This window comes from Pelodiscus sinensis, chromosome 23, assembly GCF_052426305.1.
Source record: "Pelodiscus sinensis isolate ZL-2025 chromosome 23, ASM5242630v1, whole genome shotgun sequence".
Taxonomy (NCBI): Eukaryota; Metazoa; Chordata; order Testudines; family Trionychidae; genus Pelodiscus; species Pelodiscus sinensis.
Genome location: NC_143074.1, coordinates 13,061,670 through 13,204,811, shown reverse-complemented (window position 1 = coordinate 13,204,811; position 143,142 = coordinate 13,061,670). Strand labels below are relative to the sequence as shown.

Here is a 143,142-nt window from a genome sequence, read left to right as displayed (position 1 = left end):
GCCCCGATCTGCCGATCAGCTGTTTGTCGGCAGATCGGGGCAGTCTGGACGCGATGCGCCGACAAAGAAGCCTTTCTTCATCGACACAGGTAAACCTGGTTTCACGAGGCTTACCTGTGCCGATGAAGAAAGGCTTCTTTGTCGGCGCGTTGCATCCAGACTGCCCCGATCTGCCGACAAACAGCTGATCGGCAGATCGGGGCAGCCATTTAAATTTAAATGAAGCCGCGATTATTTTAATCGCGGCTTCATTTCCCTCTTCCGATCTGGCTAATCTACATGCCTCCGTCGAGGAGGCATGTAGTCTAGACACACCCTCAGTCTGTACCTGGCTCCCAGGCAGCGGCCGATTCACAGGGTCTGCGTAGTCCACTTTTGGGGGTAGGGAGAAAAGGGTCTCCTCTTCAATACATGGGTCCAGTGGCCTGAGCCAGTTGTCAGCCTGATCCTCAGGGTCCTCCCTCTGGCGGCTGGGCCCTTACTGAGCTTCAGGGCTCAGCTTTTATACTTCCTGCCCCGCCACTAGGCCTCTGTGGACTTAAGGGGGCAGGCTCCATCTCAGCCCACCTGGGCTCAGAGAGGGGTTCTTCCTCCTTGGGGTCAGTGAGAGGCCAACCCTGCTTACTACAGGGTGGCACCTATCTCTTGTGAGTGCCCCTTCTGATTGGGTGTGCCTGGGGGTCTTTAAATAGTCCTGACCCCAGTACCAGGCCTTACTTCCAAGGCTTTCTCTCTGGCAGCAATTATTTTACCTTCTGTGGTCTGTTCTGGCCCCAGATGGGTCTCTTAGCAGTTCAGTTCCCCTTCAGGTAATTTATCTCAGTTCAACTACAGGCGCGCTTCCCCAGTGGCCTATGAAGAGATTCAGGCCCACCTACCACTCTGGGTCCCAGACAGGGACTCTTAAGAACAACAGCCATGTGCTTCCATATCCCTTTAACTAAACTACTTTCAGTTCCCTGTGCTGCTTCCTTATGGCCTCAGCCTTCACCAAAGCTTCACTCTTAGCTCAGGGATCTTCTAGGGCCATGTCTTCACTTCCCAGAAGACCAATGCTGTGGTGGTCGATCTTCTGGAGTTCAGTTTAGCGGATTTAGTAATGACTGGCTAAATTGAACCCGGAGGGCATCCCTGTGGATGCCAGAACTACAACTCCTCGCGAGGCATAAGGAAGTTAACGGGACCATTTCGCCTGTCAACATCCTGCTGTGGAGATGGTGTCAAAGGTTGAATTAAGGTACTTTGACTCAAGCTACGCAATTAACATAGCTGGAGTTGTGTATCTTAATTCAACCTTCCAGGTAGGTATAGACCAGGCCTAAGCACAGACCCAGCAGCCAGCCAGGAGTACTCCCTTGCTCCCCCGGTCCATGACAACCCTGAGCTGTCCATGGTGCTGCAGTTCTCTTTAGCCAGCCAGGAGCACCACCTGCATTCCACTGGCTCCAGCAAGCAACAGACTGTCTCAATCTCTGCAGCTCCTTTAATATGGCCCTCCTGATTGGCTGCTTCCCCCACAGCTACTCTAGGCTGCTTGGAGGACTTCTCTACTCCTCCTTTCTAGGGAGGGGTTGGCAAGACGCTGAGGTCTCCAACAGGGGGCATTTGGGCCTAGTCCACCTCATTACTAAGTGTTTGGTGTGTTCAGGGTTCTGATTTCCATTTATTTTTAAATGAATATTAGCGAGATGGGAATTTTGCAACAGACAATTCCAAATGATTGAGGGAGGTCAGTGATTACAGCTGCTCTAAAGAGAGGTTCTGTGGCTTGTGCTTGTTGCCATGCATGGATAAGGAAAAGTTCCAAAGGAATAAAGAGAAGAGATGTTATGAGCCACTATGAATTAGATTCCAATCTGTGACTCAATGCTTATGGAATTAGTCTTGGAATGGGCTTCCCTTAAAGGAAACACAATTTGAATTACTTTATCTAGTGAGTAGTTAACCATGGAGTAACTCAATGAAATGTCACTGGAGATTGCTCAATGGAAACCTCTGCCCAGTGTGCAGCTGCAGTCAAAAATCAAAGATGTTCAGATGCATAAGGAACAGGATGGAAAACCATGTAGAAAAATTGGTACTGGGCATGCAAACCATATCACCTTATCTCAAGAAGGATGCCCTTCTCCCAAATTCTTGTTTCTGCAGTAATGAGAATGATCGAAGGCGTAGGAAACTCTTCTGGGGGAAAGGTTGAAAAGGAAAGAGCAGAATAAGAGGGGACGTGATACAAGTGTATCAAGGAATGTCAGGTCTGGAGAGGATAGAGGAGAAGATTCTCTTCTTGTAACACCTGAACAAGGACATGCAGTGACATTAAAATGTAGGCAAGTCAAACCGATAAAAGGAACTCACTGTGACAGGGAGTCATTGAGGCCAAGATCTTAGCAAGATTAAAAAATGGTTTGCATATGGCTATCAAGAATATCCAACGTTTTAATTCAGAACAGATTTTGTAGAAAGTATATCAAATCTCCTGCTTTCAGGAGTAGGCTAATCTCTGACTCTTAGGCCATATCTACAATAGGAAACTATTTCGAAATAACTAAATTCGACTTAACTCTTGATTTTATAAAATCAAAAAAGCGTGTCCTCACTACTGGGAAGCCTCAAAATTAGTCTGAGACAGGCTGTGTTAATGTGAACGTGCTACCTTGACTTAGAGCCCCAGGAAGCACTGGGGAATAATTCGTTCAGATTACTACAGGGAGTAATAACTATTTCGAAATTAGCATTGCTTCCCAAGAAAAGCAGGAGTCCAGATTTCAAAATAAGTGGCCCCTTCTTTTGAAATAACAGGCTTGGTAGTGTGGACGCTCTGGTTATAAATTTGACCTAAGGGGGGTTATTTTGAAATAAAGCCCCAGTGTAGACCAGAGCTTAAAGACCAAAATGACACCCCGTGTCCACGTCTGCTGTTCTGGTCTTACACCCTCCTCAGAAGCAGCTGGTCCTGGCTGCTGCCAGAGTCAGGATATGTGGCTAGATGTTGTGGACTGAACAAAATCTGGCAATTACTAGAGTCCTATTCGATAGATTACCCCAGAAAGCACCCACGGATCCCTTGAGCATGAAAGGTGTTAGATAACAATATTTGGCATTTCTCTTGTTCTTGCCACCTGAGCAGCTTAACCTGTTTTACACACACTAAGCCCCACAATAGTTCACATTAAAGATTAATAATATTTATCCACATTACATAAAGGGGCAATGGAATCACAGAGAAACCAGTTTAATTCCCCAAACTTACCCAATGGGTTCGTTGAAAGACAGAACCCAAGAGTCCCAGCTCTGACCAACAGCCAACATGTCTTTTCCATTAGTCACTTCTTCTGACTAATAGGGCAATATTTTCTTTTTAACTTCAGCTAAAGTGGCTGAACTAATAGGCACATCAGTCTGGACAAGAGATATTCTGTTGTGCAAACCTTTGTAGCAGGAATGCATTTCATCTTGGGCAAGTTGTATAGACCAGTGTTTCTCAACCAGTGGTACTCGAGAGAAGTCTGTGGGGGCACAACTGAAATTTGGAGAAAACTGAATTTTTGTTGTAAGTTTTACAGCGTTTTATTATTTTTGTACTTTTAATACCCTAAAATTTCATCACCTATCCGGCTACGATTAAGTTGTTTAAACAAATGTGTTGCAATGGTAGAAAAAAATTGTGTGTGTCTGAAAACTGTAGGTACTAGGGGTACTTCTAATTTTATTTTTTTTAAAGGGGGTACTTATAATTTTTTATAAGGGGTACTTTATAAAAAAAAGGTTGAGAAACACTGGTGTAGATCCTTGAACGAGCTCTGACATTTTATAATCATTCAGGAGCATGAGAAGTTTGGGTACAAGCCACTAATTCAAGAGCATCTCCCCAGGACAGGGGTGGGCAAAAGCCACTCAGCGGGCTGAATCCAGCTTCCCAAGGGCTTTGATCCACCCTATGCGGCTGTTCCAGGCCCTGCCCCCTAGAGCGTTGCCTGGGAGCCAGAATCATGTGAACCCTTTCAGCTGCTGCTATTTAAAGGGCTCTCGCCTTCCCCGCCCCTCTCAGGCAACAGCCCCACGGAAGTCATGAGCCCTTTAAACAGAAGCAGTTGAAAGGGCTCCCATGTCCCTGTCTCCCAGGCAACTGGCCAGCAGCAAGGCCAGGAGCAGTGAGCTCTTTTAATAGCAGGAATTGAAAGGGCTTGCAGTGTCTATCTCTGGCTAACGTGACCTAGCTGTGTCTACACCAGGGGTTAGTTCCATTTAACGGCAGTGCTCCAGGTGTGAAATTTCCCCAGCCCTCAGCGACGTCGCTTTGTTGATTTCCTTTTTCAGAGCAGGCCAGACCTTGCTCCTGTTCTTCTGCTTTTGGGCCTGACTTTGATCTGCCTTGGTGGCTGTGTAACTCCACTGGCTGCTGATTTACACCAGTGTAACTGAGATCTGAATTAGGCCCCTTGTAACTGTGGCCATAGTTCTTCTTTGACACTGCAATTTACATTGGGGGGGAAGGGGGGTGTTGAGTTGTGCCTGTGTCTCTCAGCACAGGGGGCAGGATTTCAGTGGCTGCACCTCTTGCAGAATGGGGAGTGGCACCTATAAGATCCAGCTTTTAAAAGAAGAAGAGTTTTCTTTTAATTTTTTTCTCTTCCGAATAAATGGCTTGAAGAGCAAGAGTTGTGGCAACGGTAACAAGAGGATCCAGCAGGTGGCACCACAAGCAATGCAGCTGAGCCAATCCCCATTTGCAATAGAAGGAAAACAAAATCAGAAGCTGGCTCCATGTAAACGTTGGCAGTGGGGATCAAGGACAGGCCCTCAGTTATTTTGAAAGAACTCCCCTTATTTCGAAATAACAAGCGGAGTGTCCACACTGCCAAGCCCATTATTTTGAAATAACGGGCTGGTTATTTTGAAAGAATAACTCCTGCTTGTCACGGGGTACGTCTAGACAGCGGCACTATTTTGGGATACATCCAGTATCCCAAAATAGTGTTTTCCGCATCTTAACAGCTCGTCCATTATTTCAAAATATATTCGAAATAATGGGCTTGCCATTCCGATGTCCCGGTAAACCTCGTTCCACGAGGATTAAAGCACTTGTTGGAATAGTGGTCTATTTTGAAATTTGGTGCTGTATAGACAGTCTGTTTCAAAATTTGGCACTATCTCGAAATAAGCTACGCAATTTGTGTAGCTCGAATTATTTCGAGCGATGCGGCGCTGTATAGATATACCCATAAGGAAGAACACTTATTTTGAAATAGTCATTTCAGGAGTTATTATTTCAAAATCAGTTATTTTGAAATAATTTCCTAGTGTAGATCTGCCTTCAGAGTCAGGGCCTGTCTACACTTAAAATGCTGCAGTGGTATATTTGCAGCACTATAATTGTGCTGCTGTATCGTATCAGTGTAGACACTACCTCCTAGGCCAAAGGAGGGATTCTCCCCTTGGGGTAGTTAGTCACTGCTCTGAGGGACTGTAGGTTTTTCCCATTGCCCTAGAACTGTCTGCATTGGGGGCTAGATAAAATCATAGAACACTAGAACTGGAAGGGACCTTGATAGGTTATTGAGTCCAGTCCCCTGCCCTCACGGTAGGACCAAGCACCGTCTACATCATCCCTGATAGATGTCTATCTATCCTGCTCTTAAATATCTCCAGTGATGGAGATTCTACAACCTCCATAGGTAATTTCACACCCCTGAGAGACATAGCTATGCTGCTGCAGACCAGCCATTGTGGATAAATCTCTGTAACATTTCCATATAACCATGTATCATTCTCATATAACTTTGTATTAAGAGATTTTATATATACATATCTTGTTCTTTTAGATATATCTTTATGTTAAGCTTTCTTATAGAATCCTTGTATTAAGAGAAACCTTGTATCCAGTCTTTTCCATAGAAACTTTGTATCAAGCTCTTTATGCTGTAGGTCAGTGGTCCCCAACACGGTGCCCGTGGGCACCATGGCACCCACCAGGGCATTTCTGTGCACCCGCCTAGTGACCAGGGGTGGCCCGAGCCATTCTTGCACCCCGGGCCCCAGGTGCCCAGTGCATGCGTGGCCCCCGCCCCGGGCACCCGGTGCATGCGTGGCCCCTGCCCCTAGCACACGGCACATGCGCGGTGCCACCCCTGACCGCGTGGTGCATGCGCAGCCCCGCCCCCGGATGCCCTGCAGCCCCAAAAGGTTGGGGACCACTGCTATCCGTTTAGGAATAGTTAAGGTAAAGAAAATTGTCTTTTGCTAGGAGCAGAATAGATCTTTCCCCTTTCCTTGATTGCCCTGTTGAAATGAATGAGGTGCAAATTGAGAATGAAAGATGAGCACATCCAGCAGCAGTTGCAAGGGTGGAGAGGGTCTGGGAGCCAGATCCAAGACAATACCTGTGAAGTGAGCTCATTAAGAAGACTGGATATACAGAAGGCCTGGCCTTGGGAGTCCAGCAGCAAGTGTCTGCCCTTGGAAGAACTCTTTGTAGCAGCATTAAGCGAGGTGATGACTAATTGGCTTCATGAGAGGGATAAATATGAGGCATCTTGCAGAGGGACCCCGGGTTTTTCATCTTGTCAACATGGGAGCATCGATCCGGATCCGCAGAAGCCCAGCTCCACCCCTCCTCCATCCATCTAACTCACCTGGCCAGTGTAGTTAGGGGGAGCAACTATTGGTAGCAACAAGACGGAATGTGTGTGTGTGTGTGTGTGTGTGTGTGTGTGTGTGTGTGTAATGTGTCATATGCATATGATAAAGTGTTGATTGATCTATGTATGTTCAATAAATGTGGCGTGTTGCCCTATCCCCTTGAAAAAGATCCTGGGTGCTTCTTTTAAGCACAGCACCATCCGGGAGCAAGTGAGAGAACTGAAGGCCCTGAATGAGAGAGGGGAACTAACCAACCAACCAATGGAGGTGCTAATTTTTCTTATGAGTCTCTTGTAATTTGAACCATCTAGACACTGTCTTTTTTCTCCCTTCCCTCCACCCCCTTCCCTTATTTATTCTTGGATCTGGACTTTCAATACTCCAGTCATCTGAAGAAGTGGGTTTTGCCCACGAAAGTTCATGATCCCATCTACATGTTTTGTCAGTCTTTAAGGTGCTACTAGACTATTTGTTGTTTTTAAGTGTTTCTAGTTACAGACTAATTCAGCTACCCCTCTGAAGCTTATAAATAAAGCCAGGCACCAGGGATCACATTTCCCCCTGCATGGAGTGAGTGACTATGGTAGCAACAGAGCCTTGCTACCAGCCAATAAAACCCTGAAATGCCGTCATGGCATGTTCCACAAACTGCATGACATATTTCTTCCCTGGCATGGGCAGAGAGGGAGAGGAGACGATGGACTAGATCCAAAGCTGCTTGAAGTTAGTGGGAAGACCCAAGTTGATTTCCCTTTGGATCAGGCTCCTTGCGTGCCTCTGATCCCTAGCAGCTGAGTTGACAGACCAAAAGACCAGTTGTTTCTGCCTGCTAGCACTCCTCAGCCTGTTACGCAACAGGAAAGCTCACTGGATCTGCCTGGGGGAGAACAGCCCGATGGTTACGTAAATACCTAGGGCTTGGGGCACCTGAATTCCCTGCTCCGCCACAATTTTTCTGTGTGACCTTGGGCAAGGCACCCAGCCTCTCAGTACCTCAGGTGCCCCATCTGTAAGGGGGGAGGGGAGCAATAGCCCTGCCCTACCTCACAAGGCTGTGGTGAAAATAAATCCATTACAGATCATGAGACGCTTTGAGATAAGTGCTACATAAGAACTTGGTTTTATTATCATCAACAACGTTGGTAACTGTGTTCTGACTGTCCAATCTTCAGATCAGCCAGGGAAGGAGATTTGTAGGACTGCAGAGGAGAGGCAGGAGATTGGTAGATTGTTATGAATGATGCAGAACAGCAGGAGAGGGATTCGTTTTGCATTGTCTCATAGTCGTCAGTCTAAGGTACTTTCCCCTTGGGGACAGTTTCAGGTATCGGCAGAGGTGAAGGGATTTGTTCTACCTGGTCAAAAATGAGAGAGACTTGTAAATGTCAGCAGTTTAGAAAAGTTGCTGGTTATATATTTGGCTGAAAAGTCCTGTTTTCCAGCAAGGCCATAGGCATTCTGCATTTGTTACATGATTTCCTCAGGTGATTTAGTTCTCTGGAACAGAACCCTGTAGTGTTTGCTATACTAGAGAATGGAGCTGGCTTTCAGCCATCCCCTGATTCCCTCCCCCTCCCCTTTTATCTCTCTCCCAGAATTACAGGTGTTGCTCTGCTCCCTGATCCAGGTTTTTAAAATCCCGGCTACGTCTACAGGAAATGCAAAAGCCAGGGGAGAAATTAGACAAGACTAAACCCTGTGCCTCAGTCCCATCTTTTCCAGATGTGCTGTGTCCCAGCGCACACACATGCAAGTTAGCCAAGAAATTCTTTCACCCTGAGGGAGAGTTTGTGGAGTGAGTCCATGTGGAGCTCATAACAAGAGAGAATGAAGCCTCTTCCATAGTCCCCATCTCTCAGCCTAGCAGTATATCTGCCAGGTGCACTGGAGGAGCAGAGGGTTGAAAATGACAGGATTGGTTTGGCTTTTAGAGCAGTTTTCTTTGAGTGAGGGACAGGCCATCCAGGGGACACAAAGGACTAACTGGGAGACAGGGACAGGCCTCTCTGGTGCTCTGAAGAGCCTAAGTTTTCAATAAAAGAAAGTCTGGAGCTGTTCTGAGACAAAATACAGGACTATGTAGCTGTTCTGGTTGCAAAGAAGGGCATCCAAATGTGACCCATGCACAATTTATAGATGCCTGCCTGAGTGTGCAGAGAGCCTGACCTCTGAGATTCATTTCAGTCGATGCTAACTCAGGGGTCAATGACGATACTTTCTTTATTAGTGTTGTAACTATCTCACTGCTCACCAAAATGTACAAGAACAGGACTAGGGCGCTCTCTACCACTATTTCCCTGTGGAGGGGCCAGACCTAAAAAACACAGATTAAGATGAGGAGGCTGCTGACCATGCATGGCTGGGTTACCAGAGAGAGGGGCAAATTTTGTTTCCCTGAAGTGGGGCTCTACTTTTCCAAAGTTTAGGAAATGCTACTTTAAGGTGACCTTAGTTATTTAAACACATCTGCCGTGCAAGCTTCCCCCTGCTGCAGTGCTCACATGTCTGCTTGCAGGGTTGGTCTTTGCAGCAGAGATTAACTCGACACCATGTCACCAAATTCATACTTGTGGGCTTCTGTTCCCTAGCATATGTTTCCCTCCTCTCTTGCCAGCCCTGCCTACACAGGGGAGATTTCCTAGCACAGCTATAGCAAAATAACTCTGCCCCTGGAGTTGTTGAGGTATAGTTGGGTTGTTTTGCTGTAACTCCACCTGTTCTGGAGCGTAGGTGATTGTATTCCAGATAGGGATGTAAAATCCCATTTAATTGATTAATTAGTTAAACGGAATGCTTAACCAATGGGTTAACCAATTAAAGGGGAGTATTCGTCCTACTCCCTCCCCGCCTTAACTGGTTAAGCTTTCACATCCCTAATTTCAGAATAATCAGTCCACTGCCACAGTGCTGTAATTGATTCTGGATCAAAGGCATTTTTATTTGCAACTGCCTGCCCCATATCCCCTGGATTGTTCTTCACCCCATGAATTAATCAATGAACTCCTTCAGTGCATGACTGTGAGCAGTATTATTTCTTCCCTACTATACTTCTGGCTGTGCCATATAATGCCTTATGGTCAGGTGAATCACACAACCCGTGCTCCAAAGCATGGATTAGTGTTATCTGTACTGAGGTAGCCTTAGGAGCCTATTTTGCTCGGCACTGTACACGCACAGAACAAAGAAATGGTCCCTGACCAGGTTTCCTGTGCGCTTGGGCAGCCCCTCACAACAGATTCAAGTGCTGCCCAGCTGATTAACAGAGTGCCCACAGCTGCTTACAGCATGTGTGTCTTCTGGTGGTGCACATCTGCACATGCCTCAGTGCACATAACAAAATTTATCCTGCACACGGATGGGAAAAATTAGAGGGAACATTGTCCCTGCCCTCTTGCCATCTGTTCTTAGAAATTGTACCTCACTTAAGTAGCCTGTCTGAGGTAAATGGAATTATTCCAATGAGTAAGGGCTACTCATGTGAGCAAGCATGGCAGGATCAGGCCCTTAGTTTCACCAGTGTAAATCCAAAGTCATTTCATGTAAGTTACGTCGTTGCTCTGAATCAATACCAGGGAGCAAGGTTCGTGCTTAGGCTCCTGTGTATATTACCCAGGTGTGAGGCAGATGGAAACAAGGGCATGTTGCATTGGGATTGGTCCTTTCATATCAAGTTATTTAAACAAGATTATAGAATTAAAAAAAAAAAGCTGGGAAGACAGACACTCCTGTCCGAGAGGCTCCTCAAAAGTATTTAAGTTCTTCACCTCCATTGTTTTCCGGGGAGTTAGGAGCCAACACACTGTTTGCGGATCTGAGCCAAGAAGCTCCCAGCCAATGCTCGATCCTGCAGGGGGTGTGATCCTGCAACGAGAGGGGCGTCTCTTCTCAGTTGTGAGGCTCTGGGTCAGGGTCTGTCATTTGTGTATGTTTGCATCACACCTAGCACAGCTGGGTCCCAACCTGCTTGGCCTCCGGGCTCTACTCCAATAGAAGTGTGAAATACAGATAATGAGAGTCAAGCAACCCCCTGCACCAACACAGAGTGGCATTGAAATCGCCAGGGCTCCCAGAGGCTTGGACTGAACAAAGGGAGAGCAGAGATGTGAGATGGCATCAAAAACGGGGTGGGTAATGTCCAAGAAAAAACCCATCTGCGTACTGTGGGTTATGTGTACAGGTTGGACCTCTACAGTGTGGACTTCCATCACCCAGCAACAACTTGGGGTGCTCCCTGGCTGGAGCACTTATTGGGGAAAAGCCAGGCCCTGCCCTCGGCAACTCCTCGCCCGCCCTCCTAGAGCTTCCGGAGTGCTGCAAGCTCATTTGTGGCACTCAAAATCAGAGGGACGGGGGAGAAGCAGGGATGGGGGGTACTTGGCAGAAGATGGCTGCACTCCTGACCCCTAGCTGCAGGGCTCCTTAGTCACCCTGCCTCTCCCCCTGAGTGCCCCCCATCCCTGCTCTGACAATGCCGGCCCCTCTGCTGCCCCTTGAAGTGGAGCCCTGCAGCCAGCAGCAGCAGAGAGGCTGGCAGTGGCCTCCCCTGATCTGGCAAATTCCTTGGTTAAGGTGCCAGACTTGGAATATACAAGCTGTACTGCCTGACAGTGGCATTATTTACTCTATATTTGTGATATCTATATTATTTACTCTATGTTGTGCATCTGTCTGTCCGTCCGTCCCTCTGTGAGTCCATTTGTTCAAGAACTCATCCTAGTGGTAGGAACTACAACCACCAAATTTGGTATGCAGATTCCTTTTATAAGTTAAAGCAAGGTCAGGGTCTGGTTGCATCAGGGCAATGGGAGTGCCTGGAATGGGACTGTTTCTCATAAAATGGAAAGGGAGGGGTCTGAATGGAGGGAGTTATACTGTAGACCAGGGTTACTCAACTTTGGAAGCCCCGGGGGCCATCATGATACTCTCAGTACATGTCGTTGCATATACATGCAAATATATGTGCAAATATATGCAAATAGCTTCTTTCACACTGACGGGCATGAATACAAAGATTAAGGCAAGACTGCACAATACACAGGTACCATTTAAGTCAGTTCTGCTGATATTAATAAAATGCAACATTTACCCGATTTCCACCCATGTGACAGCACTTTTCATGAGCAATGACAGTCCAGGAATTTAACTACTAAAACCCATAGCAACAGAAGACCATTATATTGACTACTTTTTTGTTTTGGCTCCCGCCCATGGGCCATGTGTTGAGCCCTGCATAAACCCAAACCGCACTGCGGGCCACAAACGAACAGGTGGCGGGCCGTGTGTTGAGTAGTCCTGCTGTAGGAGGCAGCAAGGGGCCAGAGATGGGGACGAGGACAACTATAATCCCATTGGACCAGCAGGGAGCAAGGGTGGAGAAAGGGTCAGCTATCTACTATTTGCTTCAGAGAGTTTATCTGTTTGTATCCGTTTGTCTGTCTGTCTCCCAGCCAGGAGACATGCACCCTTCCCTCAGCTGTGCCTGTTGTAGCTGCAGCAGCCATGGATAGATGCCTCTCACCTGTCCCCGAGCTGCAGCGGTGGGAGAGGGCTGGTGTTGCCCTCTCTCCCAGGGGCAGCCTACAAACCGAACCCCTAGTCCAGAGCAATGATTTAAATGAAGAAAAACAAAATGTATTTGAGTTAAGGACCCAAGCAACATCAGGTAAACCTTCTAGTATACCCATATATGCATGATATACCCACATACACATGCACCTATATCTACCCCATCTACACATGCATAAATGAACTCAGCATGCTGTTTATTTCACCTGATTGAAATGTAGGTGGATGGTTTGTGTGTATTGTCTGAGCTAATTGGCCTCTGGCTCCAAGACACCTGTGGCCTCCACATGACCCTTTAACAATGCCAAGGAAGAGGAAATTAGTCATGCCCAAGGTGCTGGCTTGTCTGCTGGTGGGAACCCTGAGAGGCCAGGTATTGCTGGTGCTTTGTGCACCGTGTTGATCATTTTGCAAGGAAGGAAAGGGGCTGTGGGGAAGGAGCAGAAATGGGAATCCAGTCTAGTAAGTTACTGGCCCTAAGGCCCTCTGGTCAGATCCGTAGCTGGTGTAACTCCACAAAGTGTAACGATGCCGCCTTGATTTATACCACATGAGGATTTGACCATCTGTGTCAGCACTTGAAATCCCAGCTGGCTGTTGGCTAGGGGCTCCAAAGAGCCGTCCCCCTGTGGCTCCCCTTCCTCTGCTTTGCTGCTGTGTTCTTCCACTCTGCCAACTAATGAAAAGCTAGAGAGGAAGTGGAGTGGATTTCTAGGCTGATCCTATGGCTCCTGGCTTCGATTGTTTCTCCACTTTGCAAAGGGCCATCAGCAGAGGGAATTTTCTATCCCCTTGCTGCAAAATTCCTGGGGGAAAGAAAGTCTGGCTTTTGTAGTCTGTGTCTGTGACATAGGGGTGGGTGTTGACAAGCTGCTCCTCCCCAGATGTGATATTGGGGGACTAGAAGATTTACCCAGTGTCTGTGTCCAGCACAGAGCAAGAGGGCCACACACCCTGCCCTCCCGCTTCTGGAGGATTGTGCTCCCCATCTAGGGTTGCCAGATGGTTTCAACAAAAATATCGCATACACTTGACATTACATCACAATCTATATTACATCTTATTTAGAAAATACCAGACATTTATATTTTCTCATTTATATTTTTTCAGTTTGTTTCCCGAACAGAAAGCTCAAATACTGGACTGTCCGGTTCAAAACCGGACACCTGGCAACCCTAACCCCATCCACTGGCTTCTCCCCGGGGCCAGCCCAGGACAGGGGAGGCTTCACCAAGGGCACTATTTCCGATTTTGGTAGGGGGCGACCTGTGCACGCCCTGATAGGGGGGAGTGAGAGCTTGGGAGAGGCAGATGAGGTCAGCTGTTTCAGCAGTGTTACTAAGCATGCCCAGTACAAGCTAAGCAGCAAATTAGGTGTGGTGGTGGTGGGGAAGTCCATTCACCATCCACAACCGCACATCACCTTTTTCTACAGCTACTAAAGCAGTAGAAAATTCTAGAGTTTTCTGGCAGATAACTTAGCAATTAGCTGACAGGAGCACTGTATCTAATTCCTATATAAAATAAAGGAAATTTAAATAAATATTAGACCCACTCAACTCTAATATTAACATGTTCAGTTAAGGGACATTGGTTAGCTTTAAAATTTTAATATATAGTCTTACTTTCTTACTAACTGCAGAGAGAGAGAGAGAGAGAGACCGTCAGGACTCCTGATCTCTGTCTCTCAGCTGTGGACGGGGAGTGGGGTCATTAGGATTACAGCAGGGAACAGATATATTTGGGCTCTATAGAAGATCAGAATGGCCATACCAGGCCAGACCAATGGTCTATCTAGCCCAGTATCCTGCCTTCCAGCAGTGGCCAATACTAGGTGCTTTGGAAAGCATCAACAGAAGCAGCAGTCACCAAATGATCCATCCCCTGTCGTTCATTCCCAGCTTCTGGCAAACAGAAGTGAGGGACTCTATTCCTGCCCATTCTGGCTAGTAGCCTTTGATGGACCTAACCTCCTTGAACTTACTTTGTTTTTATTGGATCCCTGTTACAATTTGGGCCTTTTCACCATCCCTTGGCAAAGAGTTCCACAGGCTGACTGTGAATAAATAATTTGTTTTAAATCTGCTGTCTATAAATTCAATTGAATTCTTGTGTTACTTTAGTAAAGGAGTAAATAACATTTCCTTAGTCTATTTTTCCACACCACTCATGATTTTCTAGGCCTCTAAAATATCCCCCCATCCTTTTCCAAGCTGAAAAGTCCCAGTCTTGTTAATTATTCCTCATATGGAAGCTGTTCCTTATCCCAATCATTGCTGTTGCCCTTTCTGTTCTTTTTCAAAATCCAATATATATTTTTTAGATGGGGTGACCAGATCTGCATCCAGTATTCAAGATGTGGGCATATGACTTTCTATAGAGGTAATATGATATTTTCTGTTTTATTGGCTATTCCTTTCCTAATGATTCTCAATATTCTGTTAGGGTGTTTTTTTTGTTTTGGTTTTTGTTTTTTGGTTTTAATTTTTAGACTTCTACTGCACATTGAGCAGATGTTTTCAGGGAACTATCCACAATGATTCCAAGATCTCTTTTTTGAGCGGTAACAGGTATTTTAGATCCCATCGTTTTTGTGTGTATAGTTGAGATTATATTTTTCCATGTGCATTACTTTGCATTTCTCAGCCCTGCATTCCATCTGCTTTTATGTTGCCCAGTCGCCCAGTTTCATGAGATCCCTTTTGTAACTCTTTGCGGTCAGCTTTGGACTTAACTATTTGGAGTAATTTTGTAGTATCTGCAAATTTTGCCATCTCACTAGTTGCCCCTTTTGCAAGAACATTCAAAAGTGTAACAGTACTGGTCCAAATGCAAATCCCAGAAGCACAATACTCATTGCTACTCTTACCCCTCCCCCAGCTTTTAAGAACCTGGCAATATTTTCATGATGATCTAATGATCCCTTAATTACTGGACTGCCCAGCCTTTTGTTCTTTTTATAACTCTCTGCCCCAAAGGCAAAGCTGCCATCAGCTCGAACTCTATTGTGTTTAAGAGCTGCCTTTGGAGCAAGGGCATGCAGCTTTAAGCAGACTTCAAGTATGAAATCCCAAGATTCAAACTTGGGAGTGGGAGGGCTACTGCTCCCCTAATCCCCCATAAATGGCACCCATGGGCCTCTCTCCCTGCCTGCCAGCTTCTCTCCCGTAGTGGGGGTGCCATGCAAGCCATCCGCTGGCTGCTCTCTGGGGCCAGCCTGGGGTGGCAAGGGCCATGAGGTGGCTAGCAATTGCTCTCCAAAACAAGTTGGCATGACAGAACCCAAGCTGTCAGCCAGCGACTGCTCACTGGGATGCTTGCTGTCCCGCTGTGGTCATTTGTGAATATAACTGTCCCCCATGCTTGCTGCCCCCCGGTGGTCATGCATGCATATAACTGTCCCTGCTCTCACACCCCTCCCATTCCACTTGATATGAAACTATCCCATTATCCTGGTACAGCCAAACCCTGCCCTTGCTTTAAGTTGGGATAAGAGGAAGCTGCCTACCGAATTTGGTGCTCCTAGCTCCGTGGTCACCATCCCCTAGAGAGGGATCTACAGGTAGATCTTGGAGCTTCTGACTGGTGATCCTAACTGGTATGGCCGAGATGTCAAGTGTAGCACTTCGGCTGCCCCCGCACACTGCTGAGCATCTCCTGCCCTTTGCCTTGGTGCTGTCCCCTCAGGAGCCTCCTGCTTGCTGTGCAGGGCAGGGGAGGGAGCAGAGGGGTGCTGATGTCAGGGTGCCACCTCTCCCACCCTGTATCCTATCTCCACAGAGCAGAGAAGGGGCACAACAGGGCTTGGGATGGAGTTTTCTGGCTGCTTTTGGGAGTGGTTCAGGGCCAGGGCAGGGATAAGCCTGCCTTAGCAACACTGCACCACCACCACCCAGGATCCACCTGAGGTAAGCAGGGCCCAGCTGGTGCCCACATCCCAAAACCCTACCCCAGTCATGAACCCCTCCTGCCCTAATCCTGAGCACCTCTGCATCCAAATGTCCTCCCAGAGCCTGCACCTAGAACCTCTTCTGGCACCCGCTGCCTGCCCCAAGCTCAGCTCAGAGCCCCTCTCGCACTCCAAGTCCCTTAATCCAAGACCAGAGCCTGCACCCCAACCCTCTGCCCCTGCCTGGTAAAAGTGGGGGAGAGAGGGAGGCAGGATGGAGTGAGCTGGGGCAGGGCCTCAGAGAAGGGGCACAAAGGAGGCGGGGCCAGGGTATTTGGGTCTGAGGAAGATCTTGGATTCAAAAAGTGATCTCGTGCTTTAAAAGGTTGGCGACCGCTCCTAGGAGGAGTTCTTGAACAGATGGATGGATGGACAGACAGGTGCACAGTTCTAAAATAATATGAACCTTTCTAGTATCTGGCTCTGGGGCTGGCTATGAGTCTCATGTTTTGCTTCAGGCTCACCTGTTCCTGCCCACTCCCACTGTGTCGCTTCGCCTGCCAGTGGGCTTTGTACTAACCACAGCACCCCATGCTGCTGGGGCTCACTGTTCAGCAGTGCCTGTTGCTGGCTTGGTCCTAGCTTCCTCTTCCCACTGGATTTCCCACTCTCAGGCTTGATCTTAGAGATCCAGGCCCTATGCTGTGAATGTGGGAGGGGGCAGCAGATGGATGCTGGAGGGCTGCAGGGAAGCGTCTCTGCTCCACTGCACAGCACTTTTGTGTGTGGCTGCAGCGTGATCTGGAATGATGAATGGCTCAAGCAGAAACGGATTCCACATCCCTCATCCCTACCGGAAAATGCTTCGCGACTCATTGTGTTTCAAGGTTACATTTTTGGAGTAGAACAAACATGGCCGTGTCCCTGCCTCAGTGAGACTCTGGGGCTAATAGCTCCTTGGGGATGGGAGGCAGAGAAGCAAGACATCCTGCATTAACTCACTCTTCCCTTGTTCTCTTTAACAGGCTTGGTCATATATCCTGGGGAGGGACTAGGGGACGCAGGTCATACTAGAGCTGTGGGAGAAAAGCTTGTGTTCGCTCCCCGAGAAGAGTCCACCCGATTTTCTACATAAATGAATCTCTGGGTCTGGTCCAGGCCTTTAAATCAGGTGGCTCTCCGCCTTTCCAGGCTATTGTGTCCTTTCAGAAGTCTGGTTTGTCTTGTGTACCCCAGTGTTCACCCCACTTTTAAAAACTACTTGCTTACAAAAGCAGAGTGAAAAAGACAAAAGTGTCACAGCACTGTAGTACTGAGAAATTGCTCACTGTCTCCTTTTTAACCCTCTAACTATAAAATCAACCAATTGGAATGGAAATACTGTACTTACATTTTGGTGCATGGTACACAGAAGTGTATAAACCGGTCATTGTTGGTAGAAAATTTCAATTTGTACTGACTTTGCTGGGTTTTTTTTTATGTAGCCTGTGGTAAACCTAGGCAAATATGGCAAACTAGGTATGTTCACGCTGCAGGGTCTACACTTCACTGTGTCCAGGGAACACGTTTGCTCTTTCGCTTTTTTTTGTGGAAGTGCAAATGCGCTCTTTTGTAAGCCTTGTCTTCCTCATTCCACAAGGAAGAACGGATATTCCAAAAGAGGGGGATTTTCCGAAATTTGGCCCAGTGTAGATGGGCCAAATTTTGGAAAAGCCTCTTCCGAAAAAAAAGTTGGAAAAAGCATTTTGCGTAGCTTTGTCCGAAAAAAAGCTGTAGTGTAGACCTAGGCTAGATGAGTTCATGTGCCCCTGTGGAAGACCTCTGTGTACCCCCAGGACCTCTGGCTGAGAACCACCACAGGTCCCTCAAGATGTGGTTTGATTCCTGTGAATGTTGCTTTGTCTCATCAAACCAGGGCAGTCACGTGTGCGTATTTTAAAAATCTGATGTTTGGATTGGTAACAAGTCCTGTAGAGGCTTTTTCTTAGCCCTTTCTCATGACCCCCTGCCCCTGCCCCTTCTTTCTGCCAAGTACTCCTACAGGCCACATCAGTGTTTGCTGATGTTATTCCAGAATAACACAGTCCTCATCTACACAGCAAACAATTATTTCAACATAATGTCGAGCTGGAGGACTTCTTACTCCGACTCCTGAAACCCTCATTTCACAAGGAGTAAGGGAAGTCGTAACTCCGACTTCCTGCTGTGTAGACAGAGCCAAAAGCCAAAATAAGCTACTTCATCTTCAGTTACACAATTGACGTAGCTCAAGTTGCGTAGCTTATTTTGGCTTTAGTCCTGCTGCGTAGACGTGCCGTTAGGGAGTGTCTGCTGAATGTTACAGTGGGCCCCCCTAGGTGCTGGAACAGAAATGCTTAATAAGCCTAGAAAACATAGCACCTGGTCCTGCACTGTGTATAGTAATAGGAGTTGCATCATTGCCTCAAATAGGCTGGATCCGAAATGTCAACAAAAGGTTAAAGCTCCAGTGCTAGCCCAGGCCAGGGGTATACTAGGTGTGCTTTACCCATCCAGCAACTGGTACGTTGTTCTTATTGTGGACACCACTTACCAGCAGAACTTCCCCTTTGCCAGGATGGCTTATTTGAGACACATGCCTGCCAACCGCTCGTTGCCACACCCCTCCAAAAGCACATGAGCTTCTGGCGGAGGTGAGACCTTGGAAATGGGAAGAGTTAAAGAGACTGTCAGATCAAGGTGTGCCTGATGCCGGGGCCCAGGGAATTGCGGGGAAGCCTCGTGTCTCTATGGTGAGGAATTGGATCCCAGTTCTTCCAAAATCAACAGGACTTGGAGCACTTTAGCCCTGGTATTTACTGCTCTCACCAGGGGAGGGTGAAATTAAAGAGACTAGGACTTTTCATCTTGGAAAAGAGGAGACTAAGGGGGGGGGGGGGGGGATATGATAGAGGTCTATAAAATCATGAGTGGTGTGGAGAAAGTGAATAAGGAAAAGTTATTGACTTGTTCCCATAATATAAGAACTAGGGGCCACCAAATGAAATTAATGGACGGCAGGTTTAAAACAAATAAAAGGAAGTTCTTCTTCACACAGTGCACAGTCAGCCTGTGGAACTCCTCGCCTGAGGAGGCTGAGAAGGCTAGGACTATAACAGGGTTTAAAAGAGAACTAGATAAATTCATGGAGTGAGCCTCGCTTTGACCCAAACACGGACCTGGAACTGTAAGCAAGAGGGCAGCTGGCAGCGTGGCAGGACCGGTCCTGCAGGGCCCCCGTAGAAGGGCGACACTAGGGAAGCTGGCATCTGGGTAGGTTGGGGTCCTGCTATCTCAGCAGTGCTTTTGTGCTGAAATAAACTGCCCTGGGAAGGCTGGCTGGTGGCTGGCCCTGCCATTGACCTTTGAGAGTGAGCCAGCCACAGGTGCAGGGCTGCGATCTCTCCACTGAATTAATCCCAGAATTGTGGGCAGACTGCAGGTTCCCTCCCATAGAGGTGATAACTGGAGACCTGATGGGACTCCCTGGCACATACCCCGGAGTTTTGGTCCGCTCCAGAACTGTAACAAAGCTCTACCAGCGAAAGTACGTCTGGACTAGGATAGCTGTGACTACATTGGCCTGTCAGTGGGGAATCAAACATCCCTGACATAGCTCTAGCGTCAAAAATGCCTCATGTGGAGCCAGGACTTGCAATGATTAACTATCCATAGAGTCATCAATAGTTTATGAAAATAAGGTGGAACAGGTCCATTCTAGTATTTAAAGTGTGCGTGTTGGGGGACGGGGGAGCTTTCTTGGCTAACTGTGGATTTTTATATATTCATTTATTTATTTTTGCATTGATAGACCCAAGGAATTAAAATACGGCTGAGCAGTTTTGAGCTGAATAGCTGGGTGTATCAGTACAGAGGCGGGTGTAAGAGTTTATGTTTAGACTTGAGCACAACTGATCCATCCCCCTCCTTCATAGCCTCAGTCTCTCAGCTGAACTGCAATTGTGAGTGGCTGCAGCCTGCTTAAGGAAACACAAATTCTCTCCCACCTTTTCAGAAAACGATGGAAAACGAAGTGTTTGCATCATTTACTTTCTACAGCACGCTCTTGATTATAAAAATGTATGTTCTTGCCATCATCACAGGACAAGTGAGGCTCAGAAAGAAGGTAAGACATTACAGCTTTTCGGCACTCCAGAACTGCCTGTGCTGCTTTGGGGTTTCTGTTAGTGTTTCTGCAGCTGCTGAGTTTTTAGTTTGAGCCTTTAAAATAGCAACTGACTGGTTTGACTGGCTTTGAAGCAAGTTGGAAACAAAACATTTTATTTTATAGCTGCAGTAGATCAGCACGGCGTGGCGTGTGTGTATTTCCCTCCCATCTGCAACATGTTTAGAGCAGGATTCAAAAAGATAAACAGTAATTTGCAAATGCAAAATGCCATTGCAGGTGAGTTCCTTTTGGAAACAGCCTTTTTTGTTCACTTTCAATTTGACAGTTTGTCTGAAAGAAACTAATTTTTTTAAAGTTGTTTTTAAACGAATAGCAAAAAAACCAAACCAACAACCCACCCCATGAACTTTGAGTCTGTTTGTGACTTTTTAAAGGCTGAAATTCCTACCTGTGTTTGTTACAGGAAGCTCCAACTTCTTAGGGGTTATACAAGTCTGAAGAAAAGTTGTTTTTTGGATTGGGGAGTAGAACAGAAATATTCTCCTAGTGCAAGGAGAAAACACAGGGCTCACATGTCAACAGAAATCAATCAAATATTCGCTCATGTTTTTTCTCCTCTTGCTTGGACATTCTGTCCCTTTTCCTTAATTAAAAAAAAATAAAGAAAAATCTCAACTGGATGCTCTCCAACCTTGGCTGTAAAGCAGTTCAAACACAGTAAAATTCTTACTGGCGTGGAAACTGGTCAAACTGTGGGGACGTGGTTGCATGCATTTGTTAAATAAGAGCTCTGTTTTTATTCTGTGTCTTACTGTGAAAACGACGGTGGCTATCTTGCTGTAGCTCTGATGTGTTCGGGCTTGTGTGGTCAGCCCCAAACCATTCACCATCCCTGCATTATGCTCTAGAACAGGGTTTCCCAACCTATGGCTCAGGACCCAAATATGGGTCACCATTACTTTTCAAAAGGCTCTCCAGGTGTCTCCCAGGTGGCTCTTAAGGAGCCATTCACACATTTTTTTGAATTGCCCTGGGTCACCAAGTCTTCTTGAATTGTCAAAATGGGTCCCCATCTGGAAAAGGTTGGGAACCGCTGCTCTAGAACAATGGTTTTCAAACAATGTCAGGCACTGGGTCGCCATGCTGTGGGGTGACCAGGCAGCCAATGGGGGCGCTAAGATAAGCTTGCTACCTGTCCTGGTACCATGGACTGTGCAGCACCCCAGAAGTGGCCAGCAGCATGTCTCGGACATAGGCAGAGGGGTCATGGGGCTCTGTGAGCTTCTCCCTCCCCGGGCACCAGCCCCATGGTCCCCTGGCTGGGAACTAACTCTACCAACTGGGGCTGAAGCTACCCCCAGAGATGAAGTCATGTCATTTTCTTAAAAGAGTCTATTAAAATCTCCAGGATTGCTTTCGGTAGTCCTCGGAGATTGATTCCAATTCTGGGAGACTCCAGGAAGGTTGGCAACTCTAATACCATCCCGGGGTGGCTGCATTTCAGTGCTGGGCAAAGCATCTTCTATATTACACAGGGGAATCACATGGCGGTGACATTGAGGCTAAGTCTAGACTGCAGGCTTCTTTCGGAAGAAGCTTTTCCAGAAGATTCCTTCTGGAAAAACTTCTTCTGAAAGAGCGCGTTCACATTGTCAAAGTGCATCGAAAAAGCGATTTGCTTTTTCGAAAGAGAGCGTCCACACTGAATGGATGCTCTCTCGCATTTCAGCTGTGATTACTATGGACGGAATAGCCACCAGGGCACCTGTGCTTTTCCCTCTTTCCTCTTCTTTTGAAAGAACTCCCTCTTCCTCGTCCACACACGCCTTTTTCCGAAAGAGCTATTTTGGAAAAAGGCTTCTTCCTCATAGAATGAGGATTCCCAATGTTGGAAAATACCCTCTGTTCTTTCAATTTTCTTTTGGAAGAACGCAATTGCAGTGTGGACGTAATTGAAGGTTTTTTTTGAAAAATGACCATTTTCCCGAAAAAAAAAAACCTCTGTAGTGTAGACATACTCTGAGTTAAGCTTGCAAAATAGTTTTAATTGCAATGTGACATGCCATTGCCCTCTGCAGTGCAGTACCGATATGAAACCCTTCATTCACCTCCTGGAAAACTTCAGCCCCCAACAGCGTCAGGCTCTTTTGTAAGCGACTAGAAAAGGGAAGGGGGGTGAGAATGGGAACCCCCTAGGAATAGCTGTCACCGCTGCTGTGTGCAATGAACACTAGGGCTGGGATGGTCCAAGTCTTGCTAACTTTTGAAGATTTAGTCTCCAGTACCCACATGGGGAGCATTAGGTGCCCAAGAAAGGGATTCATGGAAGCCAGCAACTCATCTAAGCCAGACAGGAGTGAAATGCCAAGGAGGGGTCTTAGTTATCTTCAGAGCTGACCTGATACCCCTGGCTGAGAGGTCAGAGTGAGGTGCCTTCATCTCCTGGAGCTAGGCTCTGAAGCCAAGGCAGCCACTCACGTAACCCGTGCCCTAGAACGGGGGTTCTCAAATTTTTTGGCCTGCTCAACATGAACCTTTCTGCAGAGCACCAGCCATGATGACAAAATGGGGGCAGGTTAGGGTGAGGTTGTGGGGTCCGGGTGGGAGGTTGGGTGCAGGAGTTGGCTGGGAGTGGGGGTTTGGCCAGGAGTCCGCCAATGAGAGCAGCAGGGGAAGCCTCCAATCGAGCGGTTTCCTGCACCAGCTGCGGGGTGTGGGGAGCAGGAGTGGAGCCGTTTCCTTCCCCTGCGAGCTGGATCCGGCCTATGAGGCTCGAGGCTCCCTCCTGCAGTGGGAAGCCAACCCTGCTGTGGTGGGGGAGGGACCTATGGGGCTGGATGGCTTGCACGGGCTCCCTGCTGCAGGGAGAGCTGAGCCGTGAGCCCACAGCCCACCTGCAGGATGGTCGGGGACCACTAGTGGACCATACTTTGAGAACCCTAGAAGCCCTAGAAGCCCGACTTGTGTGTGTTTCTCTCATGCTCTTCCTAGGTTTCCCTGTACCCCTAGGGTCAACTTATCCATTAGGCGCAGTAGGCAAAGTGCCTAGGACCCATAATACTTTTAGGGGCCCAATGAAAATGTTTTAATTTCTTTTAAAATCAGAAGAAAAAAATGAACTTTTAGGGTCGAAGAAAATGTTTAAATTTTTTTCTCACATCAGAAAAAAATGAAACTTTTAGGGCCCATGAAAATCTATTAAATTTTGCCTAAAACAGAAAAAAAATGTTGAAGTTATATCAAAAATAATTTTTAATATTGATATGATTATGGTGGGAGGGGCCCATGAAGGCAAAAGTGCCTAGGGCCCACGAAAGTCATAATGCGGCTCTGTGTGCCCCCACTTGTCTCTTTGTGGGGGGCTGTGCTGCCTGCTCCCTTCCACACACTTATTGGCAGCCTGTAGCCAGCCCTCCTGCACTGGGCTCTGACTGGGACATGGTGTGCCCTCCTAAAGCATGCCTACGGGTCATTGGCAAGACAGGTATTCTCATGCTTTGGCCCCTTTGTGGCTTAAGCAAGATCCAGGGCTCTGAGCAGCTTGCTAGCTATGGGTCGGCGTCAGCGCTTAGGCAGCTGACTGGTGGAAACGCAAGCCCCTAGGGGATCTGGGTACCCGCAGGGCTGTGTGGCAGCTGAGGGCCGCTATGAAAGCATCAGTGGTGCCTAAAGGAGCGGATGAGGCCTCTAAATACCAGTGAGGAGCTGGGCCTGGGTGTCCAAATCCCTAAGCAGCTTTGACAATCTCAGCCCAAGAGCCTGATCCTGCTTGAGCAAGCTGCCCGCTCCAGTGCCTGAGCATGTGACTGAATTAATCACGCGCTGGAGTGCTGGCAGGACTGGGCCCCAAGACTGCGTAGCTGCTGCACAGTTAATAAGGAACAGGAATGGATCACACCCTACACTTTGTGCAGCCCAGAGGAGCTGTGGGAACATTAACTCCCCATTTCCTGGCTGCATTTCAGCTGAGCAGCCTTAACCTTGTGCAGCAAACTTGTTTAACTCAAGAGCCCTGCAAATCCACAGAGCCGCAGATCGTTTTATGGCTCGGGTGCAGATACAAATGTTGGCTCTGCACAGGGCTCTGCGCCTTATGCTCCTGTGAGCCTCGGTCAGAAGCATCTCCCCCTGCTTCTTGGATGGCAGTCAGTGATCCCTGTCACCTGAGCACTTGGGTGGCCACCCAGGAGAGATTCCAAAACTGGTTAGCGGGGCGGCATGTGTTTCTACTGGTGGTGCATGTCCACCCATGGCTCGGTGCACAGAACAAAATTTATTCTGCACACCAATTAGAGGCAACATTGATGGCAATTCTGTCTTCCAGGCTTTTGCCAATCCAGAGGACGCCCTGAGGAATGGAGGGCTGCAGTACTACCGAGAGGACCCGGATGTGGAGCGATGCCGCAGGCAAGTGCTGTACTGTGAATTCTGTGTACTGTGTTCTCTGGGGTGGAGAAATGATCCTCGGCAGCTGCAAGGTGTCAGGGGAAAGGCAAAGCGAAGGGCTCATTAATTCGGCAGTTACGATCAACAGGCGCCTGAAGCAGGATCCCATCAGCTCCTCGTGCTGGGGCTAGTTAAATATTAAACGGGGAAACCGGCTGGTGAAACATGGAAGGATTCATGCCTGGGGTCCTAACACTATCCATCCAGTGGTCCTATTATAACTGGCTCCTTTGAGTCCAGTTTTTCAGTGTCCCAGACAGCTGTAGGCATGTCTTGAATTAATGCGCTAAGGTCTCTCCAGCTCCACCAGACCAAATCTTCACTAATCCCTGCACAGCGCTGACAACACGACAGTCCATGAACAGAAATGCTTGCTGCTGTCGCAGCTCCAGGCTCCCCTACAAAGCTGCCCATGCACCATGGCCACTGTTTCAGTCCTCGGTCTAAGAAGAGACAGTCAGTGATGTCACATTGCATATTGGTTTTGCCTCCAATCCAGTGCTTCTTAAACTGTGTTCCATGGCACACTGGTGTGCCGCGAGACTGTCGGAGGTGTGCTGCGGAGAACAACAGAGTTCAAAATGGCTGCCGTTAAAGGGGCAGGCAACCTTTTTTTTTCCCCAATAACTTTTCTCCGGCCTCTTTTTTTTTTTCTCAGCAAAAAAATCCTTGGTGTTCCTCATAAAAAAAAAATTATTGTTTGGCGTTCCTCGGTCTTAAAAAGTTTAAGAAACTTTGCTTTCATGGGTCCAAGTGAGGTTGCGATTCCCCCTTTAAGCTGAGCTCACTTGCGCGGCTGCTAGATTTTAACCCACACTCCAAAAGGTGGCAAGCAGTGTATTAACCCACAGACACTTCACTTCACAAAGGCTACATCTAGATTGCATCCCTTTTTCGTAAAAGGGATGCAAATTAGACGTATCGCAATTGCTAATGAAGCGGGGATTTAAATCTCCCCCGCTTCATTAGCATAAAAATGGCTGCCACTTTTTTTCGGCATGGAGCTTTGCCGGAAAAAAGCGCCAGTCTAGATGCGGATCTTTTGGAAAATAAAGCCTTTTCCGAAAGATCCCTTATCTCTCTTAAAATAAGGGATAAGGGATCTTTCGGAAAAGGCTTTATTTTCCGAAAGATCCGCGTCTAGACTGGCGCTTTTTTCCGGCAAAGCTCCGTGCCGGAAAAAAGCGGCAGCCATTTTTATGCTAATGAAGCGGGGGAGATATAAATCCCCACTTCATTAGCAATTGCAATACGCCTAATTTGAATCCCTTTTACAAAAAAGGGATGCAATCTAGACATAGCCAAGGAGTTTTGAAGCTGCGTTAAGGAACTTGGTGTTGTACAACAGTGAACCCATAGCCTCAGGATCTGCAGAATTAGGTTGACACGAAACAGCTTACTGCAACCTCCCTCTGTAAGCCTCTGCCGGACTATGTCACGCCCACAGATATAACTCCCCCATGACCCTGACTGACTAACTCCACCTCGGCCAGAGGCATAGCACCGAAGTCAATGGAGTTAGGTGGATGCAGTGTTAGTTCAGACACCACGCTGCTTCCATCAATCGTGGCTGCCTTTCAGAAGCTGTCCCACATGGTCCCATGCTCTCAGGTGAATCGGTGCCAGGGCTCCTGGTGAGGACGCGCACTGCCGATACAAGGGGCGTGGTGTGGACGTGCCAAAGCGACTTAACTGCTGCAATGGCAGCATATCAATGTAAGTTAACTTAATTTTGCAGTGTTGGCCCTGAGCATATATGTGTGTGGGCAGGGCCATTGATGCAGGGGTGTAACCACTGGTGGGCCTGCGTGGGCCATGGCCCATCTCCTTTTTATCAAGGCCTACCCCTCACCAACCTGCCTGGCACTCCAGCTGGGGAGCAGGGACGGAGCACCGAGGCTTATCCTGCTCTGCTCTGTCTGGGGAGCAGTGCTGGGTCTTACCCTGCGCTGGCAGGACAGCGGGGGAGGAGGACACCAGGGCTTCCCCTGCTCCATCCCAGCCAGAGCACTGGGGAGCAGGGCCAGGGTTACATGGCTTACCCTGCTCCACTCCAGGTCTATGTCCATGAGTGGGACGGGGGCTTAACCCCCTCATCCCTCCTGTCATGATCCTTCCCCCATTCTTGCCCACCCACCCGAAGTCAGGGCCCAGCCAAGTGGGCCAATCTGGTGCTGATGCGATGACGGGGTAAAGGGGGTGTTGCCCCAGGGCCTGGTGATCTCAAAGGTACCAGGCTCCAGGCTACCTTGCTGCTACTGGAAACTTTTTAAACCGCTGTGGGAGCCCTCCATGGCATGGTCTGGGTAGCACTGAACGGGGGGGCCCCTACTCCTGCCCCGTCTGCCTGAGGCCCTTCTTCTTCCTGCCTCCAGGTTGCCTCCACTGGAATTTGCAGAGAGATAACTAATTCCCCTTTTTGGCAGTGAATACGTAGCCCTAGTGAAGCCAAGGCAGGAGTAACTTTAACCCTTGTTGGCTGGTCAAAGTTAATCCCAAGGGTGGTTTAGAGTCTACTGTGAGTTACAGAGACAGCTGCTTTGTCTTAGCTAGCCCAAGCTACAATGCTAGAGAACGCCTTTCCAAGTGAAGGACAAGCCTTACTTGGCCTTGGCCTAGCCGCGCCGCTCAGGAGTACGAGACGGTGATGGTTAGAAGTTGTGCGACGGGAGATACGAAAGGGCTGGAAAAAGAATCCCTCAGCCTTTTAAGGAGCCTCTAGCATGAGAGTTGGCCTAAAAGCTGCCTTTGTTTCTTCCCATCTCTCTGGTTGACATCTCTCTGGGAGGACTTGATGTGCTGGCTTAGCTAGCACCCGGGAGTTTATTTTTGTTGAGCTAAGGGCTGGGCAGTGGTGGAAGCAGTGTGGGCCCCATTAGCCTTGTGTTCTCCGGGACTTCCAATGTGTCAGAGGAGAAGCTGGTTGCATGACACAGAAATGGTGGCGAAATGAGTTGGGTGTGGGGAGATTTACAGTAGTTTACTGCGGAATATAAAGCTGGATCTGGAATGTAAGCAAAGGATTTCTGAAGTAAAGTCTAAAGCAGGTGGTGTGTGCTCTGGGGATGGGTGGCTTACGGAAGCAGGGACATGCGCTATAATTATGGTGACCATACACCCCTTTTTTCTGGGTCAGTCACGGATTTAAGGGTTCTGTCCCAGTGTCCTGATAAAGGCAGCAAATATCCCGGAAAAGCCGTTGGGCTCCGGCTACAAACGGCACCACCATTTCCCCCCTCTCCGGGACACCCTCGCAGACAGCCAGCACTAGCTCAGCGTAGCAGCAACACCCCGCCCCCACCCAGCACGTAAGCGCCTCCGTTGGTGATTTGCAGGGCACCCAGGGATGCTGCCAGTGGCACGCAGTATCCAGAATGCCAATCTCCCCTGAAGCATGCACCGCCGTCTCGCGCCCCCACATCCCCACATAGCCCTTCCCTCCCATTGTGGGACTGCCAGCCCAGCCATGCTGCCTCCTCCATCCCAAGGTGGCCACCACCGCTGCTGGAAGGGGAGGGGGATAAATCCGGCAAGCCGCTCCTGAGAGTCCCGGAAGAGCCCGGCTGGAGCGCTGTAGAGCAGGGTATGTTCAGGCTCTGCCAGTGCACTCTCTGCACGGCCCTTTCTCCCCCCCGCTCCTTCCCACCCCGCTGGGGGAGCAGCAGTGCATGGACCCGCTTACACACCCTATCTCCCACCCCTCCCCCCCTCCCTCCAGGCTCCTGCTAATGGGAGCCAAAGCTGGTGTGGGAACTTCAGTAAAATTAGCACTGCGGGCGTCTCAGCTTCAGGCCCAGCAAATGGTCCTGTCTTGGAAGCAGCTGGGACCAGGGCTGTGGGGACTTCTGGGGCCCAACCACAGACTCCAGCCCCACAAACTGGAAGGCAGAAGATGGGGGAGAGGAAGGGGGAAAACTGGGGGGAAGGGGCTTGTGCTGAGGGGAGGGGGCAGGGCAGGAGAAGAAAGGGGAAGGCACCAAGGGACAGGGTGAAGGAGAGTCAAATGTCAGGGGACCAAGTGGAGACAATGAGGAAAAGGGCAGGAGGGGAGGTGTCAGTCGGAGGGGGGAGGGCACAGGGTGATGCTGGGAGAGGAGAGGGCATTGGGGGCAAGAAGGGTGGTGCTGTGAGAAGAGGGGTTGAAAGGAGGGGTGGGCATGAGGAAGGCGGGGATGAAGAGCACAAAGGGGCATGAGGTGAACTGGGGCAGAGAGTGGTGAGGGGGTGGGCATCAGGGAAAAAGAGGGCAAGAGGGGCAGGGGCAGTGAGGGAAGGGGGAGGCACCAGGAGAATGCAGGGGTAAGGGAAGGTGCAGGTGCCAGGGGATTCTGGGGGTGAAGCAGAAGGGCAGACACCTGCAGGGGAGGGGCCAGAACCAGAGGAGAGAGGCAAAGGAGGTGTTAGGAGAGGGGATGAGGAGGGGTAGCTCATGTGATCAGAGTGCGCACAGAGGGGAAGGGCTGGTGCAGGGGGCAGGTCCCAGGTGGGCTGAGGGGAGTAAGAAGGGCAGGAGTCAGGACAGCAGGTACCAGGGGAGCTGATGAAGCAAGGGGAGGAGACATGGCAGCAGAGGGAAAAGGTTCATAAGATATTTATTAATAACTTGAGTGTCACAGTGGCACATCCAAACAAGCCACATGAACTCAGTACTGGTGCACAACACAAAATTCATTCTGCTCATGGGAGGAAACTCTTAGAAGGAACACTTCCCCCAGCCTCTCCGCGCCCTTCCCCCCCCCCCCCCCCCCGCCCCCGAGTTAATGTGATACACTCAGTTTAATGCAATTGCAGGATAGTTGCATGAGGGGGGTTTGGTGGGGGCCAAACTCATCCCTATTGGTAGGAGGATGGTGGGAAAAGTTCTTAGAGGGGGGTCACATGACACCTTTTACTTCTGGTCATGTGTCCATCTTGAACCCCGAGAGTGATACCTTCAGGGGCATGGCTAATGGGGGTCAGGGACATGGTTAACAGGGGTCATGGGGTGTGGCTAATGTGTCCCTAATTTTGGTTCAGAAAATATGGTCACCATAGCTATAACGGAATGGCTTCATACCAGAGAACAGACTACTGCCCCCTAGTGTCTGCCCACAGGAAGGATAAGAAACCAATTTATCAGCTCAGGCAAATCTCTCACTGAATCTCTCAGATTGGCGACTAAGAGAGGGAGGACCATGACCAAATAATTGTAACATCCATGTGGAGCAAGGGGGCGGGACCCACACTTTGAATCTCACATGCACTGAACACGTAAGGTCATGCCACATGGAGGATACCATTTCATATAGAATACACTGGGGGAGGAGGCAAGCCACTGGGGTGGAGCCCCGCTGCTGAGGGTAGAGTACCTTCCCTTAAAATATCAGGACTTACCTCCGCCTCCTATTTCTCATGGGACCACCCAGCATGCGATGTGGAGAGAGCTGAGTTGCTCTGGATTTACACTGGTGAGACCAAGAATTTAGCCCCCAGAGTTTAGCAACTGAGGCAGTCTCCGGGGAAATGTGACTGAGAAAAAGGCACTGAGGAAGCAAGAGCTTTGGTCTCAGAGTCACCCAGGTGAGGACAAACGGGGAGTGGGTTTGGGCCTTCCAGTCAGCGGATAAAAATCCTGATTAAAAACAAACTAGAGCCCAGCGATTGCCTTTCCACGCCTGGACGCTCAGGACAGGAAATGGCTTGATTGAAGTGTCCGCCACGGGCTGTGGTTGCCTTGTTTACGTAAAATCCTCATTTGTGGGTTTGGAGTGAGGATGAGGAGACAGGAAATGGTGACTGGCTGCTTTGGAACGGCTACATTTGGCGCACGCTCCGTCTCCCTCGGAAACAGGGATATGGTGATTGGAAGCAGCTGCAAGGCATCGAGGCCTGTCAACCAGCTCCTTCTTCCCAGCCTTTCTGCCTCAGTGTAAATGCTCAAAATACAAATGCTTTCATTTCCCCCCCTCCCCTGCCCCACCTTTGCCACGGAGACAGTCCAGGCATGCCAAGTTAGCTAATAACATGGCCAGAGGGAATCCTGGTGTGGATGAGTATGGTGCACTCCTGCTAAGGCTAGACATGGTATGGAAAAGGTCAGCCTCAACTGGAGACAGGGATTTCAAAGCCTTATTGCTTAAGGCTTATTGCAAGAGCTGGTCCAAAACATTTCCAACAGATGTTTTCTGTTAGAGAAAATGCTGATTTGACAGCATATGAATGTTTGTGGGTATGTGCAGAGTTTTTATTATGGATCGTTTATCAATGTTTGATTTGCCTTTTGTTGTTGTATTAGAAACTGTGAGGTGCTGTGACCTTTTGCCTCAGAACATTGTGACTTCATATCCTAGGGTGACATCATAATGCCAGCACACAATATGTCAGGCTCTGATGCAGTGTCGTGTTGTGAGGGTCACCAGGCGGGGATGTGCCGTGTGATATGTCTCGCTAGCCCATTACATCATGACACGATACCCTCTCTCGTACAAACTGAAGTGGCACACTGCACATTTTTGTCCTGATTTGAGATTAAACCAAATTTAAAATCAGGGAATTGTCCAAATTCAACCAGCTGTGCTTATTTGTATTGTTGTAGCACTTAGGAGTCCCATTCATGGACCATTGCTCTAGGCCAGGGATGGGCAAATACTGTCCTGCAGGCCAGATTTGGTCCAACAGTGTTAGCGCCTGGTGGGCCCTCACAGCTAGATTTACCTGCACTTCTGTAGGTATGGGTGATTGCAGCTTCTGTTGGCTATGCCTGCGGAGGTGTCCTGGTCTACGCTACTTCCATTGGCCAGGAGTGGCAATTTGTGGCCAATGGGAGCTGCAATCGCCAGTCCCTGTAGAGGCACAGGTAAATATAGTAACCCTGGTGAATTACTGCTGTTTATTGCCCACCCCGTGCTAGGTGCTGTACAAACACAGAACAAAGAGTCCTTGTTCCAAAGAGCTGCATTCTAAGTAAGGGCTTGAGATATATTGAGATACCAGTCATCTCTGGGGGAATAAGGAGAAGGAGGTCTTTTTTAAAGCTGACATGCAATGGGACAGGTAAAATGGGTTTATACTCTTATCCTTTGATAGGAAAAAGGACAACTTTATTTCTGACTACTTTTAACACTAGAAATTTGAGTCTTGTCTACTCTCACTTCCTGGAAGACTCTATGGACAACTAGGGACCCAGGAGGCTTATGACATCACAGGTACCAAGCCAGTGAAACTTGACTGAGAGCAGAAGGATTGTGTTTTGGTCAACCTGTTCCAGGCTCTGCCCTACTGACACACAGGTGTTTTTTGGGAGAAGGGGGCTTACAGGTAACTGACACGTGTTCTCTCACTAACAAGGCCAGCAGTAGGATTTACTGTAAAGTAGCTAGGTGAAAGCAGTCCTATAGCCCCTGTCTATGTTGACCACAATAGTACTTCAATCTGCAGTAAAACTCTGCAGTTTTATCCTGGCATAGCTAATGCATGTTAGTGATCCTGCAGTAAGAACACCCCTCTTTTGTTAAAGACAAAGCATAAAACTCACTCTCCAGATTTCTAGAGATCACAAAGAATCCAATAGCCTTCCCTCTTGGAGGTCACCTATAAATGTATTTTGTAGAGACTGGCCTAAGCCTCATAACTCAGAGCTACATCTGAATTTCCAGCATTCCATTCCTGGTGAGTGTTCACATTAGGGGTTTTTTCCCCCCGGGCCCAGTCTCGAGCAGACATGGAGCCCTGCTATGCGTCTCTTGCAGGTGACTCAGGGCATTGTTATCTTTACCCCCAAACAATTTAAAGGTGAATATATAACATTAAAGTGGCTTGTGGTATAAGCCTGGGCTTGAGAAATAAGCTGCACCTATTTCCTGTACCGTCTCTACTCCTGGGTTCTGCTGCCCTGACTTACGCAACCAGTTCCAGCTCAAAAGCAGCATTCGGTTAGAATTACCTGTAAAATGCCGTGGGATTTGGCAGGCTGGGAAGAGGAAGCCCAAATGAACAAGGATACAGGAAACAAGACTCCGTGGGGAAAGCTGATCCATCCCAGGGCCTGGCTTCTGCTGAATGAATTGGGGCAGAGTTGAAGCGTGATTATTCTAGGCATGTGGGTGGGGAGCTCGGTGTCTTCACACTGCAGCTCCCAGTCTTGAGTGTTAAGCAGGGTCCTTTCTAGTGGCATTTTTGGGGGAGGCCTGTACTGATCTTGATTTTTTTTGGAAGGGGAGGGGCTCAGTCCTCCCAGGTATAGAGTGCTCTCAGGTCCTATCACTTCAGTAGGAGTTGGGGGCTCAGCACCTTCTAGGATGGGAGCTCTAAGAGAGAAAATGGAATTAAGAACCCATCCAGAATTCATTAAGTCCAATAGAAAGCCTCCCAGGGACTTCAGCTGGGAGTAGCATTGATCCCTCCAGGTCATCATGAACTTAGCCATCATCTTAACTAGTGATTTCATATATAATTCGGCATAGCTGGTAGCACTGCGTATACTTCGTGTCGTCCAACACTTCTCATTAGACTCTCTCCCCGCCAGAGGAGGGGGTAGATGAGTGGAACCAGGAAAACTTGCATCAACAAATCAGTGAAAGCTTGGATGGTCTTCACATTTTCTTTTGGTACCTCATGGGAAATTTGGAAAGATTTACACACACATCTGTGTGCTGACGTAGTGAGCAGATTTCATCCAGGATTTTGGTTTCCCCAGCTTTTAGGAAGCTTTGTTTCGTCCTCATTTTGTAAACTCTTCCCGGATGGGTGGGGAAGGGTTAGTGGGGACAGTGCATCTTTCCATAGGTTCTAATATCTTAGCGCAGCGTTTCTGTGGTTCCCCTCCTGCTTTGGCTTTCGCTATTGAGAAGGCTTGCTTTAAAGATGCTGGGCGATAAAATTAGGTGCCTCACTCCCACTGAAATCCAGCGGGAGTTGGCTGCCAGGCGCCCTTGAAAAGCCTGGTAACTTTTCATTTCTTGGCACATGTGTTTCCTCAGTGGCATTCCACCCAACAGCAATTCATCTGTCCTCTTCTGGAGCTGTTACGATGGGAGAGTCCATGCAGCCCAGAAAGGCAGGGATGGCAACATGGGCTGGCTTCGGGGGGGGGGGGGGGAGGGCAGAGGAGGGAGCAGACTTGCTGGGGAGCCAGCTCCATGCTCTTGAATGAGGTGAGGCATTGGCTGGAAGGAGGCGGGGCTGCAGGAAGCCAACCCTCGGTGCTGCCCGGAGCATGCCGCTCTGCACCCCGCCCCCCTGAGCAGTCCTCAAAACTGCTCAGAGCACGCCGCACAGGGCTCCAGCAGAGATTTTAAAGGGCCCAGGGCTCCGGCTGCTGCAGCTTCTTTGACAGTGGCAGCTGAGAGCCCTAAGCCCTTTTGAATCACCTCCTCCCTGTACCGCCGGGGCTGGGCCTGTGTATGGGGCGGAGGGAAAGGGGATGGGGAAGAAGAATTGGGCAGTTCAGTGATTGGTGGGAAGGAATAGACTCCACAGCAGCCCCATAAGCCTGAACTATCCTGTTTGCATTTTCAGGGCCCATCGTAATGACATGGAGAACATTTTCCCCTTCCTCTTCCTTGGGGCCATCTACTCGCTGCTGGAGCCCAATCCCCTCCTGGCACGAGCCCACTTCCTGATCTTCTGCTTGGGGCGGATAGTTCACACCGTGGCCTACCTGCTGCAGCTGAAAGCTCCCACGCGCTCGGTGGCATACAGCGTGGCCCAGCTGCCCTGCTTCTCCATGGCACTGCAGATCCTCTTCGCGGTCATACCAAACTGGTAACACGCAAGACTCACCCGCCAGGGCTGCCGAGGGGCTTAGAAAGATGTGACTGTGCTGCTTTCCCAGGAGATGGACTTACTCTGCTGTGGCTTTTGTGCAGGAGTCTCCCAGCTGGACAGAGCCCGTGGCTCACTTGAAACCCCCCTGCGTGTGTGCAGCACCCCATTCCCAGGGGCAGGCTGCAGAGGCAGAAGGGAATGCTTTACGCAGACGGATGCTCTTGTATTAAGCACTCAGCAATTAGCATCCCAGCAACGGCATTGTGGCATCTTCCAGGCTCCTCGCTGGCGACCTGGGCATTGGGTTCTTGGGGGTGGGAGTGGTGAAGATGGGGTGGATGCCCCGTTAAGAACACAAATTAAACCAGGCAGTGGTAAGGCATCTGTAAGCAGTCTGGCTCTGTCACTATGGGGAGGGAGAAGGGGAGACACTTCATAGAATCATAGAGCTGGAAGAGACCTCAGGAGGTCATCAAGTCCAGCCCCCTGCCCAAGGCAGGACCAATCCCAACTAAATCAACCCAGCCAGGGCTTTGTCAAGCCAAGACTTAAAAACCTATAAGGATGGAGACTCCACTACTTCCCTAGGGAACCCATTCCAGTGCTTCACCACCCTCCTAGTGAAATAGTTTTTCCTAATATCCAACCTAGACCTCTCCCCTGTAGATTGAGACCATTGCTCCTTGTTCTGCCATCCGTCACTACTGTGAACAGCCTCTCTTCATCCTTTTTGGAACCTCCCTTCAGGAAATTGAAGGCTGCTATCAAATCCCCCCTCACTCTTCTCTTCTGCAGACTAAACAAGCCCAAATCCCTCAGCCTCTCCTCATAGGTCATGTGCTATAGCCCCCTAATCATTTTGGTCACCCTCCGCTGGACTCTCTCCAATGCGTCCACATCCTTTCTATAGTGGGGTGCCCAGAACTGGACGCAGTACTCCAGATGTGGCCTCACCAAGGTGGAATAAAGGGGAATAATCACTTCTCTGGATCTGCTGGCAATGCTCCTCCTAATGCACCCTAATATGCCATTAGCCTCCTTGGCTACAAGGGCACACTGTTGACTCATATTCAGATTCTCATCCACTGTAATCCCCAGGTCCTTTTCTGCAGAACTGCTACTTAGCCATTCAGTCCCCAGCCTGTACCAATGCTTGGGATTCTTTTGTCCCAAGTACAGGACTCTACACTTGTCCTTGGTGAACATCATCAGATTTCTTTTGTCCCGATCCTCTACTCTGTCCAGGTCACTCTGGACCCTATCCCTGCCCTCCAGCGTATCCACCTTTCCCCCTAGCTTAGTGTCATCTATGAACTTGCTGAGGGTGCAATCCATCCCCTCATTCAGGTCATTAATAAAGATGTTGAACAAAACTGATCCAAGAACAGATCCTTGGGGCACTCCGCTAGAAACTGACCGCCAACCTGTCATCAAGCCATTGATCACTAGCCATTGGGCCCAACAGTCTAGCCAGCTTTCTATCCATCTTAGTCCATTTATCCAATCCATATTCCCTTAACTTGCTGGCAAGACTATTGTGAGAGACCGTATCAAAAGCTTTGCTAAAGTCAAGGTATATCACATCCACTGACTTCCCCATATCCACAGAGCCAGTTACCTCATCACAGAAGCTAATCACATTGGTCAGGCATGACTTGCCCTTCATGAATCCATGTTGACTATTCCTGATCACTCGGGCTTGCCAAGCATGCGTGACCAGAGCTCCCCTAACCCTGCCTTGCCTCCCCTCCCCAGCACTGCTCTAGCTCCAGGGAGCCTCCTGCTTCCCTAACAGCCAGGCCTGCACTGCTCTCCTCTGCATCAGCAGACCCTTCTCCCTTATATAGCTCCCAGCTGGGCCTTCATCTCTAGAACTGCCTCAGCTAGGGCTTTGCTCCCAGCCCCTGCTTCGGGCTGGGGTTTTGCCCTTAAAGGGCCAGTGCAGGGCAAGCACCCTGTCACACCCTGGTTAGAGAGATCCTCTCCTTTTCGTTTCTCTTTTAACTTCCTGAACAGGAAGGAAACAAGTTGGGGGTGTGGCATCTGCTGCTGTCCGGTGAATCTCTGCTAGGAAGCAGAACCCAAAGGGTTAAATCTCTCAGTGGGTGGCAGTAAAGCCACAGAGGGAACTGGTGATTTTGCACCTTCCAAAGCCAAGTTACATCAGCAATCCAAAGAAAGGGCTCCTCCGGGCCCCTGAGATCAAGACTTCCCTTTGACTGTAAACTCCAGAGCAGATGGGTCCATTTGCTTTTGGAGGGAGAAGGGGGGATTGGCTTGGGGCATGTCAGACCATCTCCAGACTCCATCCTGCAAAGAGTAATCTATTCCAAGGAAGTCCAAGGTCTTGTCACAAACCAATTCTACTAGCCAGATACACAGAGAAGCATTGGAATTAGAGTTCATCCGCAAATTCAGTTTTCATGCTAATGGACTCAATCATGATGAAGGATGGCTAGGACATTATCTACCTAATAGTCAGTGAAGGTGCAAACAGCTCTTTGTGTAGATTCCTATGTCAGGAAGGATACTATCAATTGACTTTGATTCTTATCTGCTTTGTTTTAACTACTCAGTCTTCAGATACTTACTGATTCCCTCTACCTTCCTGAATTTTCTATACTCCCTGCTCCCTGTCTCCCACCCCCTCCTTTTCTTCCTCCCTCCCCTTCTCTCCTATTTATTTTGGGTCTGCATATCCTAAACTCAAAACTCTGGTCAGTTGTGCCCACAAAAGCTCACGATCCCATCTACATGTTTTGTTAGTCTATAAAGTTCTACCAGACCATTTGTTGTTTTTTTCTGTACAGACTAACTCGGCTACGCTTCTGGGAAATAATGTTAGTCCCTCCCCTCACACCTCCCATGACAAACAAGGAGTTAATGATATGCCAGGAAGAGCAAATTGGAGCAGGAGCTAGCCCCTGGCTGCATATGCCACTGTTTTCCCTGCGGAGCTGGAGTTGGCAGCCTGGAAGGCCAGAGAGGTCTGGGGAGGGGGTAATTGCCCTTGCTACAGCGGGAGCTTGGGTTGGGAGTGGCAAGAGGCTGCTCTGGGTTTGTCTGAATTCTATGATTAGGAGTTTTCGATCCTTGCCAGTGGAGATGAGCTCAAGTCTGTATCCCATCTGCCTTTGTAGAAAGGGAAGGAGGTTTGGAACCATCCTGAAATGGCCAAACTCAACCCATTTAGCTGACTCCTCTTCTCTTCAGCCTGCCTCCTCTTTTAAAGTGGGTGCTGGGGGGAGAAGCTGGATAAAATGGGACCGTGATCAGACCCATTGTTGCTTTATGGAGGGGAGAGAAGAGAGTGCTGGGATCTGCTTTTTGGGGGCGAAAGGCAGGTGGAGCACAAAAAAATCCAGTTTGTAGAGTGTCTGTCACCGAGAGTCCTGTGACATTTGCCTGTTGTAAAATCAGCTTTCCTGGAATCCTGGTCATACGACGCCAGGAATCTTGGCTTTCTTCAAACAACAAACAGTTCATTTCCTGGCATAAAGATTACAGAGAGGAACTTGGAACAGTGAATCGTAAAAACTGAGTCGTGGCAGGAGGAAGAGACAAATAAATAAAAGCCTGTTTGTTTGGGGGTTGTTTTTTTCCAATCGTTTGTAAATATCGTGGGTTTTGGTGTGCTAATGCCTGATTCTTTCTTTAAGGAGTTGGGGTTGGCCATGCTGAGTTTGGGTTTCTCTGAAACTGCTCCAGGCAGGGGAGTCGATAGTCTCCGCAGGTCCTTGGGCAAGGGGGGCTCTGCGCTCCCAAAAGGGGTGGAGCCTGAGGGCAGCCAGACCTCCACCCTACCTGGAGTGTGGTGTGGCGCTCTGCTGATGATTTAAAGAGTTTGGGGCCCTGGCTGCCAATTGCTGGGCCCCGGGACAGCTCTCCCCTTTGCTGCCCCTGTCAACGGGCCTGGTCCCAGGAAGTCAGTACGGCTGTGTCTAGACTGGCCAGTTTTTCCGGAAAATCAGCCACTTTTCCAGAAAAACTTGCCAGCTGTCTACACTGGCCGCTTGAATTTCCGCAAAAGCACTGACTTCCTACTGTAAGAAATCAGTGCTTCTTATGGAAATACTATGCTGCTCCCATTTGGGCAAAAGTCCCTTTTGCACAAAAGGGCCAGTGTAGACAGCTCAGATTTGTTTTGCGCAAAAAGCCCCAATCACGAAAATGGCGATCGGGGCTTTTTTGCGTAAAAGCGCATCTAGATTGGCCACGGACGCTTTTCCACAAAAAGTGCTTTTGCGGAAAAGCGTCCGTGCCAATCTAGACGTGCTTTTCCACAAATGCTTTTAACGGAAAACTTTTCCGTTAAAAGCATTTCCGGAAAATCATGCCAGTCTGGACGTAGCCTACCTGTTTGACCAAAGAACTCATAGAACCATAGAGCTGGAAGAGACCTCAGGAGGTCATCAAGTCCAGCCCCCTGCCCAAGGCAGGACCAATCCCAACTAAATCAACCCAGCCAGGGCTTTGTCAAGCCGAGACTTAAACACCTCTAGGGATGGAGATTCCACCACTTCCCTAGGGAACCCATTCCAGTGTTTCACCCCCCTCCTAGTGAAATAGTTTTTCCTAATATCCAACCTAGACTTCTCCCTCTGTAACTTGAGACCATTGCTCCTTGTTCTACCATCTGTCACCACTGTGAACAGCCTCTCTCCATCCTCTTTGGAACCTCCCTTCAGGAAGTTGAAGGCTGCTATCAAATCCCCCCTCACACTTCTCTTCTGCAGACTAAACAAACCCAAATCCGTCAGTCTCTCCTCATAGGTCATGCGCTCCAGCCCCCTCATCATTTTGGTTGCCCTCTGCTGGACCCTCTTCAATGCCTGCACATTCTTTCTATACTGGGGGGCCCAGAACTGGACACAATACTCCCGATGTGGCCTCACCAGAGCCGAATAAAGGGGAATAATCACTACTCTGGATCTGCTGGCAATGCTCTTCCTAATGCACCGTAATATGCCATTAGCCTTCTTGGCTACAAGGGCACACTCCACCAACAGGCTGCTTTAAGTTCCTGTGTTTGTCTTGCTTGCCCTCACTTGTGGCCGATCATGACACCACCCCTGCCCTCTACCTCAGCTAGATGCAAACTAGATGGAACCCCCAGGATTAGCCCAGCACAAAGGAAGTGTGCGTCTCTCTGCTCTCCCTTCCACCGCTTAGGCATGGCTTTCCCACAGCCTGCTCTAAGAAGGGAGCTAGGGTGGGGCTGGTCTGGGGCAGGCAAGACGGACTGAGCCGTGGTCCTGTCACAAGGCCACACCTACAATACACGCCGTTGGCCTAGGAATGGGCTGTGGAAAGTGGGGCTTAGCAGTGGCGCTGGAACAACATCTCAGGTGGGGGTGCTGAGCCGTGATGCCCCCTCTTCCTGGGGATGGCTGCAGAGCCCCAGGCCTGAGGCTGACGGTCGGGTCCCTGCGGCCTGCAGCAGAGCTGCTGGAACCCCGGGTGGTAGTGGAGCCCTGGCGGCTGGAACCCCGGGGCCAACAGCAGAGCCTGTGGGGCTGCCCCCCACCCCAGAGGCAGCACAGCTGATGGCCAGGATCCCCAAAGGCAGCAGGACCACTGGCTGGGACATGGGCACAGTGGGTGGTGGCTAGAAGAGGCAGGGGAAGGCAATGCCTTCCTCAGCTGCCAGCCTGGCCCTGCTCACCCCCCACCCCAAGCTTCCACCTCCCTTTGGTGCATCTCTCCTAGGGCTGTCTGGGATTCAGCCCTGCTGAGGTGAGGGCTGTGCTACCAGCTCTCCAGGAGCTGGGGAGGCTGGGATCAGGCACTGCCTGCCCTCCCTCTCCCCTGTGTTCTGGCTGGGGCTGGGGAAGGCTGGGGCCATGGGCCACCCACCCGCTCTCTCCCCAGAGCTCTGTCCAGGGTCAGGAAAGTGGAGCTGCTCACCCTTCTCTCCCCGTGCTCCTAGGCTGGAGGGAAGGCTGGGGCTGTGGGCTGCCCACTGGGAGAGGTGGCTTGCCCCTATAGTAGAGGGGCACTTGGCTCCCAAGTGCCCTAGATGGCAGAGGCATGGCTGTGGGCGGACGCGGTGGGGCTGAAGGTTTGTCTGAGGTTGACTCGCTGCCTCCCTCCCGCACTCTTACTTCCCATGCTAATGGGCTATAATTAAAAACACAGGTGTGCAACATCCCCAGTGAAGAGAATACGTATAAACGCACGGCACTTCAAACCGGTATCAACTTTGATAGAAGGCTGGACTGGCTAGCTTCACACACACATGCCAATTCCCTAGGCAAAGGATCGTGATCACTGACAGAGCCTTCACATTCTGTCAGTAAACGTAAGGGGGACTTGGAAATTTGACCTCAAATAAGGAGTGGCCAACCCAAGAAACTTCGTGTTAGGGCCAGTCTGTACACACCTGCCTGTTTGCTGTTGATTAAAGGTCTGTGCTGACGTGGGGATAACAGGTTTGTTTCCTCCAAGGCTTTTTAAAGTAGTGTAATGATTGTTTCATTGCCTCGATGAGTGTTGAAATGCCAACATGTGGGCAGAGAAGATCTGAGTCCTATAGCAGGCCTGGGATCCTGTGGGTCTTGCAGAACCCTCTGCCATGCCAACGAGAGAGGGTAAAATGTACTTGGTGAGAGTGGAATTGGGTGGGCAAAAATCCCAGACTGCGGTGAGTTGTGGAAAAACACAAAATTTTCATTTTCTTCAAATAAAATATTTTAATACTTGTATTTAAGTGAGGGTTAGACAGTCATCGGATATAGCAGGAGTTATAGTGGTTCTTCTTCATGGTTTCAGCAAGATTTGTTTTGTTCTTTTATTGGTAAAACTTGCGTCTGTATTCCGCTTGTATATATTATTAACTAACTGGCTTGAGGGATTTGCAGGGCCTAAGGCTTTGTGGGTGGCTGCAGGCTAAATGTGCAAGAAACAGTGCAGAAGAAGGTGGAGGCTCTTGCAGGACGAGCGTGGAACTAAACAAATAGTGCCTTGCAGAGCTCTAAGGGTATGTCTACACTACCACCGTAGTTCGAACTAGGGTGGTTAATGTAGGCAACCGAAATTGCAAATGAAGCCCGGGATTTAAATATCCCGGGCTTCATTTGCATCTTGCTGGGCGCCGCCATTTTTAAAGCCCCGGTAGTTCGGACTCCATGCCCGCGGCTACACGTGGCACGGAATAGGTAGTTCGGATTAGACTTCCTATTCCGAACTACCGTTACTCCTCGTGGAACGAGGTGTACCAGTAGTTCGGAATAGGAAGCCTAATTCGAACTACCTAATCCGTGCCGCGTGTAGCCGCGGGCGCGGAGTCCGAAGTACCGGGGCTTTAAAAATGGCAGCGCCCGGCAAGATGCAGATGAAGCCCGGGATATTTAAATCCCGGGCTTCATTTGCAATTTCGGTTGCCTACATTAACCACCCTAGTTCGAACTAGGGTGGTAGTGTAGACATACCCTAAGGTAGGTACCAGGTGCAGAGGAAAATCCAACCAGGCAATGTAACCAAAATATGGCCATGGATACACGAAGCCATAACCTGGCAATTGGGAGGCTGTTCCTGGCAGGTCAATGGGAATTCAGTGTCTTTTTTTCCTTCTCACATGCAAAGACCCTGCTGTGCCTATGTCAACTCTCAGGTCTTAGCGATGGCTTACTCTGTGTGGTGTTACAGCACCCCCTGGTGGTGTCAGCCACACACTGCGTCAGTGGGTTCTGCAAGTGAAGCATCCAGGCTGGCTTGCACTAGATCCAGGCATTGTGATATTGCAAATGGTACTCAGGATAAGACGCTGGACGATGGCTTGATACGCGGTGAACAGCAACCTCTCCCCTGTATCTTACTGTTAGCTTGGCCTGTGCAGCATCTCCACAGAGCTCTCTCCAAACGCCTCAGTTCTACCTTGCAGCACTAGCCTTGGGCTACTCCTAAATACAGTGCAAATGCTACGGTGCCTTTTAAAATCACTGGGCTCCAGGGCAGCAGTTGCCCTCTTCCTCCCCTCCCGCCCCCACTTTCTATCGGCAGGCCTGGGGCTTCCTCTCCTCAGTACTGAGCATCTGGCGAAGGGTTGGCTAACCATACACTGAGGGATGCGCATGGTATAAAAATGCCTGTATCATACAGACTGGTAAGCCACTTAGCGTGGCTCTGAGGTACTGTGAGATTGTGTTGCTGGGCAAAGGGGATGTCTTAGTTGGTCAGGTTCCTTTCCATCTCAATTCAAATAGGTTTTCTGGGCAAATCCCAGAAGATGACATGATGCAGGTCGGGATGAAGTACAGGATTTTTACGGGCCATCTCTGGGCCTTGACAGGACGTCAACACCCTGCACTCGGAGGAGTTGCGGCTTCTTCTTTCCTCAGTGCACATCTGCCTGGCACACCCTCCTTGCTCCTAATGGCAGCGGGGAGAGCTCCAGTGCTAGAGAAGAGCAACAGAGACAAAGCTCATCCTTGCCTAGCTGAGGAAAAAAGAGAGTTTTCCTCTAGCTCAGCAATGGGCAACCTAATGGGCCACATAAGTGGCCGTCTTTCATCTCGGCAGCCTGCAAGATTGCGGCAACCAAGAGGGGTCTCTTGGGATAGGGTAGTTTTGCTAATTGCTTTTGTGCACCTAAAAACTGTGGGGAGTGCCAGCTCCACCAGAGCACTGCTTTGGCTGGATGCAGAGGGAGCGCCCAGGCTGTGTGCACTCAGCACGCACCTCACGTCCCATGTCCTGGCGTTACGTGTGTGTCACTTTAGTACGACCGGTAGGAAAAGACAAAAGCGGTGTGGATGGAAACCAGCAAAATCTGACAACCCTGCACTGGGGCAATGGTAGGTAAAATGTCTTGCAGGCCACACATAGAACCCCAACGGGCTGCATGCGGTCCAAGAGCTGCAGGTCAGCCGCTACTTGCCTGGGCCATGAAATAATCCCATCCCACACTCCTCTGAGTCTGTTTGGGAGCAGGGCAGCCGGAGGAAACTATTCCTTATTCTGTTCTCATGTGAGGTAGAGACAATCGCTCTAGTGGTTGGAGAAGAGTGGAGCGGTCTGAGGTGGCGACAGCGCAGTGTCCCTGCCAAACCGCAGCAGTGCTGTGGCCCCATGTGCTTCGTTGCATTGCCTGGAGCAAGGAGGCAGACTTAGCCCTATGGAACATTACCCCGCTGTGGGGGGCGATGGGGTGGGCTCTCTCTCCTACTCCTCTTCTCTCCCCTGGAAGTTTCAGATTTGTGCCCTAGGCCCCCCACAACAGCTGGGCAGCCCTGTTGGGCTGTAACATTAACCTCAATCTGATGAGGTTCAACCAAACAAGTGCAGAGTCCTGTATATGAGATCGAAGAATCCCAAGCATTGTTACAGGCTGGGGACTGAAGTTCAGCAGAAAAGGACCTAGAGAATTACAGTGGATGAGAAGCTGGATATGAGTCAATAGTGTGCCCTTGTAGCAAGAAGACGAACAGAATATTAGGGTGCATTAGTAGGAACATTTCCAGAAGATGTAGGAAAGTGATTATTCCCCTTTATTTGGCTGTGGTGAGGCCACATCTGGTGTACTGCATCCAAATTTGGGCCCCCCATTACAGAAAGGATGTGGAAATATTGGAGAAACTCCAATGAAGGGCAACAAAAATGATTAGGGGGCTAGAGGACATGACTTATGAGAAGAGGCTGAGGGATTTGGGCTTGTTTAGTCTACAGAAGCGAAGAGTGAGGGGGGATTTGATAGCAGCCTTTAACTACCTGAAGGGAGGTTCCAAAGAGGATGGAGAGAGGCTGTTCTCAGTGGTGACAGATGAAAGAATGAGGAGCAATGGTCTCAAGTTACAGGGGGGAAGGTCTAGATTGGATATTAGGAAAAACTATTTCACTAGGAGGGTGGGGAAGCTCTGGGACAAGTTCCCTAGGGAGGTTGTGAAATCTCCATCCCTAGAGGTTTTTAAGTCCAGGCTTGACAAAGCCCTGGCTGGGATGATGTAGTTGGCATGAAACTGAATGTTAGGCAGACTTTCTCCTTTTTTTCTGGAGGGAGACTTATCCACTGCTATGGTAGCATGAACCAAAGGTCGTTTATCCACTAGATGTCTGTATTGTACAAACTAGGGAACTAAAGCTAGACTAGCCATCCTGCTGTTCTGTGCTGATTGGAAGTTGGGATGTGTTGATTCTCTCTGAGAAAAATTGGCTGAAAACAAAACTTTGTTTTCAGCCAAATTTTCAGTGGAAGATTTCAGCTTGCCATCCAGTCCAACGGACAATTCCCCCTTCCCTCCACCCCAAATTCAGTTTTTGGTCAGAAACAAGCAAGCAAGCAAGCAAATGCCTTTATGTTTTCACCAGAACAAAATCAGTTTTCTAATGAAAAATGTTCAGAGAAAGCAGTTGCTTTCTGTGGAAAGTTTTGCTTAATCAAAACATCAAAAATTCTGTCAGAAAAAAGTATTTCAACAGAAAATTTTCAACCAGCTCTGAGGGTGAGGTGTCACCCTTGGTTTACTCTTGGACTACTTCCCCAAGTAACTATCCACTGTTGTATCTCCAAACAAAGTGGCTGAAAGCTGAAGCTTGAAAAATGTGAACGGAAAATAAGGTGCAAATTTTTAACAGTGAAAGTAATGACTCACTAGGAGTCTGCCCAGCAGTATGCTGGATTCTCCATCTCTGAGTCGTCACAGCAAGGCTGGGTGTCTTTCCAAACAATGCTCTTGTCCAGCCACAAGTTATTGGGCCAGATGCAGGAGTTACTGGGCAAAATTCTTTGCCCTGTGTTAAGCAGGTCAGGCCCTTCCAGCCTTAAACCTAGTAATTAGCAGGTGGTGGCTAAGTGGTTCTGTGATACCTACAAAATCTTGACAAAGCAGCTGGTGTACTGAGACTGCCGCCTACCAGGTTGGCCAATAATTACCTCATTGTTTCTTTGAGCCTCCCCCTCTTCTTCCCGTCCGTTTCCACCTGTTTGTCTCTTGTCTTGTGCTTAGATTGCAAGCTCTTTGGGTAGGGATTGTCATGTTTCTTCTCTGGGGAGACTCTTAGAAAGTTTCCCAGAAATGAATTAACACAGACTCTTATCAGAAATAGCTGGTGAGTTAATTGAAGGTTGGATCTCGTTGAGACGTGGCCATTCATCGTTGTCCTGCAGCTGCTGTGTCTGTACAAACATTCCTAACAAGTAAAGAAAATCAGCCAAGATGGTCTTTGGCAGGGTCCAGCAGGCTCTGCGTCCTCCAGGCCAAGAGGGGTGAAATGTTGTGGATGATTCTGCAAATGAACCACCTTCTAGCTTCCTTTGGGGAGAGTCAAACTGGACAGAGGGCCAAGAGTGTGCTGGACAATGCACCTCACGTCTTAGATCATGCAGATGCGTCACCAAGCAATGGTGCAACCCACAGGTCAGGGGATGGTGGATGGAGTTTTATAATTTAGGCTATAGTATAACTTGAGCGATTAGGAATCGATGAATTGAGACATTAAGTGTAGCTCGTTTCCTCTGTCAGAACTCATCCCACACTGAGTGGCTGTGTCTACATTGGCACCCTTTTCCAGAAAAAGGATGCTAATGAGACAAGTCGGAATTGCAAATGCCACGGGGGATTTAAATATCCCCCGCGGCATTTGCATGAACATGGCTGCCGCTTTTTTCCGGCTCGGGGCTTTGCTGGAGAAAAGCGCCAGTCTAGACGGGATCTTTCGGAAAATAAAGCCTTTTCCAGAAGATCCCTTATTCCTCTTAAAATCAGGAATAAGGGATCTTCCGGAAAAGGCTTTATTTTCCGAAAGATCCCGTCTAGACTGGCGCTTTTCTCCGGCAAAGCCCCGAGCCGGAAAAAAGCGGCAGCCATGTTCATGCAAATGCCGCGGGGGATATTTAAATCCCCCGTGGCATTTGCAATTCTGACTTGTCTCATTAGCATCCCTTTTCCGGAAAAGGGTGCCAATGTAGACACAGCCACTAGTGTGTGTGTGTGTTCCTTATTCCCTCTCCCCTGCCACCTGATATCTGAAGTCAGGTCAATACTAGACCTGGAAGGCCGGCTTAAGGTATACAACTCCAGTTATGTAAATAACACAGCTGGACTTAACATACCTTAAGCTGAACTTGGTGCCATCTTCACAGTGGGAGGCCGACGGGAGCAAATGCTTTCATCAGCTTCCCTTACCCCTTGCGACCGCAAGGTGTACTGATGCTGACCAGAACTTCCCTCAGCACTTGATTTAGCGGGTCTTTACTAGACCCATTAAATCAAATACCAGAAGATTGATCTCCAGCACATTCATAGAATCATAGAATCATAGAGTCCTAGGGCTGGAAGAAACCTCAGTAGGTCATTGAGTCCAGCCCCCTGCCCAAAGCAGGACCAACCCAACTCAATCATCCCAGCCAGGGCTTTGTCAAGCTGGGACTTAAAAATCTCTAGGGATGGAGATTCCACCCCCTCCCTAGGGAACCCATTCCAGTGCTTCACCACCCTCCTAGTGAAATAGTTTTTCCTAATATCTAACCTAGACCTCCCCCACTGCAACTTGAGACCATTGCTCCTCGTTCTGCCACCTGCCACTACTGAGAACAGCTTCTCTCCATCCTCTTTGGAACCCCCCTTCAGGATTAAGTATAGCCATGTTGTAAGGTGCTTTGGCACCCTTTGGCTCCCCTATTTAAAATGCTTCCTCAGTGCACAGGCTTCTCCCGAGTGGAGTTGCGAAGAAGTGGTTGACTTGGCTCTTCCAGTGACACTCCTGTGCAGCCATTACAGAATCTGCAACTCCTGTAGCCTCCTGAGTTCCCTTGAAATGCAGACGGATCCTGTGACCCAAACATGTCACTCATGAAGCTGTACAACGTTCTGACTCTGTTCATGTCTAAAGTGAACATTTATTTCCTGAGCAGCTACAGGAGAACAAATCGACTCCTCCGACATTCCCCGAGGCTGAGCATGGATGGTCACTGTGAGATGAGACGGCTGGAGCCGCCCTGTTGGGGTAACCTGCTAGTGTCAATTCTCTGTGTGTGAAGCTGTAACCTAGACATGCATCCACTGAGCCCATTAAACATCCACCATCTGTTCATAACCTCTATCCCAACCCCTGACTGAGCCAGAATTTGAACCGCTGATTGAGTAGTAAAGAAAATGTGTTAAAAAAAAAGAAAGCCCTGCAGCCTGTTACCAACTCCCTGAGCTGTGCGGTTGCTGTAGGAACTTTATGGCCAGGTGTGAAAATTGAATGCACGCGGCATGTGAGAAATTTTTAAATTTGTTTTCTCCTCATGGATAGAGATGGTTCCAGTTCAACCCCATTGTATCCAAACCAGTGTTTCCTGTAATCTGAGCGCTTGGGCGGCCACCCAGGAGAGATTCAAATGCTGCCCAGCTGGTTAGCAGAATGCCCACCGCTGGCAGCAGGTGTTTTTGCGGGTGGTGCACATCCCCACATGCCTTGGTGCACATAACAAAATCTATTCCATACATGGCTAGACAAATTAGAGGGAATGTTGGTCTAAACTGCCCCCAGCACTGGGATATTAAAAATCTGGTCCAGGGTATCATGGCTTGAGTTCTTCTCTACTGTTGGGTGTAGCTCAAAAAAATGGGACTGTTGGTGATGTGAAAACAAGTGGCAGGCCTGTGTCCCCTGGGCCTGCACAACAGAGCAGCATGAAGCCAGACGTCCTGTGTGTGAGAACCATGGTAACGCGGTGCCATTGTGACCTCCCAAGCAGGAGTTGCTAAGACAGACGGAGGGTCATGGTGAGAGGCTGTTCCCATTGCACGGAGGGAGGAGTCATAGACTGGGGGCTGCTATGGGTCAATCCCCCTTCACGTGCTATTCAGGCAGCCATGGCTTTGTCAGCAGTGAACAAATCATATTTGTTCTGACAATATTCAGGCCTTTCAACTGCCAAGCAGCGTTTTTTGCCCTGGGAAGTGTAATGAAATCATCAGGTGTTGTCATAGCCCTGCCACGCAAACTCCTTTAGTTTCTGTGCCCCTGGATGCAAGTTTCCAGCCCCTTTGGACATCAGCTGCGCTAGGCCTTGAAAGATTCCTGGCTTGAAGAATTCCAGTAAACTAATTTGCAGGACCGTTGCAGCTCCTTTCACGCCCACTCAACTGTAGCTGAGACTGGGGTGGGTTAGTGGAGGCCACGGACAGCTCTCAGCCTCTGCCGTGTGCCTTTGTCCTTTGGACATGCGGCTTGGAGATGCCTGGTTGTTACAGGATGGCCTGCCAGACACTCAGCGTATGTCTATACTGCCTTTGGGGGGCAGAGCAAGACCTCCCAGCTGGCGCCTGCAGCCTTGCACAGAGGGGGGCGATGTTGTGCCTCTACACTAAAAATGGCCGGGTAGACATTGGTTGGCCCCGGTGGGTCGGGCTGCAACGCCTGCGCGGGTGTTCTGAGGGCTCCACGCAAGGCCCATCCACACAAGTCTGTGAATGTCGGTGGGGAGGTTCGCTCCCCCGTGCCATGTAGATCTCTCCTCTGGCCTCCATAGGGACGCCCTTAGTAAGGCCCAGAGATGGGAGGCTAGGCTGCGAAGGGATAAAAAGAGCCAATCCTCAACCTGAACCACCATGTCACTGATGTTAACTAGACTAGACCCCCTGGGAAAAGACCCAGGGGCAGCTCTAGCATGGAATTAATGAACTATACATGGCAGGGGAATCTTTCCCTACTAGGAATACAGCACACCTACTGGTTACAGTAGGGCAGGGCCAGCCTTAGGGGAAATAGCGCCCTGGGCAAACTTGTGTTTTGGTGCCCCTGATGCCTGTGGGCATAGCACCACCCATTTTTCCTGGCACCTATGGGCTCCCAAACCCCTTTCCCCTTTCCTGTGCCCCTTTACCACTAATCCCTGCATTGTACCCACTTTGCCCCAACTTCTGCACAGTGCCCCCTTCCTCCCAGCCTCAGCCCTGTGCTTCCAGCATGTCCTGACACACTGCCCCCCTGCCCAGTAAGCCTCCACCCCTTTTGCCCAGCTGCCCCTCACCCTCTGGCTATGGCGCTTTGGGCATGGGCCCAGTTTGCCCGGCCCTAAGGCCATGCCTGCAGTAGGGCTTGTAAGACCTGGATCGCTATTCTGAGCCTCTGCTTCCTCACTTATTAGAGGGAGATACTAACACACCCTCACCCCTCCTTAGAGTCTCAGCCGGAAGGAACCATGGGAGCGTTCTACGCTAGCAGGGCACTAGCAAGATAAACCCATGAGGGTGCTTGAGCAGATGAGCGCCAGCTGAACAGGAGGAAGGTGATGCTAAAGGCTGCTAAGTGCCTGTTTGGGTTCTCCAACTCCAGGGCGGGCACTGTTCCAGAATCGGCGGTGACTGAGGGTAGAAGGGCTGAATCCTCATTCATACAGCTACACGCTGAACTACTCAGTAAAATATTTATTTCTCAGTTATTTCACAAGAGTTTTTTTTACAAAAGTTACTCCCACCCAAAAGCCACCGACCCCTCCCCACTAAAAACCCAACCCCCCAAATCTTACACATGCAAAAAAAAAGACCCCAACCCAAACAACCCCCCCCCCCCATAGATTCTGTTACACGTAATTGAAATGTACAAAAACAAAAAACAAAAGGGAGAGAGCAAGCTTAGATTAGGATGATCCCTAGTTCCTGATAACACTCCACTGGGGCAATTTGTATCTTGTCTCAGTAATGCTTTAACATCAGCTGACAATTGGGAGGAAGCTGCCAAGATAGCAGAACAAGTGAAGGAGCTGTAAAATTAAGAGCAAATGTTTTCTAGTATATATTGTGCAAAGAAATATTTATTCCTTTTTTTTTAAACGTTTTGAGAAACAGCATCTGCAAGCTATTAAACCGGTTTATTTTCATCAATGTTCTCAAAAAGGGACTGACATTTATATCTCTGTGGTTTTGTCTTATACAACAGAAAAGAGTCCCAGGTTTTCCATGGGAATAAAGGCACCAGGATTTTCCCTTGGCTGTGCCCACCCCCAAGTAAGATTTCTCCTGGGAGTGCTATCTTCTGTGAATCCATTGCTTCATGCCGTGGCTTTGAAAGGCTATCGCCCTTGTCCGCTGCGTCTCTCATTGGTGCTTGGAGGTCTTTATTTTGCACCAAACAGACCCCACTGCTGAATGCTGGACACATGGAATTCACTGGTCCCTGGTTTTTCTCACTGGGGTAAATAGGTTTGTCCAGTCCTGCATGTGTATCTTGGGGTGTTTGGCTGTGTGCTAATGCCACCTGGTGCTAAACTGGGACCAGCTCAGCCAGACCATCTCTCAAGCCCCTGCTCTTTTTCCAGTCTTAGGCTCTTCTGTCAGTGCTCAAGCTCGTTCCCATGGAAAGGTCGTCTACACGTCCGTTCTTGGTTCAGGCTAAGGGGCCTCAGCCCCACCTTGGTAACACGTGCCACCCGTTTTGCATGGAGTGTCGCGACTGTTCTCTCTGCGCTTGCAAGACTCTCGTGCCGAGTGTTTGAACCTGTGCGTGTGTTATGGGCTTCACAATGTAGCATTAACCCGGAGGCTGGTGGGTGCTTGCTGGCCAAGAGGTTCCCCTTAAGTTATAAAAAAAGCCCCCACCTCAGTCACAGCAGTGTGCGGGGGAGGGGTAATCACAGGGTACCTGATCTGATGTGCATCTGGTCTCATGGAGATGGATTTTTCCTAAAGAGCTCAGGCCCAGCCTGTCCAGTGCCCATCCCTAGGGTTGCTAGGTGTCCATTGAACCGGACAGTCCAGTATTTTCACCTCCTGTCTGGTAAAAAAATTCAGAAAATACCGGACACCTAAAATGTCTGGTATTTTCTGTTTTTTTCCTGGCCAAGAGGTGAAAATACCGGGTGCTTATTGGGTTCTGTAGGGGAGCTGTCCGGCCCGGCACAGGGAGGTAAGATGGCGGGCGGCCGCCAGCAGCCAGTTAGGGCGAAAAAGCCTCGAAAGCATTTCTTAAAGGGGCCACACTGGGCTTTTTTCAAAAATTTTTTGCTTAATAACTCTCAGGGTCCTTTTTTTCCCTCTCAACAACTTTGGTCTCCCCCTTTTTTTTTCTCAATTGAATTTTTTCCCCGGTGCTTTTTTTTTGGGGGGGGGGGTGCTCGGTATTTTGGGTTAAACCATCTGGCAAACCTACATCTCTCACAGCGAGGGTCACACTTTCAAAGCATTCAGGGCCCAAGATGCTGGCCACGTTGGAAAATCTGGAATTGCTTTTCCAAAGAGGGCAGTTCAGGGGTTGGGTGCCAGCCCAAAGACTGAGGGAATCCAGATTCACTTCCCTGCTGCGTGACTGAGGCAAGTCTTTTAGGGTTTGTCTGTGCACAAAAATACGACTGCTTTAACTATACTGGTGGACCCGAAGCCCCTTCCCTTCCTCCCCCCATATCTTGGTGCCTCTGTGCCTAGGGGTAAAATGGAGAAAACAGCATTTCCCTACCTCACGGCTGCTGGGAGGGTAAATGAATTGAAGACTGCCGGGGGTGCAGGTACCAGAGCAATGTGAATTGATCATTGAGAAATAAGTCCAGACTCACCCGAGTGGAGTTGGTGCCTGGAGCAGCCTAGACAGCAGCATCGGAACTGTCCCCTGCACAAACTTAAAAAACAACAAATAGTCTAGTAGCACTTGTGAGTCACGTCCGTGCCAAGCAGGGGAGGAGCACAGTCACTGCTCAACTGCGGGGGGGAGCTATTGTCCGCTCACTGTGTCAACGATCTCCTCATCGGTTGTGCGGGATTCTTTAAGAACCGTGGGTCACCGGGGCCAGTCAAGCTAGACACACACAAGGTGTGGCCACCTTCATTTTGGAAACTGCTTTCATCAGCTGGGGAAGCAGGCGGGAAGGTAACTCCAGCAGGCTACTCCCCAGGCCAGGTGTGGCCCTCCCCTGGAGACCTTGATAGCAGCAGCAAAGAGTCACTCAGGCTTTGTCTATGCCACAGCCTGGCAACACAGCCTTATCGCTAACAGCCTGGCAGTGTAAGTGTTGTTTTATCTGCACTTTTGCAGGCAAAATACGCGTTTACACGGTCTCTTGCCAAAGCAAAGCTTTTGCCTTTCCCAAGGGGGGTGAAGCACCCGTGAACGGCAAACGTTTTGTTGCTCAATTGGCAGTGTAGACAAAGCCTCGGTGGTTAGCACCTCGCATCCCTTTCCTGGGTGGAAGATCAGATGGGCTCGGTAGGGCTTGATCCTATCATGGCTCTAGCAGATATAAACCCCACTGCAGCTCTCTAGCTCGTGGGGTTCTCTTTATGGATGATCTAGGCCAGCCCCTTAGAAATGCCACAGGCACCTTTGTCCTGGAGCTCCTTCAGCATCTGTGCCTTTTGTGGGGAAGGGGGTTTCGCCTTCACTCCCCCCCTCCCTTGCTGCCTCTATCAGAAAGAGGCAGCAAGGGAGGGGGAGGGGTGCTTCAAAGTGGCAGCATTGCATGAAGCTTGGGGCCAGACCCCAGTCTTCACGCAGCGATGCTGCTTTGAAATACCACATGCAGCCCAGGGCCAGGTGGGGTGTCCCCAGGCTGCACATAGTGTTTCAAAGTGGCAGCCCCACGTGGAGCCAGGATCAGCTGGGGACGCCCCCGCTGACTCCAGGCTCTGTGCAGCACTGCCGCTTTGAAACGCTGAGTGGATCCTGACGCTGGGCTCCCCACGGCATTTTAAAGCGGCAGCGCTGCATGGAGCCCAGCTGACCCCCTGCTCTCTCCAGTGCTTTTGCTCCCTGATCCAGTTGACCCCGTGCTCCCTGCAGCGCTTTTGCCTTTGAAGTGTAGCAACAGCCCCATGGCTGTTGCTACACTTCAAAGGGGGAGGCACCCTATCGATTAATCAGTTTGCATCGACTATTCAATTAGTCAATTAATTGAAATTTAACATCCCTACACCACATTGCAGGATATGCGGCCTTTCTCCCTCCGTAGCGATGGCAACAACAAAACTGCTGGGCTTCCCATAGACTGAATGTTCTCTATAGGGGCGCAAGTGGTCACCTTTGCTCCTAAAAACACCAGTACTTCCATTATTCGTGCCTAAATTCTCAGCAAGACAAAGGCCTGAAAGCGAGTGGGGCCGGAATGGGCTGGGGGACGGGCGCTGACCTGTGAGACCTTTCCCTTCTAAGTCATCGGCTCAAATCGGCACACGTCTGTTGCGACCAAAAGATTTTTTTCAGCTGCTGCCTGTTTGGTGGCCTGTGTGAAACAAATGAGCCGTCTCATCTCATTTTTCCAGTGGATACTTTGTCCACGTTAGAAAACCAGCTCCTCACACCAGCCACTGTATTGTGGATGGACTCAGCAGAGAGGCCAGCGCTTGGCTGGAGCATGGAAACTGACTGGACTTCTCCTCCCTGGCTGGGAGACCCATGAGAGCAGGGTTGAGCTAAGTGGAGTAGCCGTACCAAGGGAAACCAGTACTGCTCGTGCTATTTCTTATAATGTGCACATGTAAGGGAAGCTGTCTGTCCAGCCCCCTACTGTAGCCCCATTCCTTATACCCCTGCCTCACAAAGCACAACACAGGACCCCCGAGACCCCCAGGTGAGGTTCTGCTTGTTCACATCTTGCATTGTAACTGAAAGTCCTGCTGATGGGCTTTGGCTATTCTGCAGGGACGAGCTTGCTAAGAGGAGGGGGTGATGGGGAAAGCCAACCGCTTGCTGCAAGAGGCATTTAATTTACAAGCCCAAGCCATCAACCACATCCTCAGGCTACAGCTCCATAAGAGAGGCAGTGTTTCCGACGGAGGCAGCCTGCCTGGCCATTTGCATAGAGCTTTGACAGCAAGGCACTCAGCTAAAACCTATGGATTTTTTTTCCGCCCAGGATAGTTCAATGACCCCAGCCCCTTCAGACTTGCTTGGGAATGCATTGACTTAACCACAAAGTGCAGAGCAAACAGCAACTTTTGGAAAGCTGTAAAGTCCCGTCAGCTGGGTGAGAAACTCATTAGCTTGGAGTGAGTGCTGGTCACTGAAGCCATCTTTGCCTTTGGTTAATGGTTACTAAAAAGTGGGTAGCATGGATCTTACATTGGCACGGGCAGCTGGCAACTGCTAAATGTACCCAGCGCAATGCAGGGCGAGGGTAATGAATATATACAGCAGGGATGGGCCATTCTGCTTGCAAAAGTCTTTCTTGCTCAAGCATTGCAGGCTGGTGACATAAAAATACACGAGCACATCTGTCAGCCTTGGACATGCTGCTGTATAATGTGAGTCGGCTACAAACGGCAGAACAGCCAGGTTTGAGTGACAACCGAAGAAAAGGGGCCTATATAATTGACATAAGACAAGCTAATGATCCTCCCAACCAAGACCAGTGTCCCTAGCATAGGAGGATACTCAGTTGCTCTCGGGCTGTCCCGCTGAGACATCCAAATTGTCAGTTCCTGTTGTCCAATATTCTTTCCTGCTCGGAAGCATTTTCATGTTACCTTGGCAAGTCTGTTCATCCTTGAAACGTGTGTATATAGATATTCTAGAGCGTGTGGGGAAAGCACCTTTCTTCCCAAGTTCACTCCTTCTGTGGCTACAATTACACCCCACTATCCAAAGGGGATTGTGACTGGCTCTGCTTTCCAAAGGGACAAGGAGAAGAAGAGGATGCTGGTGATGCGGTTGGCACTGGTTGAGAGTCACTAGGGTTTTGGTTTAGACTGGGACAGGAGCAGCAAGCTGGCATCTTGTGATCGGGAAGATGCTCTCCCGCCTAGGGCAGGCACGTTGGTATTTTGTCCCGGTTCTGGGGATGTGCAGTCAGTTCACAGTAGGCACCTGGTTCTGATGCAGGCTGAACTCTTTGGCTTTGAGGCGTAAGCTGGCAATGCTGTTTGCCATGTTCACCCCCTGGGCGGGCGTCGCAGTGCCGCTTGAGCTGTAGGAAGGCACAGTGCTGCAGGGGAGAGGAGCAAGGGAAAGGAAAATCATGAGACTCAGGCATAGCCCAGGGAAAAGCTTAAGACAGGGCAAAGGCAGAAGTGGAATAGCACCTCTCTATTAGATTTTCAAGTTGGCTCCTTTTGTCAGTTTCTCGGAACCAGCTGGCTGATGCCGATAGTAAACTTCCCCTATAAACAATGGCGTAGGCTGGATGTTTCTATGCTGCTCAATGAAGGCAGGCGGTTTGTGCAAATCAGTTTTAAACAAGACTAAAGTCCCTGCCCCTAGCTTTTAAACTGAATAGGTTTGAAATGAGCCCAGGGCAAAAACCTAGCTCTAGACCCCTTCCCCTTCTCCTTCCCACTCTGAATGCTACAGGGGAATTTCGCTCCAGGCTGCATTCAAGTTCTAGGTTTGGCAATGGACTAAATCAAACTCCCAGAGGAGAATGTGTCCTGAAGTCTGGATCCGGAGCTGAGTCTGGCAGCACAAGAAAAACCCACAATCTGAGCTTCAGCCACACACTCAATGACAAGAGGAGAATGAAGTCTGCCAAACAAACCAGATGGTAGATACTAAAACAAATCAGACAGGGATTGTGCTGGGGAAAACGTCTGTCTCCGTACCAACAGTCTGCCCTGGAGGCTTTTAGGGTATGTCTACACTAGCTCCCTAGTTCGATTTAAATATCCCGCGCTTGATTTGCATCTTCCCGGCTGGTCGCCATTTTTGAAATTTACAAGTCCAGACTAACTGCCCGCATCTACAAGTGGCAGGGACCCGGTATTTCAAATTAAAGCCCTAAATTGAACTACCTGTTAAACTTCTTTGCAGGAAGAATAACAGGAAGTTCGATTTAGGGCTTTAATTCGAAATACCAGGTCCCTGCCGCGTGGGCAGTTAGTCCAGACTTGTAAATGTAAATTAAAAAAAAAATTAAATCCTGGGCTTTATTTGCAACTGCGAATGCCTACATTAGCCTTCCTAGTTTGAACTAGGAGACTAGTGTAGACATACCCTTAGATACCAAAATGGCAGCTGCTTTTTGCAAAGTTCTTCATCCAAGGCCCTCAATGCTCTCAGGCAACGGGAAAGGTGTTCGTTACTGCAAGTGTCCCAAGGTGATCTTATTCAAACCATCCTCTGAATCTGGAGAGAACCCCAGACTAGAGTGCTTGGGGTTCCCCCCCACCATTGCAACTGCTCAGCTCCTCTGTCTGTACAGAGGACGGAAACTCTCCAGCATGGACACACCCAGTGCAGTTTTTATGACTCTATCTGGTTCCAGGGGTCAAGAGACGTGTGTGAATTTGCAATATCTTTCTTCCCTGGAATGGATTTTCCAAAGGAAATTCAATTTAAAAGTGAAAAGAAGTGTTTCCTCGCAGAAACAAAGCCTGGGCAGTGTACTAGGGATAGAAGAACCCCTGGACTTAAATCCAAGGCGGTGGGAGAAGTTGTCCCGTATCTACCTTTAGCTTCTTGTAATGATTTAGTCATTACAATTTCTCCCCTCCTCCCCTCTTCCACTCTCTCTCTGGCTCTTTATTTTGACTTTGCTCCAAAGCAGAACATGAGTTTGCATTTCCAATCCATGAAGCATGTTCACGTGGGTTCTGAATTAGATAAAACAGGCCAAATTCATCCCTGATGCAACTGCTGCAGTTACCCCAGAAAGGAATTTGACCCGTTGAGTTTGCCTGTCCCTAGTTTAGGGGATTCCTAAACCACTGCAAGAACTTCTCATGTAGAGCTTTTGGGGCTCTGCTTTTACTCTCTGGGAGGGGTGTTTTTAGTGCTTAGGCTGCTAAAAAACTCTGTTGTGGCTCCTTGTCGGTTATGGGGAGCTCCATGTGCCTCTGACACTTAGAATGTTAACTGCGCTCCCTCATGTTCACTCTTACAATGATTTTAAACTCCCCATGAGAAGACAAGGAGGGGGAGGTAATATCTATTATAGGGCCAATTTCTGTCTGTGTGGGAGCCAAGCTTTGGGGCGCTACAGAGCTCTTCAGATGTGGGAAAGGTACTCAGAGTGTCTCAGCATGATTCAAGGGAACCAGTAGTTCAGCCTGAGTAGTTAGCAACATGTTCTAAGGGGTCATTCAAGGTGACATCCCCCCTCTAGTCACAGGACAGTGAGGGGGAGGGTGGGTGGGTCACAGGTTGTTGTTAAAAGCTATAAATCCAGGGTCTTTGTTAAGATTGTGATTTTTAGTGTCTTGCCAATGACAAGCCTGGGGAGCTGAAATTCATATTTTTGCAAGTGTTACGCAGGTTTCCTTTGAGGATGAGGACTGGTCTGTGAGTCCTCCCACAACATATGGTGGCATGTGCCACATCTAGAGCACTAATTGCCCTAATAACAACGATGTGAGGGAAACCAGATAACCACTAACCCCCTGTTTTTGTCCAATGACTGCAGTGGGTTTAACAGGGCCACTTCACCTGGAATGGTCCCTTCGTTTAGCGTAAGGAATTAGCATGGCAGTGGGTAAAGGTACAGCTGGGAGAGGCAAGCCCCCAGCCCTGCCCTTCATGGGAGCCAAGCCACCTCCACAGCCCCTGCTCTCCGGAAGGCATGGCAGCGTGCCATGGGGAGGGAGGAGGGTGAGTGGCTCCAGCTTCCCCGGCCCCAGAGCACGAGAAGGGCGGGTACTCCGGGGCAGCAACACTCCATCCCCAGTACGCATATAGTAGGCATTCTGGGGGTGGAGTGTGGGAGGTTGCCAGGCTGCCGGTTTGGGAAGGAATGCCTTCCCCAGCCAAGCATACCCGCCGGCCCTGGGAGTTAGTACATATTCTATCTGAAAAAAAACTTTAAAAACAGCAAATAGTTCTGCAGCGCCTTAGAGACTAACAAACAATGTAGATGGTATCACTTCATCAGAACGTCAGATGAAGTTCATCTGAAGAAGTGGGTTGTGCCCATGAAAGCATCTATATGTTTTATTGATCTCTAAGGTGCTGCAGGACTATTCGCTACCCCTCTGAAACGTTTGAATATTCTATCGGCTCATCCTTTAGCTGGGACACTCGAAGCATTTTTCCCTGACCGGAAGAAGAGCTCTGGTTAAACTTGAAAGCTTGTCTCTCTCACCAATAGAAATTGGTTCAGTAATGAGGTGCCACCTTGCCTCCTAATACTCTGGGACCAACATCCCTACAACAACTCTGAATGCAATTCAACACATCATTGCCTCCATCTCATATGCTGGCTGTGCTTGTCCCAGTGGCAAGGTGACATCTTGGCTCACTGGGCCTGCAGTTTGTTCAGTTCTAACATTTTTTTCCTACTTGAGGGCCTTAGGACCAGTTCTAATGCCTGTGAAAGCCAATGGACAGACTCCCTGGGACTTCACTGTGGCCTATGTGCCTTCTCTGTTTCCCCTTGAAAGGGGAGCCGATTTCTAATCAGCCACCCGCCTGTTATAGTCTTTCCTAAGCTAGGCTGACTTTGGCTGGCTCCTCAGCACGTCCTGAAAGGCAGCTGCTACACCTGAGTTTGCAAACCGATGGGAAGGATAATGGTGAGGCTGCCTGGACTTACCTGTATGGGGATGTGGTGGTCCAGGAGAGATACTCTGGGCTCAAGGCGGTTGGCCTGGGAGCCATGGGCTGCTCAATGGCTGCTTCTTGGCTATAGGATTTGAGGAGTGATGCAGACCTGTTGGCCAGCATCGCCCGCTCGTTGCGGCGGAACTTGGCCCTTCGGTTCTGGAACCACACCTGGCAGGAGGAGAGGCGGCAGTGGTAACCTGAGTCGCGCGGGTGCAGGCGTGGCAGTTGGGAGGGAGAGGGGAGGCTGCACAGTGCAGTTGGCCATTGCACCAAGCAGGGGTCAAATTCATTCTGGCCGATCTCAGGCTGGCAGCCTGGCTGTGGCATCGCTGCTCTGTCTGACCCGTGACGGTGGCTGAGTGTGAGCTGTGATGCCCCTGGAAAATGCAGCAATGCCCCTGTCATGCTGAACTCTTTGAAGGCCTGAGTTCTAGCTGGCCAGAGAAAGGGGAAAGCCAGAGCCCTGGCCTAGAGGCCTAGTTTCTCCCCACACCTTTGCTCACCTGGACTCTGGCCTCACTGAGGTTCACCCTCCGCGCGAGCTCCTCCCGCACAAAGGCATCAGGGTAATGTGTCCGCTCGAAGACTCTCTCCAGGGCCTGGAGCTGGCTGCTGTTGAATGTGGTGCGGTTCCTCCTCTGCTTCTTCTTCCGCTTGGCAGCGCTGCGGTTCGGACTCAGACTCTCGCCTGTGGGGAGCACGAAGAAGATAATCCCTGAGGGGCTGCGTACACATTCCACTTCTCCGGAAGCAGCCTGTGGCTCCTTGGCCGGCGAGAGAGACGCCCCCAAACTGGTCTCGGGCGTTTGGCGGGGAGGGTGAGGCAAGGGCAGTGCCCGTGTCTTTGTTCAAGGAGGGAGCGGGGTCTGTGACAGCAACTGACCCTTCTTAGCGAGGATTTCATTGCCCTGCCTAGGAGGTGACATTGCTAAGTGCCGATACCTGTAATTCCGCAACACATTGCCCTTCACGGCAAGCCCTATAGCCAAGCCTGGCAGAATTCAATTCATATATCGTATTCAAGGATAACATCAATGTTTATTTTAAAGCATCTTTTCCGATTGTGATCCGGCTAAATGTTCACAGTTGTGCGAAATTCCAGAGGAGAGGTCAGGTGATAGGGAGAATCAGACAATCGTTGGATGGCAGCAGAGTCAAAAAGCTAAAGCTTTATAACCATTAAAACACCAATTGTCAACATCACATGTCAAAAATGTACAAACTAAAGAGCCTGAAGTCAGGCTGGAATGAGTTCTCCCTCAGTGTTTTTCCTACATTGTCTGTAAATTTCAATTCTCACCGAGGGCGAAATGTTTTCCTTCAGTTTTGTGTGCGCACGGTGAAATCGATGTTTACCCACATTTACCAATACAAATCTAATCTTCTAAGCCTGCCAAGAGGGGAAGTCATATGGTCCAGCAGACTGTTCAAGGGAAAGAGAAGCAGTTCTTCAGTTCCAGTCTAGCTCTGCCACTAACTGTGTCTCATAGCACTGGGAACCTGTCTCAGCACTGCTCTATGCCTCAGCTTCTCTGAGGTGAAACGGAGGTCATACTTGCCTCCTAGAGGACAAAGGGGGAAAGGATTTAACTCGTTAGTGGATGCAATGTGCTATTTAAGTACAAAGCTTAACATTTCCAGAAGTGACCACTGATTCCAGATGTTTTAAGTGGTGGATGCCCTGCATCAGATGCTTGGGGGCTGATTTTCAGAGGTGCCAGCAAGGCCTGCTGAAGTCAACAGGAGCTCAGCACCATAGTAAATCAGGCCCTGGGATGTCACAAGTTAGGCAGCCAAAATCAGTGGCCACATTTTGCAAATGTGGGTCATTAGACTCTCACTTCACTCATCAGGAGTGCAGGAAATACAGGTTGTACAGCCCTTAACTGAGACTCTTTGGTCAGGCAACACCTCTGGTCTGAAGTGTTCCTGGACCACAGAGCCCAGGCATAGGGAGGGCTGGCTGCAGGGTAGAGCATGGCAGGAAGGGCTGGCGACTCAGCCAGGAGCCATGTGTGTGTGTGTGGGAGGGGGAGGGGAGTGTGGCACAGCCAGGCATTCTGGTGCTATGGCCCTAGTATCTGGGCAGTAGTGGGGGATTGGCCCCAGCCGTGGAACTCCATCCCCAGCAACGGCCAGGGAGCTCCAGCCCAGGGAGCTGTGGCTAGACAGGCAGCAGTGGAGCCAGGCTGGAGCCCTAGCCAGACGGTGGGGGCAGCAGTTTAGCACAGGCCAGAAAGGGAGGGAACTACCCTGGCCTGGCGAATCCCCTCATTTGGGGCTGGTCAGGTCCTGAGGGTGCCGGACCAGGGAAGTCCAATCTGGAATGATGCTGAGGAGGAGGCAGCACTCCCTGGCTTGAAGTCCTGATAGCCATGACATACTACCCTGTTTTGCTCAGTGGCTTTCAGCACTCTCGCTGTAACCCCTGCCAGCCGCTCCTGGACTAGCAGCAGCTCCTGGACTAGCAGACTAGTGTGCAGTGTGGGGGGAGCAGGGTGGCAATCAGAATGATGTGATTTTTAAGGTGAGCAGTCTCATGGCCAGCCAGCCAGTGCTAGAAACAACTGTTACCCAGGCCTTGTTTTGTGGCTCATGACATTTGGAACCTTAAGCCTATCACTGGTCCTACTGTTTGCCTTTTGGGCCCAGACCCAGGCCTGGATATTTTGCATCTTGGGCCTGCATCCAGAGAAACTTTCATTTTCTTTTTGTCACTAGGGTCACATGAAACGGAGCAGGCTGATGGAGATTGGTTCTGGAGGACAGCTGGTTGCCTGCAGAGTTCCAGGGGGAAAGCATGTTGCTTTCCATTTTTTAGTGAAGTATTCTTCAGCTATTCTTTCCATTAGCAGAGCAGCTGGATTCAATTTGTACCTCGTGGCGGGAAAGTATTTTTGAATGGTTTGGAATTGTAATAGTTTTATGACATCCTATGGATTTGCAGCCGTGTTGTATTGGATTTCTCTGCTCTATGTCAATGTGAGTACCTCCAATGTGGGGAATTCTCGCCTTTCGGAATATGCTGAAGAATGGCTTACTAAAGGGCTTTCAATGCAGCTTTGCAAAATTGCCATGAGATGATACTGGCCCAGGCTCCATCTCCTGGAAGGAATATAAACCCTTATGCTTCTGGACATAAACTGCTTGCTGCCTATTGAGGGTTAGATGGAAACTTGTGTGCCTTACTCCATTGCTACCAGAGGGTTGGTTGCACCTTTTTATGAAACATCTTGTGCCTGGCCATTGTCAGTAACAGAATACTGGAGTAGAGGCACCTGGAATTTGAACCCCTGTGGCAATGAGATCCAGAGAGATCTGACTCCTATGTGCCCTCCTTTTACCATGCTGTTGAAAAACTAGAGAAAACTTAGATGACCCTCAATGCCCGCCCCCCAAAAAACCCTAACCTCGGGTGAATGGGGCGGGAGAAATGTGCTTGGTAGTTGCTATAACACTTTGTGGTGCAACAGCATCTCAAAGAATATGACAGAGGTAGGCATTACCCCTGTGTTACTGAGAGCTGAAGTAAAGCAGACAAAAGTGAAGTGAGTTGACCAAGGTCACATGGTGAGTCAGTAACAGAGTTGAGAATAGCTGCTGAGAGTCTGTCTACAGTGACCCGCAGCAATGAGTCTCAGCGTTCTGGACAACTGACTAAACATGTGGGGCTCTGAGACCTTCCCACCTTGCCCATGTGGACATACCCTAAGGCTTTAGTCATGAGTCCTTGTCCTAATTACCGGTCTGTGCTGTCTGATTTATTGGTTAAGAACACAGAAAGTAGGCATCCATGCTGCTAAGTTCTGGAAGAACCCTGCCCTTGCTCTGATGTGTATTCCAGCATCTCTTCGCAGCCAGGAGCACCAGAGATCTCTCAGTCTGCTTGGATAGAGATTTCCAGGACATTCCCACTTTAATCATGAACAGACTGTGCTTAGGCTCCTTCAGCAATGCTCTGCCTGTGGCGATCAAGCAAGGGCAGACATAGCCTCCCAGTTCAATGGCAGACGTAGCCTCCCAATCCAATTCTCCTCCTCAGCTTGCTAAGGGGGCACCAACCACTCCCCCCCAGTAGCACCTCTGCCCCAGCACTGTAACCCTAATCCTGGCTAGCCGGGTGCAATGGGGAGGCCCCAAGATTAGGCAAGAAAGGGGCTTGGAGAGCAGTGTTCCCTGTAAGCTGAGTACTTGGGTGGTCACCTAGGAGAGATTCAAATGCTACCCAGCTGATTAGCAAAGCACCCACAGGCTCCAGAGTGGTGCACATCTGCACATGCCTTGGTGCATGTAACAAAATGTATTCTGCACATGGATGGAAAAAATTTAGAGGTGGAGAATGAGCATTCACTCAGCAGTTGCGACTCCCATCCCCATGGGGCTGGGCCTCTGGAGGGACGGCCAGGCCAAAGTGGAGATGAGGGGCCCTGTACAAGCACGCCACTTGCACACTTGGTTAATCTGGGCCCAACTTCTGTTAGTGCAGTTGCCTCCATGGCCCTCCACAGAAGCCCCAACTGCTCTCAGGTCTAGGGCTCCCGAGTTTGGTTGAACGTACTCCTGGAGGTTTTGTTGCATTGGCAGCCCTAAGCCAGGTCAGCATTCCAGAGGCAGCCTCCCCCTCCCCCCCCCCCCCCCCCCCCCCCCGGCTCGACTCAGGAATCCCAACAATGAGGAAGCTGGTACCCTGGGAGAAGTGGCCACTGAAATCAACGAGAATGAGGGGGGCTACGTTGGTGGCTGGTACTGACAATTAGAGTTGCCAGTTGTCCGGTTTTTGTCCAGACTGTCTGTTATTCGGGTCCCCTGTACGGTAGAAAAAAACCAGAAAATACCGGACATGTGAAATGTCCAGTATTTCCTGTTTCCCTCGGACGGAAGCCCGGCGGGGACAATTTTCCCCTGCCGTGTCTGGCGGGGGCTGAGGAGTGAGGAGTGTGAGGCCATTTAAAGGTGCAGCCCCCCCTTTTCTTCCTCAACAAGTTTGGTCTCACCCCTGTTTTTTTTGTTCAACAGAATTTTTTCCCGGTGTTTTTTTTTGTTTGTTTTTTTTTGAGGGGGAGCGTGTTTGGTATTTTTTGTTAAACCATCTGGCAACCCTACTGACAATGCACTAGCCTACATGGAGACTTTGGTGCCTTCTTTGCAATGCCTATTGGTGCCTGAGATGCCTTCCATCAATAAACACCTTTCCAGGCCTGGCCGTCTTGCAGTGAGCAATACTTTGTACCTTGCAGGAATGGCCCCTAATACGCCACACAGGTTCAAAACACAGCACTTGCCCTGTTTCCTGGCCTTTATTGCTGCAGCTCTTCTCTTGCACAGGTGTGACTAAATAGCTCTTACGTTGCATCAGGCGACACTGGTCGCTCTGGCTCAGCCAAAACAAGAAGATAGTGGAGGGAAGCTGTCTACTGAGACACCCCCCACATCCCAATGACTGGATGGGAGCTCCCTTGATGGGCTATAGAAAGGAGACCTCAGCTATCATAGGTCCTAGGTTTAGTCATCTGAATGGACGGGGAGGCTCCTTATGTACGGTCACTTTCTGATCATTCAGTTACACCTGCCTTTGCATTCCGGGTAAGTTCCATCCTTTGTTTGCCTCTATAAACCCGTCTGAGGACAGCAGAACTCTGGGGTAGGTGGACGCTGAGCGCTGCTGCATTTGGGAAACCCTATCATGGTAGGGGGAGGGGGAGTGACCTTTGCTTGGTTCAGTCTGAAATAAACATGTCGTGTCCAAAAGCCAAGAGAGAGAAAGATGCACTTTGCGCCACCCAGGAGACCACAGGGTAGGCTCCACTGAACTTTACATCACAGAAAAATTTTGAGAATTCCCTCCAGCCCTTGGTTCTGTCGAGAGCCTCAAGTCTGCTGCCAGGCTCTGTTTCCCAATTGCCCCTTTCAGTTTAACTCCTTTTTTGGTTTTGGTTTTCTTCAGCAAGCTGATGAGCCTGTAGATTAAAAAAATATGGCAGGTCACTCCTGTCCCCGCATCCTCCCAGAACCTGGGATCGATATGGGCCAGCATGCAGGAACCATCTCTGATGGGAAATTCCTACAGCATTTCGTAGGGAGCAATAATTTGCCTATAGTTTTTAGGAACCACCCTGTAGAGTTTAATGGACAAATTATAGAATATGCTCTATAGAAAAAGGATCTCATTCTCCATTAAATCATCTGTTTCTTATAGTGATTCCTACAGAACCCAGCTGGGCTGATCCTTATTTAAATATGCCTGCTGGACTCTTCTTTCTCCCATCCCAATCATTCTGATGACAGAATGAGGGAGCAGAACCTATAGACTTAACTCTTTAAAATGCCTTGCAGAGAATGTGCTTTCAATAGCATCCGCTCTGTCTGCCTCCTCTATCCTTGCAGGGCAGGACTCCTGATCTTGCTCCCACTGAAATCAACATAAAACCCCACATGGAATTCAATAGACATAGGGTGAGACCCACTGTGTAAAGTGATTGCCATCCTGGATTTGCATCGAAGATGGGCCGATATGGACGACAAGGTTCTGATAGGGATTACATCCCCCTTCCATGCTTGGAATGGGGCAGACCATTTTGTGTCTGGGCCTTTAGGGAGCTGCAAATCGGCGGGGAGGGAAGTCGGCAGGTCCCGTTTTTATGTTCAGGTTCATTTGCTTGTTTAAATGAGTCCCTAAACCAAACTGTGTACAAGTGAAATCTTCTCCCGAGCCCCAAAACCATGCAATACATTCCAGGCAAACACTTAAAAGCTATTGTTAGCTGATGAAAGCCTTTCCTCACCTAATCAAACATTCCCTTGAAAGATAGCTGCACCCCAGTACAGCTCAAAGGGAATCATTGTTCCTCAACTCTACAGTGGTCCTTCTGCTGCCAGACGACTTCTCCATTCTGTGATACATTTTCCCTCCTCTTTAAAAAAAAAAAACTCATCCATTGATTACACACAAGGCTGCTCATGGTCCAAATGTACCCGTCTGGTCCCCCTAATTAGCCCAGAGACAGGGTTCTCCTGCTCCATAATGAATCAACATCTTTTCCCAATTAGTTCATGCTCTGGAGCCTTGCCCATACTCCAGAACTGGAGGACCAGATAAAGGCTGCTCTGCTTGCTTGATGGCATGTGTCTGACAGGTTTATGGCGTGCAAGGTTGGGAGCGATCACCCAGTCTATAAAAAGATGCCTAGTTATTAAGCTGAAATCAACATTAAAAATGAATGTCATTAAATGTTCCATTTTTGTGTCTTTAGCCGGGTGGGATGGGGGATAAACTGTAGATCCCATTTCCAAGCCTATTTCCATCTGCCATCACAAAGCCTACATGATATCCACAGCTATGGCTTGCCATCAAGCCATTACGTTTTCATGCCAAAGACCGCTGTGCCATAAGATAACGCAATTAGCTTTTGAGCTTTACACACACAGGAGGAAAAGTTACTTAACTGGCTTCTCTGATTTTCACCAAGGAATTTGAATGTGTTTTCCCATCCTGACGCTCTTCCAAGAATAAGAATCGTTAATTAAGGAAAGGCAGAAATAGCTCTGCACTGTATGTTTTCCCCTCCTGAAGGACTCTGCAGGCATGGGGAGTGAGGGGGGATAAAGTTAGGGAGAGAATTTGCAAGTTTGTGTTTGTCATTTTTTGGTTCCTGCGTGGCTCACTGGGAGATACTGAGTTGATTGTCCAGCCTGGAGAACAGAGGGGACTTGTGAACATTCCCCCTTCCTGTGGTCACTTTTTTGATGGTGTATTTATTTTCTGCTGATTACAATTTCCTCTTAGGGGGAAAAAATAAAGTGGGGCAGAGGAGGGATAACATTACTGAATAATGAAAGATGACATTGCACGGATAAAAAGGGAAAGCGAGACTGCTCGGTAACCAAGATGAAAACCATATTCACCAGGGGAAATCTGCGTTAAATGGAACATACGAGACATGGAAGAAAACTGTAGTTTTATAACCAGTTTGTGTGTACGTCTCAGATATTGTACCAACTAGCATCTTGTCTCTTTAGCACAAAATCTATCCCACTCATTGCTGGGGTGTGTTAGCGATGAAGAGTGACATTTCCAATGTGCCCAAAGGACATTGGCTTTCAGTGGAATAGATATTTCTGAGTCACTTAAGGGCTTTTTGAAAATCTCATCCAAATAGAAAATATTCCAAAGGTATTGAGCTGGGATTTTCAAGCTTGTTAGATAAAATGAGATAAAATAATCAAAAATCCCCTCAGTCCCTTTTTTCCCTTCAAAAAAGGGACATAGACACTTAGGAGCCTAAGTTTCATTCAAAATTCAATGGGACCTGGAGTATGTTCACACAGCAACATTATCATATCTATAGTAGCCCAATGTCTGAGAGTCTGTAACGCTGAAATGCTGGCTGTTCCCTCTGGGCGGTGCTGTTGCCCGAAATGCTAGCTGTTCCCTCTGGGCGGCGCTGTTGCCCGAAATGCTGGCTGTTCCCTCTGGGCGGTGCTGTTGCCCGAAATGCTGGCTGTTCCCTTGGGATGGTGCTGTTGCTGAAATGCTGGCTGTTCCCTCTGGGCGGCGCATGCTGCATGGGGAGTGCGGGGCCCAAACGGCCGCGTGTGCCACTTGCTCCCACGCGGCAGCCCGGCTGAGCAGCGCAGAAGTCAGCTGAGTGCCACGGAGGGAGAGGAAGGGGGCAGGGCAATGACAAACATGGCCAAGGTTCAGGACCTGGACGAGCATGCATCCCCGACGGAGACAGAGGAGAGCAGAGGAGACAGAGAGGAGGCGGAGGAGAGCGGAGAGAGAGTGAGAGGCAAGAGGGGGAGAAGAGAAAGAGAGAGATGGAGAGAGAGGCGGAGGAGAGCTGAGAGAGAGCGGGGGAGAGGCAGTAGGAGAGCGAGAGACCGGAGGCTCAGGAGAGGAGAGCGAGATAGAAAGGGAATAGGATGTGGAGGAGAGACCCGGAAATCCTGTCTTATGACGGGTTATTGGATAGTTATTTTGAAATAACTTAGTCCATGTCTACACAGCAGGCAGTTATTTCAAAATACTATCAAGCTGGAGGACTTCTTATTCCGACTCCTATAACCTCATTGTATGAGGAGTAAGGGAAGTTGGAGGAAGAGTTCTCTATTTCAAAATAAGTGCTGTGTAGACACTCCCAATTTGATGTAACTCAATTTGCGTAGCTTATTTCGAGTTAAGCCCTGCTGTGTAGATGAGTCCTTAGTTTCCAAATTGTCTCAGTAAGGCTTCAAAGTCTCTAAGGCCAGGTATACACTAGACCCAGCAGTTTGACTTAAGGTATACAACCCCAGAATACGTAGCTGGAGTCGGAATACCATAAGCCGAGCTTAGCAGTATCCCCACAGCAGCAGGCTGATGGGAGCAAACGCTCCTGCTGGCTTCCTTTACGCCTTGCAATAACAGGAGTACCAGATGCCCCTGGGGGCACCCTCTGAATTTGATTTACTTAGTCTTAACTAGACTCGCTAAATTGAACTCCGGAAGATCGATTGCAGCAGCATCAATCTTCCATGAAGTTAAGACATGGCTTTAGGGAACGTCTGCACTGCAAGAAAAGGTGTGATGCATTATGAGTCCAGACAAACAAACTCATATTAATGTTAATCTAGCTAGCACAGGTAACAGTAGCAGTGTACATATGGGCTACGTCTACACTGGCCCCTTCTTCGGAATAGCCATGCTAATTTAGAACTTTGGAATAGGGAAATGCGCGGGGGATTTAAATATCCCCCGCGGGATTTAAATAAACATGGCCGCCGCTTTTTTCCCGGCTTGGGGAAAAGCTGGAAAAGAGCGTCCAGACTGGCGTGATCCTCCGGAATAAAGCCCTACTTGAAAGTAGGAATAAGAGATCCTCCGGAATAGGGCTTTATTCTGGAGGATCCGGCTTTTCCTTTTTGAAATAGAGAACTCTTCCTCCAACTTCCCTTACTCCTCATACAATGAGGTTGTAGGAGTCAGAATAAGAAGTCCTCCAGCTTGATAGTATTTTGAAATAACTGCCTGCTGTGTAGACATGGACTAAGTTATTTCGAAATAACTATCCAATAGCCCGTCATAAGACGGCCATGTTTATTTAAACATTTAAATCCCGCGGGGGATATTTAAATCCCCCGCGCATTTCCCTATTCCAAAGTTCTAAATTAGCATGGCTATTCTGAAGAAGGGGCCAGTGTAGACACAGCCATGATGAAACAAGCTTCAGTATGGGTTAGCAACCAGTGTGTGCCCCCAGGCTCCCTGGTAGCCTTATGCTGTGGTTGCTAGATTGTGCTGAAGCCTGGGCCACCACGTCTAGACTGCTCTTTTTAAAGCAAGAACAGCTATGCCGAGCCATGCTACAATATGCTGGGGAGACGTTAGATGCTTCTGAATATTTTATCCTGGAGCTTCACCCTTTAAGGCCCCTTTGAAAATTGCAGCCCTTATCCCAGCGATAGGTAACAAAGGCTAGTGAATGGGCTGCATGAGTCACCCTCCTTCATCTCTGTGGGCCTCAAGATGGAAATTGGGCATGTGCACTCACCAGAACCCCAAGGCTAAGATTAAATACATTGCACTTGGGTCTCCTCCTTTATCATGTCTCTTTCAGTGCACAGCGATCCATTATTTGGGTCAAATTAAAATGGTGGCAAAGTAACATAAGGAAGCAGCACGTCTCTCACAATGTTGTGTGCAATCAGCATGCACCTCCCACGTGCCCTTGTGTTAAATGTGTGTCTCTTCTCATTTGGCCAGGGGCTGCTCCGCCCATCCCTCCACTTCAGGCCCCGCCTCAACTCCATCCCTTCCCTCAAACCCCCACCCTGCCTCTTCCCCACCTCCTCCCTGAGCGCAGCTGGTCCCTTCTCCTGCTCCCTCCCAGCACTTCTGGAGTGCTGTGAATCAGCTGATTTGGTACCTCCCAGAGCTTAAATGCCAGGAATCAGCTGATTGACAGTGCTCCAAATGCTGGGGGGGAGTAGGTATGTGCAGGGGCCCCAGCACACAAAAGGTGCCGGGGGAGGGGGCAAAAGGGGTGTGCAGGCCGCTCGCAGAACCCCAATGGGCCGCACATGGCCCATGGGTCGCAGGTTGCCCACCACTGCCTTATCCTCTTCTTAAATTAGCATCCATACGCCTGTGTGATAGTCTGACTTTTCTCCTTTGCCTCTTCTGCCTTTGTCCTCACCCTGGCCATTTTTCACTTAACACTGCAATTCTATCAGGCACCTCCATAAAGCTTGAGAGACAATCCCATCCTTGTCCCACTGACCTCTAGGCAAGTTTTATCATTTTACTTTAGTGAGAGCAGGTTTGGACCTGTAGCCTGTTGGACAACTGCTCTATCAAAATACAGGCCTGATTCTGCATTCCTTGCCTTGGTAACATGCCTCTTTGCGGTCACTGAGGCTGCTGGATCAGGCCCTGTAAGGAAGTATCGTGTTGTTCGCATTCTAAGCAGCTGTGTTGAGTTTGCACCTCTCAGCTGCGCTAACCTCCAAGCAATTTTCTCTAATAATTCTTTGCTGCATTGAGAGACTGTAAAACCAGGGATTATATCCGATCTGGGACATAGTTACACATATACAGGGAGAGGTTCTAAGAGGTCAGCCTTGAGCTCCTAGGAGTAGAAAGTTGTACCATCTGCCATTAGAAAGGGAATTTTCCCTACATTTCCACCTAGGTTTCAGATTTGATTTATGACTTCTGTTCAAGAGGGATTAATGAGCTCAATGCAGCCATGATATAGCCAATCCACATTTATTTATTTATTTAGAATGACATTAAACTTACGTCTGTTTACATGTTGGAATTCTACAAGGGTCTTGATTTCTAAAAGTGCCTTATCTACACTGAATTTCCCTGTTCCTGGGGAGAGGCATGCCCTCAGGCTGAGAGAGGTGTGCTATTCTTCTTAGTGTCACACTGCATGGAAAGGGGAGATTTGTTTAATGGAATTTATGTCTTTCTGTGCTTTTCCACACCTTCGATGTGAAAACTGCCTCCTCCAGGGTGCGTCTACACTGTAACACTCTTTTGGGATACTGGAGTATCCGGAAATAGCTATCTTGCGTCTTCACAGCCCATTATTTTGGGCTCGATATTCCAACGTCCCTGTAAACGTCTATGTTTTGGAGTAGTGTTTTATTTCAAAATAAATGGGACATTTTGGAATCGTGTTTTATTTCAATATTTGGGACTGTGTAGACAGCGCCAAATGACGAAATAAGCTATTTCAAAATAGCGTCAAAATAAGATATGCAATTTGCGTAGCTCAAATTGCATATCTTATTTTGTGTTATGGTGCAGTGTAGACTCACCCTTAGTTTTTGCTTTGAGATGGATCTTAAGGCTGTGTCTACACTTGCACGACAAAACTTTTCTTGTTCACGGGTGCTTAAACCACTCCCCACCATGAACAACAAAAGTTTTGCTGCGGCAAGTGCCTATGTGAATGTTGCTTTGTCGGTGGGAGATTTCTCCTGCTGACAAAGCGAAACCTGCTCGTTGGGGGTAGAAGTATTTTGTCGCAAAAGTGCCGGCAAATATCGCTCACACACATTGACTTTGAGCAACGGGGCTGTATCACAGTATATAGACATATCCTAAGGGGGTGGCCTTCATTCTCAGGAGCTACCTGAAGGACTTTAAGCCAGCAGGGGCTGGATCTCTGAAAACTAGGCCATCACTCTTTATTTAAGACCTAATCCTACTGCTTGGGCAAGGCTATGAAGGGAAAGACTCTAATTGCCAGATGCTGCTAAGCTTTCCTCCATGGGAGCTCCTGAGATAGGCAGCTTTGGGGAACCCTTGCTGGTCCGGGGGACTGCAGTGGTTAGCTGCACTGCAACAGTGGCTCATGCAAAATGGGCGAGGGGTAAGGTTAAAATAAAGCTGAATGGAGGGAGCCCAGCTCACAGCAGAAGGAGAGCACCCCTCCCTCTGGCTTTGGGGAGCAGTGCGGATACATTGGCTGGTGCAGGGAGAGCGCCCTCTGTTCCTATTTCAGTCTCGATTCTGCTTGCTGTGCCAGTGCAGCTGGTGGCCTGTGATCAACAGCAGTCAGACTTAGGGCTTGTCTACACTGCCACTTTGCTGCGCTGGACCTGTTTCGCTTATGGGTGTGAAAAAGTTCCAGTTACAGCAAAGTACAGTGCTGGAAAGCGCCAGTGTAAACAGGCTCTCAGTGGTGTTAGCTACTTCCTTTGTGGAGGTGGTACCTAGAGCACTGGAAGAAAACCCCCCAGGACTGGTGCCATGACCATACTGCCGCATGAAAGCACTGCCGGGCTGCACGTTAAACTCAGCCGTGTAGACAAAGCCTTAGAAGGTCGAGTGGTCCCTTTCAGCCACATGCTGTGTCCTCAAACCACACGTTCCCTTCTTTGCTATGTGCAGCCCATTCACTCTAGAGCAGCTTCAGCCCTTAAACCATCATGATTGGGTGATTAATACATAACATTCCTCTTCGTGCATCTTTGAGCTGGCTGGGAGGGACAGGGAATTTCAGACCCACATCTCTAAAAGGTAAAGTTACATCTCGCCCTATTGCGTTGCAATCTAAAAACCCCGAGCAGAGCAGTTTTCTGCCGTTAAATTATTTCACACATTCCATTTATTTGTGGACTGTTTGCCAAAGACCTTTTTTAAGCTTTTCTTTTTTCACCCAGCCAAATGATCAAATCTTCTTTACAGTCACTTCCCCCTTCCCTCTTCCTCCCACTTTTCTCCCTCCCATCCCAGCCATTTTTTCCCCTTTATTCAGTGTAATTGAAGGTTTTAAATAGCCTGGAGGGAATTAACTGTAAATTCTTCCTAAGACAAATAAATTCAGCCCTCTACGTTTCTGCCTTTTTCAAACCGTTGAGAGACATTTTGGGTTTGTTTTGTTTGAAATAATGATCACGGCATATATGACCCCAAGGCTACGGCCGGCTCTAACCAAATAAATAGCTTTTATTAATTAACGTTTATCCTTAACAAATAAAACCCCAATTTGATCTCAGCCAGCTGAATTAGCAAAAATAAACAACTGGTTCTCTGGGCACTTGATGTGGATTTAACAAATTAACACTGGGCCCTAATCAGGAAAGCCGCAGGGCGGTGTAGGGCTTTTACAGCCAAGAAATCCTTTGGAAAAACAATGTCTTTCATTTCTCCCATGGTCTTTCTCAGTACACATGTGGACTGCCATTATGTACTCCAGGGAAACCAAAAGAACTACAGCAAAGACGACCACATAGATTTCATGTGCAATTATTTAACTTGTTCCTTAAATCATGAAATCTATTTTAAATATTTCCCTTTGGGTTAATCTTTGGAGTAAATGATCCAGGGGCTGCAGAGTTATTTTTCTGTGTCCTTTTCCCCCCTTGAACAATAATAATTTGCTCTCTTGACAGCACTTTTCATCTGAGGAACTCAAAGCACTTTTCAGATGTTAATTTGTCATAATTCCACTCCAGGAGGGAGGTAAATGGTGGAACTAAGCACAAAGAGGTAAGATGATTTGTTTTCAGCTGGGAACAGAATTTGGCGTTCTGACCCCAAGTCACCAGCTCTAACCACTAGACAACTCCACATTTCCTAAATATTCTCATCCCTATTTTAGACTCTGGTTCAGGAAAGTGTTCCTATTCATGATAGCACTTAAGCACTTTTTAAATTTGAAACCTGCTGTGTTTAAAATTAAAATTATGGTGCCCTCTTGATTAGGGATGGCCTTAACTCATGTGCTTCCTTGAATTGGGGCGAAAGAGATTTGCTGAAAGTCATAGCATGAGTCATCTGGGAATAGGAACCAGGTACCCAGATGCTCAGGCCTCCAGTCTAACCACTACTAGACTGGACTAAATTTCCCATTTAACAGTGATGGAAATAATAGGACCCAAATACTCTACAGAAAAATTTAATCTCTAGAAATTATGTCCTAAAGGCTGTTATGCTTGAGCAGTAATTAGGAGCCCTGACTTTTTAACGTGTTTGCTTGCCTTTGCAATGTGATTTTCAATCATTTTTTGTATTGAATGCGGCCTGCGTTCCACAACACAAATACAGATTGGAGAAGTATATGCAGGCTGACACCCAAGGGCAGCGTCTGTGGAATATGTGTGTCTGTGCTTTGAACTGTCTTCTGGTTTGGAAAGCTGACTGCACTTGTACAACCACTGGCTGTTTGTGCTTTCCATTGGATAGACTGAACAATACAACTGAAGAAAGACCTGTCTTGAGTGCAGGGTGGGTCTCTTTGCCTCCTTATGCTCAACAGGTCTGTGAATGGGCCACTGTCTGCCCACTGGTGAAGGGTGGGAAGCAATTAAGAGACATCAGTTCACCGATCCTGGGCCTGATCCTGCAAGTGAGATTTTTTAATTATGTGTATGGCTGAAGCCCCTAGAGGCCCAGCTGTGATCAGGGCCTCTACATGCCTATGAGACAGCTCTTGCCTAAAAGCTTACAATCTAGCTAGACAAGGTAGGGGTGTATGCTCATCATCACCCACCTGGTCAGAAGCAGGCTAGGAATAGAACACATCTTGTGGAGCCCAGGGGAGCGCTTTATCCAGTAGGTTACACTGCCTTACTTAAGAGAAAGCATAAATGACTTTGCCTATGGACTCCAGCTGCCACTTTTTGTTTTGGCTTGGAGGGAGGTTTAAGTAACTTTTTTATCCAGGAATTAAAGATGCTTTCTCAGTGTGAAATGAATTGAACCCAAGTAGAGTTCACTGAGGTGCACTGGATATTCTGCTGGTGCAAGGTTATGCATCAAGTTTCCCAACACGGGCACAGGGCTCTATCCAAACTTCCCTGGAGTCAATGAGAATCACTCCACCAACTTCAAAGTGTTTTGGGTCAGGACCAGAGCAGGCGCACCATGAAGTCTGTATTTTGCCCAAGCAAGCTGATTCTGTGCCCACTGATGCCAAAGCAAAGCTCCTATTCACTTCTGTGGTGCAGGATTGTGTCCCTAACCAGCAACTCCAAAGATGGGGAGACACTTATTAAATAAATTAAATGTATAGGGCATTTCATCAGCAATACTAACCTCTCCCAGGTAAGCATCTACCCACCCAGAAAAGGAAGGGAATGATGCAGTCTGAACCCACGAGCAAAGAGCCAAATGCTCTGATGACTGAGAAAGAAGAGGTCTGGTGGTCCATGCCCACAAGCAAGAACCCACCACCGACACTGTCTTGAGTAGTGATAGAAATGTAGCCGTGTTAGTCTGGGGTAGTGAAGCAAAATGCAGGACAATGTAGCACTTTAAAGACTAACAAGATGGTTTATTAGATGATGAGCTTTTGTGGGCCAGACCCACTTCCTCAGATCAAATAGTGGAAGAAAGTAGTCACAACCATATAACAAAGGATACAATTAAAAAAAATGAACAAATATGAAAAGGACAAATCACATTGCAGAACAGGAGGGGGATGCAGGGGGGGGGGGGAAGGAAGGAAGGTAAGTGTCTGTGAATTGATGATATTAGAGGTAGGGAGAGTGGGATGTTTGTGAGTTAATGGTATTAGAGGTGATAATTGGGGAAGCTATCTTGGTAATGGGTGAGATAGTTCAAGTGTTTGTTGAGTCCTTTTTGGAAAGTGTCGAATTTTAACATGAATGACAGTTCAGAGGATTCCCTTTCAAGTGCAGATGTAAAAGGTCTTTGTAGCAGAATGCAGGTGATTAAGTCATTGAGAGAGTGTCCTTTCTGGTTAAAATGGCAAGAAACTGTCTTGAGTCTTCGTTATGTCACAACCAGCAAGAAGAACTCATCTGTTGCAAGGGAGAGAACCAGCTCTAATGTAGCCAGGTACAATAGAGGGCTTTGCAGGGTGTGCCAATCCTTTGAGTTGTACCTCAAAGCTGTGGCCCATTTGGCCGGCATCTGTGGCATGAGGTTCGTTTTTGCAGATGTGCTAGGGATGCATGTGCAGTTCCATCAGGGCTCCATTGAACCTGCTGCTAACAGATAAGCCCCCAGGGACATCCAGCAGAGTAAGGTATGACTTTCCAAGCCCCCTGGCAAGGATGAATCATCCCACGCTCCCCAGGAGCCATCGGCCGCTGAGATGGATGCTCTCTGCTTCTGTCTCTCAGGTCACGTGGAAAGTAAATCTACTCTGAAGTTTGGGCAGATGTGCCTTGCTAGCTCCAACCCAGCTAATGTGCTAAAAATAGCAGTGTTAGCCACAACTGCATGGGTGGCAGGGCGGGCTTGTTGTCCCTGGTATGTTGGGAGGGTTTCAGATGGGATTGCACTTGGAGCCGCCAGCCCATCCCACTGTCCATGCCACCACGGCTACACTAACTACACTGAAGCTAGCACGGGTATGTCTACCCCTGCTCCAATATAGATATACCCTGTTATCAAGTGCTCTTCTGGGCATTATAAGAAGTGGAGCGTAAACTATAGCCCAGCCAAAGGAATCATCATGTAAATGCAGGAATTGCACATGCACCCACATGCACCCACACACACCCCTTCTTTCTGCAGAGATCTGGTTTTAGACCTCTGCTAAGGAAGGGCAGGAAAAAAAGTTTAGCTCTCAAATGATTGCTTAGCCTCGCCTCTTCTCCACGCCGCCTGCCAAAAGCCAATCCCCCAATCAGCCCAGACCCTCAGGGGCTTGTCTGTCTCCAGAAATGCATTTGAGGATTACGGGGAGAGCTTTCCTAGCAGTGATTACTGTGCCGTTTGCATAAATCATACGTGGAACAGTCTGGCTGATTGCATCCTGCCCGGATCAAGTGTGCACTGCGCCGTTTCAGCACTGCCAAGCCACAGACGCTGGCTCTAGAACACCATAGCTGGATGCAAGGGGTCACTCCCACCTCCCTGCCATCATATGAGATGGGGAGAAAATTATCTCCCCCCCCAATAGGTATACAGTTGGCACTGACAACCAATGTCTAGCAGGGGGAAGCTTTGGCTATCAACAGCGGTGTCGGGTTGAAGGCATGTGATGCTGTTAAGAAATGGAGCAAAACCACCCAACAGGAGGAAATATGCAAGGAGCCCAGAGACTTGGCTCCCAAATCAATAACCCGCCTGCTTGCTGCTCTGGCTTTTTCCACTCTGTGGTGAGTTTTCAGACAAAGAGCAACGCACAAGCTCATTGTGGAAGGACCCAGGCTCAGGATGGAGCCAAGCAAAGTGCGTGTGGAAGGCGAGAGCCTGAAGAATTGCTGAATCCTATGGAAACTTCCCCAGTGCAAGTGGAGTACGTGAAAAATGTCGGGGGGGGGAGGAGAAGTGAAGGAGGGGAAGTGGGGCAGGTTTCAGCTACTGTAGCACTGTTACAGCCGAATGTTTCCGAGGATGTTTCACCTCATTAATTGTGAAAAAAAACTGAAATGCTGACACGTTTATGCAGACTGCCAGTTTTGCCGAGGGAAAGTGTCTGTTTAAAAAGAGCAGTGAAATCCTGGACCAAAAAGGAGGCCAAAGCTGTCCCGGGAGGGTCTTTCCCTTCCAGTCACTGACAGGCAGCAGCAGAGTAGTTTATGGTTATGGAGCTCCAGTCTTCACCGGTCAGAAACCACCTAGACCAGCCCTCTGCTGCCACAGACCTCGCTGTGGTGTATGGGAAGTTTGCAAGCACCCCATTCTATGGATTAGGAGCCAGGGTCTCTACCCAAAGTGCTTGTCCGGTGGGGATATCCAAAAGTCTACATAAATATTTGGGTGTTCTGTGTATCCCTCCACATCAGTGGGCTTCCAAGGAACCTCCAGAATTGTGCCACCAAAATACGCATATGCAGACTCCAATGTGTGCTCATGCTATATGGTTGCCTGTTTGGTTCAGGCCTCTCTTTTGAAGGATAGATTAGATGTGTCTATCAGAGCCTGGGCCCAGAACGACTCCGGAAGGGATAGCCCATCTCTTCTGTGATTTGTGCCACCATCTCCTGAATCCTGGCCACAGAGATGTCTGCAGTAGATGGCTCTCAGGGCAAGCAGTGTTTACCTCTGTGGATGGGATTCCAGATTAGATGACAGATAACAGAATCACATATCTGAAAGGCATGAGCACCAAAGAGGAAGAGGGCTGAGGGCTAGTGTCCAATTTAGGATACTCTTCAGGCAGGGACAATGTGTGATTAGAAATCAGGAGACATTTCCATCCAAGATGTATATGCTCCTACAGCAGCAGTGGAAGTTCTGTTTTCTAGACCATTATGGCTATGTCTACACTGGCAGCGTCTTGTGCAAGAACATCTGTTCTTGCGCAAAAACTTGCCTACTGGCTACACTGCACGCACGTTCTTGAGCAAGTAAATTTATAGTACAGCGTTGTAAAACAGGGAGGGCTTCTTCCGGAAGAGTTATTCCTCTCCCCACGAGAAATAAGCTCTCTTGAGCAAGAGCTCTTCCACAAGAGGGCAGTGTAGACAGGCAACATGAATTTCTTGTGCAAGAAGCCCCTATGGTTAAAATGGTCATCAGAGCTTTCTTGCCCAAGAGAGCATCCACACTGCCATGGATGCTCTTGTGCAAAAGCACATCTCTTGCACAAAAGCACATGCCAGTGTAGACGCGCTCTTGTGGAAGACTTTTTGCGCAAGAACTCTTCTACAAAACAGTTCTTGCGCAAGAAGCTGTCAGTGTAGACGTAGTATGATTTTGAGAACAATCCAGCATCAGCAAGGAGAAGGGGCTGGCTGACTCTTCCCAGCTCTGATTTTATTCTGCAATTTGCTTGAAAACATGCTGGGAGAAAGACTTACCCAATGCAGAGTGCCCCTGATTTCACCTAGCTCACAATTGGATGATGGGCTGTGGAGTCTAGGGACCAAATCTTGTTGTGTGTAACGCAGTGTAAATTCAGAGCAATTGCACTGACTTAAATGGACCTACTTTGGATTTATATCAGTTTGTCTAAAAGACGCTGAATCTGCCACTCTTACTCACATGAATTGGGAATAAGTCCATTTACTTTAGTAGGGATGCTTGAAGGGAAAAAGGCAAATGGTTTGTGTCCTAAGAACAGAAAGTATTTAGACTGTAAATGCTTTGGAGAAAGGACCATCTTTTTGTTATGGGTTTGTACACCACTGAGCGCTGAACAGCCCTGTGCTAAGACTGGGCTTCTACGCATTATTGCAATACAGGTTGGAGCTCCCTGGTCTGGCAACCTTGAGACCTAACCAGTCCCGAATGAGGGAATTTGCCAGACCAGGAAGGTCCCCTGGCACTGGCCCCCTTACTGCTGGATTACCGGACACCAGCCCCGGTCCAGCTGCCATACACTAGCCCTGGTGCCTCTGGCCTTCCTGCCACTAGGCTCCCAGCCCGGGGCTCTCTGGTCCAGGAATATCCGTGATCCTGCTGGACCACAGATGTTGCCAGACCAGAGAGTCCCAGTTTTGGAAGGTGCAGCCTGTATGAATAATAAAGAACAACAGCTGGTGTAAAGCAGCAAAGCTGTCCCAAAGTCACTAGAGGGACACTTAGGCTGTGTCTAGACTACATGGCTCCATCGATAGAGCCATGTAGATTAGGGTTGTAGGCAAAGGCAAATGAAGCCGCGATTTAAATGTTCGCGGCTTCATTTACATTTACATGGCTGCCGCGCTGAGCCGACAAACAGCTGATCAGCTGTTTGTCCGCTCAGCGCGCTAGTCTGGACGCTCCCCTGCCGACATCAAAGTCCTTTGTCGGCAGCCCCGTTATTCCTCGTGGGATAAGGTTTACCGGGGCTGCCGACAAAGGGCTTTGATGTCGGCAGGGGAGCGTCCAGACTAGTGCGCTGAGCGGACAAACAGCTGATCAGCTGTTTGTCGGCTCAGCGCGGCAGCCATGTAAATGTAAATGAAGCCGCAACCATTTAAATCGCGGCTTCATTTGCCTTTGCCAAAAAAACAAATCTACATGGCTTCGTCGACGGAGCCATGTAGTCTAGACATACCCCAACTGACACCAGCTAGCCCCTAAGTTTTAAGATACAACACTACTGAGATTCTTTTTAACATTAACTCTAGGCAGGACCTACAAAATTGCAGTGCTTCCAGCTGTCTCCACAGCAGCACTTCAACTGAAAAATACATTTTTTCCAGAGCTGTGCTGATCTAGATAAGGCCAAGACACAAAGAAAGGGGTTGGGAAGGGCAAAGTGCTTCTGTCAGTGGAAGTAGTTGACATGGGCTTTGTGTAAAGCACAGCTGTGGGAGCACTTTCACGTGGCAGTCTCCCAGTGATCCCAGGGCTCTACGTCTAGGGCAGGGCTACTCTACATGTGGCATGTGGCCCATGGTCCATTTGTTTGCGGCCCACAGTGCAGCTTGGGTTTACACGGGGCTCAACACGCGGCTCGCGGGTGGGATCCTTTGAACATGGCCTCCACTGGGAACATGCTCTACAATGGCAGGGCATCTCTCAGGTGAGGTAAACATTGAAAAACGCAAGTGGATGGGCTGGCTGGAACAGAGAGGTACAGGGTGTCAGCGTTTCTAGCCCCCAAGGAGGAGGTGCTGGGAACACCTGGGCATTGTGTGAAAGAAGCTATTTGAATATATTTGCATATATATTTGCATGTATATACAATCACACTTAAGTTGCAGCCCTCAGTGTGTGCTATGAGTATCAGTGTGGCCCCCACAGCTTCCAAAGTTGAGCCCTGATCTAGGGAAACCACCTCCGTGAGGGGAACTGCGCTGGGAGCCTGTTTACCCTGGTGTGTTACAGCACCGTAGCTTGCTGCGCATGGGGGTATTTTTTCACACTTCTGAGCCAGAAAGTTGCAGTGCAGTAAAGTGCGAGTGCAAAGGGCAAGCCTTCAGGGAATACAATGTTCACTTTCAAGTTTCTAGGAGGGTTCGCTTAACAAGAGAGAGGATAATCAATAAACACAAAGGACTAGGAGTGTAGCTCCAAGTTATGCAGAATACCCCAAAGTAATCGCTCTGAGGCCCAGAGCTATCCTTTTTCTTGGAGAGCGGGAGGAGGCAACGAGATGTGTGGGTGGGTTGGTTCAAAAGTGTTTAAGAGATTTAGGAGCCTATGTCTGACTTTCAGGATTTGGATGCTTAAATACCTTTGAAGATCTGGGCCTTAGGCCTTTTAAAAAATGTGCTTTGAACTGGGGAGAGAATGCCCTGCCTGTCCAGGTGTAAACCCCACAGCTGCACAAGATGTGGAATGAAGAGGGTTCCTGAGCTCTCTGAGAGAGGCACCATGTCTAAGTTCAGTGTTTGTGCGGCACCTTGCACAATGGGCTCAATGTAAATAACCAAGAATTAATAAAAAGGTAGAATGGTCCTCAACTTGAGTGGCTGCCAGAACCTCAGTGAGTGGGGAAAGGCTCAAGAAGGGAGGAATATTGAAATAAGGTTTGGTTGCTCCTCCCATCTTGCCTGGGGGCCTTTGGATTTAGGGTGTTGGTTTGGTCCCCCACTTCAATAAGTCCTCCATGGAGATGGACATGGTGTTTGGGTGGGAAAGGAACTGGAATGACAGCTATCGAGGAAAAAGTCCTCCCATGGGACAGATTTTGCACAGGGCAAAATTCTCCCACTCTGCCCTGGGCAGACAGATTCTCAAGGGCAAGATGATGAATCCCTCTTCCCAACCCATGCAGTCCTTGCTCTCTCTGCTGACACTGCCAATAAGCAAGCCAGTTAGGAGTGCGCCTCTCGGTGTCTGTGTGTCTGCGCTGCAGCCACTTGCCCACTAGGACCTTGACTGAGACAAGCACATTTCACACAAGCCCCGAAGAGCCGTCACCTAGCAACGGCCAGTCACTGCCCATCAGGCTGGGATTTGAACAGAGGCCTAGAAGCGACCTGTTCTAATGTCGACAAATTCCAGACAGTGAAGAGACCTTTGGGAAAGGCTGAGGGGCCTTGTCCATGTAGGAACATTCCTTTTTTACCAGGCCCCTAGTGGGCCCAAAGCTATAGTTTGTACCAGCAGAGGGGGAATAAGCAGAAGTGGTGTAAATTGTAGCTTAAAGCAGGTTCCACTGGAATTAAAGGAAATCCCCATTGTAAACAAGGCCTTAGCTACTGCATTTCTAACAGGCTGTGATCTGTGACAATGATTGCTGCATACAGGCTTCTAGTTTTCGGACTGACTGTCTTCCCAGGGTTAAAGTCTGCTCTCTTAGGCCAGTGAAGATCTGTACACTAAAAACTCCTTCCAGTGACCAGTGCCACGCACCGTGTGGGTCACTACAACCCCAAGAAGAGCTTTCAAAAGCTGCCAAGAGTCTGCTAAAGAGTCTGTAATTACACTTGCACAATAGACTGTGATGGCTCGAAAGCAGCCGCTTGGGTCTATTGTGTCAAATCTCCTATGGTTTTAAGACAGATGGAGCTACAGCGGAAATTAAACCGCAAAAGAAGCAATGTTAAAGCTGTACTGACGAGCTGGCTTTAACCCACACAAGAACTAAGGCAGAGTCAAAATTCAAGCTGTCTTTAACTCATCGGTGGGGTGGGGGTAGGTATTTCTTCTTCATAGCTGTTTGTGTGTGTGTATGTGTGTGATGGTGGCACTTTTATTATGCTCATTTTGATGGTCTTGTGGTTAAGCCCCTGGCCTCTTGGCTTTGCCACGCACTGTGTATGTGTGACTTTGGCAAGTCACTTAAGCATACAGTGCCTCAGCTCCACATCTGTAAACCAGGAGAGAGGGGGAATGTTGGTTTATTTTAGACTATAATCAAGGCAAAGACACCAGCCTTGCTTAGGGCACTAGACACTACTGTTGAAAAAATATATAATAAATCATCATTTATACAATGGCATTATGCCAGCAGCACTTTGCAAACACGTCCTTCCTCTTCAAAATATTTCCCAAATGTTAATGACTTAAACTGGGAGGTGTCACTCGCAGTTTACAAAGGGGAAACGAGACAGGCTCACAGAAGTTAATGAGCTATAGAGACTGTCAACTCTAGGTTGCCTGCCCAACTGTGGGTGCAGGCTGACAGCAATCCATAGCTCTTCCCTCAGTGGCCTGGCGATTTCAGGCTACATCTCACTAACTCACGACTGCAGCAGGCATTAATCAGTCTGCTTGTTGGACGCCTCAGGAGAGAAGCCAAGGGCTGAACGGCCCAGGGAAATTAAATGCCTCTGACATGCACAGTGAATCCCTACAGGCCAGTGCTGACGCAGGCTGACGGAACAAGACATGCCCTTCTGCTGTTTGGTCTGTGAATAAACAGAGGGCATCAGAATGCTGGCTAATTACTTTACAGAGCAGCAGCTTTGTCTGATCCCACTCACTCCTATGCCCCTCACTCCTGTTTCTGTATTTTCATTTGTCCTCTGGCTCTACTTCTTTCCTGAGCCTGTGGCTCTCAGGGGACGCAGTCTTTTCTGTTGGGTGAATTCATCCCCACCTTCCTCGGATCCACATAGGACAGCCCAACTTTACCAGCTCAAAATTCACTTTATCAAAAAACGGTGGGTGAGTTTTTTCAAGCCACGGATGGCATTTAATCTAATGAGAAAATCCTTGAACCTGCTTTCAAAATTTCAGCTAGTGTAGCTACGTACATGTGTTGAACAGACAGAGCTGCATTGAGACAAAGGGTACGTCTAGACTACAGGCTTCTGTCGACAGAAGTTTTGTCGACAGATACTGTCGACAAAACTTCTGTCGACAAAGAGCGTCTAGACTACATTGAGTTCTGTCGACAAAGCAAGCTGCTTTGTCGACGTGGTAGTGTAGACGCAAAGGACAGTTTACATGCAATAACACCTTCTGTCGACAGAAGGCGTTATGCCTCGTAAAATGAGGTTTACCAGCGTCGACAAAACTGCTGAGTTCTGTCGACGTTATGTCGACAGAACTCAGCGGTAGTGTAGACGCAGGTATAGTTTTGTTGACAAAAGTCCACTTTTGTCGACAAAACTCTGTAGTCTAGACGTACCCAAAGGATAGACAAATCAGTTCAGGAGAGAGCAGAGTCTAGGGCATGTCTTCACTACAGGCTGGATTGACAGACAGCAATCCATCCAGGGGCGGTCGACGCAATATATCGACTCCAGTACTCCACCAGAGTAAGTGGAGTAACTGGAGTCGATAGGAGAGCATCATCTGTCAGCTTACTGTGTTGAAGACACTGTGGTAAGCAGGCCAAAGTACATTGACTTCAGCTATGTTATTCACGTAGCTGAACTTGTGTAATTTAGGTGTGTTATCTCGTTTGGAGTTCCACAGTTTAGGAAGAAATCATTGGAAACACAGAGAGCCTGAGCAGTTGCAAGTGTCCATTTTATTTCATAACACAGAACTAACTAGAACCAGCCCAAAACAGCTGGACTGACCCATAGTGACCTAACTCAGTTACTATAACTACAAGATCTATATCTACAACCCAATACACAACAAGGTGGACAGCCTGCATAAGCATAGACAAGGCCTAATGCAGAGTGGAGAAAAGGCTTCTGATTAAAAATGGCCTCAACCCAAATGCCCTCGCATCTGGTTGACAGTCAAACAGTCCTCGCCTCTGGTGGAGTTTTGATCCATTCATAGACTGCATAAACAAAGGCCTTCGAGTTATTATTAAGGCCTGCGTGTTGTTATTCTGATAGCTATTCCTTGCATTTTTCATGGCTCCAATTCTGATGTCCTTCCTCTGGCAAAACTTAGGCCATATTAAAAAAGAAAAAAATAGCAGTGCCTATAATGTGACAGAGTAACAAGTTATAGATTTGCATTCTCCATGAAGCACAACAGAAGCTGGGTATCCATGTAAATCAATTAGGTGTTTTATTTAATCAATAAGTGACCTGTGCACAATTCTCATGTTTATCACAATAATTAAAAAAACCTGACTTGTCTGTGATATGGTAGGGAAGGCATTAAAAGGGATGTTGCTGTCACTGTGATATGCAGTTGTTCTACAGCTATGGAATTTAAGCACTTGAATATGTGCTGCACTTATATACTCCCTTTATATGGGGGATTTCAGAAAGGTAGGCATAATCCCCATTTTACAGGTATGGAAACTGAGGTAAGGGGAAGGTAAGGGTTGGACTCTGGGAGGGGGCATAAGAACAGCCATACAGGGTCAAACCAAAAGCCCATCTAGTCCAGTATCCTGTCTTCTGACTGTGGCCAGTGCCAGGTGCCCCTGAAGAAATGAGCAGAACAGGTAACCACCAATGGATCTAGTCCCTGTCATTAATTCCTATCTTCTAGCAAACAAAGTTTGGGGCACCATTCCTGCTTATCCTGGGTTATAGCCATTGAGGGACCAATCCTCCATGAACTTACCTAGTTTTTTCTTGAACCCTGTTATGGTCTCAGCCTTCACAACATACAAGGAGTTCCACAGGTTGACTGTGTGTTGTGTGAAGAAATACTTCCTGGGTACGTCTAAACTACATGGCTCCGTCGACGGAGCCATGTAGATTTGTTGTTTTGGCAAAGGCAAACGAAGCCGCGATTTAAATGATCGCGGCTTCATTTCCATTTCCATGGCTGCCGCGCTGAGCCGACAAACAGCTGATCAGCTGTTTGACCGCTCAGCGCGCTAGTCTGGATGCTCCCCTGCCGACATCAAAGCCCTTTGTCGGCAGCCCCAGTAAACCTCATCCCACGAGGAATAACGAGGCTGCCGACAAGGGGCTTTGATGTCGGCAGGGGAGCGTCCAGACTAGCGCGCTGAGCCGAAAAACAGCTGATCAGCTGTTTGTTGGCTCAGCGCGGCAGCCATGTAAATGTAAATGAAGCCGCGATCATTTAAATCACGGCTTCATTTGCCTTTGCCTATAATCCTAATCTACACGGCTCCGTCGTCGGAGCCATGTAGTCTAGACACAGCCCCTGTGTTTTAAACCTGCTGCCTGTTCATTTCATTTGATGACCCCTAGTTCTTGTACTATGAAAAGGAGTAAATAGCACTCCCTTATCAACCTTTTCCACACTAGTCATGATTTTATAGATCTCAATCATATCCCACCTGAGTTGTCTCTTTTTCAAGCTGAAAAATCTCTCCTCATACAGAAGTCATTCCATACCCCTAATCATTTTTGTTGCCCTTTTCTGAACCTTTTCCAATTTGAATACATCTTTTTTTAGATGGGGCGACCACATCTGCATACAAAACTCAAGATGTGAGTGTGCCATGGATTTATTATATAGGCAACATGATATTTTCTTTCTTACTATCTATCCCTTTCTTAATGATTCCCAACATTCTGTTTGCTTTTTTGACTGTTGCTGCACACTGATCGGATGTTTTCAGAGAATTATCCACAATGACTCCAAGATCTTTATAATTTAGATCCCATTATTTTATATGTATAGTTGGGATTATATTTCCAATGTGAATTATGTTGCATTTATCAACATTAAATTTAATCTCCCATTGCGTTGCCCAATCACCCAGTTTTGAGAGATCCTTTTTTTTTTTTTGGTAGCTCCTCACAGGTTGTCTGGGACCTAACTATTTTGAGAAGTTTAGTATCATCTACAAATTTTGCCACCTCATTGTTTATCCCTTTTTCCAGATCATTTATGAATATGTTGAATAGGACTGGTCCCAGAACAGACCCTGGAGGGATACCACTAGTTACCTCTCTCCATTCTGAAAACTGGCCATTTATTCCAACCCTTTGTTTCCCACCCTCTTATCTCATGGCAGCTTATTTTGCTTAAAAACCTTTGGTGAAGGACCTTGTGAAGAGATTTCTGAAAGTCTAAGTACATGCTATCCATTGGATCCTGCTTGTCCAGCATCATTGGTGAGGAATGATTTCCCTTTACAAAAACCATGTGAACTCTTTCCCAACAATTTATGTTCATCTATATGTTTGACAATATTGTTTTTTACTATAGATTCAACCAGTTTACCTGGTACTGAAGTCAGGCTTACCAACTAATAATTACCAGGATCACCTCTAGAGCCATTTTTAAAAATGGGAGTCACATTTGCTATGTTCCACTCACTGGGTACAGAAGCTGATTTAAATGATAGGTTGCAGACTCAGGTAGTATTTCTGCAATTTCACATTCTTCAGAAATCTTGGGTGAATATCATCCAGTCCTGGTAACTTATTAATGTTTAATTTATCAATTTGTCCCAAAAGTTCCTCTACTGACACTTCAATCTGGGACAGTTGCTTCAATTTGTCACCAAAAGAGAATGACTCATGTTTGGGAATCTCCCTCACATCCTCAGCGTGTAGTCTCTCTGCAGTGACCTTAGAGTCCTTGAGTGCTGCTTTAGCATCTCGATGGTCCAGTGGTCTCACTGGTTGTTTAGCAGGCTTCCTGCTTCTGATGTACTTTAAAACAACAACAACAACAACAACAGATAGTCTAGTAGCACTTTAAAGACTAACAAAACATGTAGATGGTATCATGAGCTTTTGCGGGCGCAACCTACATATTTAGATGACCAGAGTGTTGGAAGTCCAGATCCAAGAATAAATGAGGGAAGAAGAGAGTGGGAGAGAAGGAAAAAAAATTGAAGAGGAGGAAGAAAAAAAAGAGAGTGAGTAGATAAGCTTCAGAGGGATAGCCAAGTGAGTCTGTCACAGGAAAAACTTAAAAAACAACAATTAGTCTAGTAGCATCCCCCTTCCCTTATTTATTCTTGGATCTGGACTTCCAACACTCCGGACATCTGAAGAAGTGGGCTGAACCATCTACGGCTACGTCTAGACTGGCATGATTTTCTGGAAATGCTTTTAACGGAAAAGTTTTCCGTTAAAAACATTTTCGGAAAAGAGCGTCTAGATTGACACGGACGCTTTTGTGCAAAAGCACTTTTTGCAGAAAAGCGTCCGTGGCCAATCTAGACGCGCTTTTGCGCAAAAAAGCCCCGATTGCCATTTTCGCGATTGGGGCTTTTTTTTGCAGAAAACAAATCTCAGCTGTCTACACTGGCCCTTTTGTACAAAAGTTTTGCGCAAACGGGACTTTTGCACGAACGGGAGAAGCATAGTATTTCTGCAAAAAGCACTGATTTCTTACAGTAGGAAGTCAGTGCTTTTGTGGAAATTCAAGCAGCCAGTGTAGACAGCTCGCAGCTTATTCCGGAAAAGTGGCCTACATGTTTTGTTAGTCTTTAAAGTGCTACTAGACTATCTGTTGTTTTTTAAGTTTTTCCTGTTACAGACTAACTTGGCTACCCATCTGAAGCTTTTTTAAAAAAATGTAATATTACTTTTTGTGTCATTGGCTAGCTGTTCCTCAGATTCTTTTTTGACCTTCCTAATTATATTTTACATGTTATCTGACAGAATTTATGCTCCTTTCTATTTTCCTCAATGGGATTTAACTTCCACTTTTTAAACAATGCCTTTTGCCTCTTGCTGCTTGTTTATTTTACAGTTTAACCATGGTTACACTTTTTGGTTTTGGTTTTCTTTTTTTAATTTGGGGTATACGTTTAAGTTGAGCCTCTATTATGGTATCTTTAAAAAGTTTCCATGCAGCTTGCAGGACTTTTACTTTTGGCACTGTACCTTTTACTTTCTGTTTAACTAACCTCCTCATTTTTCTTGTAGTTCCCCTTTCAGAAATTAAATGTCATAGCACTGAGCCTCTGTGGTGTTTCTTCCTGCCACAAGGATGTTAAAATTAATTATACTGTGGTCACTATTACCAAGCAGTCCAGCTATATTCACCTTTTGAACCAGATCACCCGCTCCTCATAGAAGTAAAAAAAGAATGGCTTCTCTTCTTGTGGGTTCCAGGACCAGCTGCTCCAAGCTGCCAAGAAATTTTATCTCTGCATCCCATGTGGAGGTAACATTTACCCAGTCAATATGGAGATAGCTGAAATCTCCCATTATTATTGAGTTTTTAAAAATTTTAACAGCCTCTCTAACCATTTCACAATCACTATCACCATACTGGTCTGGTGGTCAGTAACATATCCCTACTGCTATATTCTTATTATTAGAGTGTGGAATTACTAACCATAGAGATATGCTGATACAGTTTGGTTAATTTAAGATTTTTACTGCAGTTGTTATGAAGGCATGGGCCATTAACGCAGGGATAAGGGAGAGACAAGAGATCATGGGGAAATCAAATCAGTGTCTTAAAGGTCTATACACTAATGCAAATGGTATGAGAATAAGCAAGAACAACTTGAAATACTGGTTAATAAACACAGTTATAGCGTAGTTCGCATCACAGAAACTTGGTGGGATAATACACAGGACTGGAATATTGGTATTGAAGGGTACATGCAAATATATATGCAAATAGATTTTGTCACACAATGCCCCGGTGCTCCTGGCACCTCCTCCTTGGGGGCTAGAAATGCTGACACCCTGTAACTCTCTGTTCCAGCCAGCCCATCTGCTTGTGTCTTTCAATGCTTACTGTGCCTGGGAGACACCTTGCTTTTGTGGAGCGTGTTCCCAGTGGAGGCCATGTTCAAAGGGCCCACCCGCAAGCCGCATGTTGAGCCCCATGTAAACCCAAGCTGCACTGCAGGCAGCAAACAAATGGGCCATGGGCCACATGTGGCTCGCAGGCAGTGTATTGAGTAGCCCTGTTATAGATCATTGTTGCAACCACAGTTCTACATTTGCCACAAATCTTGTATCATTAGAAAAGTTATGGTTTGCTGGTTATGATTATGCCATTGCTGGACATGTGTTATCCTTGTACTTGAAGATATGAACATTAGCTGTGTACTCTGATTTCAAATGTTAGCTCCTCAAGTAACACCCACAAAATAGCTAGTCAGCATATCAGGGATAGACTATTCAGGTTGCTTGGCCCAAACAGGAAAAAACACTACTGACAATGAAACATGGGAGGCACCACTGAATGGATATTCCTGCAAATCTTCGATGTGGAATGTGGGCAATGGTGTCTGCCTAAAAAGGACTGAGTCATGCATGGACAGGGACATGTTTATGTGACTGACGCCATCTTGTAGCCGTACTTTTACACAGCAAGAACAATGGGTTTCCTCCACGTGGCCAAGGATATAAAAAGCTGTGGGAACAACTCTAGTTGGACTTCAGTCTTGCTTATCACCTCTTGAAGAGCATTACTACCAACTGAAGCTCTAAGCAAAGGACCGACTAACTGTGGATGCACTTCAGAGACTTGACTTAAGCTGGCAACTTATTCCACCAGTGCTACAAGCCCGAATCAAGAACTTTGCAACTGTTGTGCGTCCCTGATTACTTTAACTATTCTTTCTTTCTTGAATAAACATTTTGATTTTAGATTGCAAAAGATCAGCAACATCATACTTTTTGAGTAAGATCCTAAGTTCTAAATTGACCTAGGAATATGGTTGGGCCTTTGGGATCAGAAGAATCTTTTTTATTTGATGAGATTGGTTTTCATAATCTCTCATTTGTACAAGGAATGTTACTGGTGGTGGCACAGGAGAACTGGAGTGTCTGAGGCTTGTATGACTTCTTGTTAGCCAGTGCGGTGAACAGAAGTGCTCTTTGTGACTGGTCTAGTATGCTGTATAGCAGAGGACCCTCAGTACTGAGTTGTAAGTTGCTCTGTCTCTAAACTATTTGCCAGAATATATTCTATCAGCAGTGTCCCCCAGGGCCCATTGTTACACTTACATATTAAAAATGTATAGAGTTGAACCAAGGTTGAGATGGAAATAGGAGACAGACTTGTTGAAAGTCTCTGTGTAATTGTAAAAGGAGTAAAAAAATCATGAGTGAAGTCATGGTTGGGGTTTACTACAGACCATCTAAGAATAAGAGGTGGACGAGCTTTTGATAAACAACAATCACCCAAAGCACTGGATTCAGTGATAATGGGGACTTCAGCTACCCAGACATCTGTTGAGAAAATAATGCAGCAAGGCAGTTTATCCAGCATGTTCTTGGAATGTATTGGAGATACTTTTTTAGTCCAGCTGGTGGGAAAAGCTACTGGAGGTGGGGAGTGGCTGTTCTAGATTTGATTTTGACAGATAGTGAAGGACTAGTTGAGAATTTGAAAGTGGAAAGCAGCTTAGGTGACAATGGTCATGAAATGGTAAAATTCATGAGTTCAAAGAATGGTAGGAAGGAAAACAATGCAATAAAGATAATAGCTTTCAAGAAGACAAACTTAGCAAACTAAGGGAGTTGGTAGGTAAGATCCCTTGGGAAGCAAGTTTAAGAGGGAAAATAGTTCAAGAGAGTTGGCAGTTTTTCAAAGAGACATCATTAATACCAAAAGAGCAAACTAGTCCGCTGCAAAAGAAAGATAGGAAATATGGTAAGAGACTACCCTGGCTTATTCAGCAGATCTTCAATGATCTGAAATTCAAAAAAATGTGAATCCTACAAAAAGTGAAAACTCAGTCAAATTAAAAATATGACTATAAACAGTGCAAGTATGTAGGGACAAAACCAGAAAAGCCAAGACACAAAATGAGACAGAGATATAAAGGGTAACAAGAAAACATTCTATAAATACATTAGAAACAAGAGAAAGACCAAGTATTGGGAAGGTCTGTTATTCAATGATAATTGAAAAACAGTAACAGAAAATGTGGAAACAGCAGAAGTATTAAATGACTTTTTTGTTCAGTTTTCAACAAAGAGTTTAGTAGTGATTGGATGTCTAAAATAGTGAACACCAGTGAAAATAAAGCAGGATCAGATGCTAAAATAGGGAAAGAACAAGTGAAAAATTGTTTAGACAAGTAAGATGTCTTCAGGTCACCAAAGCCTGATGAAATATATCAAGGAGCTGTCTGAATGGCTCCATGGAAGAAATAATGAAGAAAGGGACATGGGGGTCAGAGTGGATCACAAGCTAAATATGAGTAAACACAAGTAATTCTTCTGCTTTACTCCACGCTGATTAGGCCTCAACTGGAGTGTTGTGTTCAGTTCTGGGTACCACATTTCAGGAAATATGTGGATAAACTGGAGAAAGTCCAGAGACAAGCAACAAAAATTATTAAAGGTCTAGAAAACATGACCTATGAAGAAAGATTGAAAAAATTAGGTTTGTTTAGTCCAGAGAAACGTATACTGAGAGGAGACATAACAATTTTCTAGTACATATTTAGTTTAGATGACCTCTGGAGGTCCCTTCCAGACTATGACTTGCTCATGGTCACAGAAGAAGTCAGTGGTAGAACTTGAAAGAGAATCCAAATCTCCTGACCCCTTCTGTGTTCACTAGACCTTTATGCCCCCTTTAGCTCTTCTCTTCTTCCTGGAGATGGAAGATGAATTTGAAAAACCAAAACATGCCTGCTGATGACCAAACTGGAACAAGTCCTCCAAAAGGAGCATCCGTTTTTCTAGGGCTGTGCTGGCCACCAATCACCTTGACCAAGTCATGGAGAGACAATGCGAAAGGATGAATCAGCCCAAGTACAAAATGGTGGATGGATGTGGACAGGAACATCAGTTTAATTAAGTAAAGGAGTTGCCAGCCCCTGTTGAGAAGCACCTAGACTTCCAAAAGGGCATTCCCACACCCCTTCTAACATGAATGTTCACAAGGTGTAAAGCGACTTGCTGATGAGTTTCTACTTCGTCTTCAGGCCAAGAGACAAGCTTGTGGTGGAAGGGAACCGAGTCTTGGTTGGACACTCCTGCACCTTGTCAGGTCTGTGCATTACTTACAGGGATGCCTTGCAGTACAACCGGGCCCCTGGAAACAGACCCAAACTGACCCACCTGGGACTAATTTAATCTCCTTGTCTTGCTAACACGTTTTATGCGGCGCATTATGTCTTGCTTCTTAAGTTTTAGAATTAGTAAGAGGGGAAAAAATAGCTGTAAGAGAGGATGACAACGTCCATGATCGTTAACAGATGTGCAAATGGCTTCTGCAGTGAATAAGTATGATCGATTCTGACTCTTAATAAGGAGGCCTGGTTGCAGCTCTCCCTGCAATCATGGTACGTTATATTTCTCCTGCAGTGCTTTTCAAGGCTCTCGAAACATTTCACAGTTCAACCTCACAACCTCTCTGCACTGGATTAGCCCCACTGCTCTGAGGGGTGTTGTGTTATCGTCCTCACTTCTCAGGTGGAGAGACTGAGGGAGAGAGAAGAGAAAGGACTTGCCTAATAAAACAAGGAGCAAAATGGGAATAGGACCTTTTCATCCTGCTTTGGCATGAGTGCTTCAGACCTTGGCCGTTGTGGCCTGGTCTGTGACTTTATGGATTTCCTTCCAAAACTGCAGAAGTGTTAACACCCTTCTCATGAAATCCCTTGACCTTTGGTGTCTGGGGAGAGCTCATTGCTGTTACTAAGGGTTCCCCAGTGGAGCCACTAAAAATGGAGCCCTTTGCTGTTTTGCAGGCATGCGCCATTAAAATCTCTCAGCTTTTACTGGAAAGCCCAAGCACCCAACCCCCAGACCAGAGAAATCAATTAAATATTGGTAACTAAAGGCTCTGGTGCTTGATGAAGTTTGGAGCCTAACTCCCACTGATTTCAATGAGCGAGGAGCCTAAACTCCTTTGAAGATCTTGACCAATACCTCGAATGCTGCTGGGAGCACCATGAAGGCAGAATCCTGTACCCTCTGGCTATGTCTAGACTGGCAAGTTTTTCCGCAAAATCATCAATCTTGCCAGCTGTCTACACTGGCCGCTTGAATTTCCGCAAAAGCACTGACGATCTCATGTAAGACTGTCAGTGCTTTTGCAGAAATACTATGCTGCTCCTGTTCGGGCAAAAGTCTTTTTCCGAAAAACTTTTGCGCAAAAGGGCCAGTGTAGATAGCAGAGATTTGTTTTCCGCAAAAAAGCCCTGATCGCGAAAATGGCGATCAAGGCTTTTTTGTGGAAAAGCGCATCTAGATTGGCCACGGACGCTTTTCCGCAAAAAGCACTTTTGCGGAAAAGCGTCCTGCCAATCTAGACGCGCTTTTCCGAAAATGCTTTTAACGGAAAACTTTTCCGTTAAAAGCATTTCCGGAAAATCATGCCAGTGTAGACATAGCCTCTGATTATAACGGAGCACTGCATAGGTGCCAGGATCTGCTCACGCTTAGGTCATTGCATGGCTGAGATCTAAATACAGATCTAGATGAAGGTGCTTAATGCCAAGTGCCCTGATTTGAACCTGTTGACCTGTGTGTCATGCAGTGCATCAGTGACCAAACTGGGGCTAGGATCCATTTCTCTCAACTCCCAGTCCTCTGTTCCCACAAGTTTTTCTCCTGCCAGGCCCACTGGGGCTGTGGCACTAGTAGTATCTACCTCTTACATAGTGCTTTTCATCTCAAGATCTCAAAACACTTTATAGAGGAGATAAGCATCATTGTATCTATTCTACAGGTGGAGAAACTGAGGTACAGGGAGGTGAAGTCCTGCGATTCAGTGGCAGAGCTGAGACTAGAATGCAACTCTCCTGAGTCCTAATTTGCTGCTCTATCCATTAGGAAACACTGCCTCCCTACTGGCAGCCCTCGGCTAAAGTATGTTTTCATCTCACTTTTTGTATTTAACTTCTTCTTGTTTCAAATTTGAATAGACAAGCAATACAACTAGTCACTCCCGAACACAGTGTTATTGTCATTGGTAGGTTCCTCCCCCACATTAGGGTGTCAATAGCTGGCTGAGATTTTACCTACCCAAAATAAATCCCGTATGCGCTGCATAGTAAGACTACTATGCAAAGCCCTGGCTTTCATCCAGGGGCCCCAGCACAGTGCTCCCACCCCTCCCAAAAACATGGTCTCTTGAAATGTCAGAGGAATTAGAAGGAGAAGCCCACAGCAAACCAGCCCAGAAAGGCATCTGGCACTGAAATCCAAAACCTCCCCTCCAGGTTAAAACAGAGACCTAATTGCATTAGGGAGACTGCCAAGTGCAAACTGCCATCCAGGTACTAACCTAGATTCCCCTCTGTTAGGGTTGTTTCCCTGCAATCCCCTTATTGCTGCCACAGTCTATATATAGCCTGAGCCATGGCCTGGTGCCGGGACTGTACTTTTCCAGTGGAGGGCCAAAATTTCCCAGGATTTTTGGTGTGCAACCTGAGACGCCTTAATGGCCCCTGATGTCCTGAGCCTGCACTCTTAGCAACTTGGGCCCCTTTCAGGTATCTCTACTCAAGCACCCCAAAATGGAGACACCTGGAATTGCTTTTCAAACCCTGGACCAGTGACGTAGGGAAGATCCCAGGGGGAACAGCCTGGGAGTTGCCCTGCCTGCACAGTCTGTGAGGACAGCTCGGTGGGTGCATGTGCAAACGCGTTCTGGAAACCCTCGCTCTGCGCAGAGTTGCTGTCCTTCAATCTGGTTTTAATTTGAGGTTGATGGCCCCTTGCCAAATTTATAGTAAAACATTCATTTTAATAAGTGGCTTGTATCTCTTCAAAACCCAGCCCCTTTAACTGTTTCTAGGTTAAACCAAAGCTGTGATTAGCTCATGCTAAGGAATCCACAAAAGGAAGACCTTGATTACAGGGGGAAATGACATGTTAGTGGGCAGGTGTTGCAAAAGCCGACATGCAGCACACCCACTGATGCCTGAAGCAAACTGGGAGAGCACCAGATTATATCAAATAGGGGTGGGGAAAGGAAACGGCCACCATATTATTTTTCTGACCAACTTCAGGTGTTCACTGAGGTTTATTCCACTGTTCTCCCTGAAGCCACACCCCTCCTCAATGCAGGAAAAGTGCTGGCCCCATTCAAATCAATGGGAATTTTGCCATTGACTTCAATAGCGCCAGAATTTTCCCCAGGATATGTATAAATCTACGATGTACAGAGATTGAGTGCACAGATTCCAAGGCCAGAAGGGACCCTTGTGATGATCTAGTCTGACCTGCTGCATAACATAGTCCATAGGAGTCCCCCCAAATAATTCCTTAAAAACAATGAGTAGTCCTGCGGTAACTTAGGATACATCTACACTGTGGGCTAAAGTCTAATTAAGGACATTCTTCCTTCAACTTCCCTTCCTCCTTGTGAAACGAGGGTTACAGAAGTTGGAGTAAGAATCCCGTTATTTCAAAATTATTTCAAAATAACTGGCTTGCTGTGTAGACGCGCATTCTGTTATTTCGAAATAACGCTGCTGTGTAGACATGCCCTAGAGACTTACAAAAATACATAGATAGTATCATGAGCTTTTGTGGGCAAAACCCACTTCTTCAGATGAGATGATTTTGAGCAGTTATTTTAGAAAATCACCCAATCTTGATTTAAAAATGGCACAGAGGTATTCCCTCGTGCAATGAGCAGAGAACGGGGAGTCAGGAATTGACACAGACTCCCTCTGCAACCATGGGTCACTTGCTCGGACACTGAGCAGGGCCAGTTGACATGCCAGTGAGAATGGCTGATCTGTATCAATCTCACTAGTGCTAGCATAATGGGGAGACTTCCCAGAAAAAGTCACAGGCAAGAAGCAGAGAAGGGCAGGGGTGGACACTAGATGGTGGCGGGGACAAGAGTGAATATGCCTCTTCCCTTCTTCCTTGCCCCTCCCTTCCCCAGGACACGTAATGTGCCCCAGGCTGTGGACAGCTGGGCGAAGATGTCACAGCAACTGTGTTGCAGGCCTTCAGTCTGCCTGGCTCACAGGGGCAGATGCCGCTGGCCATGTGAGTGACACCAGCCACCCTTCTCACACTGCCTGAGACAGCAGGTGGGCAAAAACCCGAGCAGCCAGAGATGCTGTGAGGTTGCAGGGGTGGCAGACAGGGAAGCGCTTTGGGAAGCCCATCCGCAGGTCAGTGCAAGGAACTGCCAGTCTGCAGAAAGTGGACAGACAGGGCTAGGTGGTCCCAACATTGTAACGGGCTTTGGAGTTTGTGACCATCTAGCCCTTGAGTCAGCTTAACTACCGCTGGAACCAGAAATGCAATGAGAGGCTGTCAGAATAGATTCTTCAGAAGTACGAGTTGGCTGGCTCGCCCTTTCTAAATTCAGAGTGTATGGATTAGCCTCACACGGCTCCTGCTTTATGTTTGGGAAGGTGAGACGTAGAAAGAATGACCTATGTGAACAGCAGCAAGGAGTCAAGGGGTCTCTGAGCCTTATCCATACAATCGAAGGACAGAGCTTGCGTGCTGCCTGGGGCACTGTGCAACATCGCTCTCCCTCTAAGGCGTTCTCTTTTCTAGCCTCCGTTCCTGGGACTCCCATAAGGAGTGACTGTAAGACCCATGTAGCTCCCAGATGGTGGTCTCTGTTGTCTGTGCTTAGTTAGGGCCTGTCCACCGCTTGCAGAGATGCTTAGGGTTCACTTGGGTTCCCCAGAATAACAAAGAGCAAACATGGTGCTCCAGGAAAGAGCAGGGCTGCGAAGGCTTGTTAAAGCCACAAGCACAACATAGGCAAATTTCCACCATGCAAGACTCTACCAAAGCCCCTCAGACCAGCTCTGCAACATCCTCTGTGATCTCACACCTCCTTCTCCTCACAGCTCTGCCAATTCACCTTGGCTTCAAAAAGAGGCCTGAAGGGACCGTTAGACCCTCTCAACTGAGCGGTGGGATTGAAATCTAGAGGTGCAGAGCACATGGGATTAGCAGGCTGTCACCACTCAACCACCTCATCTCATTCTTCACCTCTTTGTACCTGTTCCACCTTTTGCTTGACCAGGCCTGGGCAACTGCCATGTGTGCAGATGAGCCCAAACTTCCCAACTGTATTTTATTTGTGTTTGGTGACCTAGTTCACCTTTGAACCTGACTCTCCAGAGTGAAAGGCATTAAGGAATGTGCTAATCCTCTCTCCTGCTGCACTACCAAGGCACCAGAATGTGTTATTCCCAGTATTGGAGTGTTTATTTAAATGAACAAATGATAAGTTTAATAGCTTTTTTTGCCATGCACGCTTACTAAAAACATTCCTCCTTAATGCACACCTGGCTGTAGTAGAAACCCCTGGCTCCCAAGAAAAAGCCATGCACATCGGACAAGCAGCCAGCATTCCATCCCAGTGTATTTACCCTACACAAACGGAAAAGGGTTTTTAATATCAAACTGAGATAATTGTTACAATTTCTCTTCTTTTTTCTTCTTTCTTTTCCTCCAAAGGGAAAAAAGGAAAAGGCCAAAGTACCAAACCTTGTGAGGGAAAACCACTGACAAAGTAAATACAAGGTGACCTCCTTCCTGTGATGTGCTCCATATGAAAACATTTATCGAAGTATCCATTTTCATTCGTGTCCGTTCAGACTGTCAGAGTGCAACTGGGAGGAGACAACGCTCTTTGCTTGTAGCCCCACGGGAAAGGGAATGGGGATCGGGTCTTACCTGAAATAAGCAAAGTGGTTTAAAGCATGTTTCACCCTTGGGGCAAGTTGTTTAATGAGGGTGAAATTTAATCAATAACCTGTTTTTGGTTCCCTAGGCTAGCTTTGATAATTGTGGCAGATAACTCTGGCAGTTACAGTGCTGTGCCCTCCCTCACCTTCTTCCTGAATGGGCAGCATAATTGTCATGAGCACATTTTAGAGCCCATGTGTTATGCTGCTAGCAGAAAAACTGGATCCTGTGAGGTGCTGAGCACCCTCGACTCTCACTGGGGTTCACAGGAGCAAAGTTTGCTTGGGACCCAATTTCCAATGGTATTTAGGAACCTAATAGTGCAGATAGGTGTCCATTTGCATCTTGCAGGAGGTGCATTCAGTACTGTGCAGGATTGGGTCACATGGGTTGTAACATAAACGTGTTAAATACGGGCTAATGGACCTGAGTCTGTCTGCAGAAGCTTTGTTTATGTGTATTGATTGACTTGGCTTATTTGTGTTTGTCAGGGCTATTTGTGTGAGTAAGGATTTGTAGGGATAAGTCCCAGGTCTGTAAATGAGCTGCGTTTTCTAACAGTAAGCAAATAAATAAAATGACAGTTGCAAACAGCTTTTCAAACAATGTTCACTAAATGGACCTCATTTAGTGGTTATAAGCCCCGAAAAGCTCATAAAAATAGTTCATGCATCTGACGAAGTGGGTCTTTGTCCACGAGGCTGTGTCTAGACTGGCCAGTTTTTCCAGAAAATCAGCCGCTTTTCTGGAAAAACTTGCCAGCTGTCTGCACTGGCCGCTTGAATTTCCGCAAAGGCACTGACTTCCTACTGTAAGAAATCAGTGCTTTTTGCGGAAATACTATGCTGCTCCCGTTTGGGCAAAACTTTTGCGCAAAAGGGCCAGTGTAGACAGCTGAGATTTGTTTTCCGCAAAAAAGCTCCGATCGCGAAAATGGCGATCGGGGCTTTTTTGCGCAAAAGCGCGTCTAGATTGGCATGGATGCTTTTCCGCAAAAGCGCATCGTTATAACGCGAACTCTGCGCCAATCTAGACGCTCTTTTCTGAAAATGCTTTTAACAGAAAACATTTCCGTTAAAAGCATTTCCGGAAAATCATGCCAGTCTAGACGTAGCCCGAAAGTTTATGCTCCAATAAATCTGTTAGTCTACAAGGTGCCACAGGACTCCTCATTGCTTTTGCAGATTCAGAGTAACACGGCTACCCCTCTGATGCATAAATAGTTCAGAGTCTTTTAATTTAAATGGAATTTTTTTTATATATTTAAAAATGTCCCTGAAGTATTTAGAATCCCACAATTTGTACATCTAATAACCCAGAAAGAACCAGAAACAAATTAACAAGAAACCAACCTGAAACTGATTTTGTGAATGAAATGTAGGCAAGATGAAGAAAGAAGATAAATGGCAACAAATATATTGTTAGCTGTGTTATTCCCAGGAGAGGAGATAATAGTTATCTAATTCTTGTATTTTTAATAATCTGAGGTGTTATTAATAAGACTTGTAAGGAAAGTTGCTCTATTTAATATGGTCTTAAGTACCTATTAAAAATCAATGCTCAAGTCATTTTGAACTAATTTAGAACACATGATGCCTACCTGTTACTTACTGACATTTAATGGACTAGAATCTAATAGGCCTCTGAAAATACCAGTGGTAAATGCATAATGTTACAGGTATGACCCCAAGGATAGGTGTATTTCTGGAACTTTTCCCCTGGAGAGTAATGTGTATTGTAAACAGAAGGAACTATAAAAAGATCATTGGAAGATGCATTCTTCCGCATTTGCTGAGTGTATGCCAATTAAGAGTTTACAGTTGATTTGTTGAGCACTCTGGTAGCAAAACAGGAAAATAAAAGCAAAATGGACACAACAGCAATAAGTCCTAGATGTAGGAGAAGCAATCCTGCATTTGGATTCCCCACTCACTTTTTTTGGTGTGTTTAAAGAATTAAGTAACAAAACAGGGAACTGACTAATTTTTAGTGACCGCAATTTGCAGGTGTGCTATAAATTATTTCCCTTTTACTCCTTTGGTCCCATTGGTTTTTTTAATTATTATTATTGCAAGTAATTAAAACAACTTCTCTGCATTTGTCTTGTCTTATGTCCCTAAATGTTAAGCCAAGTCATCACTTGCAATGAAAGCTCGGTCAGTCTATTCCTCTACCCCCCGCCCCCCGCGCTTTTTCTTTCTTCAGGAGAGACAAGGTATTGAGATGACTGAGAGCCACGTACAACGCACTGTAATCTGAGTTCTGTAAACAGGCCGATCACAAGGGCAGTCAGTATAACCCCAAACTGAAGAGCGAGGTAGGGGAGGGTCTCCCGGATAACAGGTCTCCGGGACCAGGCGTTCCACCCCAAGGAAGGAAAAGTGCGCTCGGGGCGGGTCTGCTCGGCAGGGCTACGTGGGGTGATCACTGGTCTAAGTGGTTTATCATCCGTCGGGCCAAGCCGTTCGCCTAGCTCAGCTTCACAGGCACGTGGGCTGGGTGTTTTCCTCGCGGGAGCCGGGGGACGCTGCTTTCCGCTCCCTTTTATTTTGCAGGGGGCGAGGGCGCACGTGGAAAACGCGCGTGAGCTAGCGAGGCGGCCAGCGTCCCGCGTGGAGCATCCCCCCCACGCCGCGCGCCACGTGCGAGGCACCTGCCCCAGGACACGGCGCGCGGGCGCAGCGGAGCCGAGGCGAGCTGAGAGCTGCGGAGGGCAGCAGGGCGGGTGGGACCCCCTATTGCAACGCCGGGGCAGGCAGATAGGCAGCGTCCCTGGCAGGGCTGCGCGGTGCTTTGAACCCCCTCGGGGCCCGCTAGAGCCCTGCCTCGCCTCCCTGGCGAGTCTCTCTCCTCCCCCCGGTAGCAGCTCGTTCGCCAGGAGGGTCCCCTCGCGGCAGCCCCGCGCCATGTGCGCGCCGGAGCTCCCCTGGCTCCCCTGCCATGTGCGCGCCAGTTTCCTTGCGTGTGAGGGCTGCAGCCTCTCGGATTCAGTGGCTGGGAGCGATGGCGCCTCTCCACATCTGGTTCAATGTGAGAGCCTGGCGCCTGGCTTAGCCACAGACTGCAGGCAGAGACACACAGCCTTTAATAGACTCGTACAAGCCTTCCTGAGCTGTCACTGCCGCCGCAGCTGAAAAGCTGCTTTATGAGCTGCCCTCCGAAGGGGAGGGCGGGCGGCGAGGGCTGCAGGACGACTCTGCGCGGGGGGGGGGCTGGCAAGCCAACGGGGAAATCGGAGCCCCCACCCTCCCCTGCGCTCCCTAAGGGGGAGACAGGATCAGAGCCGGTGGAACAGTCTGTAGGGCGGGGATGCTGAGAGCCATTGAACCAAACTGCAAACCCTGGGTATCATGGAAACCACCTGGAGGGGGGAGGGGGCAGCACCCCACGGCCCTAGCTCCACTGCCCAATGGGGATGATCGCAGGGCAGGAGCTGGGCCTCCAAGTGCAGGCTCCAGGCAGCAATATGGGCTCTGCTCCCTGGATGCAGACAAACAAGACACTTTCCCCCAGAGCCTCCACCAACTAATTAATTTTCTGCTAAACCCCAGGCCATGCAGAGAGGAGCTGCTTTGTGCCAGGAATCCCTGTCTCCAATGCAACTATCTGGTAAAGCCCCCCCCCCCTTTGCTGCACAGGCAGACTTAAGGGCTCTCCTACCTGGGGGTTGCAGACTGCCAGTTTCTGCTCCCTTACCTAGTGCTTACCTCTGTTTGAAATGCCAGCCTGGCATCAGCTGCTGTGGTAAAGGGTAGGGGGGCATAAGGCCCCAGATAGTATAAACTTCTGGACTGATGGATTTGTGACTTGCCCATCCCCTGCCCTGGCTGCAGCATCCCCATTTAATAAACCTGGGCCACTCCAAGGTCTGTTTTTCATGTTTGTGGCTGGTCCCTCATAAGGCGCTGGCTTTGAGCTTCCCAAAAAGATGGTAGTCCTTGAAAAAGTTGGTCAGAACCTGCCTGAATTGCAACTCTTTCTCCTCTGGAGTAAGAGGGGTGTGACTCGAGAGGTCCTTCTTGCACTGGCTTTCCGGAAAAAATGAGGAAGAATGGCTCTTGCGCAAGAGGGGTTGTTGCACAAAAAGGAGCCATCTATACAAAAACATCTTGCGCAAAAATGACTGCTAATTAATTATGCAAATTAAGCACAGTGATATTCTACTCCGTGCTTCATTTGCATAAGCTTTTGTGGAAGAAGGCTGCAGTATAGACGTAGCCCGAGGGGTCCAGGGATCTGATTGCTTACTGTCTGAATCAGAGGGGTAGTTTTGTTAGTCTGTATCCGCAAAAAAAAAATAAGGAGCCCCTCATGCACCTTAAAGACTAACAGATATATTTGGGCATGAGCTTTAGTGGCCAAAACCCCACTTCATATCAGATACATCTAACAAAGTGGGGTTTTACCCTTGAAAGCTTATGCCCAAATAAATCTGTTTAGTCTTTAAGGTGCAACAGGAAGTGTAATTTACTCAAATTTACTAAAATGTGAACATCAAAATCTGCAAAACTGTTTTCGCAGAATGAATCTGAAGTTCCAAACTATTGAAAATAATATAAAATAAGGCTTCAAAAGTGCAAATACACTTGCAAGAGAGTACTATATTTGAAAACTTGTTTTCTTCCTTCATGGACTTGCCCAGTCTGGCAGTCAGGGTTTGGTGTTTGATGGTACAGGTTAGACCTCCCTGGTTCAGCACTCTCGGGACCTCACTGATCCTGAAGGAGAGAGTTTGCCGGACCAGGGTAAGTCAATTCTGTCCCTCTGCTGATGGACTCTGGGCTTCTCCCAGGGTCCGTCAGCAAATCTGGCCAGGGTCCCCTCCCCACCATCGGCCTCCCCTTCCCCCAGACTGCCAGGCTCCCGGTTCCCTAGATAGCTCTGGTTTCTTGGGCTCCCAGCATTCTCCGGTCCATGGGCTCTCTGGTCCTGCAACGCAGAATGTTGCTGGGCCAGAGAGTCACAGACCAGATATGTTCAACCTGTATCTCTATGAGTATCAGGGACCTGTTTTACGAATATCCGTGATACTACAAACAAAACAAGGAATTCTGAATTAATATCTTACCAAGTAAGTGAAAGCAGAACTAATTTTTCCTCCTCCCCTGAAGTTTAAAATACATTTATTATCAAGTCTACACATGTATTTTTTGTGAAAGTAATGCATGCAAGGAGAATTAATATCAATAAAAACATCCTGAACATTGTAGCTACAATCGTAGTAGTTAGGGATGGAAAAGACATTTGATTCTAAAGTCCACTGCTACAAAGACTGGAGATGGAAAAAAAGGGCCGTGCCAATCATATTACACTTGTAACAAATAAGGAAGAAAGGGCTTCTGGGAAAGAACACTTCCCCTAATTGCTGTTCACTTACAAGACTAACATAAAATCTCAAGAGCAGCTGAAGCTGTGCTTGTGCCCCTGAAAGAACTTATCGCTTTGCTGCATTGAAATAAGTGTGTGGTGTACCTCAGACTGTGTAAACAATTAGACCCGCACATCATTCCAAAACTCCACTAAATTTATTTCCATGTGTCTCCTTCTTTTCTTGCATCCAAGTATCTTCCAGTGCTCTAGGAATATATGTTTCCTCTTAAAGAAATCAAGCTTGTAGCTCAGAGAAGTTGCAACACACTCTTCTTGTAGGCAAGGATTAAAAACCCATTCTGTAGGTCTAAATGCTGAATATAAAGCCCAAGTCTCTACTTAAGATGGCACTCCTGGAGGTTCCGATGAGCTACGTGACTTTATACTTGCTATAGTGGTAAAGCACTGCTGTTGCAGCAAGGATGAGTGTAAGAGAGCCAGCAAAGAACTCACACCTATCAGAGAAGAAGAGGCATCCTTTATGATGTCTGCCCTATAATTGTTGTTCTGGTGGCAAATGACGGAGGCTTTGGTGATTATGCTGTGTAATGTTTGAAAAGACAAAAGACTCCTTTATGGAGTGAAAGAACTGAAGTTTTAATATGAAAACGACTGTTATCAGACCACATTAAAAGTCACTGTATAATCTGACTTCTTATTGAGTAAAGTCTTATTTTCCATAGCTACAGTCCGATAACACTAGTCCCCCACCAGGCAACATCAGGTGTATTTAAATAAGGACTCTGTTACTATTATGGTTTCTTCAAAAGTTCAAGATCAAGGTTTTCAAAAGTGACTACTAATGATTTTGGGAGACCCAATTTAAGACACCTTAAAATGGCCTGGTTTTTTTTGGTGCTTGGCACCTTTTGATAATCACCTTTAAAGTGTCTCAGATTGGGCCTCCAACTTCACTAGTCACTTTTGGAAAATTAAGCCTACACTTCTAAGCCAATGCTTTTGCTTTCTCTCCCTGTGAATAATATTACAAATTGTCCTACAGAGCTCAACTTATTTTCATAAAAAGTAAGTCTCTAGCATAAACATCTTCCTGTCAATTTCCTCTGGAACCCCTTTCATTGTACTTTGTACTTAAAACAAAACAAAACAAAACAAAACAAAAAAACCTCTTGTAGTTATAACTAAGGCTACTGATAAATTTATTCCCTTGTTTTGGCTTCACAATTTATATCCATTTCTCCCACGCCTCCTTTTCATACTGCAGCCTGGAACAGTATGGCTGTGTCTACACTGGCATGAATTTCCGGAAATGCTTAAAACGGAATACTATTCCGTTTTCAGTTTTTCCGGAAAAGGAGCGTCTACATTGGCAGGCTGCTTTTCCGGAAAAGCGTCTGTGGCCAATGTAGATGCGCTTTTCTGGAAAAGAGCCCCGATCGCCATTTTCACGATCGGGGCTTTTTTCCGGAAAAGACTACTGGGCTGTCTACACTGGTCCTTTTCCGGAACAGTGTTCCGGAATAAGGACTTATGCCCGAGCGGGAGCAGAATAGTTTTTCCGGAATAGCGGCTGATTTTGTACAGTAGAGCATCGTTGCTTTTCCGGAAATTCAAGGGCCAGTGTAGACAGCTCGCAGCTTATTCCAGAAAAGCGGCTGATTTTCCGGAATAAGTGGCCCAGTGTAGACACAGCCTATCAGTCTCCAAAACAGAAACTTGGGCCTAAAGAGCAGCAAAAACCACAATCTCTAGGCTACAGAATGTCCCAGATTAGCTGAAGGGACACCTGAAAGCAAACTTTAGTGCATTGGTATTCAGGTCTAAGATAGCTCTATAGGGAGTGGGGAGAGAGGAGGTGTGTTCTCATCCCTCCTGCCCATTCAACAGAACTGGTCGCCTCTCTATAGAGTGCATGGCCTATCATCTTGCCCATCACAAAGATAAACCATTGTTCCTCTTCCACTGTAGACTTTAAGTATTTGGGATGCTTTTAGCCTTCATTTCTGTCCTGCCCTAACTGATGCAGTCCAATGCCTCCTTTCTCCTTCCTGATTAACTTGTTCCATCTGTGGACTGTGTTATTGGAGTTTATGCTGCAGGCTGTTAAACTCCACAGGGGAGGGGGAGTGCTGGCCCTTGTAAGTCCAAACATTGCCTGTGTAAACCAGTCTGGGGGCTTAACCACAGGAAGTTAACTAAACCCAGTTCCACTTCAAACCCAGGCCTTTCAACTCAATTATTTACAGCTTTCAAGGCTGGTGATGGACTACTACAGTACACTGAGTTTAAGGATACAATGCAGTATGTAGATGCTATAAAGGCACAAAACATTGGCTGGAGTTCAGCCCTATAATGGGAGAACATTGCCTGGGGAGGGTTTTAATCACTGCCCCTAGGAAACCATTATGTCAGTGCAGTTAGCAATAGTATTTCATGCTTAAACACAATGGGCCAGATTCTGATTAAGTGTGACACAGGAATAAAAGCCCTGAAGTCAGTATAGTTACTCTGGATTTGCACTGGGGTAAACAGGCCTTCTACAAGCTGCCCTTCCTCTGCTAAAGTATCTCAGTCCTGACACCCAACTATTGTCTTCTTCAGAGATTGTCCACCATGGAAAATTACAGAGATGAGCCAGGGATGTCAAATCAGAGCCACTGAGGACAGTACTCAATTCTGAACCTCACATTCCATTCCCTTGTGACCTCAATTCCAACTCCAGTCAGCCTCCAGGAGTTAAATGATGTTAGGATTTAATCAGCCCACTTAAATCCTCTAATATTCTGAAGGATCTGGCTTCAGTTTCATTTGCCAGGCTTTAGTCTTAACAGGAAAAGCCAGCTCTTCATAGCTAGCAGCAATGTGTATAAAGCAATTGTGTACAGCTTGTTTGATAGATAAGCACTATATGAATGATATATAAAGTCTAAAAGAAATACAGAGGAAAGGGTTACAAAATAAATAAAAACAAATTCAGTGTACATCTGAATAATCAATTAATAATGAATAATTCATATTTGTGTGAATATAATTGTCTATACCAATGGCATATGTACATGCCAGGCGTGTGGCACTCCCCAAGATCAAATGATCTTGTCTGCACAGAAATGGGTGTGAATCTACCTACTGCCAAACAGACACATGTAGGTCTGTGATGCCCCAGGACAGAAGCTATAAAAAAGTCTTTCTAATAAGCATTCTGTGGAAAAGCAAAGGTATTGAATGAAAGTTTTACATGGTCCAGACTTTCCTTCTGAAGTTTATGGCTAGGATTAGGTGGTGAAATCCATTTGATCATAGTTTTAGGACATTTCCTTACTGCTCTAAAGGCGGGCTGGCGGGCCCTGCCCTTAGACACTGCCCCTTGCAGGCCCCTTAGCATTTCTGCACTAACGCAGCTCCTGTCGGTACCAGTCCGGGCAGGGAAGTTTTGGAACTAGGCAGCCGGGAACGCAGTAAATCATGTCAGCACCTGACGCTCCTCGGGCACATGCCCCGTCCCCTTCAAGTGCGGATCGGTCGCTGTTCGCCCAGCGCGAGGGTTTAAATGGCATCTTTCCCCCGTGAATCAGCCCCATGCGAGCAGCGCACGGAAAGGAGGCGTTCGCAGGTCCTTCCAGGGCCCTTCTTAAACACGGCGAGGTTGGGGAGAGGGAGACACGAGTAACACCCCCTCCCCCGCAAGCGATTTAAAATAAAATGTAAACTGCAAATCGCTCTGTGGGGCTCGTGTCCGCCTGTCAGTCACTCCGGTCCCACTCCCAGTTCCGTTCACACTGCAGTGGAGGGGGATGGAGGACTCATAGGAGGCGAGGGAAACGTGCCACTAATTATCCCTAATGAAGGGCGGGCTGCCTGGACAAGGGTGGGCACGCCTGCCTGCCTTCCCCAGAAGGGAGGGGCGGGCGGACGAGAGGAACACCCTTTGCGCTGAGGCCGGCCGGGTGCAGGGGCTATGCAGCGGGAGAGCCGCTTAGAACTGCGGGGCCAGCCGGGCTCAGCCTCCGAGCGATGCGGCAACTCCCCCGAGCGCCGGGCACTGGAGCCGGGGAAGGGAAAGGCAGCAGCACGGCGCACGAGCCCGGACCTCGCGTGCGGAGAATTCGCCGCCTCTGGGCTGCTCTTCTCGCCTGCGCTGGACTGCGCGGCCGGAGCCCCGCTCGGGCTGGTCCGCCTGGCTCTGGCGGGATCCTCAGCTGGACTGTGTGTCTGTCTGTGGGTGAATCTGGGGGTGTGTACCTGTCTGCCTGTCTGTGGGGTGGTGTGCCTGTCTGCCTGTCTGTGGGGGTGTGTGCCTGTTTGTGGGGGGTGTGTACCTGTCTGTGGGGGTGTCTGCCTGTCTGTGGGGGGGGGGGGGGGGTCTGCCTGCCTGTCTGCCTGTGGGTGGGTGGGTGTGCCTGTCTGTGGGGGTGTGTGCCTGTGTGCCTGTCTGTGGGGGGTGTGTACCTGTCTGTGGGGGTGTCTGCCTGTCTGTCTGTGTGCCTGTCTGCCTGTGGGTGTGCCTGTCTGCCTGTGGGTGTGCCTGTCTGCCTGTGGGTGGGTGGGTGTGCCTGTCTGTGGGGGTGTGTGCCTGTGTGCCTGTCTGTGGGGGGTGTGTACCTGTCTGTGGGGGTGTCTGCCTGTCTGTGGGGGGGTGTGCCTGTCTGTGGGGGGGTGTGCCTGTCTGCCTGTGGGTGGGTGGGTGTGCCTGTCTGCCTGTGTGTACCTGTCTCTGCGTGTGTAGAGAACTTTCAAAAAAGAAGACACTCCTGTGTCCGTATCTACCAGCTCAGGTTGTGTGACTGTGTTTAGAGATAGAAAGGGAGGAAGGGGTTCATGAGACAAGTTCTCTACTGAGCTGTGCTTTGTACTGAGGAGACTTGTAGGGACCCTCCGGCTGGGCAAAGCGAGCGATGCTGCAGCGCTGAGCAGCATTGCTGAGCGGGATCTGCTGAGGCTCCTGTTGTAAAAAGTCACCAGCCAGTGTTCCTCTTGGTAGCAGTGAGTATTTGGCGCCCTGTGTTCCCCCCTCAGTGCTTCACATTCATACGACGTGAGGTGGTAGATACAGAGATACTGATACACTCTCTCTCCGGAGTGACTCTTCATTGACAGTTCAAATATGGTAACCGGGTGTGTGTGTGGGGGGGTGTCCCCTCCCCACGATTAGAAGACGGACCCTCTACGCTCCCCCCCGCAGAAACTTTTGCATTGCAACCTACCCTACCTCCCCCCCCCTACCGCCTAGCTGGGGCGCTTTGCAAAACAATCAGGGGGCGGGCGTGGCAGGGGCCGGGCCGGGGGTGCGACACAGAAAGGAGCGAGGCTCCCCGGGAACGAAGGCGACGGGATCTGACTAGTAAATGGACAAGTCTCTACTGGGGAGGGGGAAGTGGGGGTCACTCTTTAGAGCAGGGGCCATTTACTCTCAGGGCTGGAAGGTTTCACTGCACAAGGAACCTGCTGGCCGGGGCAGATTTGTTGCGAGAACTTTGTCCGCCTAAGAGTGACTCAGTCTTCAGGAAGAGTGCGCAGAAAGAGGAGCGAGGAGTGCGCAGAGAGAGAGAGAGAGAGGGGCGAGGAGTGCGCAGAGAGAGAGAGAGAGAGGGGCGAGCAGTGCGCAGAGAGAGGGGCGAGCAGTGCGCAGAGAGAGAGAGGGGCGAGGAGTGCGCAGAGAGAGAGGGGCGAGGAGTGCGCAGAGAGAGAGGGGCGAGGAGTGCGCAGAGAGAGAGAGGGGCGAGGAGTGCGCAGAGAGAGATCGGTCCACACAACAGTGTCCAATTAAACCAGCGGCTGGGGACCACAGACCCTTTCGGTCCTTTTTTTCCTCTTGATCCCAGTAACTCCTGCGTAGCTCATCGGCTAAAAGAGCCCCCCTCCCCACTCCCGAGAATTGGATTTTCCAGGCATTTTTTCACCGTTCGGCTCCATCTAAACACGCACAATACCTGGGATCCGATGCAGCGTAAAGCAAAGAAAAATGATCATTTACCCCTCCCCCTTAATTGAAGGCTGTGAAATCGCCCGCCCTTCAACCATGAATAGGGAAAGGGGGGTTATTCGGAAAGCATCCAAGGATGCTGATATGGCCCCTTCCCTGGCGATACACCCCAAAATACCTGCCCCCCTTCTTCTTTGAGTTACAAGCCGCGTCTGCGTTAATAAGGCTGACCCGTGGGACAAGGTTGTAGTTATTTGTGATCGGAGCCAGATCTGGTGAGGCTGAACGCGTTTTGGTTCTGGAAATCTATAAGGGGAAACTTGATTAAGGCTCAGGTGCAAAGATCTGACTGTGCCACAGAAATGCCATATTTTATCTCGTGTCTTAAATTACTGGGGGGGGGGGGGGTTGTTTGCTTGTTTTTCTGTAAGCATCTCCATTTTCAGTAATTGTCACTGGTCAAAACAAATTCCTTTCCCATCAGCCTGGATGATTTTTATGGGGCCACAGATATATGTGTGAGTCTCACCTCTGCCATGTACTGGTGAGGGTGAATGCCACATATCAACACCAAAAACATACACCTTTGAAGTTGTGTTTTGTATATATAAATGTATATTTAGCCTGTCTGCAAAATAATGGGAACAACAAATCTGGCTCCCAAGGCAGCTGCATAGTTGTGAGACCTTGAGTGACGCCAATAAAATAAAACATGGTGGGGGAGACGCAGGAATTTCTATCCCCCGTGCAATATAGGGAAAACATGGAAACTATTTTTTTCTAGTTTATTTTTCCCAGGACAAAACTCGCTCTCTTCCTTCTAGAACCTTGGAAGCTAAGAAGCCAATGAGCCAGAGGAATTAATATTTCTTGTTTCTTTCTCCTCCTCTGCCATGTGTCTGTTTATAAAGCACTTTCTCTTTTCTCCAGGCTGTGCAACTGACAACTACAAAAATATGATCAATGCATGATCATAGCTTTACTCCACTGGAAATCTGTTTTCTATCACTCCCCTCTGTGAGTTTTACAGTCACATTACAACAAGAAATAGAGAGATCCGGTCCCATATTGATCCCAGCTCCAGATCTGAATATGGCCTAGTGCACAGAGTATTGATGTCCATGGAAATCTTTCCATTGACTTCTATGGGTTTTGGATTGAGCCCCAAGTGAAGACAGTTTGCAGCACTCTCCCACCAACAAACCTCCTAAACATGCCTCATTGTTTTGTTCTTAGAGACAATGCTCTGTTTTTCTGGGTTTCTCAGCTTGCAGGAGGTTTGCACAAAATCCAAGTTCTGGTTTTCAAGCATGGAAGGATCATATTTATCTGCACAGTTTCTATAGCCAAAGGAGAGAAGTATTGTCCCATTGTTGCAAAATGAATGGCTACGTCTAGACTGGCATGATTTTCCGGAAATGCTTTTAACGGAAAAGTTTTCCGTTAAAAGCATTTTCGGAAAGGCGCGTCTAGATGGGCAGGATGCTTTTCTGCAAAAGCTCTTTTTGTGGAAAAGCATCAGTGGCCAATCTAGATGCGCTATTCTGCAAAAAAGCCCCGATCGCCATTTTCGCGATTGGGGCTTTATTGCGGAAAACAAATCTTTGCTGTCTACACTGGCCCTTTTGCGCAAAAGTTTTTTGGAAAAAGACTTTTGCCCGAACGGGAGCAGCATAGTATTTCCGGAAAAGCACTGACAATCCTACATGAGATCGTCAGTGCTTTTGCGGAAATTCAAGCGGCCAGTGTAGACAGCTGGCAAGTTTTTCTGGAAAAGCAACTGCTTTTCTGGAAAAAGCGGCCAGTGTAGACACAGCCAATATGTCCAGGGAAGGAAAGGAACCTCATCCCAGGAGGCATACCTGGGTTGTCGACAACTCCCTTTGATGTCGGCAGGGGAGCGTCCAGACTATCGCGCTGAGCCGACAAACAGCTGATCAGCTGTTTGTCGGCTCAACGCGGCAGCCATGTAAATTTAAATGAAGCGGCGATTATTTAAATCGCCGCTTCATTTTACTCTGTCAGGTAGCCTAATCTACATGCCTCTGGCGACAGAGGCATGTAGTCTAGACATACCCTTAGAATCATAGAATTGGAAGGAACCTCGAGAAGTCATTAACTCCAGGCCCCTGCACTCATGGCAGGACCAAGCACCATTTACTATCCCTGACAAGTGTTGGTCTAACTTAAAAATCTCCAATGATGGAGACTCCTCAACCTCCCTAGACAATTTATTCCAGTGTTTAACCACCCTACAGTTAGGAAGCTTTTCCTAATTGCCAACCTAAACCTCCCTTGCTGCAATTTAAGCCCACTGCTTCTTGTCCGGTCATCAGAGGTTAAGGAGAATAATTTTTCTCTCTCCTCATTGTAACACCCTTTTACGTACTAGAAAGCTGCTATCATGTCCCCTCTCAGTCTTCTCTTTTCTGAACTAAACAAACCCAGTTCTTTCAGTCTTCCCTCCTAGCTCATGTTTTCTAGACTTTTAATCATTTCTATTGCTCTTCTCTGGACCTTCTCTAATTTGTCCACATCTTTCCTGAAATGTGGCACCCACAACTGGACACAGTACTCCAGCTGGTGCACAGAGGTGATTTAAGAAAAACAATAAAAAAAAGGCTTAGCGCTGGGCTTTTTGAAAACAGGTTTCTGACTTCACCCACCTCTTCTAGTACCATCCCATGTCCAGCACGTGGCCACGGGCCATTTAATCACATTGTACTATTATTGTACCATCATCCAAGGGGCTCAGTGTGCTGCACAAAAGAGAGAAGAGTAGGGCTGTGTCTACATTTTGCGCAAAAACATGCTGCCTGTCTACACTGGTGGGGAGTTCTTGCGCAAGAACACTGACGTTCTAATGTGTAAAATCAGTGCTTCTTGCGCAAGAACTATGATGCTCCTGCTCAGGAAAAAGCCCTCTTGTGCAAGAGCTCTTCCACAAGAGGCCAGTGTAGACAGGCAACATGAATTTCTTGCGCAAGAAAGCCCAATGGCTAAAATGGCCATCGGAGCTTTCTTGTGCAAGAGAGTGTCTACACTGGCATGGATGCTCTTGCGCAAAAGCACATCTCTTGTGCAATGGCACATGCCAGTGTAGACACTCTCTTGCATTAAAGAGTATTTACGCAAGATCATGCCAATGTAGACACAGCCTAAAGGTTTAGGTTAGACTTCAGGAAAAACTTCCTGTCAAACTGGTGAAGCACTGGAATAAATTTAATCCAAAGGCCATTGAACCCAGTGGGGGTACGTCTAAACTACATGCCTCCATCGACGGAGGCATGTAGATTTGTATATTCGAAAAAGGGAAATGAAGCCACGATTAAAATAATCGCGGCTTCATTTAAATTTACATGGCTGCTGCGCTGAGCCGACAAACAGTTGATCAGCTGTTTGTTGGCTCCGGGCGCTAGTCTGGACGCTCCCGTCGAAATGAAAGCCTTTTATCGACATCCCCTGTAAACCTCATCCTACGAGGCATAAGGGGGATGTCGATAAAAGGCTTTCAGGTCGGCGCGTCCAGACTAGCGCACGGAGCCGACAAACAGCTGATCAGCTGTTTGTCGGCTCAGCGTGGCAGCCATGTAAATTTAAATGAAGCCGCGATTATTTAAATCGCAGCTTCATTTCCCTTTGCCTATCTGTCTAATCTACATGCCTCCATCGACGGAGGTGTGTAGTCTAGACACACCCTGGGTGTTTTCCCATTGACTTTGGTAAGATCAGGTCAGATCTATACATGCACTTACAGTGGTGAAACTAATGGCTTGATTTAAAATTCAGTTAAACCAGTGCAGCTTTGCTGAGGGATGCTCTGAAATGGATTTTAACCTGGTTTAGATTGGCTTAGCTTGCATCAGGAAATTTCTGGGCACAAAGTGAACCAACAGATCTGTTTAAATCTGGTTATAAGTGTGTCCACACAAAGGGGTTTGCAACCATCTGAATCAAGATTAAATCCTTTTAAAGGGATGCAATTTGCCCATGTCAGTCAGTGAGAAAAGAGCCTTTTCTCTCCAGCACTGTGTTCTAACCAGTGCCCATACTATCTCACCCAGTGGTTCATGTCACTGTTGTTTAGATCCTGGACTCCTTGTGAACTGCACCCTGCAGGGCTGGCTACACTAAATAAGAAGCAAACTGCCTGGGGGTCTTTTGGATGAGACCTAGCACACGGAGGACTTTTCTGCTCTGCTTGCCTTAATATTTGCTCTGGGATAGCTCCATCTCTCTCTCAGCACAAGGTGTCCTGTGCAATGGGTACCCATGCAATAAACCCCCCCCCCCCCGAGTTTAAAATGGCTGGCATTTAATGGCATGTTGCTATTTATTGTTGCATAATGTGGATCGGGCCCATTTGGCATGCAACGGAAGAATGCTAAGAATTCAGTGGAGTTGCATTGGTCTAAGCAAGGGCAGAAGTGGCCTCCTCTGGCTCAGGGAACATATGCTGGAAAGATTGTTTGGGATCTGTGTGGCACTTTAGGTTGCTGTGCATCTTCACACTGCTTTTTACAACACTGATTCTCTGCTGCCCCGTAAGGCTTAGTATGGATGGGAGGACAATTCGAGCACACTACAGAGGTGTGGCTGGCGCGTGCTTGTTGGGTGAAGTTACGCTTCCCGGAGTGATGCCTGCCCACGTCTCAGAAACAGTTCTATGCTGCTGAAGCTTGGGGTGAGACTAAGGCAGTGTGGAAGGCTGGAGATGGTGGTTTCCCTATCATCTTTTGCCTCGGGTGCCGTTGGATCGTCACTCGCTGCTGAACATTAACTCAGACACACCACAACTGGTCAGTTTCCCTGATCTGTTCTCAGATGTTCCCAGCCTCCACGAGGGACAAACAAGCGGGGAAAGGTTTGGAGAGGAGAGAGAAAGCCAAGAGACAAAAGACAAGCTTGATTCATTGTCCAGCTTAGTAAATCCCAATTGATTGATGTTTGCCCATTGCCTCCAAAACCGAAAGAAGTGCTGCTGCTGGCAAAGGAAGTTGTGCAGGATGCCATGCTGATGACAGAGAGGGAATTAATGGGTAAACGGGTGACAGTTACCAGAGCTAACTCGCTATCAGATGGCAATGCACCTCAGTGGCCACATGCCAGAAGGCTTGCAGGAGCCACCTCTCTCCAGTGAGGATGGCACTGACTCCCTTGAGGCTCACTCCTAGGAAGGGGTATTGTGTGGCCCACAGTATTGTTATGGAGCCTTCCTTATGTATATTTTAACTACCAGGGCTGGCCACAGCAGCCTTACAAGGACTGAAACAAGCTCGACTGATACAGCACATGCTCCTGGCTCATATTTCTCAACGGACATCGGAGAAGATTCCCTGCAAACGCCTCATACCATTTCTGGTGTTTCTTTCTTTCCCCTCTGTGCAAAACAAAAGGCATTCAGACCTAAAAATATTAACATAATCCTTGAAAGGTTTGTCTGAAGCTTGGCGGTTATTATGGCTCCCACAGGAATCGGTTCGGACGTGAGCGCTCGCACCAATGTATCTCCAATTGATGCCATGTTTGGGAGAGAAAAGGGCAGAGAGAGAATAGAAACTTCAACCTCTGTGATGTGAAACATCTTGTTATATGACACTGGATTGTATGTTCAACCCCCCCAAAAAAATTCCTATTGATAACATTGACAATGCCCTCGATTTTATGAAACCAGTTATCTGCACCTCTAGCTATTCCATTATGTCACTTGGGGAACGGAGATTGCATTCTGTATATTATATACGGGGTTCAAGCCTGTGCAATATTTTGGAGGTTGCTCCGTCATTAATTCACCCTATAATACCCCTGAGTATTGGGCAAAACATGTGGAAGCATCACGCCTTGTTTTAGGAGTCCTGCAATATTTCAATGGAATGATGTTAGCCTTGCCTATGCTGGAATGGGGTTTTTTGCTCTACACATGACTTTTGGAGTTTGACCCCAAGGCCTTGAATTCCACTGGTTTCCAGCTGGCTTTAACTATGTTTCCCACCATGTAAAAGGAGAAAAATCCCAGCATGCACACAGCTCAGGAATGAAGCAAAGGACAATGGAATCCACGCAGAATGTTAGTAAGTGCCAAGGCCCCATTTTGGGTCTGCAATCATAGGAACTGAAACAGGACAGCACTCTCCGTGCATATGCTATTACTGTGGCTTAGATGTTGCTCACCGGTTACTGTCTTCAACCCAGTGTGTAGCTATCACACTAGCTGTTCATGCGTTACAAGGGTGGATGCTGTCACTGGCCCCAGCATGGCTTTTCCCAGTTTAAGGTGACTTGGAGCATATTTACACTAAGGATTTGCATTTGCTGTTACAGGGGAAACAGAATAAAACAGGTTGTAGGCTTTGCCCTAGTACAAATGTTAACCTGTTCTGTTCTATCTAGGATCTGATGCCACAGTCATCACCTGGGCTGGTTGTAGGGTCCCATTATAGGGTGGAGAGGCAAGTGGGCATTTTGGGGCTTCTTCTTGGTGATGTTTAATAACAATCTTCCAGGAGGCTGGTTAGACCCCTGGAAATTCTTAGATTTCAAGAGCTTGAAAAAGTAAACTTAGGCTGCCATGTCAGTATTTTGTCATTGTCACGTCCCCTGCTTAGTGCACGATAACTTTGTACATATGTTGGGCTTTTGGACAGTGGTTTACAGCCCTTTGCAGATTACTTGGGGGCACGGAGAAGGTCTTCTTTACTGCCTCTTCTTCAGGCAGCATCCGGCCTGCTCACCGTAGCATCTGAGTGCCTGAACTCACTTAAAACTCAATTGCCTTGGCTCTGCTCCGTGCCGTTGAGAGCATACCTGGGACTGAGGTCTGAGGTGATGCTTACATGCACAAAGAAGACCAAGTACCTTGTGGGAAGGCCTGTTCGGGCTGCTGAAGATGGGGATGTTGTTATTGTCCCCACCCCTGGCAGATCATCTATGGTGTTTATTCTGGAGTATAACATAAAATGCGCTGCAGAGTTCCTGAAGTTGCTAGCTTGTACAAAAAAATCAGTTTAATTGAGGTTAGGTCTGAAATCCACAGCACGGCTTTCCATGCAGACAAAAGGTAAGGATCTCCTGCTTGCTTTTCTAAGCTAATTTCTCAAGAGTATATTGTTTACCCCGTTTAAAAATAACTTGTAGAAGCTTTGAAGATGCTTCTTCTCCAAGGCTCTGAACCTGGAGTTCCCCAACAGGAGATGTGCTGCCAAATACCCACCAAACTATCCAGTTTCACTCTGTACATCACTGCTCACTTGCCGGCCTTCAGTGCATCTCAATCCTCCTCCACACCTCTTGGTTTACACTGCAAAGCCTGGAGCCTCAAAACTCTTTAAGTGCCTAATTTCCACTGATGTTGGTGGAAATCAGGCACTGAAATACCTCTGTAGATCCAGGCTTAAGGTCTTCAATGATGCTGTCTCCTTCTAGGCCCTGGTCCTGCAATGAGGTCTACATGTGCACACAGGGCTGCGTTACACCTGCCTACTGTGACATTTCTTACCCTTTCCCTCCTAACATCTAGTGCTGGCTACTGTTGGAGAGTTGATGAGGTGGACCCTGTTAGCCTAAGGAAGCCTGGCTCCTTGACAGCACTATGCAGGTTACAATACAAAGAGCTGCCCACTTTTACAAGACTTTAATTGTGCTGATAATAAGCATAATACACAGAGCTGAAAACTACAGCCTGTACTCGCAGGAAAAGAAACTTGGTCTCTTCCCATTCCAGTTTTTGGAGCTAAGTCCAGAGTACAAACCAGCACTAGAACCTCTCAAATATTGGCCTGTTCCCACAACAATTTTCCTCCTCTCCCAACACGCACCTATTCCATCGGCAGCACGTGCTGCTGCTGCCGCCATTGAAGCTGGAATCACACAGAGGCATTTTTGGCCCAGGGTGCGTCTCTTTCTCTTTGAGGCCTGTGTCAGCAGCAAACAGCCGTGTTCGTTGCCCCTGATTATGCCTGGTCCCACTGCTGCAATGGGCTCTATGCGACTCAGGATTACCTGGCTTGGCTCCTGCCTTTAATCTTTCCCTGCCGGCGATCCGCAGTCTCTGTGCAATGGGCCGGACGATTTAAGGTGCCTGATGAATTGTATTCTTCCCCCGTGTCAGCACAAACAACTGTAATAACCGGCTAATGAAGTGCAAGTGTTGCAACCAGATGGGGATTTTAACTCTCTCCAGGAGGTGCGTTGGCAAACCCCATGTGCCCAATGGGGAACGGACTCCTAACCTTGCTCAGACTGCTTTTTGTGGTTGGAAAAACTCACACTGTGGCAGGGCAGCAGAGGGAGCTTTAGCAGATTTTCCAGCTGCTGCCCTCTTTCCGCCCCGCCGCTCTCTCCCACGGATTCTCACAGCACTGGGGCGCTGTGGCAGTTCTGCATGGCTAGGGGGTTGCATTTCCCCACAAATCGCAAGCACGACATCAGAAGGAAGCCTTAGTTCGTGTCTGTTTGTTCTATTTTTAAATGACTGCAGTGTTGCTGAAAAGGCCCTAGGCTGCAGATCCTTATTATGAATGATTTGTATTACAGTCACACTCGAGATCTGCGCCCCTTGTGCGGGGTGCCATACAATGTACAAGCACATGGCTGGAGACAATCCGTGCCCGGAGAGTTTACAATCAAAATAGATAAGAATAGGCCCACCGAAGAGGCGGGACACTTGCTGTCAGTTCTGCTGGACAAGACCGAGGGCAGGAGAATGGAAGCATTATGATCTCCATTGGGCAACTGGGGAGCTGTAGCAGAAAGGATGGTCTAGGGCAGCTGTGGCCAACCTGCAGCTCGCGAGCCGCACACGGTTCTTCCCCCCTTAGAGTGCGGCTTGCGAAGCCGCTCCTGGGCCCCTAGAAATGGCCCCTGGCCCCCAGTTCCCTGTGCTCACAGAGTGCAGAGGAGCCATCTGGAGCAGCAAAGCAAAATGGGGCTGGCAAGATGGCACCGACCAATGGGCACCTGATGTGGCCAAAAAGCCAACCTGAGGTTTTTTTAAAGAGGCAGTATCCTTTTTTTTTTTTGCTCGACAACTCCGTACCACCCCCCACCCCGGCTCTTTGAACTATATGCACAACTATTTTGGCTCTTTGACTGTAATGGGTTGGCCACCCCTGGTCTAGGGCTCTAGTAAATAGGGTACACAGCTTGCCCTCAAAACCCCCATTCAAATCCTGCCTCAACTGCAAACTTCTGATGTGACCATGGGGAAGTCACTTAGGCCCAGATCCTCGAGTATATTTAAGTTCCTAAGGGTATGTCTACACTGCATCCCTAGTTTGGACTAGGGATGCAAATGGAGACGACCGAAGTAGTTAATTAAGCAGGGATTTAAATATCCCGCACTTCATTAACATGATCTCGCCGGCGCGCTAGTTTGAATCACAGCTGATTCGAACAAGGAAGTGCGCGCCGGGACGCGTTAGTTCGGATTAAAGCCCTTAGTCCGAACTAATGTTACTCCTCATAAAGGGTATATCTACACTGCCACCCTAGTTTGAACTAGGGTGGCTAATGTAGGCATTCGAAGTTGCAAATGAAGCCCGGGATTTAAATATCCCGAGCTTCATTTGCATCTTGCCGGGCGCCGCCATTTTTAAATCCCCCTTAGTGCGGACTCCGTGCCCGCGGCTACACGCGGCACGGAGTAGGTACTTCGAATTAGGCTCTCTAATTCGAACTACTGGTACACCGAGGTTGGACGGTAGTTCGAATTAGAGAGCCTAATTCGAACTACCTACTCCGTGCTGCGTGTAGCCGCGGGCACGGAGTTCACACCAAGGGGGATTTAAAAATGGCGGCGCCCGGCAAGATGCAAATGAAGTCCGGGATATTTAAATCCCGGGCTTCATTTGCAACTTTGAATGCCTACATTAGCCACCCTAATTTGAACTAGGGTGGCAGTGTCGACATACCCAAAATGAGTAACGTTAGTTCGGACTAAGGGCTTTAGTCCGAACTAACGCATCCCGGCACGCGCTTCCTGGTTTGAATCAGCTGTGATTCGAACTAGCCTGCCAGTGAGATCATGTTAATGAAGTGCGGGATATTTAAATTCCTGCTTCATTAACTACTTCAGTCGTCTCCATTTGCATCCCTAGTCCGAACTAGGGATGCAGTGTAGACGTACCCTAACTTCTACTGATTTCAACAGCAGTTAGGAACCTAAACACCTTTGAGGCTCTGGATCTTAGTTTCTCTTGGCCTCGGTTCCCCAGCTATACAGTGAGGCAGCACTGCCTTAGCTGGGGGAGCTGCTATGAGGTGCTCAGAGCATATGACTTCATAGCTCACTTGGGGTCTGGGAAGGAGGTAGGTGCAAGAGCATACTGGGGGTGGGGTGCGAGGTGGGGGGGAACCATGCGGGGGTCTGAACACCGGTTTTCCCGGGTCACAGATTAAGGCGGTTCAAGTGTACGAATCAGATAGGTTAAGACAGAGGCTAGTGACTGGAGTCATAAGGGTCATACCTGCCATGTAGGTCAAAGCCTGAGTCTGAATCCAGACACTTAATCGGGGGCCAGACTTCCTCTCTACAGTATTTGCTGCCAGAATTCCCCCTCCCACTTCAGCCTGACCAAAAAGAATTCTTCTTAGGGCTGAAATAGAAGCCCAAGTTCCTTGCCCTATTTATTCCTGGCCCTCTCTGCAGGCATCACCCCCAAGGGCAACACTAGCCATTAAACAGTACTGCCTTCTTTACATGTGTCTAATGCACTCACACTGTAGCATCTAGATGCCATATTGTTATTAAGGCAGCACCATTTCTGTCTGGAATATGGAGACTCTCCCCCGTGCTCATTTTGCTCTACTTTCCTAAGTACAGTATGTCCCTATAATTCAAGCTTGTGGACCAAATGCTGCTCTTATCTATAGAAGGGTTGCCCGAGTGTAAATGGGGGCAAGAGCTGTCCTTATATTTGCAGGGATCAAATAGAAAATATGTGTAGTGTTTACATGAATTAAAAGTGTATAGTGTTGCCCTTAGATTTGTAGGACTTTGGTTTATGGGCGCCCTGGGATTGCATTGTAACTCCTGGCCAGGCTATCCCAAAGGAAACCTGTGATTGTTTTGTTCCTCTAAACACAATACCTCTCCCAGGATCTGTATGTTACAAGTGGCACAACAGTTAACCTCGGAATAGAATTCTTCATTAACTTCAAATATGGTAAAACCCTTTCTCAATCCCGGGATATTTCGATTACTTTTGTTCTGCAAGTACATAGCAGCTACATGGGTGCAGCATGTGGCATGGAGAATAAAGGGACTGCGGAGTAGACAGACTTGGACTGAAGTGAGGTAGCAAAGGATGGCATCCAGAGGTAGAGAGCCCAATATCAAACTTCAACCAAAGACGCACCATCTGGATTGTGTCCTTGCTTGTTCCTCCTCCTGCGACTGACTGAGCCATCTGAAACAGGAGTAGCATCTCTATAGCACCATGCATCCAAGCTCCTCAAAGGCCTTTAGAGATGTCAGTTAAACTTCACATCAGCTCTACAAAGTAAGTGCCACAGGCTGGATTAGCCTCATTTCGCCTGGAGAAACATAGCCGCCTGTCTATGGTAAGTGACTTACTCAAGATGACACAGGTTCCGAGCTACAGCCCATTGGCTAGATCAGACTCATAGTCAATAGACAACAATTGAGCAGGGAATACAGCCCAAGAAACCTGTCTCCCACTTCTCTGCTCTAACCATAAGAGCAAACTTCTTTCCCTTCGCATTTTAGGGTGTGTCTAAACTACATGGCTCTATCGATGGAGCCATGTAGATTAGGATGATCGGCAAAGGGAAATGAAGCCGCGATTTAAATAATCGCGGCTTCATTTAAATTTAAATGGCTGCCACGCTGAGCTGACAAACAGCTGATCAGCTGTTTGTCGGCTCAGCGCGCTAGTCTGGACGTTCCCGTGCCGACCTGAAAGCCCTTAATCGACCTCCCCGTTATGCCTCGAAGGATGAGGTTTACCGGGGAGGTCGATAAAGGGCTTTCATGTTGGCAGGGGAGCGTGCAGACTAGCGCGCTGAGCTGACAAACAGCTGATCAGCTGTCTGTCGGCTCAGAGCGGCAGCCATTTAAATTTAAATGAAGCCGCAATTATTTAAATCATGGCTTCATTTCCCTTTGCCAAACAAACAAATCTACATGGCTCCGTTGATGGAGCCATGTAGTTTAGACGTACCCTTAGTGAATTTTTATCCCATTGTGGAAGGGAAAGCCCTCCACTTCTCCTGTTATGGGAAGGGCTTACTTATTAAATCATGAGAAATAAGTTAGACTTAATTCTGAGCATTATGTAAGCTATGATTGGGATGGGAAAGAGGCTTCTCAGCTGCCAGGCTACTAAGACTAGGATGTTTATTTTATTAGGACCTTGGCTGATTAGTGAGCTACGTTCCCACTGCCTGCCTGGAGAGTCATCAGGACTGTTGGGAGTGGAAGTTGAGGGAGAGATTTTTCAATGCTGCCCAAGGGATTTAGACACCCAGTTTGTGTAATCCTGGCCCCACAGATGTCAACACTCGGTGACCGGGCAACAAAATGGCAGGTGAATTTTCATGTTGATAAATGCAAAGTAATGAATATTGGAAAACACAGTCCCAAATGTATATATAATATGATGGGGACTAAATCAGCTGTTATCACTCAAGAGGGAGATCTTGAAATCATTGTGAATAGTTATCTGAAAACATCCACTCCATGTGCAGCTGCAGTGAAAGAAACAAACTGAATGTTGGGAATCATTAAAAAGGGGATAGAGAATAAGACAGAGAATCTCTTATTGCCTCTATATAATTCCAGGGTACGCTCACATCTTGAATACCATGTGCAGATGTGGTATCTTGGCATTGGAAAAAGTTCAGAAAATGGCAACAAAAATGATTAGGTGTTTGGAACAGCTGCCATATGAAGAGAGATTAATAAGACTGGGACTTTTCAGTTTAGAAAAGAGACTACAGAGGGGGGGTATGATAGAGGTCTATAAAATCATAACAGGTGTGAAAAAAGTGAGTAAAGAGTTATTTACTCCTTCCCATAACACAAGAACTAGGGATCACCAAATGAAATTAATAGGTAGTAGGTTTTAAATAAACAAAAAGGAAGTACTTCTTCATACAATGCAGTCAACTTGTGGAACTCCTTGCCAGAGGATATTATGAAATCCAAGACTATAACAAGTTTGAAAAAGAGCTAGATAAATTCATGGAGGATAAGTCCATCAGTGGCTATTAGCCATGATGGGTAGGAATGGTGTCTCTGGCCTCTGTTTGTCAGAAGCAGGGCATGGGCAACGGGATGGATCACTTGATGATTCCCTGTTCTGTTCAGTCCCTCTGGGGCATCTGGCATTGGCCACTGTGGAAAGATAGGATACTGGGCTAGATGGACCTTTGGTCTGGCCCAGTATGGCCGTTCTTGTGTTCTAATTGTGGTTTGCCATTCATTTCACTGACTCTATTTCCCAGTCTCTCAGGGTACGTCTACACTACAGTGCTAGTTCGAACTAACTTAGTTCGAATTAGTTAATTCGAACTAAGATAGTTCGAACTAACGCGTCTAGAACTAAAAACTAGTTCGAACTAGCGTTTTGCTAGTTCGAACTAGTAAGTCCACATTGAGTGGACTCTGAACAGGGCTTAAGGATGGCCGGAAGCAGTGCCGGCAGGGCATAAAAGGAGGACTTAGAGCATGGAGATGCTGTCTCAGGCTAGCCGAGGGCTGCGCTTAAAGGGTCCCGACCCCCACCCCGGACACACAGTTCTCAGGGGTGCCCCGCTTCCAAAGAAGTTCTGGCTTGGAGTGCCCTGAGTGCCCACACTGGGCACATCACACCACTCGGCCATCAGCCCGGCTGCACTTGCCGCAGGCTGCCATCTGGGGAGAGGGAGTAATTGGGGGGCTGCAGGAGAGCTTCCACCCCCAGAAGCCCGCAGAGCCAGCCCAGTCCTCCCCATCGGGGGCTCGTACCCCATTCCTCCCTCACCTCCTTCCACTTACCCTTCCCTAGCCCCTCTTCTTATTGATGTACAAAATAAAGATAACGTTTCTTCCAACATTGACTCTGTCTTTATTGAACAAAACTGGGGGACACTGGGAAAAGGAGGTGGGAGAGGGGAAGAGAAAGGCTGGGAGAGGGGAGGGCAACTAACATGATCAGGGGTTGGGAACAGGTCCCAGATGAAGAAAGGCTACAGAGACTGGGACTGTTCAGCTTAGAAAAGAGGAGACGGAGGGGGGACAGGATAGAGGTCTCTAAAAGCAGGGGTTGGGTGGAGAGGGTGCATTCAGAAAAGTTCTTCCTGAGTTCCCATAAAGAAGGACTAGAGGACACCAAAGGAAAGGAATGGGTAGCAGGCTTGAAACTAGTAAGAGAAAGTTGTTCGTCTTGACAAAGCAAATAGTTAACCTGTGGAACTCCTTGCTGCAGGAGGCTGTGAAGGCTACAACTAGAACAGAGTTTAAAGGGAAGTGAGATAAAGTGATGGAGGTTGGGTCCATGGAGTCCTATTAGCCAGAGGGTAGGAGTGGTGTCCCTGCCCAAAGTTTGTGGAAGGCTGGAGAGGGATGGCACGAGACAAATGGCTTGGTCATTGTCTTCGGTCCATCCCCTCCAGGGTCCCTAGGGTTGGCCGCTGTTGGCAGACAGGCTACTGGGCTAGATGGACCTTTGGTCTGACCCAGTACGGCCATTGTAAGCTCAGGGCTCAGTGTCGGGGGTCTCAGTGGACTCCCTTGATTTTCATGCACACCTGGTCCTGGGTGGCCAGGCTGGCAGCTCTCCTGCCCTAGACGGCCACTTTCCTGTGCCTAGTGCGGAGATTGTGGACGAGGTCCACGATGTCCGCACTAGCCCAGGAAGGTGCCCGCCTCTTGCAGTCCAGGGGAAGCTCCCGGGAGCCGCCAGCCTGGTCCCGGCAAGAGGGGGTGGGCTGGGGGGCATCGGGTGGGTGGCTCTGTGCCGTGCCAGGTGCAGGGTCTGCTAGCTGGGTGCTGGCAGGCTTGCACCTGGCACGGGCACCGTAGCCAGCCCGTGCCCCTTTAAGGGGTCCGGGGCCGGGAGGGGGGCATAGAGTTTCCCTGGTGTTGGCCAGAGTGGCCACCAGGGAAACCTGGGGAGGGCTAGCCTCCCACTAGTTCGAACTAAAGGGCTACACAGCCCTTAGTTCGAACTAGCTAGTTCGAACTAGGCGTTAGTCCTCGTAAAATGAGGTTTACCTAGTTCGAACTAAGCGCTCCGCTAGTTCGATTCAAATTCGAACTAGCGGAGCGCTAGTGTAGCACCTATTAAAGTTAGTTCGAACTAACGTCCGTTAGTTCGAACTAACTTTGTAGTGTAGACATACCCTCATTCCCTTAATAGCTTTGTGAATCTTGCCCCAGAGATCCACTGTGTGTTCCCCTAGCCGCTACTCAGGATTCCAGGCCAGTACACACATGCTATGTGCAGATCCATCTGTGCAACGCAACAGGTCAAGTTGCAATCTCCATCTCTGGGCAGCCGGGTAGGAGGCTTCCATATGAAGCAGTGCAAAGGGGACTGTGGCTGGCACAGAGACCCAAACCATGGTTGGTGGGATGGGGGATAGCAGCAGGCTGCATCCTCTCCTCCACCCTGTGGCTTGTAGGAGTGGCAGCAGAGTCACTCCATGCCAGCTGTTAAGCTTGGAGCTGAGGATTCCATCCCATAGCCCTGTACATGCCCCTTAGGTGCATTTCTCTTCACTGGGGCTATGTGCTCTGGGCAAGGATTTGACCTTAGACAATAGCTCACATACACTTTGGGAGTGATTGTGATTCATTTGGCAGGGTGGCTGGTTCAACCTGGTGTGAGATTAGGAACTGATCACTGGATAGGTTTGGGATTGGCCCCATCAAGGACCTGGATTGTCTGGTCCCCGGAGCAGGAGAATAAATTAAGTGTCTTGTGGTTCTTTGCCTTTGGTTGACACCAGCACATTTTTCTGTGATTGGATAGAGAGCCGGACTGCAGAAATCAGATTGTGGACAGTGAAACATGATACCTTCCCACTTTGCCTTGTCCTATGCAAGAGGTGAACTGAGAGAAGAAGAGGTTGACAGGAGAAAAAGAAACCGAATTACTGAATTGAGGCAGAAACTACAAATGACACTGAGGACATTAATACAAAACTTCAGTCTTGTCCCAGTCCCATGTCCTTTTCATCAGATCTTCTGAAGGGACAGACCTTGACAAAGAGAGGGAGCTAATCCAACAGCCATGTGTCCACTGAAATAGCATTCCATCAACTGGCAAAGATTATAAAACTAGCCACAGACACGATCAGGTTTTGGGTCTTCTCTGCCTCTATAGAAACGTAAACTCTAACTCTCTGTGGTTCGTCAATAGTAACACTAATAATTCATTTAAGAACTCATGAGGCAGCCCACGGAGAGCCGTGGGAACCTGCAGCCCTGCAAAGATATGACAAGAAAGAATTGAATCCCCCCAAACCAGAATGCGACTCACCATCTGGCACTGTTAACCCCCTCATTAAAGGGCACTGTCAAGATAAAAACCAACCCTATTGATGTATTTTAGGACTGGCTGAAATACTCTGAATGAAATTTTTCCTCCATTGAAAATGGTCTTTTTTCAAAACCACAAAGTTTAGTGGAAAACATTTTCAGGGCCCCTGCCTCCCAAAATGTTAATTCCCCCCCCCCCCCCACACACCCCCTTTTTCAGTGGCAAAAGGGAGACGAGGAAAAGAAATGGAGGGGGTGGCTGAAATCCCCCCAAAAAGGAAATGATCTAAATAAAAATTTTTGTGAAAATATCAAATAAATAAAATATTGACTTTTTTTTCAAAACCTGCAGCGTGAACATTATTTTGAAATTTTCTTTTTACCATTTTTGACCAGTTCTGTCATATTTCCTATTATCTGTGCTATTTGAAGCATCTTTAGCTCACTACATCTGAAAGAGTTTGAAAAACTCACTGTATTCATCTAGTCAGAAACTTTCCACTTTAAACCTTTTATGATGAAAAACTGATTTCTAATTAAATGATTTTTTTTTCATGAAAAGCATCTGTGGGGAAAAAATTAACTTTTGTCAATAAACCGAAAGAGTGAAGGATTTTCAGTTTTTTTTAATGAAAAATATAATTTTTCCATAAGCTCCTCCTCCCTCACCAATTTCCCAACCAGCTCTACCATGGTATTTTGCCCTTTTTTATTCTGTTTACTATTTGCACTTTGTTTGAGACTTGTTGATTTCATTTCTTGTTTGTCAGTTTCAGCTCCTGGTTCTTCTTTTGGGAAAGGCCTGATATGCCTGAAATTAACCCAGAAAATGCCAAGGAATAAAGTTTGTTATTTCTTTTCCTACTATCCTTTTTAATTTCAGGCAAAGGACAAGCTTTCCACCCCACCACTTATCTCCTTGATCCTCCCTCTTTTTATGTTTTCTTTCCCTGCCGCTCATGTTCTTTCTTTAGTTTTAAATTATTTACTTCCCTACACCAGGGGATTGGCTTGTTTGGAGAAAAGCATACAAAATGGAGGATGTGATGTGTATGTTGGAATTTAGGTTGCCACTTTAATTTGCTGTTCCTACTTTGCAGCCTAGGGGCTCTGTAGGAAATTTCATGATTTCAGCTATTTAAAATCTGAAATGTAAGGGTTTTGTAAATATAGAGGTCCTGATCCAAAAAGAAGTGGGCGGGATTGAAAGCTTATTGTAGGGGGAGTTGCGTACAGCTACCCTAACTTCTGTGCTGCTGGTGGGGAAGTGCTGCCTTCAGAGCTGTGTGCCCAACCAACTACTACCGCTCTGCGGCCACCCAACTCTAAAGGCAGCACAGAAGGTGCCAATATCGCAACACACACACCCTAAAAAAATCCTGTGATCCCTTGCAATTTCCCTTTGGATCAAGGCCCCCAACTGGAGAAGCACTGGTCTCCCCCTGTGAAATCTGTATAATATTGGGTAAAGCACACAAAAGACCGGATTTCACAGGGGAAAAGATCAGATTTCATGGTCCATGATGCATTTTTCATGGCCATGAATTTGGTAGGTCCTTATTTATAGGCTAAGGTCAAACCCAGAAGCAGGGCTGTGTCAATGATGGGGGCTAATCAGTCACTTAGATCTGGAGGAGGGAAGAATCATAGGGACCTATAACTTTTTATAGTGGTTGAAGGCCCTGTATATTGTGTCTGTAGACAGGAATATGAAATATTATTGCTCTGACTAGCCTGGTTGTTTTTATTCACTCTAATTTACATAAAAGAATGACTCTAGCATCACTGGTCCCACTGCTATCTTGTATGTGTCTCTCTGATTCTTCCTTCGTTTTCAGTTGCTTTATACACAACAAGAGCAAACGTTTCCATTCTGATGGCTAACTTTCCTCATTGGGGCCAGTACGTAGCACAGTGGGCTCTTGCTCCAGAACTAATTCTCCAAAGCACTATGGTAATATAAAGATTAATAATGACAAATGTAATAAATGAATGACATAGCCAGAAATCAACCCATTCTGGTGCCCAGTACCATGAGGCAGAAGAAATATTCTCAGTAAACCACCGGGTTCCATCATTGACTGCTGTTATGCATGGACTGCTCCAATCTGAGAAGGCTTTCTCTAGCCATGTTGTATGAACTGTCTCTTTTTCTGAGAGCTGGGACCTTCAGGTATCTTTAAAATTTTGCAAAGAGCAAGTATTTCTCCTGGGTGACAACATTTAACATAGGCGTGGTGAGCCCTTGCAATGGAACCTCTGAACTTACAGAAATTTCTCTAGGAACCCTAACAAAACAGATAGTTCCTACAGGTTTGTTGCTTCAGTTCTCTAGAAACAACCCAACCAAATGAGCTCTGAGGTTCGCAATTTCCCTCCATCCCCAAGAAACGCCAAAAGTGAGTGTATTGTTTGAAAAGGCATCAGTCAAGGCCTGCTAGCTAAACTTATCCTTCTGCTTTATCATCTTGAGAACATTAAGGGCTGTTGTTAACAGATGTTCTGAGTTAGACATTATTTGTTAGTCTAATGAAAGGAGGTGAACAAGCTTTCAAGACCTAAAAAGTTCTGCATAAGGTTTTATATGTGAGATTATTGCATTGCTCTGGTAGAGAAAAGAGATCCTTGCCAATTCACTTGGCATTTCTGCCTTTGATTTTGTTGCTTGCAATCATTCTGCATTGTAATTTTTGATCTAGTTAAATGTCACATTGAATAAGGACTGCACAATGTGTATTCATGTGCACAGCTGAGCATCAACAAATAGATGGGTCCTTTTGGAAGTAGCTGGAGACTACTACTACTGCTGGCTAACCATGCCTGTGTTCTAGCAAGAAAGGAAGCAAATTACTCATAAAGCAAATGCAACATGAGAAGAGGGGTGTGGGGGTGGCCAGGCAGATGAGAAGAAAGACATGGTGATGGCTGTTTGCCAGGAGCCACTTGGAGGAGGAGTCAATGTCATTACATGGATGTCTATGGTGGAGGCTTTGGGAAGCCACTGCTGGACTATGAAGGGTGTGTGTGGCCAAGGATGAAGATGAATTTGCCGTATTAGGTGGCTAGATTAAGGACCACTCCTGGAGTCTTGCAGAGGCAGATTTTCTGTAGGAAGAGCAGTCCAGATAATCCAAGAACAAGGAAAAGGGGCAGTGTCTTGCACAGGGCTTTCTGCTGGCCAAGGCAATAACCCTTTATGTCCTCTGCAAAAATCTCACCGTGCTGTTAATCCTCGCAGCAGCTAATAAGGTAGGAAATATCTCTATAGATGGGAGGAAAACAGGGTCTCAGAGAGGGGAAGCAACTTGCCTAAAGACACAAAGGGGATGGATAGCAGAGTCAGGAATTAGAACCCAGGCTACTGGAAATCCCTGTTGTTTTTCTGTGGGTTGGGCCCCCTGGTTCCTCACAGCAATGGTCTTTCTGCATGTATAAGGGGCTTGGGGGAAAGACTTGGCATGGAGACATGGCTGAGAATGGTGTTCCCACCATTGGAGCCCACTGAACGTCACCGTTCTAGAGACCTCACATTCTGGAGGGGCCACAGGGTGTTGGACTCTGGGATTTGGGTCCTTCATGGACATGCTCAGGGAAATGATTTCATTTCAGTTTGCTGCCCCGGTCTAGGAAGCTGAGGCATCAAAAGTGCATCAAGGAGAAGGCGCAGAGGCCATAAAAAGAAATGAGACATAATGCGGAATGCCTGTTTCAGTTTAGCATGACAATAAAAGGTATGGTTGTCATGTGAACCCTCGTCCTGTCATCACATTGTCTCTTCTCCAGAAGGGAAAGCATATCCCAGATGTGCAGTCAGGGTGAGACTGGTTGCAAAGGGTGGGCATGCTGGTAAGTTCACCTGGTTTGTATTCAGATTCACAGAGGCCTCAGGAAGCCAATCCTCAGTGGAGGATCAATGGAAGACGAGCTTTGACACTTACATGGTTGGACAATTTCCCCTCCCTCTTTTTGATTCAGCTTTTGTTTAGTAAGTTTTAGCTCCCAATTTTTCCATCACCCAATTATCTAGATCAGGTCTCAAACTCCTGGCCCATGGGTCATCCCCAGCCAGAGTGATTTTGCAATCTAGTCTGGGACTCACAGTGGACCTAAAAATAGGGAATTTGGCCAAATACGCTGGATTGGGATAAATCCTTTCTCGACAATAGTATACTCTGGAGAAGTGAGCTGCTTGGGAAATTCCCCAGCTGAATTTATTCACCCTCCTGCATGTGTTTAGGCCAGAAAGCAAAGCAACATTCGAAGGGAAAAGTGAAATTCAAGATGAGCTTTTGAAAGGAACAAACGTTGTGAACAAATGAATAGAAATCCACGGCAAAGGCACCAAAGGAAGAGAGCGAGAGCTGTTAGCCATTAGCAGAGATGGAATTAAATCTTGCTGTGGCTTTGGTGAAGGGCCGGCCCACGGAGATAGCTAATAGGCAGGGTAGGGACGTGCTGTGAAAATCCTCATTGATTCCACACGGGTGTATAATGCTCTCCGATCTCATCCACACAGTCAGGCCGGCACCAGGCTACAGCTTCGGGGTGCGGGGGGGAAGCTGGGGCTGTGCATCAGCAGCAGTCAGCGCCCCCCCCCCCCCCACCACAGGGAATCAGAGTGCAGCAGAGCAAATGCACTCGCCAATGCACTCTGCTTCCCCCCAGCTCCTGCTGCTGCCACGGAGAGTGTGTGTGTGTGTGGGGGGGGGCAGGCTGTGACTGCTGCTGCTGCAGCGCCTCAGACCCCTCACGTGACCACAGAAGCCATGTGATGGGGTGTCATGGGCAGAGGGGGCGAAGCTTGGGGGCTGGTAACGGACAGGCCCATCCCAGGCTAGTCTGTGTACCTGCTCCGGTCAGGGGTAGCCCGCAGACTGGTAGTTCGAGACTCCTGACCTTGATATTCAGGTGTGGCCGATGGGAATCAGAAATGCTTCATTTCCATGGTGCCTTTCCTCAGAAGAGCTCAAATAACTTCCTGAGGTGCGCAAATATAACGTATCCCCATTTTACAGACAGGGAAACTGAGGTATGGGGTGACGTAATTTGCCAACAGTGTACCAGTGGGAGAATAGTCAACATAAACCAAAAGGCCTGATCCCAGATCTGGCACCAGCCAGTGCAGGCAAATGTCAGGCAGACCACGTCTGCGCAGGCCTGGTTTGTGCGTGTGGGGGCCCACTGGCTGTTCTGCACCAGGGGCCGGAATTGCTGTCGGCGAGCCTGGCAGTGTGTGCCGGCTCGGATCCCAGTTAGCCGTCTGGACGTGTCCTGCTGACGTATGTGCAATGGGAACTCATTAGGAAACATCCTTTTTGAAAACAATATCCGTTCAGGAAATGAAGGGCCAAATTCTGCTCTTTGTAATAGAGATGCAAAGCCAAAGGAACTCCGCTGCCGTCAATGACGTTGCTCCAGATTGACACCAGTGTTGCAGAGATCAGGAGGCGTCCCTATGGATCACGTTTTACCATCTCTCAGATCTACCTGGCTGCCGTTCTGTGCAGGATAGGGGAGGGCTGGGGAGAGCACAAACTTCTCTCCAAACAGAGAGTGAGACCCACCTGGGTGGATGAGGCTTATGAGTGGATTGAGGAAACTGGCATTCCTCCTACACGTGGTCATTAGTCTCAAATGTGGAGCTAGCAGCTACTCTTCGTGGCCCTGAATCAACAAGGCACTTAAGCATGGGCTTAAGTTTAAGCATATGAATAGTTTAATTAAAGTCAATCTATTCACATGCTAAAAGTTAGGCAACTGCTTAAGAACCTTGCTGAATCCAGGCCTGTGTTAATATGTTTAGAGTAATTTGGCAGAGTGGGGTTAATTTTTTAATTACTCCTTGCATACCACTGTCAAGGCAGTATTATTATTTATGCATTGGCAGCCCCCAGGAGCTCCTGCCACGGCCCAGGACACCGCCATGCTAGGCGCTTTACATAAAAAAAAATAAAAAAAATTCTGGTCTCTTCGCCAAGACATTTGTTCTTAACTGGGAAGGTTTAATGTCTGGTATTAGGGAAAGAATTATAGTCTAGCAAATGCCACAAATACAGTCTACCAAATGTTAGAAAACAAACATTTACAACCCCTCCCACACTCAATGTTCCCTCTAAAATTTTCCATCCGCGTGTGGAACAAATTTTGTTATATGCACCAAGGCATGACCGAGGTGCACCACCAGTAGAAACACAAGCTGCAGGCGTTGGGTGCTCTGCTAAATAGCTGTGCAGCATTTGAATCTCTCGTGGGTGGCCACCCAAGTGTTAGGCTTGCAGGGAACTCTGCTCCCATCTCATCTGCCTTATTTTTTTAAAGGCACTATTCCATTTCTGCTGTGCTTAAATGTTTCCTGTCATTCCCTATCCTACTGTGGAAATGACATGCAAGTAAATAGGAAGGCTGATATTACAAGTAACTTGTGTGTTAACATGGAAACGTTAAGGCCCTGGTCTTAATCTTGCTGAAATCAATAGCACAGACCCCTTTCCCATAGGTGAAACGTCAGTACCCTAAAATAGCAGTTGCATATGTGATAAAATTGTGGGCCAGTTGAATCAGTGTATGGACAAGGAATGCAGAACTGGGCCTTGTAATCCTGTATCCTTTATGTCAACACTGGGTGAAACTGTTGAAGTCAATAGTAAAAGACCGGCTATTCTGTGCAAATCTCTGCTCCGGACAACAGCAATCAGCAAAGCAAACAAAAAGTTAGCTTGATCAGGGACCGCGACACAAAATAATGTGAATAATATTCCAGTGTCACTGCATAAATCAATGGTGTAGCCTCATCTGGAATACTGTGTCCAGTTCTGGCCACGCCCTCTCCAAAAGGACACAGCAGAAAGGGATGCATGATGAAAAAGACCAGGAGGCTTTCCATATGATAAGAGATCAAAAAGAGTGAGGCTATTAAGGGGGGAATTAAGAAGAAGAGACCTGGGGGAAGTGTGCAGAAGAATGACAGGTACAGAGTGGGTAATTAGATGCTCCTATGCACTGACTTGTGATTTACATGAGCAAGGGACAGACAATGAAACCGAAAAACAACACATTTGAAACTGATACCCAGTAATACTTTTTTAATGGTTAGCCTGCGGAACTGATTGCCACTAGATATCATTGGGACTGAGAATGTGGAAGGATTTTTAAAAAGGATTAAATTATTACTCCGATAATAAGAACAGCCCCAGCTGCAGTAGACAGGGGACGAACCAACCAGTGACTGATGGGGATAAGATATATTGGCATTGGTAAAAGTTCAGAAAAGGGCAACAAAATGATTACGGGTTTAGAATGGCTGCCATATAGGGAGAGATTAATAAAACTGGGACTTTTTTATCTTAGAAAAAAGGAGACTAAGGGGGGATATGATAGAGGTCTATAAAATAATGAGTGGTGTGGAGAATGTAAGTAAAGAAAAGTTATTTACTTGTTCCCATAACACAAGAACTAGGGGTTACCAAATGAAATTAATAGGTAGCAGGTTTAAAACAAACAAAAGGAAGTATTTCTTCACACAACTCACAGTCAACCTATGGAACTCCTTGCCAGAGGATGTTGTGAAGGTCAGGACTTTAACAGCGTTCAAAAAAAGAATGAGATAAATTCATGAAGGCTAGGTCCATCAGTGGCTATTAGCGAGGATGGGTAGGAATGGTGTCTCTGGCTTCTGTTTGTGAGAAGCTTGGAATGGGTGACAGGAGAGGGATCACTTGAAGATTACCTGTTCTGTTCATTCCCTCTGGGGCACCTGGCTTTGGTCACTGTTGGTAGACAGGATACTGGGCATGATGGACCTTTGGCCCAGGATGGCCATTCTTCTGTTCTTATGTTAGGAGAGTTAGGAAGAAACTTCCTTTATGGACAGGTCATCTCAGAACTGCCCTCATCAGGGTTTATTGTCCTTTCCTCTGAAGTGGTCACTTAAGGGAACAGGATACCAAGTAGATGGTCTGATCTGATCTGATCTGGCAATTCTTATGCTCCCTGTTTTTATACAGCTCCCTCTATTTATCCTACAAACGTGTATTTCCGCATCTCCATAGAAAAGGCCATTGGGGTGCCAGTGACTCAGAGGTGGGGTTTACTGTAGCTTCATTTTCTCTAGTACTTTATGGGTGCAACAGTTTTGGTCTCTTTGCTTCCCCTTTAATTTATCCCCTTCTCTGCAACTAGGGTGGCCAGACAGCAAGTGTGAAAAATCAGGATGGGAAGGAGGAAGGGGGGAAGTAATAGAGTCAAAACCCCAAATGTTGGGGCTGTCCCTATAAAATCAGAACATCTGGTCACCCTCTCCATAACATTCCTTTGGATGGCCCATGCATGTTAACAACACAGCAAGGCTGCAGAACAAGAAGTCCGCACTGATTCTGGCAAGCAGACTGCTGGTATTAGGGAAATCATTTTAGTTTAGCAAATGCCATAAATACAATCTACCAAATATTAGAAAGGAAAAATTTACAGCCCCTCCCACCCCATGTTCCCTCTAATTGTTTCCATGTGCAGACTAAATTTTGTTATATGTACCAAGGTATGTGCAGATGTGCACCAGCAGTAGAAACGCATGCTGCCGGCTGTGGCCACTTTTTGCAGAGCCTGAGCACACAACCCCATCAGGCAGCCACCAAAAGTGCATGGCATTGCTCTCACAGCAACCGCTGACCCCAAGTAAGGAAACAGGGACAAATGATCTAGTGTAAACCACAGGCTTGGAAGCCGGGTTTATCCAAGGTTCGAATCTGGGCTGGGCTGGGCATTGGTTTATCAACGCAGCTGTAAAACTGGGTAGGAGAGCAGAACTTTGGGGAACACTAGATCTGCCCTGTGAGCTGCCAGCCATTAAAGACCACAAAAGCAACCAGCCTTGTGAGTGAGAAGCATTGCACAGACGCTATTGTGGTGCTCTCTGCCCCAGCCCATGAGAAAGCCAGATGCACGGCTGAACCAGGCCTGCGTTCGCCAGCCACGACTTTCCAAGATTAAGAGAGCGTGTCTGACATTTTCAAAGAAGGCAGCCGCTCTTCATCTTCCCTTCTCCTCTGTTGAACAGTTTCCTCCCCCCTCCTGTGTGGTCGGTAAATCCTTCTGTTTGCCTCCTGTGTGGACACTCACGCATGCCGTGGATTGTTGGGAGGACGTGTTATCTGGATTGGCTTTCCTAGCGTTCTCGTTTCTGCTGCCCGCAGGGCTGGTATGCTGCTCTTGGCTCCCTTGTAGATAAGATGGGCCAGGCTGGTGGGGGTAAAATCAATGGTTAACCCTCTACATTCCTGCTCTGGCAAGTGTCTTGGGAGTGTAGAATCCTATCGTGCACATTCATGGGGAATATCTGAGCATATCAGTGGAGAGCGTTTTCCCTGTCATTAGCTGTACGGAGACGTTGGCGAGCCCTTAAAGGCCTTAGGGATCCTTTCCATTGAACGGCGAGGTCTTAGTCAGAAGAAACAAAGGCACTTGTGTGACAGTGGGAAGAGTCACTTTTGTTTCTGTCCCGTACCGATACAAATGCTTTTCTGTCTCTCTCACCCTCTTCAATTTTCCGACATGAGCACATGGGAAATGTAACATTACGCGGGTTCACTAGCCTCAGCGTTTCCAAGCAAGCAATGAAAAGGGGGCAAAATGAACCTTGAAAATCCAGTTCACTTCCCCATGGTACTAATTGTTTACAGATGCCTCTCAGCTCCGGGGGAAACTATTCCGTTTTATCCACATCCCCTTGATCTATCTCCCTTAAATGAAGTCCCCCATTTATTTTGGTATATCTCTTTACAGTTTCCTATTATCTTCCCCCCACCCCCAACACACACACATAATACACCAGGCAAACAGGATGGTGAGGTGACAGCTGGGCTGAGAACTAATCACTGGCTTCTCACAAGATCCGAATAAACCCTTCTGCGGTGCGTTCAATCTGCGGCTGATTTATAGCTGCTGAAATCAAACTCTCCCTGTCCGGTTCTTGTAATCATACCGGGAGAAGCATTACATGTTTTACATTCAAGGGGGAAATTTATTTGCTTTTTGGAAAAAAAATTGTCTTAGGCTTGTTAAGAAACAAAAATTTGGGATTTGGATTTTTTGGGGGGGACGGGATGTACGGGGGGGGGGGGGGAAGATCCTGAAAAGGAAAATATAATTCTAAAGTTTAACTCTTTCTATGTAGGTTTATTTCAGTGGCAGTGGTTATCTGTTCGTAGCTCCATCTTTATCCAGCAGGGAGAAAATTTCGGTACAGGTATTATTTCTTTGCTTTAATTTACTCTGGATTAAAAGTCCTTCGATAGTGTCCATCTGCATAGTTCCATTGAGGCCAAATTCTCCCTCATGAGGATGTGTCCCAAACTTTTAATTTCTGCATGTACTTGATTTATTGTAATGCCTCTACTCAGACCTCAAAGTTTGACTTAGGAAGAACAATGATTTGACCACAACAGAGGTTTTTTGTGGCAGCCTCTTTGCAATTTGTCTTCTGTTTGTAAATAATTTTTTTAAGGGTCATCTCCTAAGATCTCTCCTCTGTTCTCACTCCGGCAAAAAACTGGAAATGAATCCTTGGCAATAAAGGAACAATCAAGCGGGGCCAAATAACAAACTGGTGTAACTCAGTCTAGTTCAGTGGAGATACTTTGATTTCTGTTAGCTGAGACGTACGTTATCTGCAGTTTAATTATTGTTAAGTGCCGTACTGGAAGACTTTAGTAATCACTCCTCTCTAATTTTTTTCATTGGTTGCTGTTATTTTATATTTAGTTGGAGCGACAGAGGTACATTTTTATCTCTTTCTCCTGTAAAGCCCCAGAGCATTACACGGGGCTGGTTGTGTTTTTAAAAGATCTGCTTCTAGGAATTATTTTGGGGAAGTTCTCGGGCCTATGTTTTATGGCAAGTTAGGCTAGATAACCACCAGGGTTCCTTCCGGCCTTGGAAGCTATGGCTCTATTAAATTCACAAAGATGTCTGGATGGTTTAGGGGCTCATTGTTTAAAAGGCTGTGGACCAAGGGAATATTATAATGAAGTCTGCTAGGAATCGGGCCATGGGGAGGTCTGACTGGGGTGGCCACCTAACTAGGCTATATCTCTTGGCTTTCCTAGGCTACACAGACCCCGTGTGAACTCCATGGCAGGACGAAAGCCAGTGAAGGGGGCCGCTGGACGTGAGGAAGTATTCATTTCTTGAATAGATATTTCACTTCTCCTACCATTGAACGGATTAATCCAGCAGCCCCTTCGCACACGAGTGAGTAGAACTGTCCCATGGGCTTCGGTGGGATAACTTGCCTGCATAACTCTGTCTTGTCCACACAAGGGCCGCAGGATTGGGCCTGCACGTTCGCAAAGTGCCATTCCTGCTTTCAGTGCAGGAAGGGATGGAGGGGGGGGGGGTCCAAAATAAAATGAGTGGTTTTGCAATCCGTCTGGGAGGGGCCTTGCATTCCAGCCTGCCTCTGACCTTGCAGGTATAATACACTAGGAAGGGGATGCTGGTTAACCCAGCAGGACTCTGGTGGACAGAAGCGCAGGCTAGAGGTGGAAGTCCTTGGGGTCGCTCCATCTGCTGCATGGGATGGCTCTCTAAGGTCACCGTTTTAACCCCAGGGCTGGGCTGGGACCAACACTTTCCCTTCCCTCCATGCAGCAACTCTGAAAAGGATTTTAAGGGTCCTCTGTTTTCTCTAGCAATCGATTACATCATCCTGGAGACCTGATGCTGCCGCACTTCCTTGAGGACCCTCCAGAGCAATGTGCTGACAGCACCAGAGTTGCTGTGAACATGTTTATAAATCAAAAAAGCAGATTCAAAATGTAGGAGGAAGTAATAATACTTTTAAAAAATAATCCCTGTGTGCTCTACTCCCTCCTGCTGAGCTCAGTGTGCCAGGGTGGAAAGCTCCAATTAATGAGCTCTAGAGAATGCCGTTATGGGGCCTACACACAGCTGATAAAATTGCCAGAGTTCTCCTGGTCTTGAGATGTGGCATGAGGAATCTCAGATTTTCTGGGTAAAAAAAATCATTAAAAAAAATCACAAAGTTGCCTAAATGATTTAGGAACCTTTTAACATCACTATGTGACCTCCATGAAAAATCAGTGGGACGTAAGGTTCCCGAGTCATTTAGGCGCCTTTGAAAAAGTTGTCTGTCTCATAGGCAGAAGTCATGAGTGTCATTTAAACTAGCCTGCCTGATCTGTGGCCTAGACTGTTATTAACCCTTGCAAAACTGTCCGTTTCCAGACATTCAGTCAAATACCCATTTCACGATGCCTGTTACCGTACAGCAACGTATCGAGCATGTGCAGACCAGCAGGATCCTTAGAAACTCACTTTTATAGGGCGCTAAAACTGCTTGACTCCCATGAGGAATCTGTGGGAAAGGTTGTCTGTATACATATATTCTCCTGCATCCCTTTTCCTTTTGCCATGCAATCCACTCAGGACACTAGATGTAATCACCACATGGGTAGCATTGAAGAGTATGATAATGAAGGGATCACCGCAACACGCCCTTACTCACATGAGTAGTTTCACTGTTGTTCCCTCCCATAAGGGCTATTTCAATAAGAGTTTTTCAGATTTAGCCCTAACTCTCAGACCACGTCTCTCGTGCAACGGTTAAAGTGGGGGAATGCTGGCTTAGAGGGCTGTCACGTTCTACCCCTTTCAGATATAAACAACCTCTGTACGGGTTCCACTTGTGATTTAGCTGCTTCCCTCTTTTAAAATTGCGTTTATTTTCCCTATATCCATTTTTTTGTGTATCAAATATTTTATGGATGAAACCCCAGTGTCATTTGGCAGGGAAAACAGAATTATTATTTGAGTGCTATTTTTTTTCCTGCAAAGTAATCTTATAGGAGGTCATTTGATAGCATTTCTCCTCCACCCCCACAATTCTGCAGATTCCCTATAACCATTCTGTGTACCGCACAGCTTAGAAACTTTGCAATTGCCACTTTTTTCCCCCTGCAAATCAGATGATGTTTCTTTGAGTAAGGAGCTTCCCACAGTATTTTAATCTCTACACAATTATAAAAAATGTGCTTTGAAAAAGTTTTGTAATGTGTGTTCCAAAGTAAAGTTACTTGGTTTGCTTTCCCTTAATCATTTTCTTTTCTTTCTGTCCATCTATCCAATGTATTTGCTTTTCTTTGGCATCTATCTATCTATCTATCTATCTATCTATCTATCTATCTATCTATCTATCTATCTATCTATCTATCTATCTATCTAAGTTGTTTTAAGCACAATATAAAATTAAGAAGTATCAAAGTCTGAAATCAAAAGTGATGTGTCCATTCTCTGTGATTTGTATTACTGGAGGTTTTCTGTTGCAGACAGATGGTGTGTATGCTCCTTTTGAAGGAGAAGAGACCGAGTGAGTGTCTTTCTTCCGCTATGATTCAGTAACAATAACAGATAAGACCAGCCACAAAAATAAAAGAGAGAGACGGAGAGAAACTGGAGGGGTTTTTATCTTTCCTTTTTCAGAGAGGTCAGTGCAGAACTGTAGCTGGTTTGCCTTCCAGCTTCTCTCTTAATACTTGCTAGAAATCAGTAGGAAGAACTTCAGAAAAATTTACTAATATTTTTTCCTGTGGCAGCAAAAACCCAACACTCTGCAAAACTCCCCAAAATCTTTCCAGACTGGCGGAGCAAGAAGGCAGCTGTGTTTTTGCGTTGACCAACAAGCGTATTAGTCATTTTACAAATGCAAAAGCTACCCCAACTTCCTGGCAAGAATGATGCTGCGAAAGAGACCTTACATGGAGACTCTAATGATAAGGAATGGGATTAAGCGGCTTCTATGCTGCATTCAGATAGATGCTAGTCACTCGACAAGACGCCACTATCAGACTGAAAGCAAGAAAAATGCTCATTCCTTCTTAGTGTTAGTGCATCGGCTCTTTGGTGTACGCTCCTTACGGGTGTTTACAAGTGCTCTGCTCCACTTCTTCAAGGGGTCGCTTTTCATTTTCTTTATGAGTTTAGAAAGAGACGTGATGCCTACGTCTCCGTTTGCCATCGGCAGAGAAGAAAAGGTGGCTATTGAAGGTCAGATTGAAAATCTAAGCCAAATTATTTCCCTTACTTAAACAAAGGCATGGGGAGTAATTTTTGAGACATACATTTAGGACTGGTAGAGACCTACAGTGAATTTTCCAAAGAGAAATTGGAGAGTTAGAAACCAAACCTGAGTGTTTATGGCATTAAAAATACTGGCTCTTTTAAGTTGGCTTTGTTTGGTTCGGGCCCAGGATATCATTGTAGCAGACCCAGTAAAATATCAATATAATAGTTCACTTTGGTGACTTTAGACGCCTGCTTGCAAACCTCACAGGGCGCTTGTTAATTTTAAACCAGAGGCCGGATTCTGCCAGTGTTTTACACGGAGTTGTCCCTTGCTGTGTGAGTGGTCCAACAGATCTCACTTGCGGTGGCTTATGGAGCAAGGTACTGATTAATCTGCGTGTAGGGGGACAAAATTGAACCCTTTAAATACATAATACAGGCTCATTTCATTGTATTTTTAAAATAAATTTGGGCCTTCACTCTAGGCAGGATTGCTCAGTATTATCTGTCCTCGAAAATAAAATAATAGTCAAGAGTAACGATTGATTTTTGGCTACCGGCTCCAGACACCCGAAAAGCAGCCTGATTTGTCAAAAATGTGGAGCCCTCACTCACTGAGAACTCAGCAACGTTCAGATGCCTCGATATAGGGGCCCCAAAATTGAGGCACCCCAAACTCCTAGGTACTTTTGAACGTCTTGGTCAGGGGAGTATTTGGCCTGTAGCGTTTCCTGCCTGTGTGAAATGCTTTTATTTCAGTTGACTAGTCCCTTAAATGCAGCATTTGTGCGTGCAAAGTCATGGTACTCCGCACATAAGGTCTGGCCACTGGGCATCTGCATAGCCCTCCTTGAGTGTGGATGGATGCTCTTCCATTCTCTCCCTCACTCCCAAGCACTTTTCTGTCTTCCCAGCCCTCCGACCTGGGGCTCTAACCCGACACCAGCCCAACCTCGCACGTCTGTGCCCACTGGAGCCAGGCTTATCTGGCCTTTCTTCGGTGGCAGTGACCCACCAAAAACTCTCTTTTGACTACAGTTTGTAATGGGCAGCCAGTGGCCCTGTCCCATCTGCAATCAGTGCAGAGACGCCAGCTGCCCGCATCGCATCGTTGGGTGTGGTCCCATTCTGATCCCCCCCAGCACACACGTCTGGCTCAGTCCAGTCATGCAGGTTTCCAAATTAGCTGGAGAAAAATCTCTCCCCTCTCCCCCCCCCCCCCCCCAGAAATACATTCAAACCAGGGCAGGGCCCTTAGTCCCATCCCAGCTGACACTCGGGGTCTGCCCCTTATTAAAGCAGGTTCTCACAAGTATGGCTCCATCACTGTGGATACCCTGATCCCCCCCCCCCCGCTTAATTTGAATGGAAAGGATGTCAGGCCTCAAGCGCTTGTTTCACACTCAGAACTGACACGCCTGGCACTGGCCAGTGGACCAGGAGGTCCGACAGCACGGCCAGGGGTGCCAGGGCTGGGGCTCACCAAGTCCAGGATGCCCCCCAGTACTAAGCCCTGCCCCCTCTCTGCAAACCCAAGCTCCACGTCGTGCCCCCCTCTTGTGGCTCTCAGGGATGCTCCGATTCTCCCCCCCCCCTTAAATGTGTCCCCCGGGCATTTCTGGGGGCTCCTCTGTCCCTGCCCAGCGATGGCTCTTCCCCCCCCCCCCCCCGCGCAGCACCCAGCCCCCCCCGGCCGGGGGTACTCACTGTCCTGCGGAGCCGCCTCGCTCCCGCTGCTGCCCCCGGACGGCTCCTGCATCCCCTTGGCGCCGTCCCTCGCCTCCGGCCCGGGCGCCTTGGCTCCGTTCATGCCGGCCGCCACTTCCTCCAGGTCCAGGAGGTGGCTGACACTGAAGTTTTTCCTGCCCTGCGGGTTGTCAGGCGGCTCCAGGACCCGCCCGGGGCCGGGCCCGAACTGCTTGTCCATGCCGAAGGCTGCAGCGCTGTCCATGCCTCGCTCCGGCGCCGGCGAGCCCCCTGCGCCCGCCCCACGCCCCCGAGCCCCGAGCCCCAGCCAGCCAGCCCCTCGCCTCCCGCTCCCGTCCCGAGCGCCGATCCGCCTTGTGCTGACGTCTGGGGAAAAAAGCCCAAACTTTCCTCTCCCCGGCTCCTCGCTCGCGAGTGGCTCAGACAAACGTGTCCACAACGCCCCTTCTTTGGGACCGACGGGAACAGCTCCCCCCTCCCGGCCTGCCCCCGCTTTTCTGTCCCCTTTTTCGGCTGCAAAGGTTTTTTAAACACACACACACACACACACACACGCACGCACAAACACACACACAGACACACACACACACACGAACCGTTTCTCTTTCCCTCTCACTCCTCACACATTTTTTTCCCTGTGCCTAGGAAAGTTAAGTGCTTCCATCAACAAGTGTAAGTGAATGTGTTGAGCAGAGATTCCATAGGGAAGGGCTGGTTCACATGGACAAATTCCACTGGAGAAAGATCTGACCCATGCTTTCGCATAAGGGACCTCATAAAACCAAGCTCACACACACATAAATGTAACTCCCCCCTTCAAAGATACAACACCCCCCCAAAAAACCTGTGTATAGCCGCCCCCCCTCCAGCTCAAGGTCACATCCCCTGGGAAAAACCCAGCTCTCCTGCCTTAACGACATAATTACGCCTTGCACCACAGTTAAAAACTCATAGGCTGCGTCCCCAGGGATTGCTAAGGAGCCTCCCTAATGAAAAGCAGCTACGGAGAGAGGAAAAATGAGTTTTTCCCTCTTAAAAAAAAAGGAGCAAGCTTTGAAAATGAGGCAGGGGCTTATTATGAGTGTCTCTGAGGGGCTGCAGTCGGGACAATAAGAGGCACTGGAGAAGAGATTATTTTTTCTTTCTTTTCATGGATCTGTGCCTCTCACAATTCTTCCTCAGTGCAGTGTAGGTGCTTGTTTTTGAAGGCACGTGTGTGACTTTGTATGTGCACAGCTTTGTGACTTGTAGGGGAGAGTCAAACTCTTCGCTCATAAAAATCTACTCCTGCACTCTAACATGTCCTAAAATATCATAGCTAGGAAGCTCACTGAGGGTGTATCTACACAGCACTATAACTCACAATAAGATACCGCCGTTTGAGCTATGCAAATCGTGTATCTTATTTCAATGCTATTTTGAAATAGCTTATTTCATCACTAAATTTTGAAATAAAGTGCTATTCTGAAACACCCTTACTCCTTGTAGAATGAGGTTTACAGGGACATCGGAATAGCGAGCCTGAAATAATGGGCTTGCTGTAAAGACGTGGGATGGCTATTTTGGGATACTCTGGTATCCCAAAATAGCATGGCAGTGTAGACATACCCTCATGACTGAATCAAGTTAAGATTTGTTACAGCTTTGACTTGTGCATTCTGTCTTTC

At 47.8% G+C, this 143,142-nt stretch overlaps 2 protein-coding genes and 1 long non-coding RNA gene across 3 annotated transcripts; 2 read left to right on the top strand and 1 right to left on the bottom strand.

Annotated features, from left to right (window-relative positions):
- Window positions 1-19,875: 19,875 nt before the first annotated feature.
- Window positions 19,876-38,019, top strand: PTGES (prostaglandin E synthase). The gene is made up of 3 exons (XM_075905259.2): window positions 19,876-20,237; window positions 24,565-24,647; window positions 34,182-38,019. Exons 1-3 carry the CDS (start codon window positions 20,133-20,135, stop codon window positions 34,429-34,431), a joined length of 438 nt encoding a protein of 145 aa, XP_075761374.1. The 5' UTR covers window positions 19,876-20,132; the 3' UTR covers window positions 34,432-38,019.
- An 11,892-nt stretch (window positions 38,020-49,911) lies between these two features.
- PRRX2 (paired related homeobox 2) lies at window positions 49,912-142,244 on the bottom strand. The gene is made up of 4 exons (XM_075906048.2): window positions 141,476-142,244; window positions 59,318-59,502; window positions 58,804-58,982; window positions 49,912-55,266 (listed from the first exon to the last, which is right to left on the bottom strand). The coding sequence occupies exons 1-4, from the start codon at window positions 141,717-141,719 to the stop codon at window positions 55,131-55,133; spliced, it is 744 nt and encodes a 247-aa protein (XP_075762163.1). The 5' UTR covers window positions 141,720-142,244; the 3' UTR covers window positions 49,912-55,130.
- Window positions 132,005-138,914, top strand: LOC142819382 (uncharacterized). Its single transcript, XR_012897257.2, has 4 exons — window positions 132,005-135,597; window positions 135,861-135,932; window positions 136,792-136,936; window positions 137,377-138,914. It is a non-coding gene; the product is annotated as an uncharacterized LOC142819382 (long non-coding RNA).
- Window positions 142,245-143,142: the final 898 nt, after the last annotated feature.

Coding starts and splice junctions, on each gene's coding strand:
- PTGES (XM_075905259.2), top strand. CDS start 20,133: ATGGAAAACGAAGTGTTTGCATCATTTACTTTCTACAGCACGCTCTTG. Junction 20,238..24,564: donor AAGTGAGGCTCAGAAAGAAG/GTAAGACATTAC, acceptor TCTGTCTTCCAG/GCTTTTGCCAATCCAGAGGA. Junction 24,648..34,181: donor GATGTGGAGCGATGCCGCAG/GCAAGTGCTGTA, acceptor TTGCATTTTCAG/GGCCCATCGTAATGACATGG.
- PRRX2 (XM_075906048.2), bottom strand. CDS start 141,719: ATGGACAGCGCTGCAGCCTTCGGCATGGACAAGCAGTTCGGGCCCGGC. Junction 58,983..59,317: donor TCAGTGAGGCCAGAGTCCAG/GTGAGCAAAGGT, acceptor TCCTCCTGCCAG/GTGTGGTTCCAGAACCGAAG. Junction 55,267..58,803: donor ACCACCACATCCCCATACAG/GTAAGTCCAGGC, acceptor TCTCCCCTGCAG/CACTGTGCCTTCCTACAGCT.